The sequence below is a fragment of the Aegilops tauschii genome, chromosome 4, assembly GCF_002575655.3.
Source record: "Aegilops tauschii subsp. strangulata cultivar AL8/78 chromosome 4, Aet v6.0, whole genome shotgun sequence".
Taxonomy (NCBI): domain Eukaryota; kingdom Viridiplantae; phylum Streptophyta; class Magnoliopsida; order Poales; family Poaceae; genus Aegilops; species Aegilops tauschii.
In genome coordinates this window covers 43,497,319-43,641,497 of record NC_053038.3, presented here as the reverse complement: position 1 = coordinate 43,641,497, position 144,179 = coordinate 43,497,319, and the positions used below count along the sequence as shown (strand labels likewise).

At 46.7% G+C, this 144,179-nt stretch overlaps 4 protein-coding genes across 4 annotated transcripts; 2 read left to right on the top strand and 2 right to left on the bottom strand.

Annotated features, from left to right (window-relative positions):
• Positions 1 to 42,094: 42,094 nt before the first annotated feature.
• LOC109776754 (uncharacterized) lies at positions 42,095 to 42,794 on the bottom strand. The gene is made up of 2 exons (XM_020335419.2): positions 42,513 to 42,794; positions 42,095 to 42,418 (listed from the first exon to the last, which is right to left on the bottom strand). Exons 1-2 carry the CDS (start codon positions 42,559 to 42,561, stop codon positions 42,228 to 42,230), a joined length of 240 nt encoding a protein of 79 aa, XP_020191008.1. The 5' UTR covers positions 42,562 to 42,794; the 3' UTR covers positions 42,095 to 42,227.
• Positions 42,795 to 56,752: 13,958 nt separating this feature from the next.
• LOC109776753 (uncharacterized) lies at positions 56,753 to 57,485 on the bottom strand. The gene is made up of 2 exons (XM_020335418.4): positions 57,211 to 57,485; positions 56,753 to 57,118 (listed from the first exon to the last, which is right to left on the bottom strand). Exons 1-2 carry the CDS (start codon positions 57,380 to 57,382, stop codon positions 56,907 to 56,909), a joined length of 384 nt encoding a protein of 127 aa, XP_020191007.1. The 5' UTR covers positions 57,383 to 57,485; the 3' UTR covers positions 56,753 to 56,906.
• Positions 57,486 to 80,591: 23,106 nt separating this feature from the next.
• LOC109776752 (uncharacterized) lies at positions 80,592 to 82,388 on the top strand. Its single transcript, XM_020335417.4, has 2 exons — positions 80,592 to 81,514; positions 81,605 to 82,388. Exons 1-2 carry the CDS (start codon positions 80,672 to 80,674, stop codon positions 82,052 to 82,054), a joined length of 1,293 nt encoding a protein of 430 aa, XP_020191006.1. The 5' UTR covers positions 80,592 to 80,671; the 3' UTR covers positions 82,055 to 82,388.
• Positions 82,389 to 102,668: 20,280 nt separating this feature from the next.
• Positions 102,669 to 106,759, top strand: LOC109765482 (endoplasmic reticulum oxidoreductin-1). The gene is made up of 10 exons (XM_020324263.4): positions 102,669 to 102,976; positions 103,079 to 103,210; positions 103,794 to 104,049; positions 104,149 to 104,259; positions 104,954 to 105,072; positions 105,160 to 105,264; positions 105,376 to 105,578; positions 105,664 to 105,787; positions 106,184 to 106,347; positions 106,440 to 106,759. The coding sequence occupies exons 1-9, from the start codon at positions 102,809 to 102,811 to the stop codon at positions 106,331 to 106,333; spliced, it is 1,368 nt and encodes a 455-aa protein (XP_020179852.1). The 5' UTR covers positions 102,669 to 102,808; the 3' UTR covers positions 106,334 to 106,347; positions 106,440 to 106,759.
• Positions 106,760 to 144,179: the final 37,420 nt, after the last annotated feature.

The following is a 144,179-nucleotide window of genomic DNA, read 5'->3' as shown; positions in this document are numbered from 1 at the left end:
CAGAGAAATAGTGTGCAACCTTCTTCGTGGTCATATAAATCCCATAAACAAGCTTCTGATAATGTGGATATCTTTGCTTTGACGGAGTCAGAACTTCAGAAACATAGTATACTGGGCGCTGAACCTTATAGGCTTTTCCTTCTTCTTCCCGCTCGACCGTAAGTACTATACTGACAACTTGTCTAGTGGCTGCAATGTAAAGCAGTAAAGGCTCTTTGCTGATTGGGGCAGCAAGCATCGGCTGGGTGGAAAGTAGGGCTTTGAGCTCTACAAACGCTGCATCTGCTTCAGGAGTCCACTCGAACTTATTAGACTTTTTCATCAGTCGGTAAAGAGGCAATGCCTTTTCACCGAGGCGAGAAATGAATCGACTTAAGGCGGCCAAACAACTAGTAAACTTCTGGACATCGTGCACACGCACAGGGCGTTTCATCTGGAGTATGGCACCCACTTTCTCTGGGTTAGCGTTGATCCCTCGTTCGGAAATGAGAAAACCGAGTAATTTTCCGCCCGGAACTCCGAATGTGCACTTTGATGGATTAAGCTTGATATCATACCTTCTGAGGTTGGCAAAAGTTTCAGCAAGGTCGGCCAGCAGGTCGGAACCTTTACATGACTTGACCACAATGTCATCCATGTATGCCTCCACATTCCGACTGATTTGAGTTAGTAAACACTTCTGAATCATCCTCATGAATGTGGCTCCCACGTTCTTCAAGCCGAATGGCATGGTGACATAACAGAAGCACCCAAATGGGGTGATGAAAGCTGTTTTTATCTCATCGGGTCCATACAGTCGGATCTGATGATACCCGGAATAAGCGTCCAAAAAGGACAAGCGCTCACACCCCGCAGTCGAGTCGACTATTTGGTCAACGCGGGGGAGAGGAAAGTGATCTTTCGGGCAGGCCCAATTGATATGCTTGAAGTCAATGCACATGCGAAGTGAGTCGTCCTTCTTAGGGACCATGACAACATTGGATAGCCACTCGGAGTGGTAAATCTCTCGGATAAACTCAGCTGCTAGGAGTCGAGCCACTTCTTCACCGATTGCTTTTCTCTTCTGTACGGCGGACCGTCGAAGATGTTCTTTGACTGGTTTCACTTTTGGGTCGACTCGCAAACGGTGCTCAGCCAGCCCCCTGGGAACACCCGACATGTCAGAAGGTTTCCATGCAAAGATGTCCCAGTTCTCACGGAGGAACTGGACGAGCGCTTCTTCCTATTTGGAGTCGAGTGTTGTCGAAATGTGAGTCGGAGCAGCATTGGGATCGGTCGGGTGAATATGAATCGGCTTCGTTTCACCAGACGACTAAAATGCTGCATCCGTGGCAGGCTTCTTAGCTCGCAACAAATCACTCGGATCTGCATTTTTTTGATACTCCTGCAATTCCACTACTGCCATTTGCGCATCGGCGATCTTTGAGCCCTTCTGGAAGCACTCTTCTGCCTTCTTCCGATTGCCAGTGATAGTGATCACTCCTTTAGGACCAGGCATCTTCAATTTGAGGTACACGTAACATGGTCGAGCCATAAAACGTGCATAAGCCGGCCTACCCAGAATAGCATGATAAGCACTCTAGAAATCCACGACTTCAAACGTCAACTTTTCTTTGCGGTAATTCTTGGAATCACCGAAAACCACATCGAGGGTGATCTGGCCGAGTGACTCAGCCTTCTTGCCAGGAATAACTCCATGGAAACTCATATTGCTTTCACTGAGTCTGGACATCGGAATGCCCATTCCTTTCAAGGTCTCCGCATACAGTATATTCAGGCCACTGCCACCATCCATCAGAACCTTAGTCAACCGAGTGCCTTCGACGACTAGGTCAACCACCAACGCTTGCCTCCCAGGGGTGGCTATGTGTGTTGGGTGATCAGACTGGTCGAATGTAATGGCAGTCTGAGACCATTTCAAATAACTGGGCGTCGCCGGAGCGACCATGTTCACTTCTCTGTTGATGACTTTCAGTCGACTTTTGCTCTCAACATCAGCAAAAATCATCAGAGTGGAATTGACGTGGGGGTAACCATCATCATCCTCTTCTTTATCATCAACTTTGTCCAATTCTTTCTCCTTCTCTTTGGGCTTTTCTCTCGGAACTGCTGGATTAGGAGCCGACACTGTCGAGTGGTATGTTTCGGGTAAATGAGATTACCCTCCTCATCTTTTTTGGTGTGAATGTGGCATGGTAAATCCAACACATCATTTCCATCTTGATCTTTTACTTTCTTGGGGTTCCATGGCCCTTTGGGATTCCCCTTGAATTTTCCTTGAGTCACGGCCAAGGCTTCTCCGGGAGCAGCTGGCTCGGCTTTGCGCTTCTGCTTCCGACTGGAGTTCCCTCCCTCGGTTTCGTGGGCGACTGTTTTGTGCTTGCCACTCCGGAGCCGATCCTCCTCTTCACCATTAGCATACTTGGTGGCAATTTCCATCATTCGACTCAGAGACATATCTCCGGTCCGACCGAACTTCAGATTCAATACTCGATACTTGACACCTTCCTTGAAGGCATAAACTGCTTGGTGATCAGACACATTCTCCACCGTGTGGTGCAACATGATCCATCTCTGGATATAATCCCTCAAAGTTTCATTCGGCTTCTGCACACAAGATTGTAGCTCTGTTAGCCCTGCTGGCCGTTTGCATGTACCTTCAAATGTTTTGACAAACACTCGGGCAAGCTCTTCCCAGCTATAAATACTGCCAGGTGCTAAGTGATTCAATCACGCTCTGGCCGAGCCCTCCAACATCAGAGGAAGGTGCTTCATGGCCACTTCATCATTGCCACCACCAATTTGCACAGCTACTCGGTAGTCCTCAAGCCAAGTGTCAGGCTTGGACTCACCAGTGAATTTGCTGACTCCAGTCGCCAACCTGAAGTCGGGAGGAATCACTGCTGCTCTGATGGCTCTGCTGAACACTCGGGACCTGAAACATGCACTCTGTTGCCGGTCGGGTAATCTCTATCGTGGCCATCTCTGTGTGCCCTGTTTCTGTCAACCAGACCTTGAACGAGAATGGATCTCGCGTCAAAGCCCCGCTCCCGGGGGTCGACTAGAATCCTTCGCCCTCCACTGTGAGGGCGTCTGTCATCGTGTTGCCGAGGCGCGTACGACCCACTCCTTGGGGGAGGTGTGGGCGCTCGACGACGATCATACTGCTCACGGTTTCTGTACTGATCCTGTCGATCTCCACGTCCCTCACGTCTTGGAGGCGATCTTGGGCTGTGAGCCGACTGAACTGTGTCTGCCATTACAGATCTACTATGAATCCTATTCCGAGACTGTGACACTGCTATGTTCTGCTCCCCCGCCGCCCGGAGCAAAGCCCGGATCTGCATCAAACCCCTACCAGCTTCCGACTGGGAAGGCTGAATCGACTCTGCTATTCGGGCCGCAGCTCTGAGATTCTGGATCGGAGTTCGATATACCTGGGTGGGAGGCGGAAAAAGTTGTCGTCGACTGGACTCAGGAACCCGCTGCCGAGCACGCTCGCCGAGTGCGTGCTGGAGGTTCTCCAGTCGAGTGCGCTCAGCCAAGTTGGCCAAGCGTGCCTCTTCCAAGGCCCGGGCCTCGGGGGTTTCTCCAACGATAGGAGTGTGAAGTGCATCCATGTTACGGCGGCGAAGCTCTTCCCTCTGCTGCGAAGAGAGGGGCTCGGGGCGGTACTCCTCGTGAACGCGCGACGGATCGCCTCCGCCATCACCACCGTCGTCACGGGGAAAGCCAGGGGGACTGCGCGGTCCGTTGACCATCGGGACTTCTACCGCGGGGTCACTACTGTCGCACTCGGATGTAGTCTCAACGGAGCCAGTCGACAGGTCGAACAGGCCGTAGAGAGTTTTGTCGGGCTCGATTGCCGCGACTTGGGAGGTGGCCGACTGGCGAGCCACCGCGTGCCTCACCCACCGCTGGAGCCTCGACCGACCGGAACGCTTGCGCATGCGGGCAACAGGGAGTGAAGACGCCACAGTAGCCGACCGATACTGGGTCGACGGCTGCCGCAGGAGGACGCCGCGGACGCACGCGCGAAAGTGCGTTGCCCCGCGGACGGGGAGCGCCTCGATGTCGAGTGGAGCCTCTTGGAGCCAAGCGGAGTCGTCGGCGACGAACACGAGCGCGCCGAGACGGATCTCACGACCCTCGACCAATCCTCCGCCTGAAACCATGCTGATGGGGATCGGAAAAATCGCAACTTCTCCAATAAGTCGCTAAGACACCGGCCCCACGGTGGGCGCCAACTGTCGTGGTTCTAAGTCTGACAGTAGAATGGGGGGTAGGTATGTAGAGGCAAGATCTTAGCTATGGAGAAGTTGTACGCACGAGTTTTACGAGTTCAGGCCCTTCTCGGAGGAAGTAACAGCCCTACGTCTCGGTGCTCGGAGGCGGTCGTTTGGATTATATGCGTGTGTGTTACAGGGGGTGCGAACCCTTGTCACTGAGGAGGGGGTGACTTATATAGAGTTCGCCAGACCCCTCGAGCCCTCAATTACACAGGGTTTAAGGTACATTAAGACATGGCGTTACTGGTAACGCTAGTAATAAAGTGACATAATGACCATTAAAGCTATGACGTAATGACCGACCGTTGCAGTATGGGGTGGCTTTAGACCTTCTGGCGGTCGAGTGACAGTCTCCATGGTCGAGTGACTTCAAGTCTTCCGAGTGGAACGCTTCATGGTCGAGTGGATGATGATTCTTCTTCGAATGCTTCTGGTTTTAGGGTGATGGCCTTGGGGAGGGTATCTTGGACAGGCTCATGACCCTACCCTAGGTACATAGCTTCATCATCGTCCACGAGATATGGCGACACGCCCAGGGGGGTAGGGCGCGCCCTCCACCCTCGTGGACGGCTCGGGACTCTTCTGGCCCAACTCTTTTACTCCGGGGGCTTCTTTTTGTCCATAAAAAATCATCAAAAATTGGCACGTCAATTGGACTCCGTTTGGTATTCCTTTTTTGTAAAACTCAAAAACAAGGAAAAAACAGAAACTGGCACTGGGCTCTAGGTTAATAGGTTAGTCCCAAAAATCATATAAAATAGTATATTAAAGCCCATTAGACATCCAAAACAGATAATATAATAGCATGGAACAATCAAAAATTATAGATACGTTGGAGACGTATCAGTGAGTAGTTCTTTGTAGACCTTCGGGTCCGTGGAGGAAGTGTTCTCATCCCATGAGGCAGACACCTCCTGCCCACAGAACTCGAACACCTGCTCGCAATGGTGTTCAAGTGCACCTCCTTGAAGCCCTTGTCAGTCCTAACTCCACTAGAGATGAGCTCACACATCTTGTTCAGCATGGACGTGGACATGAACGGCTGCCACTTCATGTTGTTCGACCTACCATCCTTCTTTGCCTTTGTTGTTGCTACCTTGAGTGCAGCGGCAACAGCAACAGGAGTTGGCTCAACGAGCACTACTGGCAGATAGAGGGAATCAGACACGAACACCTCTGAATCAGGTGCCGTCTCGGACTTAGGCTGCGAGTCCTCAACAAACGATGGAGCAAACTGGCTGTCAGACATGACAATGGCCTGACTAAGATCTTGCGTCTGCGTGGTCATGTCCTACAATCGTAGCACGCATTGACAATAAGCATAGCACACAACATACCGGACAATTCATCAAAGCAGGAGCATACATCTACATGGTTCATCACTATCATAGCAAGCACATGCTTCATCACTATCATACTAAGCACATTGTTCATCGCCCATCTGGACCTAGGGTGGGCCTTAAGGCCCATCTGGACCTAGGGTTTGCCCCCTCCCACTCTCCCATGCGCCTTGGGCCTTGGTGGGGGGCGCACCAGCCCACCTGGGGCTGGTCCCCTCCCACACTTGGCACACGCAGCCTTCTGGGGCTGGTGGCCCCACTTGGTGGACCCCCGGGACCCTCCCGGTGGTCCCGGTACATTACCGATATCACCCGAAACTTTTCCGATGACCAAAACAGGACTTCCCATACATAAATCTTTACCTCCGGACCATTCCGGAACTCCTCGTGACATCCGGGATCTCATCCGGGACTCCGAACAACATTCGGTAACCACGTACATACTTTCCCTATAACCCTAGCGTCATCGAACCTTAAGTGTGTAGACCCTACGGGTTCGGGAACCATGCAGACATGACCGAGACGTTCTCCGGTCAATAACCAACAGCGGGATCTGGATACCCATGTTGGCTCCCACATGTTCCACGATGATCTCATCGGATGAACCATGATGTCGGGGATTCAATCAATCCCGTATACAATTCCCTTTGTCTATCGGTATGTTACTTGCCCGAGATTCGATCGTCGGTATCCCGATACCTTGTTCAATCTCGTTACCGGCAAGTCTCTTTACTCGTTCCGTAACTCACATCATCCCGTGATCAACTCCTTGGTCACACTGTGCACATTATGATGATGTCCTACCGAGTTGGCCCAGAGATACCTCTCCGTTTACACGGAGTGACAAATCCCAGTCTCGATTCGTGCCAACCAAACAGACACTTTCGGAGATACCTGTAGTGCACCTTTATAGCCACCCAGTTACGTTGTGACGTTTGGCACACCCAAAGCATTCCTACGGTATCCGGGAGTTGCACATTCTCATGGTCTAAGGAAATGATACTTGACATTAGAAAAGCTCTGAGCAAACGAACTACACGATCTTGTGCTACGCTTAGGATTGGGTCTTGTCCATCACATCATTCTCCTAATGATGTGATCCCGTTATCAACGACATCCAATGTCCATGGTCAGGAAACCATAACCATCTATTGATCAACGAGCTAGTCAACTAGAGGCTTACTAGGGACATGGTGTTGTCTATGTATCCACACATGTATCTGAGTTTCCTATCAATACAATTCTAGCATGGATAATAAACGATTATCATGAACAAGGAAATATAATAATAACCTATTTATTATTGCCTCTAGGGCATATTTCCAACAGTCTCCCACTTGCACTAGAGTCAATAATCTAGTCCACGTCACCATGTGATTCACACTCATAGGTCACATCACCATGTGACCAACATCCAAAGAGTTTACTAGAGTCAACAATCTAGTTCACATCACTATGTGATTAACACTCAATGAGTTCTGGTTTGATCATGTTATGCTTGTGAGAAACGTTATTAGTCAACGGGTCTGAACCTTTCAGATCTGTGTGTGCTTTACGAATATCTATGTCATCTTGTGGATGCTACCACGCGCTATTTGGAGCCATAAATAATTGCTCTACTATACGAATCCGGTTTACTACTCAGAGTCATCCGGATTAGTGTCAAAGTTCGCATCGACGTAACCCTTTACGACGAACTCCTTTTCACCTCCATAATCGAGAAAATTCCTTAGTCCACTAGATACTAAGGATAAGTTTGACCTCTGTCATGTGATCCATTCCCGGATCACTATTGTACCCCTTGACCAACTCATGGCAAGGCATACTTCATGTGCGGTACACAGCATAGCATACTGTAGAGCCTACGTCTGAAGCATAGGGGACGACCTTCGTCATTTCTCTCTCTTGTGCTGTGGTCAGGTCTTGAGTCTTACTCAATACTCACACCTTGTAACACAGCCAAGAACTCCTTCTTTGCTGATCTATTTTGAACTCTTTCAAAAACATGTCAAGGTGTGCGTTCTTTGAAAGTATCATCGGGCGTCTTGATCTATCTCTATAGTTCTTGATGCCCAATATGTAAGCAGCTTTTATCCAGGTCTTCCTTTGAAAAACTCCTTTCAAACAACCCTTTATGCTTTCCAGAAATTTTACATCATTTCGGATCAACAATATGTCATTCACATATACTTATCAGAAATGTTGCAGCGCTCCCACTCACTTTATTGTAAATACAAGTTTCTAACAAACTTTGTATAAACCCAAAAACTTTGATCACTCCATCAAAGCGTATATTCTGACTCCGAGATGCTTGCTCTAGTCCATGGGATCGCTGGAGCTAGCATACCTTTTAGCATCCTTAGGATCGACAAAACCTTTCTGATTGTATCACATACAACCTTTCCTTACGAAAACTGGTAAGGAAACTTGTTTTGACATCCATCTGCCAGATTTCATAAATGCAGCTAATGCTAACATGATTCCGACGGACTTAAGCATCGCTACGGATGAGAAAATCTCATCATAGTCAACTCCTTGAACTTGTGGAAATACTCTTTGCCACAAGTCGAGCTTCATAGACGGTAACATTACCGTCCACGTCCGTCTTCTTCTCAAAGATCCATTTATCTCGGATTTCATGGCTTCTAACCATTTGTCGGAATATGGGCCCACTATCGCTTCTCCACAGCTCATAGGTTCATCATTGTCCAACAACATGACTTCCAAGACAGGATCACGTACCACTCTGAAGTAGCACGCATCCTCGTCGTCCTACGAGGTTTGGTAGTGACTTGATCCGAAGTTTCATGATCACTATCATAAGCTTCCACTTCAATTGGTGTAGGTGCCACAGGAACAACTTCCTGTGCCCTGCTACACCCTAGTTGAAGTGACGGTTCAATAACCTTATCAAGTCTCCACCATCCTCCCACTCAATTCTTTCGAGAGAAACTTTTCCTCGAGAAAGGACTCGTTTCTAGAGGCAATTACTTTTGCTTCCAGATCTGAAATAGGAGGTATGCCCAACTGTTTTGGGTATTCTATGAAGATGCATTTATCCGCTTTGGGTTCGAGCTTATCAGCCTGAAACTTTTTCACATAAGCATTGCAGCCCCAAACTTTTAAGAAACGACAACTTAGGTTTCTCTAAACGGTGTCGTCTCAACGGAATTGCGTGGTGCCCCTTTTAAAGTGAATGCGGTTGTCTCTAATGCCTAACCCATAAACGATAGTGGTAATTCGATAAGAGACATCATGGTATGCACCATATCCAATAGGGTACAGATATGATGTCCGGACACACCATCACACTATGGTGTTCCAGGCGGTATTAATTGTGAAACACTTTCCACAATGTCTTAATTGTGTGCCAAACTCGTAACTCAGATACTCATCTCTATGCTCATATCACAGACATTTTATCCTCTTGTCACGACGATCTTCAACTTCACTCTGAAATTACTTGAACCTTTCAATAATTCAGACTTGTGTTTCATCAAGTAAATATTCTCAGCATCTACTCAAATCATCTGTGAAGTAAGAACATATCGATATCCACTGCGTGCCTCAGCACTCATTGGACTGCACACATCAAATGTATTACTTCCAATAAGTTGCTCTCTTGTTCCATCTTACTGAAAATGAGGCCTTTCAGTCATCTTGCCCATGTGGTATGATTTGCATGCCTCAAGTGATTCAAAATCAAGTGAGTCCAAACGATCCATCTGCATGGAGTTTCTTCATGCATATATACCAATAGACATGGTTCGCATGTCTCAATCTTTTCAAAAAGACTGAGTCCAAAGATCCATCTACATGGAGCTTCTTCATGCGTTCTATACCAATATGACTCAAATGGCACTGCCACAAGTATGTGGAACTATCATTACTATTTTATATCTTTTGGCACGAACATGTGTATCACTACGATCGAGATTCATTTTAGGCGCAAGACCATTGAAGGTATTATTCAAATAAACAAAGTAACCATTATTCTCATTAAATGAATAACCGTATTGCGATAAACATAATCCAATCATGCTCAACGCAAACACCAAATCTCGATGGTAGAGGGGGCATGCGATGCTTGATCACATCAACCTTGGAACCACTTCCAACACACATCGTCATCTCACCTTTAGCTAGTCTCCGTTTATTCCGCAGCTTTTATTTCGAGTTACTAACACTTAGCAACCGAACCGGTATCTAATACCCTGGTGCTGCTAGGAGTACTAGTAAAGTGCACATTCATATAACGTATATCCAATATACTTCTGTCGACCTTGCCTGCCTTCTCATCTACCAAGTATCTAGGGTAGTACTGCTTCAGTGACCATTCCCCTCATTGCAGAAGCACTTAGTCTCGGGTTTGGGTTCAACCTTGGGATTCTTTACTAGAGCAGCAAACGATTTGTTGTTTCATGAAGTATCCCTTTTGCCCTTGCCCTTCTAGAAACTAGTGGTTTTACTAACCATCAACAATTGATGCTCCTTCTTGATTTCTACTTTCGCGGTGTCAAACATCGCGATAGCTCAAGGATCATCATAACTATCCCTGATATGTTATAGTTCATCACGAAGCTTTACTAGCTTGGTGGCAGTGACTATGGAGAACCATCGCTATCTCATCTGGGAGATTAACTCCCACTCGATTCAAGCGATTGTGGTACTCAGACAATCTGAGCACATGCTCAACGATTGAGCTTTTCTCCCTTAGTTTGCAGGCTTAAGAAATTTGTCAGAGGTCTCATACCTCTTGACGTGGGCACTAGTCTGAAATCCCAATTTCAGTCTTCGGAACATCTCATATGTTCTGCGACGTTTCAAAAACATCTTTGGTGCCACAATTCTAAACCGTTAGCAATAAGCACTGAACTATCACGTAGTCATCAAAACGTGTATGTCAGATGTTTCGTAACATCTACAGACGACGCTGAGGTTCAGCACACCGAGCGGTGCATTAAGGACATAAGCCTTCTGTGCAGCAATGAGGACAATCCTCAGTTTACGGACCTAGTCCGCATAATTGCTACTACCAACTTTCAACTAAATTTTCTCTAGGAACATATCTTAAACAGTAGAACTAAAGCGCAATGACATAATTTGTAAAGACCTTTTGACTATGTTCATGATAATGAAGTTCATCTGATTATTGAACTCCCACTCAGATAGACATCCCTCTAGTCATCTAAGTGATACATGATCCGAGTCAAACTAGGCCGTGTCCGATCATCACGTGAGACGGACTAGTCATCATCGGTGAACATCTCCATGTTGATCGTATCTTCTATACGACTCATGCTCGACCTTTCGGTCTCTTGTGTTCCGAGGCCATGTCTATACATGCTAGGCTCGTCAAGTCAACCTAAGTGTTTCGCATGTGTTCCGAGGCCATGTCTGTACATGCTAGGCTCGTCAACACCCGTTGTATTCGAACGTTAGAATCTATCACACCCGATCATCACGTGGTGCTTCGAAACAACGAACCTTCGCAACGGTGCACAGTTAGGGGGAACACGTCTCTTGAAATTTTTAGTGAGGGATCATCTTATTTATGCTACCGTCGTTCTAAGCAAATAAGATGCATAACATGATAAACATCACATGCAATCAAATAGTGACATGATATCGCCAATATCATTTTGCTCCTTTGATCTCCATCTTCGGGGCACCATGATCATCTTTGTCACCGGCATGACACCATGATCTCCATCATCATGATCTCCATCATTGTGTCTTCATGAAGTTGTCACGCCAACGATTACTTCTACTTCTATGGCTAACGCGCTTAGCAATAAAGTAAAGTAATTTACATGGCGTTATTCAATGACACGCAGGTCATACAAAAATAAAGACAACTCCTATGGCTCCTGCCGGTTGTCATACTCATCGACATGCAAGTCGTGATTCCTATTACAAGAATATGATCAATCTCAAGCATCACATATATCATTCATCACATCTTCTGGCCATATCACATCACATAGCACATGCTGCAAAAACAAGTTAGACGTCCTCTAATTGTTGTTGCAAGTTTTTACGTGGCTTGTATAGGTTTCTAGCAAGAACGTTTCTTACCTACGTAAAACCACAACGTGATATGCCAATTTCTATTTACCCTTCATAAGGACCCTTTTCATCGAATCCGTTCCGACTAAAGTGGGAGAGACAGACACCCGCTAGCCACCTTATGCAACTAGTGCATGTCAGTCGGTGGAACCTGTCTCACGTAAGCGTACGTGTAAGGTCGGTCCGGGCCGCTTCATACCACAATGTCGCCGAAACAAGATAAGACTAGTAGCGGCAAGAAGAATTGGCAACATCGACGCCCACAACTACTTTGTGTTCTACTGTGCATAGAAACTACGCATAAACCTAGCTCATGATGCCACTGTTGGGGAACGTAGCAGAAATTCAAAATTTTCTACGCATCACCAAGATCAACTATGGAGTACTCTAGCAACGAGGGGAAGGGGAGTGGATCTACATACCCTTGTAGATCGCGATGCGGAAGCGTTGCAAGAACGCGGATGAAGGAGTCGTACTCGTAGCGATTCAGATCGCGGTTGATTCCGATCTAAGCACCGAAGAACGGTGCCTCCACGTTCAACACACGTGCAGCCCGGTGACGTCTCCCACGCCTTGATCCAGCAAGGAGAGAGGGAGAGGTTGGGGAAGACTCCATCCAGCAGCAGCACGACGGCGTGGTGGTGATGGAGGAGCGTGGCAATCCCGCAGGGCTTCGCCAAGCACCGCGGGAGAGGAGGAGGAGGGAGAGGGGTAGGGCTGCACCGAAAGAGAGACGTTCTCATGTGTCTTGGGCAGCCCAAACCTCAGATATATATAGGGGGGAGGGGGCTGCGCCCCCCTCTAGGGTTCCCACCCCAAGAGGAGGCGGCCAGCCCTAGATCCCATCCAAGGGGGGCGGCCAAGGGGAGGAGAGGGGGGCGCCACTAGGGTGGGCCTTAAGGCCCATCTGGACCTAGGGTTTGCCCCCTCCCACTCTCCCATGCGCCTTGGGCCTTGGTGGGGGGCGCACCAGCCCACCTGGGGCTGGTCCCCTCCCGCACTTGGCCCACGCAGCCTTCTGGGGCTGGTGGCCCCACTTGGTGGACCCCCAGGACCCTCCCGGTGGTCCCGGTACATTACCGATATCACCCGAAACTTTTCCGGTGACCAAAACAGGACTTCCCATATATAAATGTTTACCTCCGGACCATTCCGGAACTCCTCGTGACGTCCGGGATCTCATCCGGGACTCTAAACAACATTCGGTAACCACGTACATACTTTCCCTATAACCCTAGCGTCATCGAACCTTAAGTGTGTAGACCCTACGGGTTCGGGAACCATGCAGACATGACCGAGACGTTCTCCGGTCAATAACCAACAGCGGGATCTGGATACCCATGTTGGCTCCCACATGTTCCATGATGATCTCATCGGATGAACCACGATGTCGGGGATTCAATCAATCCCGTATACAATTCCCTTTGTCTATCGGTATGTTACTTGCCCGAGATTCGATCATCGGTATCCCGATACCTTGTTCAATCTCGTTACCGGCAAGTCTCTTTACTCGTTCCGTAACTCACATCATCCCGTGATCAACTGCTTGGTCACACTGTGCACATTATGATGATGTCCTACCGAGTGGGCCCAGAGATACCTCTCCGTTTACACGGAGTGACAAATCCCAGTCTCGATTCGTGCCAACCCAACAGACACTTTCGGAGATACCTGTAGTGCACCTTTATAGCCACCCAGTTACGTTGTGACGTTTGGCACACCCAAAGCATTCCTACGGTATCCGGGAGTTGCACAATGTCATGGTCTAAGGAAATGATACTTGACATTAGAAAAGCTCTGAGCAAACGAACTACACGATCTTGTGCTAGGCTTAGGATTGGGTCTTGTCCATCACATCATTCTCCTAATGATGTGATCCCGTTATCAACGACATCCAATGTCCATGGTCAGGAAACCGTAACCATCTATTGATCAACGAGCTAGTCAACTAGAGGCTTACTAGGGACATGGTGTTGTCTATGTATCCACACATGTATCTGAGTTTCCTATCAATACAATTCTAGCATGGATAATAAACGATTATCATGAACAAGGAAATATAATAATAACCTATTTATTATTGCCTCTAGGGCATATTTCCAACAAGCACAAGGTTCAACTTCAAACTCTACTACTAATCTAGCCTACCACATGCTTGAACATCTAGCCCTACCACAAATTGCAACCGCAGCATAGCAATCAACCATATGAGCTCACAGATCAGACCACTAATCAACCATGCATCTAGATCAAATCCTAGCTGCAGCTCAGATCTAGCTAGAAGGAACAGAGAGAAAGGGGGATTGAACTCACAAAGGCCATGGCTGCAGCTCGAAGACGAGGGGGACAGTCGTAGAAGATCAACGCCGGCCGGTGAAGGAGCGCCGACGTCGTGGACTGTCGGCCGATGAAGATGCGCCGCTTACCTGCTCGTCGGTGCCGATGCGCGTCGGCGGGAAAGCTCCAACGGAGGAAGAATGGTGGCAGGAGTTGGGGCGGTGAGGGATGGGGCTAAATAGGGGTGGACTCGGCGGGAGGTGAGCCGAAATCCTCCCGCTGATTTTTCGGCGACGCGGGCGAGCTCGCGCCATCACCCTGTTCGCAGGAGGAGAGAAGCGCGTCGCCCTCCCCTGCCTCACCCGAGCCAGGCTCGCGAGCTACTGCCGATTCGGGCGTTTCCCCTGGGCCTGGCCTGGACGTGCTTTAAGTTCCGTGCCATGCGGGCTGCACAGTAAACGCAGGCAACCAAACGGGCCAAGTTCTTCCCGCGCCGGCCAGGCTGGGCCATATGCAGGCAACCAAACACGCCCTTGGAGTTGAAGTATAAATCATGGAGAAGCAGATTCATTGCTTCCATTTTTATTATTTTGAAAAAGGAATATGTTAATATCGCAAAGATACCAATTACACCCAGTTTTTACACTAACAAGATGTCTTCAAAGACATTCATGATGCACACAGGCCAAAAAGAAAGAAAAAAGTCTCCTCACAGTGATCAACTCCTCTCAGCAGCAGCACACAAACCACCACCAAGGACAACACTCGGAAAATATAAAGGTCTTCAAAAGCGACGCCTTCAAAAAGTAAACGGTGCACAAGCGCCGCCATCGTTTGATTCAAGATCTTAGGTTTTCACTCTGAAGAAAGTCCGAGCTCTCAAAACAATACCTTCAGGAAGGCAATTGCCAGGCAAACCAGTGAAAGCGAGACCTTAGGTTTTCACCCTAAAAGTTATGACTCGGCACCCGAGGAGCATTGCCAAAATGAAATTCTCCATTGTTGCCGCCCACACTTGTCACTGTTGCTTCTGAAAGTTATTGAACACATGGCTGACTCCATCGCCTCCAAGGCCCCCTCCACCTTACCGATCTCCACCGATCTCAGCCATCATAACTTCCTCCACCGCTATCTACGCCATCGAAATCGAGATACCTACATGTCCCATGGTGTCAAAAAACAACAGAGCTTCGCGTCGTGCCCTCATGGAGCCGCATAGGCTTACATGGACGCGCACGACCGGATTCTATCTGATCCATATATCCATGGTCAAGATCTCCGACAACAGTTTTGGAACACGTCAACGGCCAGATCGAGGAGGACTGGTCATGCAGATCATTGTTGTGATGCGAAAAGAGCACCAGGACCGCCACCACACCGTTGCCTCCACCACACCGATGCCATCACCCCCACGGCATAGGACACCGGCTCGCATTGCCCACAGCCCGCGCAGCCGACTGAAGACAGACGCTAGATTAGGGCGGATCTCGATCCGCCGCCACCCCCTCGCCTGCACGATCCGCCACATCGAAGCCCACCATGCGTCGCCACCGTCGGGATCCACCGCAGGTCGCCATCGCTGTGTCCCGGTCCAGCAGCGCCGCCGCGTGGTGGAGGCCCTATGCGAGAAGGCGAAACACCCCGCCGTCGCCGACGTTGGCCATGCTTTGCCCGGTCATGTCCTCTAGGGACATTGAGGGAGGAGGGTGCTGGCGGTGGCAGGAGCGCCCTCCCCGTCGCCTAATGGAGCGACATGGGAGGGTACATGGGATCCATTGCTTCCAGTTAAAGTGAATTGGTTATGTTAAGGTGCTAAGTCTCTCTCTCTCTCTCTCACTCTCACTCTGCCTCTCTCGATATGAGTAGCTAGTAGCAATTACAGGCACGAATTCGGGATACAAGAATGTGGAAGGAGATGAACACGAAGAAGGGAAGCTGCCGGTGCCGTAGCTGTTTCACCTGACCCACTCGAAACCCAGATCCTATTCAGTGCTTAAGGCGTCAGTTACGGGCGTATTCATAACTAGCATGTATGCTCGATCTCTTGCCTAGCGTAATGGGCCAGCCCAAAAGTGTCTCTTCCCGGCACCGGTTTTGGGAACCTTCTCTCCATTTTTATTAGGGCTGGGTTTTTTGTTCTTTGTGTTTCATCGATTTTGTTAGGTTTTTGTGTTTTTCTTTTTCTCATTTCTCCTTTTGTTTCTTTTTTTGTTTTTGATTTCCTTTTCCCTTTTTTCTTTCTTTTTTTATTTTAATTTGTATGGACTTTTTTCAATTTCGTGAGCATTTTTAAAAATCACAAACAATGTCGTTTTTGTGAATATTTTTTATTTCATGAACAATTTTTGAATCCATGAACATTTTTTTCGAATCATGTACTGTTTTTGAAATTCTTGAATGAACCTTTTCAAATCTGTGAACTTTTTTCCAGTTTGTGATATTTTCTGAAAATCGTGAACTTAAAAAAATATTTTTTATAGTTCATGAACAGTTTTTGAATTATACTAACTTTTTCCAAATTTGTAGTTTTTTTCAAGAGTCACAGTCAACCGGTCTGCCATGAGAGCAAGCGAGCAACCTGACGCCCACAAGCGCATTAATGGTTGTTGCTAAAAATCGTGAACTTTAACCTTTTCAAATCTGTGAACTTTTCTCCCGTTTGTGATATTTTCTGAAAATCGTGAACTTTTTTTTAAAAATATTTTTATATAGTTCCTGAACAGTTTTTTAATTATACTAACTTTTTCCAAATTCATAATTTTTTTCAAGAGTCACAGTCAACTGGTCTACCATGAGAGCGAGCGAGCAACCTGACGCCCACAAGCGCATTAATGGTTGGTGCTGGGCCATCCCATGCGGGCTGGCGCATGAGCGCCGCTTCGGTAGTGGGCGCACAAGGCATCGAATAGGAGTTCCCTTGGATACCCCTCTGTCTTGCAGTTGGCGTTTAGTACTGTTGAGGAGTAGACCCAGTGACCATGGTTGGCCTTGCGTAGACGAGCTGGACACGTAGCTCGCAACGAGTTACCTTGGTCACTGCATGGTGGGGTTGCTCTCTCAGGGATGCTGACATCGCCCCCTTCTTGCGATGAAGCTTCCCGCCAAGCCTCAGCAGGTCAGATGTGGAGCTCGAGTTTGTCTTCCCACGATTTCACGGACAAATACATGTCAGTATTGGTGATGCCCTAATGCTACATCAATGGACGTTTCATTTACCGATACACCTAGCTAGTTCTGTTTCTTTTTTTTTCGTTTCTTTTTCTTACTAATGGTGCTTGTTTCTTTCTTTTATGTGCTTTGCCCTGCTACGCAAACTGATCGACATATTGAATTACACTCGTTACCCATTGCAAATTTGCACGACACAAACTAGCATTCCATTCGTCACCTAGGGCCATTGCTCACTTAGGGCTAGTTATTTTGCTGGTTTTTTGGGCTTGCAAAATAAGTTGTCCCCTATTCAATTTATTCTAAAAGGCCAACCAAAATTCCCATTTTAGAAATATATTAGTAAAGTCTTAACTACGGCTTATAAAATAAATAAATTTGACTGGGTTTCTAGAATAAACTGGGCAGAGAGTAGTTTATTCCAGCTTATTCTAAAGGGAAACGTTTCTGTGCCGAACGCTCGGCCGGTCCCTTGGCCACGCACGCGCCACGCGGCCATGAGGGCCCTCATGCACACGTCCCTTTCTTATCCTCTCCTCCACCACACGCATTTTATCCTCTCCTCAACAGCCCGTTTCTAAATTTCTCACACATCTCCATCTTCGCTCGCCCCTCTCTCTCTCTCTCTCTCTATCCAGGCTCCAATGAGCGCCATGGCTTCTACGGCGAGCCCGTCACCGGCGGGCCCCCCATCTGCTCCTCTTTTCATCCCTCTCCGGCGAGATTTTCTCTTTTATGTTGCTTAGCTCGTCGGCCCTTCCATCCCCGCTCCAGCGACGACCCACTATCCCCACAGATACCAGAGATGGACCATAAGGACGGCGGCGGACGGAGGTGAATCATGCCGGGAGAGCTGCAACCGGCCATGTGGGAGCTGCAACTGGAGGACGGGGGAGCTACAATGGGCAGGCAACGGGTGGTGACCACGACCAGCCAAGTGCTACAACAGCGGGGACCAAATGCTGGAACCAGCCTCCAATTTTGCTACTACTGGTGTTTTGGTTTGCCACTACTAGCGTTTTGGTTTGCTACTACGAGCGCCTAATTTTACATTTTTGCTACAATCATTCATTTTCTTGCTGGAACGAGCACCATTTTTTGTTACTATGAGTGTTTTGAGTTTGCTTGAATCAGCGCCCATCTTTTGAAATTTTTGCTACCTCTAGCGTTTTGGTTTGCTGGAACGAGCTTTATTTTTTGCTAACACCGAAGTTTTTGAATTACTGGAACAAAGTTCAATTTTGACAATTTGTTCTTGTTGACACTCAAAAGTGGCACGATTATAAAGAGTGGCTTGAAGCTGTGTCAAGATTAATTCAAACTTACTATTGAAAGTCAACATGAGATGACTCTCTTTGAGAAGATCAAGATGAATATGAAGATGGTCTAAAACGGAGCTCGGATGTAAAATTAATGACAAGTTCACAGATGCTCATGTCGACACCAGATTAAAGAATGGCTAGAAACCCAATTAAGGTGGCTTCAAATGGGGAAAGATTCAACACGAAAGTTGTGCGCCTCGTCGAAACGATCGATTTTGATATAAAGATCATCCCAATCCAAGGTCGTATGCAAAAGTTAGAGCCCGCACAGCGTGACCCTCCAGTGAGCAAAATATGACGCCCGGAACCAGACACATATGTGGGTATGTGTGATGAGCTGCGTGAATAATTAGCTGTTTTGCGCAAGCGATTTAACCCTCGAGATGACCTCTGATGAAAAAATGTTCAACATGAAAGTTGTTCTTCTCGTAGAAACGGTCAAGATTGCTTTTCGGCTCGTTTCCATCCGAGGTCGTTTACCACCTCAAAAAAGACCCACAAGGTGCAGCCAATTTTAAACCGAACAGTTTTGGAAAGTTCGGACAAAACCAATCCGAATTTGACTAGGGTTTTGGACGTGAATCCAAACCTTTTCCTTGCATGGGAAGTCTAGCCGCCTCTTATATACCTAAGTGGTGACGGCCGATTGAACAACACACAATCGAACAAATCTATCTACATCTTTTACCTTTACTTTTCCTTCTCCCTTGTTCTTCTTCTTCCTCGTTCTTCGTTCGTTCTTCTTGTTGGAGGGCGGCAAACCTCGAGGCCCTAGGGGCGGTCAGGCCGACCTAGGGCAGCCCATAGCTGCCGCGCGCCCTGACGGGGTCCCTCCCGGGCGTGTGGGATTTCGGGTCCACAAAAGCGCCCACCGGATTGTCTTGCGTACCGCGCTTCCGGCGGGTCTCCTTCGACGTGTGCTGCGGTGCATCACCCCCGACATCGAGGGTACACGGTGACGTGTTCGTGTGTGAACAGTTCTACCATTGTTTTTTATTTGCTGGAACCAACATCAATTTTTGCTGCCACCGTTGTTTGGATGCGAACCAAGGCGTCATCCCCACTGATTCTGCAGGTGGGCGAGGAGGGAGGGATGGGCAGTAGCGGCGAGGGGCGAGCGTCGGCGACGAGTCGACGGCGATGGGATGTGACGCGCGTGCGTGATTCAGAGGAGGGGGAGTGGGCCACCATGTCTCCCTCTTTTACTTTCTCAGATTCACGTGCGGCGCGAGAAAGATGACGAGGAACGAGCCCCATCTAACAACTATGCAGGAGTCAATCAGACGGCTAGCGCGTGACCGGCCCAAACTTGAGCGGGCGCACCGGCGCCTAGCACTCGCCTATTCTAAAAGCCAGCAAAAGAACTGGCTCTTAGAGCATCTATAGCCGGGCGCTCCAAACCGGCCTCAAACGCTAGGGCGGCCCGCCCGATCACTAACCGGTCACGAAATTTTAACCCAGACGGGCCCCTCAAACGGTCCTCAAACGCCCGGCCTGACTGGCATCCCTCATATCCAGCCCAAATATGGGATGGATATGGGTGAGCCCGCCACGTCGGACCCGACAACCCGACCTCAACGCAAATTGCACCAAATCCACCCCCAGAATTGCCAGATCCATTTGCTCTCTCCTCTCTTCTTCCTCCTTTACGCCGTCCGTCTCACAGCTCCGCCGCCGCGCACACTCCGCAGCCGTTCCTAGCCTCTGCGCCGCCAGCTCCGGTAGAGCAGTCCTCTCTCCCGTCCTCGCCGAGGGGGACGTCGTCGCTGGCCCGGACGCCGCCGCGATACGTCCGGCAACTCTCTGGCTCCGCCTTGCGCTTTATGTGTTCGACACATTATCTGACCGAATTTTTTGTGATTTTATTAGGGAAAACGATGGATTCTGGAGCTTCATCCGACGAGGTGTATGGACCGACGGAGCTTGATCAAATGATTCAAGATGGGTTCTTCGATTCCTCGGATTCAGCCGAAGAAGTGCACATGAATCATGCCCATGAGCATGCAAGAGCAAATGGACCGGCAGGTGAAGAATATTATCAACTTCAAGGGCTCAATCAAAGGGGCTGCAATGATGTGGGAATTAGAAACTTTGTGGCAGCTGATAATCCACAAGTGAAGGGAATCATTGTAGCAATTTCCAAAGGTGGAAGTGATAAGTATGGAGTGTCGAACCCACATGGAGCTAAAGGTAAGATCAATATTCTCTCAAGCCCTACTTGCCACTGATACGACTCTACGTATACCGAACGTTCGCTTCCAACTAGAAACGAGAAATAAAACTACGTTGTGGGTATGAAGAGGATAACTTTGCATGGTATCGGAGAGCTAAAATATAAAACTAGGTGCTGTTATCATAAAGTTAGAATAAATTATAAATAGCGAGTGGGAATAATGGTGGATCGGTGTGCGGAATTGTCCTAGGCAATTGTTAACAAGACCGGTAGTCGTCATTGCAATTTCATATGAGGGAGAGGCATAAGCTAACATACTTTCTCTACTTGGATCATATGCACTTATGATTGGAACTCTAGCAAGCATCCGCAACTACTAAAGATCATTAAGGTAAAACCCAACCATAGCATTAAAGCATCAAGTCCTCTTTATTCCCATACGCAACAACCCCCTTACTCGGGTTTGTGTTTCAGTCACTCACCAACCCACTATAAGTGAATCATGAACGTATTGCAACACCCTACAGCGGGAATCCCTCACGCTTGCGCGACACGAAGGGCACCATAGGACAGCACCAAAATAAAACATACAACTCGTACCAATCTAGATCATCAATCAACCCAAAGACAAAGGATATCTACTCAAAACATCATAGGATGGCAACACATCATTGGATCATAATATGTGGCATAAAGCACCATGTTCAAGTAGGGATTACAACGGGGTGCGGGAGAGTGGACCGCGTAAAAGAGATGAGGATGGTGATGATGGTGGTGATGTTGATGAAGATGATCACCGTGGCGATGATTCCCCTCTCGATGGCACTCCGGTGCCACCAAGAGAGAGGAGGAGAGGTTCTCCCCCTTGTGCTTCCTCCTCCATGGCCTCCCCCCTGGATGGGGAAAGGTTCTCCCTCTGGTCCTTGGCCTTCATGGCGATGATGGCCTCTCCGGGATACTCCTCCATGGCCACCGGTGATGATGGCCCCCTCCGGCAGGGTGCCGGAGAGGGCCTAAATTGATTTCTTGTGGCTACAGAGGCTTGCGGCGGCGGAACTTCGATCTAGGTTTCTTTCTAGAAGTTTGGGTATATATGAGAGGTGTTGGCGTCGAGAACAAGTCAGGGGGGTCTCCGGGCTGTCCACGAGGCAGGGAGGCGCGCCCAGGGGGTGGGCGCACCCCCCACCCTCGTGGGCAGCCCGGGACTCTTCTGGCCCAACTCTTTGACTCCGTGGCCTTCTTCTGGTCCAAAAATAAGCCCCGTCAAGTTTCAGGTCAATTGGACCCCGTTTGGTTTTCCTTTTCTGCGATATTCTAAAACAAGGAAAAAAACAGAAACTGGCACAGGGCTCTAGGTTAATAGGTTAGTCCCCAAAACCATATAAAATAGCATATAAATGCATATAAAACATCCAAAGTTGATAATATAATAGCATGAATACTTCATAAATTATAGATACGTTTGAGACGTATCAGCATCCCCAAGCTTAATTCCTGCTCGTCCTCGAGTAGGTAAATGATAAAAGAAATAATTTATGAAGTGTGAATGCTAGCAAGTGCACAAGTTTGATCGATGATAGTTTCAATCACTTTTTCTAGCGTCATTATATGTCATATCAGTAGCTCATCTTCATAAAACTTTTCATGATCAAGTAACAAGTTATTCACGTGTTAAAGTATAGATCATAAACTTTCTTGAAACTAACAAACTATATTCTTGGTCGTCAAACAATTGCAATTCATCTTATTTTCAGGAAGGGTCTATGTCAGAGCTTTGATTTAGCAAACTCCACATACTCAACTATCATTTAATCTTTCACAATTGCTAACACTCATGTGATATTTATGGGTTCAAGGTTTTAATCGGACACAGAGAAAGACAGGGGCTTATAGTTTCTCCTCCCAACCTTTTACCTCAAGGGTAATGTCAACAATATAACTCATGAAAACCTACATCCAAGTAGATATATATATCCGGATCGCTCCAACACAAAGTTCTTGCCAAAGGAAAAAGTGTAAAAAAAGAAAGGTGATGAACACCATGACTCTTGCATAAGGTAGAAGATAAAAGTAAAAGATAGGCCCTTCGCAGAGGGAAGCAGAGGTTGTCATGCGCTTTTATGGTTGGATGCACAAAATCTTAATGCAAAAGAACGTCACTTTATATTGCCTCTTGTGATAGAGACCTTTATTATGCAGTCCGGCGCTTTTATTACTTCCCTATCACAAGTTTGTATAAAGCTTATTTTCTTCGCACTGATAGATCATACATATTCAGAGAGCAATTTTTATTGCATGCATCGATGACAACTTACTTGAAGGATCTTACTCAACCCATAGGTAGGTATGGTGGACTCATGAAAAAACTAGTTTAAGGGATATTTGGAAGCACAAGTAGTATCTCTACTTGGTGCAAAGAATTTGGCTAGCATAAGGGGAAAGGCAAGCTCAACATGTTGGATGATCCATGACAATATACTTTATTTCGGATATAAGAAAACATAACCCATTACGTTGTCTTCCTTGTCCAACATCAACCTTTTAGCATGTCATATTTTAATGAGTGCTCACAATTACAAAAGATGTCCAAAATAGTATATTTATATGTGAAATCTCTCTTCCTTCAATATTCTTTCATGAATTGTTCAAGTGACCAATTCTACGTTTGCTAACTTTCAATGAGTTTACTACCTATACTTATTATGTGTGAAGTCATTACTCCCCATGTTGTAAGCATATGAAACATATATAAATTCAGATTTATGACATTCAATTCATTCAACCTTTTATTCATAGGATATACGTGAAGCACGTGAGTTATTGACAAACTACTCCAAAAAGATACAAGTGAAGAACATTGAGTAGTCAAATAATTAACTAGCCATGGGAGGATTCTTTTTCATTCAATAATTCAGATCCAATGATTTTATTCAAACACCAAGTAAAAATTAAAATACGCTCCAAGCAAAACACATATCATGTGACGAATAAAAATATAGCTCCGAGTAAGGTATACCAATAGTTTTGAAGACGAAAGAGCGGATGCCTTCCGGGGCATCCCCAAGCTTAAGCGCTTGAGTCTTCCTTGAATATTACCTTGGGGTGCCTTGGGCATCCCCAAGCTTAGGGTTTTTCCTCTCCTTATTCTCCTCATATCGATATCTCACCCAAAGCTTGAAAACTTCAATCACACAAAACTTAACGGAACTTCGTGAGATAGGTTAGTATGATAAAGAGCAAACCATTCACTTTGGTACTGTCAAAGACAAGGTTCATAGTTGTTCTCACACAATGCCTACTGTACCATATCATTTCTACAATTTATATTGAAAAATATATGCCATAGAAACTAGAAAACAAGCAAACTATGCAATGAAAATAGAATCTGTCAGAAACAGAACATTCTGTAATGATCTGAACAGCAACCATACTTCTGCTACTCCAAAAATTATGAAATAAATTGGTGGACGTGAGGAATTTGTCTATTAATCTTCTGCAAAAATAATCAACTCAAAAGCACTCTTCTGTAAAAAAAAGGCAGCTAATCTCGTGAGCGCAAAGTTTCTGTTTTTTACAGCAAGATCACATTAACTTTCACCCAAGTCTTCCCAAAGGTCTTACTTGGCACTTTATTGAAACAAAAGCTATAAAACATAATTAATACTGTAGCTTAATCATGTAAACACACAAAAACAGTAAATATTGGGTTGTCTCCCAACAAGCGCTTTTCTTTAATGCCTTTTAGCTAGGCATGATGATTTCAATGATGCTCACATAAAAGATAAGAATTGAAACATAAAGAGAGCATCATGAAGAATATGACTAGCACATTTGAATCTAACCAACTTCCTATGCCTAGGGATTTTGTGAACACATAATTTATAGGAGCAAGAATCAACTAGCATAGGAAGGCAAAACAAGTATAACTTCAAAACTTTAAGCACATAGAGAGGAAACTTGATATTATTGCAACTCCTACAAGCATATATTCCTCCATCATAATAATTTTCAGTAGCATCATGAATGAATTCAACAATATAACCATCACATAAAGCATTTTTTTCATGATCTACAAGCATAGAAATTTTTCTACTCTCCACATAAGCAAAATTATTCTCATTCAGAATAGCGGGATCACTAGTTACTAAAGTTGACACTCTTCCAAACCCGCTTTAGATGATAGTATTATTCATACTCCAAAAGATATAAGTGAAGTTCATGGAGCATTCTATAATTAATATAGACTAACCAATATCCAAGCTCAATATATATAAGTGAAGCACACGAAGCATTCTATAAAACCATACTCAAAAAGATTTAAGTGAAGCACAAAGAGCAATTCTATAAGATCGTACTTAAATGATATAAGTGAAGCACATTAAAGTATTCTATAAATCAATGAAAGGCTATCTCATACTAGCATGGTTCTTAAAGAAAAATAAAAACACAAAGGACACAAATCATGTGAACAAAACAAAAACCCGAGGTATACCGATAATTGTTGAAGAAGAAAGATGGGATGCCAACCGGGGCATCCCCAAGCTTAGATGCTTGAGCATCCTCTTAAATATTTACTTGGGGTGCCTTGAGCATCCCCAAGATTGAACTCTTGCCTCTCTTTATTCTTCTCATATTGATAGCTCCTCGATCTTCGAACACTTCATCCACACAGAACTTTAACAAAAACTTGTGAGATCCGTTAGTATAACAAAGCAAATCACTACTATAAGTACCGTTGCAAACCAATTCATATTTTGTTTTTGCATTATATCTACCGCAATATAACTTTTCCATGGCTTAATCCACTGATAGAAATCGATAGTTTCATCAAAACAAGCAAGCAATGCATCAAAAACAGAATCTGTCTTAAACAGGACAGTCTGTAGTAATCTGGAAGTTTAGCAAACTTCTGTAACTCCAAAAAATATGAAATAAATTTTAAAATTTGAACAATTTGTACAGAAGTAATGTGAAAAAAGTTTCAGACCCATTTGACCTTCCAGTAAAAAAATTAAAATCACGCGCTACAGCCAAAGTTTCTGTTTTTGTTCTGCACATAGTAAACAAGCAATCTAATCATCCTAAAACCAAAGCTTGGCACATTATTTTTATAATACAATGGATATACACAAGGGGATAATTATTTACAGAGAAACTTCCATGAATAATTCTACATTGTTTCCGTGAGCATGAACACAAGTGCTCAAGGTCGACCCTCACTTCTTCAATGCATAACTTTCCAGTCACTTCTCTTTTTGAAAAACTTTTTAGGCATGAGAGGCAAGTAATATATTTTTTCATTCTTTTTAAAAAAAATTATGTTTCACCCACAACTAAACAGAAACAAGAAGGAAAAACAAAATCTACTTAGTGAAGAAAGCAAACAAGCACACACAAGAATATCAACCCCACGCTATTGCTCCCCGGCAATGGCGCCAGAAAAAGAGCTTGATAATCCCCAAGTGAAGGGAATCATCGTAGCAATTTCCAAAGGTGGAAGTGATAAGTATGGAGTGTCGAACCCACATGGAGCTAAAGGTAAGATCAATATTCTCTCAAGCCCTATCTGCCACTGATACGACTCTACGTATACCGAACGTTTGCTTCCAACTAGAAACGAGAAATAAAACTACGTTGTGGGTATGAAGAGGATAACTTTGCATGGTATCGAAGAGCTAAAATATAAAAGTAGGTGCTTTTATCATAAAGGTAGAATATATTATACATAGCGAGTGTGGAATAATGGTGGATCGGTGTGCGGAATTGTCCTAGGCAATTGTTAACAAGACCGGTAGTCGTCATTGCAATTTCATATGAGGGAGAGGCATAAGCTAACATACTTTCTCTACTTTGATCATATGCACTTATGATTGGAACTCTAGCAAGCATCCGCAACTACTAAAGATCATTAAGGTAAAACCCAACCATAGCATTAAAGCATCAAGTCCTCTTTATTCCCATACGCAACAACCCCCTTACTCGGGTTTGTGTTTCAGTCACTCACCAACCCACTATAAGCGAATCATGAACGTATTGCAACACCCTACAGCGGGAATCCCTCACGCTTGCGCGACACGGAGGGCACCATAGGACAGCACCAAAATAGAACATACAACTCGTACCAATCTAGATCACCAATCAACCCAAAGATAAAGGATATCTACTCAAAACATCATAGGATGGCAACACATCATTGGATCATAATATGTGGCATAAAGCACCATGTTCAAGTAGGGATTACAATGGGGTGCGGGAGAGTGGACCGCGTAAAAAGATGAGGATGGTGATGATGGTGGTGATGTTGATGAAGACGATCACCGCGGCGATGATTCCCCTCTCGATGGCACTCCAGTGCCACCAAGAGAGAGGAGGAGAGGTTCTCCCCCTTGTGCTTCCTCCTCCATGGCCTCCCCCTGGATGGGGAAAGGTTCTCCCTCTGGTCCTTGGCCTTCATGGAGATGATGGCCTCTCCGGGATACTCCTCCATCCACCGGTGATGATGGCCCCCTCCGGCAGGGTGCCGGAGAGGGCCTAGATTGATTTCTCGTGGCTATAGAGGCTTGCGGCGGCGGAACTTCCGATCTAGGTTTCTTTCTGGAAGTTTGGGTATATATGAGAGGTGTTGGCGCCGAGAACAAGTCAGGGGGGTCTCCGGGCTGTCCACGAGGCAGGGAGGCGCGCCCAGGGGGGTGGGCGCGCCCAGGGGGGTGGGCGCGCCCCCACCCTTGTGGGCAGCCCGGGACTCTTCTGGTCCAATTCTTTGACTCTGTGGCCTTCTTCTGGTCCAAAAATAAGCTCTGTCAAGTTTCAGGTCAATTGGACTCCGTTTGGTTTTCCTTTTCTGCGATATTCTAAAACAAGGAAAAAACAGAAACTGGCACTGAGCTCTAGGTTAATAGGTTAGTCCCAAAAACCATATAAAATAGCATATAAATGCATATAAAACATCCAAGGTTGATAATATAATAGCATGAATACTTCATAAATTGTAGATACGTTGGAGACGTATCAGCAGCGCATGACATGTGTGTTATTTTGCACAATATGATTGTCGAGGATGATGGTGATGGTGTATCCCAAACCAATGATTTTGAAGTACCTCGAAAACAAGTTGAAATCCTGGAAGATCAAGATGCAACTCAGCTTATGAACTTTCTGCAGATGCATCAGAATCTTCGATGTCTCAGGTGCATGTGCAACTACTCAATGATCTTGTGGAGCATATGTGGACCCATAATGAAAACCAAAGAGTTGATATTTGAGTTCTGCACTTCAAATAAATTTTATATAAACACTATTTATGTTTGGTACCAACATTTATTATTTACGTGCGACAATGGCTTGTATGATCGACGTTCATGAATTTGCATGTATTTGAGAGTCTGGATTTAAGATATGTGGATGTCGGAAGCGAAATGTGAGGGGCCGTCCGGATATGTCTGCGAGCACGGGACGGATTTGCCAAGTCCAGCTGTAGATGCTCTTATTCCACGAACGCTATTTGCTGGCAGTTTTGCCTCAAATTTTTATTCTTCCCAGAAACTTTCATGTGTCGTGCATCTCTGAAGAATCTGCCAAGAAAAACGTTCGCAAACGTCGCCTGACGATGACATGTACTTAGGGTAGGGTAATAGGCCTGACCTAGACACCCTTCCCAAGGACACTGCCCTAGAGTAAAAGGCATTCAAAATACAGCAGCATCTACCAACTGAAATCACCTCAGAGTGCAAACCACTCAACCAACAATTCCACTCGGATAACCCAATTCCATTCGACCATGATATAATCATTCGACCATACCAGAAACCACTCGACGTACAGAAGATCTAAAGTCACTCAGGATGGCAACGGTCAGGCGTTCACTCCATAGTCTTAATGATCATTTATATGTCTTTATTGTTGGTGTTACCAGGAACGTCTCACCTTAACGTACATTGACCTCCTTGTAAGATGGGCCGGCTGGGGTCCTGGCGTATTCTATATAAGCCACCCCCCTCCATTGGGACAAGGGTTCGCACCCCCTGTAACTTCACGCATAATCCAGTCGACCAAGCCTCCAGGCACCGAGACGTAGGGCTGTTGCTTCCTCCGAGAAGGGCCTGAACTCGTAAATCTTGCGTGCACAATCTCGTTGTAGCTAGGATCTTGCCTCCTCCTACGTACCCCCTATTCTACTGTCAGACTTACTCTCACGACAGTTGGCGCCCACCGTGGGGCAGGTGTCTTAGCGACTTCCGGTGAGGTTGCAATTTTCTCGATCTCCATCATCATGGTTTCCGGCGGCGGTTTGGCTAAGGGCCGCGAGATCCGTCTCGGCGCGCTCGTTTTCATCGCCGACGACTCCGCCTGGCTCCAAGAGGCCCCCCTCGATGTCGAGACGCTCCCCGTTCGCGGGGCGACGCACTTTCGCGCGTGCGTCCGCGACGTTCTTCTGCGGCAGTCGTCGACTCAGTATCGGTCGGCTCCCGCAACGTCTTCTCTCCCCGCTGCTCATCGCCGCAAGCGATCTGGTCGATCGCGGCTTCAGCGGTGGGTAAAGCATGCGGTGGCCCGTCAGTCGGCCACCCTACAAGTCGCGGCAATTGAGCCCGACGAATCTCTCTACGGGCTATTCGACCTATCGACTGGCTCTGTCGAGACCCTGTCCGAGTGTGACAGCAGCGACCCTGCGGCTGAAGTCCTGATGGTCGACACGCCGCGCAGTCCGCCTGGTTGCCGTTGCAACGGCGGTGGCGGTGGTGGCGGTGATCCGTCGCATGTTCACGAGGAATATCGTCCTGAAGCCCTCACTTGGCAGCAGAGGAAGGAGCTGCACCGTCGCAACGTGGAAGCGCTCCACACTCCCATCGTCGGAGAGACCTCCGAGGTTCGGGCCTTGGAGGCTGCGCGCTTGGCCACTTTGGCTGAGCGCACGCGGCTGGAAAACCTTCAACATTCACTCGACGAGCACGCTCGACGACAGATCCTCGAATCCAGTCGATGACCGCGACAATTGTTCCCGCCTGAACCTCAGGTATACCGCACTCCGATTCAGAATCTTACAGCTGCAACCCGTATAGCAGAGTCGATTTAGCCGTCCCAGTCAGAGGCTGGAAGAGGCTTGATGCAGATCCGAGCATTGCTCAGGGCAGCAGGAGAGCAGAACACAACCGTTTCTCAGTCTCGTAACAGGATCCGCAGCAGGTCCGTGGTAGCAGATACGGTCCAGTCGGCCCACATCCCAAGATCACCTCTGCGGCGTGAGGGACGTGGGCACCGCCAAGAGCAGTACCTGGGTCGGAATCATGAGCAGTACGATCATCGACTCGACCGTGATGACCGCCGTCGAGTGCCTACGCCTCCTCCGAGGGGAAGATCATACGTGCCCCGACAGTATGATGACAGGCGCCCATACAGCGATGAGTGGAGGGTCCCAGTCGACCTAAGAGAGCCCGGATTTGACGCGAGGTCAATCCTTGTACAAGGTCTGGTCGACAGAAACCGAGTACACAGAGAAGGGCTAGACAGAGATCGTCCGACTGGCAACAGAGTGCATGTCTCCGGGCCTGAATGCTTCAGCAGAGCAATCAGAGCTGCAGAGATCCCTCCCAACTTCAGGTTGGCTACGGGAGTGAGCAAGTTCACTGGTGAGTCGAAGCCTGACACTTGGCTAGAAGATTACCGAGTGGCTGTGCAAATTGGTGGCGGCAATGACGATGTAGCCATGAAACATCTCCCTCTGGTGTTGGAGGGTTCAGCCAGAGCTTGGTTGAATCAGCTGGCTCCTGGTAGTATATTCACTTGGGAAGAGTTAGCCCGAGTGTTTGTCAGGACATTTGAGGGCACTTGCAAACGACCTGCAGGGCTGACTGAATTGCAGCATTGTATGCAGAAACCGAATGAAACTTTGAGGGATTACATCCAGAGGTGGATCACTTTGCATCACACAGTGGAAAATGTGTCTCAGCACCAAGCTATTTGCGCCTTCAAGGAGGGTGTTCGGTACAGAGAGCTTAACCTGAAATTCGGTCGGACGGGAGATATGACTCTGGCCCGAATGATGGAAATAGCCACTCGGTATGCTAACGGCGAGGAAGAGGACCGAATCCGCAGTGGCAAGAACGAACCAGTCGCCCAGGACACCAGAGGAGGGAATTCCAGTCGGAAGCAGAAGCACAAATCCGAACCCGCAGGTCCTGGCGAGGCCGCGGTTGTGACCCAAGGAAAGTTCAAAGGAAAGCCTAAGGGGCCCTGGATCCCCAAGAAGGTGAAAGATCAAGCAGGAAATGATGTGCTAGATTTGCCGTGTCATATACACACCAAGAAGGATGAAGAGGGGAACCTGATTTATCCCAAGCATACCACTCGACAGTGTCGACTCCTTATCCTACAGTTCCGAGAGGGCCAGCCCAGTGAGAAAGAGAAGGAAACTGATAAGGATGAAGACAAAGAGGAGGATGATGGTTACCCCCAGGTCAATGCCACTTTAGTGATTTTTGCTGATGTTGAGAGCAAAAGTTGATTGAAAGTCATCAATAGAGAAGTGAACATGGTTGCTCCGGCAACGACAACATATTTGAAGTGGTCAAAGACTCCCATCACATTCGACCCGTCCGACCATCCAGTGCACGTTGCTACCCCAGGGCGGCAAGCGTTGGTGGTCGACCCAGTCGTTAGGGGTGCTCGGCTCACCAAGGTTTTGATGGATGGTGGAAGTGGTCTGAATATTTTGTAAGCTGAGACTCTCCGAGAGATGGGCATTCCGATGTCCAAGCTTAGCGAAAGCAATATGCGATTCCACGGGGTCATCCCTGGGAAGAAAGCCGATTCACTCGGCTAGATTACTCTTGATGTGGTTTTCGGTGATTCGACGAATTACCGCAAAGAAAAGTTGACATTTGAAGTTGTGGATTTTCACAGTGCCTATCATGCTATTCTGGGTAGACCCGCATATGCCCATTTCCTGGCTCGACCATGTTACGTGTACCTCAAGCTGAAGATGCCTGGTCCCAAGGGCATGATCATAATCACTGGTAATCGGCAGAGAGCAGAAGAGTGCCTCCAGAAGGGCTCAAAGATTGCCGATGAACAGATGGCAGCAGTAGAAATGCAAGAATATCAGAAAAATGCAGATCCGAGTGATTTGTTGCATTCTAAGAAGCCTGCTTCAGAGTCTACATTTCAGTCGTCCGGTGAAACAAAGCCAGTTCACATTCACCCGACCGACCCCAATGCTGCTCTGACTCATATTTCAACAACACTCGACAGCAAATAGGAAGAAGCGCTCACCTAATTCCTCCGTGAGAACTGGGACATCTTTGCATGGAAGCCTTCTGATATGCCAGGTGTACCCAGGGGACTGGCTGAGCACCGTTTGCAAGTCGACCCGAAAGCAAAACCTGTCAAAGAGCATCTCCGACGGTCCGCCGTGGAGAAAAGGAAGGCAATTGGCGAAGAAGTGGCTCGACTTCTGGCAGCTGAGTTCATCCGAGAGATATACCACTCCGAGTGGCTCGCCAATGTTGTCATGGTCCCCAAGAAAGATGATTCACTTCGTATGTGCATCAACTTCAAGCATATCAATCGGGCCTGCCCGAAAGATCATTTCCCTCTGCCCCCATCAATCAAATCGTCGACTCGACTACGGGATGCGAGCGTTTGTCCTTTTTGGACGCTTATTCCGGGTACCATCAGATCCAACTGTATGGACCCAAAGAAATAAGAACATCTTTTATCACCCCATTCGGGTGCTTTTGCTATGTTACCATGCCCTTTGGTCTCAAGAATGCTGGTGCAACATTCATGCGCATGATTCAGAAGTGCCTGCTCACTCAAATCAGTCGGAATGTGGAAGCATACATGGATGACATCGTGGTCAAGTCACGTAAAGGTTCCGACCTACTGACTAACCTTGCTGAAACCTTTGCCAATTTGAGAAGATATGATATCAAGCTTAATCCGTCGAAGTGCACATTCGGAGTCCCAGGTGGAAAGTTACTCGGTTTCCTCGTTTCCGAACGAGGGATCGATGCAAACCTAGAGAAAGTTGGTGCAATCCTCCGAATGAAACGCCCTGTGCGTGTGCATGATGTTCAGAAGCTTACTAGTTGTTTGGCTGCATTGAGCCGATTCATTTCTCGTCTCAGTGAAAAGGCATTGCCTCTTTACCGACTGATGAAGAAATCTGACAAGTTCGAGTGGACTCCTGAAGCTGACGCAGTGTTTGTAGAGCTCAAAGCCCTGCTTTCCACCCAGCCAGTGCTTGCTGCCCCAATCAGCAAAGAGCCTTTACTGCTTTATATTGCAGCCACTGGACAAGTTGTTAGTACAGTGCTCACGGTCGAGCGGGAAGAAGAAGGCAAAGCCTATAAAGTTCAGCGCCCAGTGTACTATATTTCTGAAGTCTTGACTCCGTCCAAGCAGAGATATCCGCATTATCAGAAGCTTGTTTATGGAATTTATTTGACTACAAAGAAAGTTGCACACTACTTCTCAGATCACTTGGTTTCAGTCGTCAGTGACGCTCCATTGTCAGAAATTCTGAACAACAGAGATGCAACTGGTCGAGTGGCAAAGTGGGCGATTGAACTCCTTCCGTTGGATATCAAGTTTGAGGCAAAGAAAGCAATCAAGTCCCAAGCAATAGCAGATTTCCTCGCCGAGTGGAGTGAGCAGCAACAACCGACTCAGATTCACTCGGAACATTGGATTATGTTCTTTGATGGGTCCAAGATACTGAATGGTTCTGGTGCTGGGGTAGTCCTGGTATCCCTGCGAGGCGACAAACTCAGTTATGTTCTCCAGATTCACTTTGATTCCTCCAACAATGAAGCTGAATATGAGGCACTTTTGTACGGGTTGCGTATGGCCATTTCACTCGGCGTCCGTCGCCTAATGGTTTACGGCGACTCAGATTTAGTGGTTAATCAAGTGATGAAGGAGTGGGACATCAGGAGCCTAACTATGACTGGCTATTGCAATGCAGTGAGAAAGTTGGAAAAAAGGTTCGAAGGGTTAGAGCTCCACCACATACCCCGACTCAAGAATCAAGTAGCTGATGACTTGGCGAAGATAGGTTCCAAGCGGGAGCCCATTCCCAGCAATGTGTTCTTGGAGCATCTTCACACCCCGTCAGTTCAAGAGGATCCTTTCATAGAAGAGCCCCCGCAACCGAAAAGTTCTACTGATCCGACTGAGGTCGAAATCCCAGCCGTGGTCGACCTGATCATGGAGGTTTTGGTCATCACCCCCGATTGGACGGTGCCATATATTGCATACCTGCTCAGGAAAGAGCTTTCGGAAGATGAAGATGAGGCCCGTCAGATTGTCTGTCGATCCAAAGCCTTCACTATGATAGGTGGACAACTTTACAGAGAGAGTGTTACTGGAGTTGCTCAGCGATGCATCACACCAGAAGAAGGTCGAATGATTCTCAATGATATCCACTCGGGGACCTGTGGTCACCATGCGTCCTCTCGGACCATCGTGGCCAAAGCATACCGAGCGGGATTCTATTGGCCACGAGCAAATGAGATGGCAAAAGATATAGTCGACAAGTGCGAAGGCTGTCAGTTCTACTCCAACATGACCCACAAGCCTGCATCAGCCTTGAAGACTATTCCACTCGTCTGGCCATTTGCTGTTTGGGGATTGGATATGGTTGGACCTCTGAGGACCGGCTTCACCCATCTGCTTGTAGCAGTCGACAAGTTCACTAAATGGATTGAAGCCAAACCCATCAAAAACCTTGACTCAAGTACCACCGTCAGCTTCATCAGAGAATTAACATTAAGATATGGGGTTCCGCACAGCATCATCACGGACAATGGTTCAAACTTTGATTCAGATGAGTTCAAGGCTTTCTGTGCTTCCCAAGGCACTCGGGTCGACTACGCTTCAGTCGCCCACCCACAGTCAAATGGACAAGCCGAAAGAGCAAATGGTTTGATCCTCCAAGGGCTGAAACCCCGGTTGATGCGTGACCTCAAGCATGCGGCAGGCGATTGGGTAGACAAGTTACCATCAGTCCTTTGGGGATTGTGAACAACACCAAATCGGCCGGCTGGTCGGACTCCCTTCTTCATGGTCTATGGGGCTGAAGCCGTGCTGCCGAGTGATTTGCTTCACAACGCGCCCCGAGTAGAACTTTTCTCAGAAGCTGAAGCTGAACAAGCTCGGCAAGATGCTGTTGACCTTCTGGAAGAAGAAAGAGAGATGGTCTTGATCCGGTCGACCATTTATTAGCAAGACCTCCGTCGATTCCATGCCAGAAACGTGAGAGGTCGAGCATTTCAGGAAGGAAACCTTGTGCTCCGAGTGGATCAGCAACGGCCTCACAAGCTTGCTCCTGCTTGGGAAGGTCCCTTCATCATCACCAAGGTGCTCCACAATGGAGCGTATCACATCTACAATGTGGAACAGAAGAAAGATGAGCCACGCGCTTGGAATGCATAGCTGCTCCACCATTTTTATACTTAAACATTCGGACTAATGAGATGTAATAAGAAGTACCTTTCAGTTTGTTTATCAAAGACGCAGTTTTATAGTCTCTTAAATGATTGTTATTACATATGCATGTGTTCAAAAACCCCTAGTGGGTGGCTTAGCTGCGAACCTGATTCGCCTAAGTTTCAAAAACTACTCCGAGTGGAGAGCAATCCTCCCACTCAGGGGCTTAGCCGCGAACCTGATTCACCTAAGTTTCAAAAACTACTCCGAGTGGAGAGCAATCCTCCCACTCGGAATCTTAGCTGCAGTTCCGTACTCGCCTAAGTTTTGAAAATCCTACCGAGTAAAGAGAAATCCTCTCACTCGGGGGCTTAGCTGTAGTCCTGTACTCGCCTAAGTTTTAAAAATCCTACCGAGTGAAGAGCAATCCTCTCACTCGGGGGCTTAGCTGCAGTTCCGTACTCGCCTAAGTTTTGAAAATCCTACCGAGTGGAGAGCAATCCTCTCACTCGGGGGCTTAGCTGCAGTCCTGTACTCGCCTAAGTTTTAAAAATCCTACCGAGTGAAGAGCAATCCTCTCACTCAGGGGCTTAGCTGCAGTTTCGTACTCGCCTAAGTTTTGAAAATCCTACCGAGTGAAGAGCAACCCTATCACTGAGGTTTAGCTGCAGTCCTGTACTCGCCTAAGTTTTAAAAATCCTACCAAGTGAAGAGCAACCCTCTCACTCGGAGGCTTAGTTGTAGTCCTGTACTCGCCTAAGTTTTAAAAATCCTACCGATGAAGAGAAACCCTCTCACTCGGAGGCTTAGTTGCAGTCCTGTACTCGCCTAAGTTTTAAAAAATCCTACCGAGTGAAGAGCAACCCTCTCACTCGGAGGCTTAGTTGTAGTTCCGTACTCGCCTAAGTTTTAAAAATCCTACCGAGTGAAGAGCAACCCTCTCACTCGGGGGCTTAGTTGTAGTCCCGTACTCACCTAAGTTAAAAACCACTCCAAGTGGCCGAGTCACAAATACAATGAACGCTCCATCTCGATCCGCAAGGACGACGGGGTGCAGGTCGTGTGCAGCACCTAGTGCTCTTGCCCATGACCCTCTCGATGGAGCTGCGTCACAAGTACAACGTGCGCTCCATCCTGATCCGCAAGGACGATGAGGTGCAGGTCGAGTACAACACCTAGTGCTCTTGTCCATGACCCCCTCGACGGAGCTGCGTCACAAGTACAATGTACGCTCCATCCCGATCCGCAAGGACGACGAGGTACAGGTCATGTGTAGCACCTAATGCTCATGCCCACAACCCTCTCGTCAGAGCTGCGTCACAAATACAATGTCAGTTCCGAGTGAAGAGTCAAGTTTCACTCGGAGTCCGGAGATTCAAAAGCAGCAAAGACAAAGACAAGCATATTCAAGAAAAAAAAACAAGTTCAGATAAATCTCACAAGGTTCCGAACCACAGATAAAAGTTCTCGGGCATCAGGCCCGAAGGAGTTTAACAGTTACAAAATCACTCGGCATTCCGAGGCAAATTTAATCAGGGCATAAAGTTTGTTCACTCTGCAGGAGGAGGGTTAGCAGGCTCAACGAACTCGTCCGGGTCGATTCCGTCTGCAATGCGAGTGGCTGCTTCGATGAAGGTCTCCATGAAGGACTGGAAGTGAAGCTTCTTAGTGTTGGCAACCTTGAGCGTTGCTAGCTTCTCTTCCTTGGCCTCTTTGCAATGGACGTGAACCAGAGACAGAGCTACATCAGCACCGCATCGGGCGGATGACTTCTTCCATTCCTGCACTCGACCGGGAATCTCATTGAGTCGAGTCATCAGGGACTCGAGGTCATTTTGGAATGTCTCCCTTGGCCAGAGCGCCGTGTCAATCTGCGACACCGCCACCTTCAGTCGTACGAGGTAGTCCATGGCACTGGCAAGGCGAGATTCCAGTCGGAGCACGTTCATAGCAGCTTCATCCTTAACAGGGGAGTTGATGGGGTCCAAGCTCATTTTGATTCTCCCAGTCTCTTCTTCGAAGTTTTGACAGAATTCTGCACATACAGAGAAATGATGAGTCGGCAGCTATATGACGAGTCGACTAAAGGAAATCAGTCGGACAAGGAAAAGTACTTTCAAGCATCAGGAACAGCTTTCGGGCGAGTCCTCCCAGATAAACCTCCAGCTCGTCCCTCTTTCGAGTAAGATCTTCAACTTTGTCAGTCAGAGCCCCCTTGTCCTTCTTTAGTCGCGTCACTTCCTTTTTGGCTTCGTCAAGAGCAGTCTTTAGCTTGGCGTTATCTTCTTCTAACTTACCGACTGAAGCCAGCTTCTTGTCGGCGAGTGCTGATTTCTCTTACGCCATTTTCTGTGCGGCCGCAAGGTCAAGGTCCTTCTTCTCCAGAGCCTGCCTCATTTTTTCTAAAGGAAATAACACTCGGGTCAGAAGGAGGAAAGAAAAAGATGTCAAGAGAGACAGTCGGCAAGTTTTTTACCTCCCATACCAGCAGTTTCATCCTTAGCCTTCTGCAAGTTCTCCTTGGCCAACTCCAGATCAAGATTGAGCTGGATCTGCTTCTGCTCCAAGTTAGCAAACCGGTCCCCAAGCTCACAAGATCTCTGCAGTCAGTGAACAGTCAGTCGGCAGAAACAAAGATTGGTTGCTTCCGAGCAATAAAATACAAGTTCAACTTGCTACGACAAAAAGAGTTCTAAGACTACTGCCGAATCAAACATTCAACAGTAGTCTCGGGGACTACACCCAGTGAGTGCACTTAGCGTGCCCCCACTGGTTCGACTTTTCAATCAACTTGGTCCGTCCAGCCAAAACAAAAAAATAAGAAGAAGACAACAATTATTCTCAGACCATAGCCGACTGCTCGCAGTCGATTACGGTCTTGGGGACTATACCCAGTGGGTGCACTCACCGTGCCCCCACTGGTCCAGATTCCACTCGACATGGTCCGCCCAGGCTAAGTGGAAGAACTGTCAAGAAATTTTTTGTTCAAAGACCCCCGCCGAATCAAATATTCGACGGTGGCCTCGGGGACTACACCCAGTGGGTGCACTCTGCGTGCCCCCACTAGTTCAAAGACACACTCGACGCAACCTAGTCGACTCAAGTGGAAAAACTACTCAGCAAAAGTCAAAACACCCAGTGGGTGGACAGATGCAAGGTGCAGACTGACAATAGATGCACATTAAAGGTTTTTTGGGTAGCATATCCTAATAGAACAAGCGTCAAGCTAGAAGATCAGTCGTAAATGAGCTAACCTGGACGTTGGTCTGGAGTGCTGAGCTGGCGTCATAAGCACCCTGACTGGCCTCGCGCACCACCTTCATCTGCTCCATCATAAGGCCCGCCTGGCGTATAGCTTCCTTGGCAGCGCTAACTTTGTCCTCCGGGACATGATGGGTGACGAAAAGTGGAGTTGGTGGAACAGTCGCAACAATCTGGGGATCTGAGGCATGGAGTTGCATGGACGAGGCAGGGACTTGGACAGTCGACGCCGAAGGACGTTCAGTCGACACGGGATCGGCAAAAGTAACAGAAGCTCGATTGAGGTCTCTGGACTGCTGGGTCACTGGTTCTAGCACTGACGTCGTCTGGGGTGCCTTGCTGGCTGGCACCCTCCTGCCTGAGGTCCTGCCCCTCCTTCACGTAGGCTTCTGGGGCATATCTTCATCGTCGTCTGGAAGTTCAATAACATTCTGCGAAGCTGCAAAAGACTCGACCGCAAGAGTTCAGTCGACCGTTAAATCAATTGACAAAGTGAAGGCAAGATGGCAGGAGTCATACCTGCTTTGGAAGTGGTCGCGTCTTCAATCTCCTCATCATCGTCATCCTTGTAAATGGAAGTCCCAGAAGTAGCAGCACTGCAAGTTTCAGAATTCACTCGGCCAAGCAGGAGAATGAGTCGACTGAACTATAGAAGTTTTCAAACGACGCAAAAGCAAAGAGATAAAGCAAAATACTTACCCAGAGGCAATGGGGACATCCACTTTGATCTTTGGCAGGGCCTTCCGAGTCTTGGTAGGCGCAACCTTGAACTGCTTCGAGGCCTTTTCAGTCGGCTCAGGGGAAGATGTCCGAGTGCGCTTCGATGCATGCGTGCTCGATGCGACCGCTTTGCCTCGAACGCTCGCCGGATCATGCGTCTGCTTGAAACGTCTTTCAAAATGAGGTGGGGAGTCGACCTTTTCGCTGCTGCTTGAGTCCTCACTTTCTTCCTCGTCTTCGTCATCAGATTTCCCGTCGGCGCTCTCGCCTCCGCTTGCCTCTCCCTCCTGGACTTGCTCTCCATTCGGCATGGAGTACATCTCAGTATAGATCTGCAAGGAAAAGGAGTGCACAAGCATCAGTCGGGTTCAAGGACACTTACAAATCAGAGCAAAAAAGACACTCGGCAGTAAAGGTCAGACCTTGTCTGGTTCATTGGCGGCGTCGAGTGGTGGAACCCTCCTGGACCCCCTGGGGTTGTCTTTGTTTCCAGTGATTCCCTGCAACCACTGCGCCACTGTCTCCTCGATGACTTCCTCCGGGTGGATCTGAGTGGTGTCATCAATACCCGAGCACATCCACATAGGATGATCGCGGGCCTGGAGTGGCTGGATACGTCGACTGAGAAACACCTCAAGCAAATCCATGTCAGTCACGCCATCACGGACTAGTTGGACTACCCGTTCGACTAACATGTTCACCTCTGCTTTCTCTGCTGGAGTCACTTTCAAGGAAGAAGGCTGCTGGACTCGCTCCATGGAGAAGGGAGGAAGGCCAGTCGACTGACCAGGGGTCGGTTGGTCCTTACAATAAAACCAGGTCGACTGCCACCCTCTAACTGAATCGGGAAGAATCATAGCTGGAAAAGTACTCCTACCCCTCATCTAAATCCCTAGACCTCCACACGTCTGGATCACGTGCGTCCTCTCATCACAAGGATTAGCCTTTTTCACAGATTGGGAGCGGCAAGTAAAGATGTGTTTGAAGAGACCCCAATGCGGTCGACAACCTAGGAAATTCTCACACATGGAAACAAATGTAGCGAGATATGTGATGGTGTTGGGGGAAAAGTGATGAAGTTGGGCTCCAAAAAAGTTCAAGAAACCCCGGAAAAAAGGATGAGGGGGCAGAGAGAAGCCACGGTCTAACATGAGTCGCGAGGAGGACGCGCTCACCCTCCTGCGGCCGCGGCTCGGTGTCGTTTCCCGGCAGCCTCCAAGATCCGTAGGCAATCAAGCCCCCTTCGACCAGATCCTCCAGGTCTTCTTTCTGGATCGTGGACCAAATCCTGTCGCCCTGGATCCAGCCAGGCGGCAGGCCGGACCTCGACGAAGACCCCCCGACTCGTCTTCTTGCCCTTCGTCGTCGCCTTCTTCGCGCACTCCAGGGCCGCCGTCTTGTCCTTTCCCATCGCAGCAGACTGCGCACGGACGGGGTGGCGGCGTCGAGGGTGGAGGCGAACGCGGTGGAGAAGCAGAGGAGGAAGAAGGGGAATGAGGCACACTGTGCAGAATACATCGACCCCGACGCCTTATATAGGCCCGCTTCCGAGTGGCTGACTTGTGGACCCAAGCGATCCTGTCAAATCCCGCAACAGTCGCGCGCTTGGTACGTGGCGAAAAAGGTGGCGCAAGAATCGAGGCGTCCCTGCCTAATCCGTACCGTTTACTGCGGTGCTCTCCGTCCCGCGCTTCTCCAAATTTTGAATCCCCTGAGATCCGGGAACGGCAGTGCAACCAATCGCGCCAAAGATTTCATACCATTTCAACACTCGAAGCATATCAGTATAAGTTCACTCGATAAACTCTGAATGGATCAAGGCGACTGAAAATGAAGTTGAAGTTTCAGCGTGGTTCACCGACCCAGGTAAAATGCCTCCGAAGCATAAAAATCGGGTCGGAACCATCTTCAACCTCTTCTCCACTCAGACCTCGATCCATTCGGGGGCTAATGACGATGACATGTACCTAGGGTGGGTAATAGGCTGACCTAGACACCCTTCCCAAGGACACTGCCCTAGAGTCAAAGGCATTCAAAATACAGCAGCATCTACCGACTGAAATCACCTCAGAGTGCAACCCACTCGACCAACAATTCCACTCAGATAACCCAATTCCATTCGACCAGGATATAATCATTCGACCATACCAGAAACCACTCGGAGTACAGAAGATCTAAAGTCACTCGGGATGGCAAGGGTCGGGCGTTCACTCCGTAGTCTTAATGATCATTTATATGTCTTTATTGTTGGCGTTACCAGTAACGTCTCACCTTAACGTACATTGAACTCCTTGTAACGTGGGCTGGCTGGGGTCCTGGCGCACTCTATATAAGCCACCTCCCTCCACTGGGACAAGGGTTCGCACCCCCTGTAACTTCACGCATAATCCAGTCGACCAAGCCTCCGGGCACCGAGACGTAGGGCTGTTGCTTCCTCCGAGAAAGGCCTGAACTCGTAAATCTTGCGTGCACAATCTCGCCGTATCTAGGATCTTGCCTCCTCCTACGTACCCCCTATTCTACTGTCAGACTTACTCCCACGACATCGCCCTCTCACAGCAAATGTTCGCCACCTACTGGGGTCCACAAACTGAGCTAGTTCTGTGTTTTTTCAGTTCTTTCTTTCCTTCTAATGCATTTTTTCCCGGCTGGTGCTTAGCCGGGAAGTGTATGGATGAACCCAGGTACATATGAACCTACTTCGAAAAACATATTTCTAAATGCTTAAAAAAAATCTGAAAATGGTTGTACGGATTTTCACGGAAAAATAGCTTTTTTTTTGTGGCGTGTGCAAAAAAGACAAAAAATTATGTCGTGAAACGCTATTTAGAAGCACTGAAATTTGTCTTTTTTACAGAGACAAAACAAAAAGATACTTTTTCACAAAACTTTGTGCCTCGCACACACATTTGCGAACATGTATGCGTGAAATTTTCTTTTGAATTTTTTGACTTTTTAAAATGTGCTTGAAGTGCATTTTTTGGTAAGTGGGTGCATATGCCCATGGGTGCAGGAGGTGCCCTCTCGTGCTTAGCCCTGCTACAAAACTTGATCAACGGATTGCATTCCATTCATTCCACGACACAAGCTTACATTTCTTTCGTTACACACATACAGCTTTATTTAGCTCGAACTCAAACACGAGAGCAGAGACGAAAATGACGAACGCGTGTAATCCGGTTCAGTACTTGGTGCATTTGTTGGTGGAGCCGTCGTCGAGGTGGAGCACGCAGCCCTTGCCGTCGTCGGGCGCGCACACGCAGGCGCACCCGTCGAGCTTCTGGCCGGGGTAGTTCTTGCAGGTGATGTACCCTCCCTGTTTGCACCGGATGATGTCGCAGGTCGCCTGCGCGTCCCCGAACACCACCAGCGCTGCTCGATCCACAACAAACACAAGCCAGGATAAAGCGTCAGAGACTGTGCGCCGTTGAAGCGTAAGGATACGGGAGTAAGGATGGAGGCGTACCGGAGAGGAGGAGGACGAAGGTGAGCGACAGCTTCATGGTGGCGGCCATGCTTGCGCTTCCGTGCCTGCGCGTCGTGCGGTCTGTGGTTGCAGCGCGGTGCCGGTGCGTTTATATAGGGAGGCTTCAGTTCAGCTCAGCCAAACTGCATGCTGGATCCGCGGCCCTCTCTGACTTTGTGCCGTGTAGTGTAGGTTCACTGGGGATTTGAAGCAAGATCACATGGGAGGCAGGCGATAGTATGTGGCTATGTGCTCCAATACGTACGTGCTTGCGTCGACGGCGGCTTCGTAGATTTCAGAACTATGGCCACGTTTCCCGTCGATCTCAGGCAGCATGCTTTGTCCGGCCGATCGAGGGCAAAAAGTCAGAGGAGGTTGCCGACTTGGTCGCCCGCCTCTTGGTTTGTGCGGTGTTGCGGTGCTGGATGGATCAGCCGCCAACCCGTACCACTGTTTGTTCGATGCGGATCGGGTTGACGTGCCGCTCAAAGTCTCAATCTCACACACAGTGGGACGTGACCTGCAAGCATTCGGCCTACTTCTTTCAGCTTGAAAAAAGTTATCTTGCATTCAACATTGTGATCTGGATCCAAAATGGTCCAGTCAAACAATCATCATTGTTTCCTTTCTTTATTTCTAGAGCTGCTTATCGAGGTCCATCGACCATCACGCATGGCAGATTCACTTCGAGTTGAAGTATGGAGGCTCAGTTTGGACCTTTACACAACAGTTGCCTAGCCTCTTTCCTCCTCTACAAGAAAAGAAGTCTTTCCTCCTCCTCCCATCCGTGCTGCCGCCAGTTCGCCCCGTCTCCTATGGCCTTTGGGCCAAATAGTAGTGTTGTAGTGAGGACCTCGGCCCCCGCCCGCAGGAGGGACTCTGCTCCCGCTTTTGTTAGGTTTAGTGTCTTCATTAGGGTTGTGTGGCGGTAGTGATGTCCCTCGGTAGGAATAATGTCTCCCACATTCGATCCCCATCTCGATAGTGTGTCTAGCTTCATCGGAGGACGTGTGGACGTGTGTCTTCGTCAGATCTCGTGGACCTAGCCGGTGCTGGTATTCGGTGGATCTTTCTGGACCCTGTGTCCGTTCATCTTTGTTCGGGTGTTTACAGGTTTGACCCCTCCGGTCTACGACTTTCTTCAGCAGTGATGATTGCTGCTCCGGTGCATTGGTCCTATGGGGGCTTGGCATAACAACAAGATTTGCCTGGCTCCAGTGAGGAAGGGGCGATGACAATGGCGCGTCTTCAGCTTGTTCCAGTGCTTATAGTCCTTGCTAGGTCTATAGACTTGATCGTAATGTTTATTACCTCTGGTGTTATTTGTATTGTCATGGTTAATAATGAATAGATCAGAAGTTTAAAAGAGAAAAAAGAGTTGAAGTACGGACAATTGACAGCAAGATGACCATATGAAACCCCTTCAGCCCAACTGGGTACTTCACATCAATCGTGTGGATCTTTTTTCTTATGATATCCGAAAATATGATCCCAATTTCAAGAAATACGATTGTATCATCTTGTTGTAGTTGCTGCCACCGAAGAGCCGCTTTTCATATCCGACTAGGACGAAGAGATAGTTTTTGTGGCCACCTCGGATGAAGATGGAGTTTCCGAGGCCCAGACGGAGAGAGACTTTTCGTTGCTGACCGCAACGAAGCGTGCTCGACAACCACCCCTCTCCCCCCGCGCTCGTTCCACCTACCCACAGTTATCGTCTTCGTGGTCTACTGCAGCAAGAACTTCCTTTTCATTGTCATGGCCAACGAAAAGTCCTGGCATATTGCGCGATGTCTTTCTTATTCCTTTGTCATTTGCTCCCCCTCTCTCTCCCTCTCCCCCCCTCTCTCTCCCCCTCTCCCTCTCTCTCTCTCTCTCTCTTTCTCTTGTCTCTACATCATTCCTAGGGCTCGCCGGTATGCGAGCACCAAAGATCGGAACAAGGATGAAAGATCGTGGATGTCGCCTAGAAGGGGGAGGGTGAATAGGTGCTTTAAAATAATTACGGTTTAGACTTGAACAAATGCGGAATAAAACTAGAGTTTAATTTGTCAAGCACAAAACCTAAATCAACTAGGCTTATCTATGTGCATCAACAACTTATGCTAAGCAAGATAAACAACTAAGTGATAGCAAGATATATATAACATGAAACGCTATAGCTATCACAAAGTAAAGTGCATAAATAAAGGGCTCGGGTAAGAGATAATCGAGGCACGCGGAGATGACGATGTATCCCGAAGTTCACACCCTTGCGGATGCTGATCTCCGTTTGAAGTTGTGTGGAGGCATAATGTTCCCAAAATGCCACTAGGGTCACCGTAATCTCCTCAGGCCCTCGCACAATGCAATATGCCATGATTCCACTAAGGGACCCTTGAGGGCGGTCACCGAACCCGTATAAATGGCGACCCTTGGGGGCAGTCACCGAACCCGTACAAATGGAACCTTGGGGGCAGTCACCGAACCTGTACAAATTGCTCGGGAGAATCTCCACAACTTAATTAGAGAGATCGAAGCTTGCCCAGAGTTCTACACCATAATTATTGAGCTCCGCGACACCACCAACCATCTAGGACGCCCAAACACCCAAGAGTATTAAGCTTCTCAACTTTCACTTCCACATACCATCGTGGAGAACTTAAACCGATGCAACTAATGAAATGACAAGAACACACGAAGTGCTCAAGTCCCTCACTCTCAAATCTCACCAAAGCAACAAAACCTATGGAGGAATATGAGAGGAAGATCAAGGAGAACGCAAAAAGAACTTCAAGATCTAGATCCACAAGGTTCCCTCACTAAGAGGAGACATGGATTGGTGGAGAATGTGGATCTAGATATCTCTCTCTTTTCCCTAAAAAAGATTCAAGATCCATGGGAGGAATGGAGAGAAGGCAAAGCTTTTGGAGGTCAACAATGGAGGAGAAATCTTGGCCAAAGTCGTTGGGGGCAATGGGGAAGAAGACCCCTTTTTTATAGTGGGAGGACAAATCCAATCGTTATATGCACTAGTCGTGCTCAAGCGGTACTACCGCTCGGGGGAGCAGTACTACCGCTTAGCCCAGTCAACGCAACCCAACGAGTACAAAAGTACTAGAACGGCAATTCCGCCGGAGCGATACTACCGCCTCCGACAAGCGGTGCTACCACAAATTGTCGAAGGGTTACAGAGGAACCAACAGTAGCCAGCGCAGCACTAGAGCAGAAGTACCGCACAAGCGATACTACCGTGCTACTACCGTGTCACTACCGCTTATAATCCAGATAGCAACAAAAGGCATTTCCCAAGCAAAAGTAGGAGCGACACCATCCTGCGGAAATAACGCCTAAGCGGTACTACCATGGACCTGAGCGGTACTACCGCCTGGGTACTGCAAACTTGCCCAAGCACAACAGTTGAATGCGAAAAGACCAAAATTATCACTGCAAATGAACTCTAATTTTGATGAACTCCATCGGCGAGGAACCGACATAAACTCCAACATCGAAAACGCAATACATGATGCATACGAAATATGTTTACGATGAACTAGAGCTTGTCATGAAGAAGACCCAAAGCTCCAAAACTCACAAAGAGAAAAGCCAAACAAGAGCCAAGAAAGATGATGCCAAGGATGCAAAGGTTTGAGATCTATACGAACAATACAATCAAGCTACTCACTCGAGAGCCCCCATGATAGTACGGCTATCAATCCTATAACCCGGTCTCCCAACTAACATCATGAGACCAATAAAATAGAAAACCTATCAAGGACAAACCTTTACCTTGCGCATAGTTCACTTGAGCTAAATGATGATGATCTTCTCCTCCTCAAGTTGGACCACCTTTCTTGATTGCGCTGGCTCGATTAAGACTAGTAGATTGATCCCCCATACTCCACTATGGGTGAGCCACTCTTAGGCATGTCTTCACAAGTCCATTGTCACAACAATGGACGACAAGCTTCAAGCATGCGATCTCTTCGTGATGCTCCACTTGAAATTTCACAACACAACCTTGATGACGATCGCCCCTTGATGTCACCCTCCACTCCATGGGTGATATGAGATCTTCCTTTTGATGTAAGCACATGGACGATACGTAACCCCAAATAGAAACCTCACATAGATCATGGATTAGTACACAAGGCTCACTTGATCCCACTCGGTATTGAAGGAAATATGCCCTAGAAGCAATAATAAAGTTGTTATTTTATATTTCCTTATTCATGATAAAGATTTATTATTCATGCTAGAATTGTATTGATCGGAAACCTTGATACATGTGTGAATACATAAACAAACACTGTGTCCCTAGTGAGCCTCTTTGGCTCCCTTTGTGTCGAATCAATAATTTGGGTTGAATACTCTACCCTCAAAAAGTATTGCGATCCTCTATACTTGTGGTTTATCAACCCCCCCCCCCCAGCGCACCGGGTTCGGCCTGAGTCCACAGGCGCCAATTTCGGCCCTAACCGGCGAAATTTGGGCTCTTGGGGGAGCGACTGGGCCGATTTTTTGAGCCAGCGATAAAAAAGGGGTCTGAGGGGGCCTGTTGAGGGGCCGAGTGGAGATGCTCTAAGGCATCGAATAGGAATTGCGGCGGCGAAATGTCTCGCTTCTTGAGACAAGGGGTGTCCTCCTTGTTGTTACTATTTGGCCGGCCCAAGTAGCTTCCTGGAGGTTAGTTTTTTCCTTCTTTGTTGCTTCATTAGTTTGTTTTTTTGTCTTTCTTTTCATTGTTTCAAAAATATTCTAAATACATATATTCCATTAAAACATTAATTGAAAAATCATGAACTTGAAAAATGTTAACACAACGTAAAAGGTTGTTAGAGTAGTTTTAAGAATATGTTGATAGCATTCAAAATAAATGCTAGCTACATCACAACGTTACATCCTCTAGGTGGTTGGGGGGGTCTACTGATTGAAAGAGTATCAGTGCTCCTCCCGCGAGCCATTACTATGATGGTTGTGCTCTTGGGGTTCTGGATGAACTGCGTATGCCTGAAGTTGTGGCCCACAAAATTATCACGGATGTACTTTTGTGGCGGTTCCGACGCTCCCGCTTGGGTCTAAAACTTCACAACCCTAGACTATTTTTTGTTTTGCTTCACATTTTAGCAGGTGTTTTCTACCGATTCTTTGTTGTTTTTCTTTTGCGCCATGCAAAACTTATGTCTTTTTTTAGATCATGCAAAACTTATCTTTTTTATATCATGCAAACTTCTCTTCTCTTTTGAGATCACGCAAAACTTATCTAATTAAGTACTCTCAGTTTAAGGACACCGTCGTAACCCGCTCCCAAACACAGCCGCCTCCTCCCCAAACAAAACTAAGGTTCCTCTGCTTCCCGCTGACGCTGCCGTCGGTCCACCTCGTTTCTAGTGGCCTTAGGGTCATGGCGGTGCAATGGATCCCGACCCTTGAGGGCTTCACTTTTTTAGACGTTTCTTCGAATTTTGTTAGTGTTTGTGTCCTGCTCAAGAAGACGAGACGGTGGTGGATCCTTGAAGATGGAATAAAGTTCCTTTCATCAAGCCCCCATCCCTGTGGTGTGTCTAGCATCATCGGTGGGTGTGTGGAGGTGTGACTCCGGCAGATCTGTCTTTGGAGAATTTGCTCGGATCTTATCGTAGTTCGTCTATGTTAGTGTGTCTTCAGGTAGGATCCTTTCGATCTACGCTACGCTTCAATGGTGACGATTGCTGTTCTGGTGCGCTGGTCTTATGGGGCCTTAGCACAACAACCTCCCGACTGACTACAACAAGTTTTGCCTGGCTCCGGCAAAAGAGTGGCGAAGACGGCGGCGTGCCTTTGGCTCGCTTCAGTGCTTGTAGTCATCATTAGGTGGTATACGGATCTGAATGTAATTTTTATTATTTCAGGTGTTCACTGTATTGCCATGATTGAAAATGAATAGATTGGTAGTTCTCCCAAAAAATAAAAATAAAAATGGATTAATCAAAAGTTTAGTTGGACTGTTCCTGCCTTCTAAAGAGAAAGTAACCCGTGTCTTGCAATTAGGTTCAGTGCAACAACAAAGTTCAGTTGGACTGTTCCTGCCTTCTAAAGAGAAAGTAACCCGTGTCTTGCAATTAGGTTCAGTGCAACAACCACATAAAAAAGATAGCAGCCTTGAGCCTTGGATCTGGTCTAGAGTTAGTGGACCCCACATACCCATTGCATTCTTATCTAGACGTGCCAATTACCCAAACTGGCCATAAGTTGCTAAAAAAATTTAAATAATACATTTTTTTTATTAATTTGCACAAATATTACGCCCAAAAAATGATTTTCAAAAATAATACACCGTCGGCCCACAGCAGGCCGACTGGTCCTAGTCGGCCCACAGCAGGCCGACTAGGGGCCTATCTGCTTGCTGCTGGCCGATTGGGCTGTCGGCCACCAGGTCAAGTCCAGTCGGCCAACTGGCGGCCGACAAGGTCCAGTCGGCCTGCTGTGGGCCGACATGAACTAATTGGCCTGCTGTGGGCCGACATGAACTAATTGGCCTGCTGCCATATTACAGATTTTGTTTGCCCCGTATGATATTACAGTTTTTTTTCAAAACTATGACGTATTTTCCCGCCAACTCTTTCTCGCCACCCGTTTCTCATCCACCCGTTTCCCGCCAACTCTTTCCCGCCACCCGTTTCCCGCCATATGTTCCCGCCAACTCTTTCCCGCCACCCGTTTCCCGCCATATGTTCCCGCCACCCGTTTCCCGCCATATGTTCCCGCCACCCGTTTCCCGTCATATGTTCCCGCCAACTCTTTCCTGCCACCCGTTTCCCGCCATATGTTCCCGCCAACTCTTTCCCGCCACCCGTTTCCCGCCATATGTTCCCGCCAACTCTTTCCCGCCATACTGCAGTCGTTCTTTCCCGCCATTTTCTCCTCTCTACCTATAAAACCCCCTTCAGACGGAGGTGGATAAGCATTCCAGTGTAGTGTAGTTGAGATGTCCCATTATCCTTTCGATCGTAGTTTTCACCCTGGGATGAGCAGGGCTCTTCTGAGCCTAGCTACCGATTTCAGGATGGACAGTAGAATAGTTTCATGGGACGAACTCACCGGTAGTGACACCATAATGAATGAGTTGGCTCACCAATTACGTAGGTCTGGGTGGCCTGAAAGGACCTATGAGGAGGTACGTAAAGAACTTCTTAGTCATGAAAGGTGGAAGAAGGTAGTGGTGCCGAAGAGTGAAACTTTCAGAAGGATTGCAGCAAATAATCCATGTTTATGGACTGAGGAGAGCGAGGACGAAGATGATATCTTCATGCCGCCGCTTCCGGGTTCTGCATCGTCGAAGGGCAAGAGTTCTTCATCGTCGAAGGGCAAGGTTTCTGCATCGTCGAAGGGCAAGAGTTCTTCATCGTTGAAGGGCAAGAGTTCTTCATCGTCGAAGGGCAAGAGTTCTGCATCGATCGAGGATGACGATGATGACTTGATGTAGTTTTTATGTTGTATGTTGTGAGTTCAGTCGTACGTACCGTTTAATTTAGATGTAGTTCTATCTAGTTGTTTGTAATGTCTTGTTGTATGAGCATTATGTTCTATCTAAATATGATCTTGTAGTTCGGATAACAGAGTACTAAAATAGAGTAGGCATATGTCTCATACATAAGTACATAGTCATTTGTCTCTTACATAGAATAGACATAAGTCTCACACAAAAATAGATGGTAATGTCTCTACTGATAGATAGAAGCGTCAGTGACGACGTCTGGCCTGGCGGGGAGGCGGATCTGGAAGCGGCGACCATCCCCACCTGTCGGGTGCCCTAATGGGACGAGGAGGAATCTCAGACTCTTCCTGGTCATGCTGTGTATCCTGTGTGGGGCCAGGTGGAGGAGTCGAAAATATGTTCATCCACTGGGTGTGCTGTGACATCTGAGCCTGTATGTTCTCCTCGGGATGTTGATCACTCCCCCACGTATCATGTGATGCCGACATAGACGCCTGATATCCGTAGGCTCCTGCGTGATGGAACGTTTCATCATGAAGAATGAGGTCGCGTCAATTAATATTGAAAACAATAAATATGAAGACACATACCTGCTGGCTGTGACGGCTGCTCTGGCTCAAACACGAAGCTGCACGAGGGACCGTGCTGCTGTGGCTGTGGAGAAAAAAGGAAGCTCGACGAGGGACCGTGCTGCTGTGGCTGTGGAGAAAACACGAAGCTCGACGTGGGACCATAGTGATGTGGTTGCTGCCACGTTGAACTGCCAGGTTGGTCAGGACGGGGTGGCCTGGTTGTCGGCTGATGTGCTAGACGTGGACGTGGTTGATGTCGGTGCGTGGAGTAACGCGGCTGCTGCTGCTGGTGATGAACAACGTCGGTTCTCCGGGTGCACGTGATAGTCTCGTACACAGTTCGTATCTTGTTCCACACTTAATACAAATTCAGAACATAGTGCCACACTTAATACAAATTCAGAACATAGTGCCACACTTAATACAAATTCAGAACATACTACTGCTAGCTTAGCTTCTTCCTCTCGCCCTTACTCCTCTACTGCCTCTACCTCCTCTTCTTCCCCGGTTGCCTCGTCCACGCCCAGTGACGAGAGTGGGACAATTAGTGTCCCTATGGCCAAATTCATTGCATAGAATGCATTGCCTAGTCGGACCTCCTGCTTCAGATTCATCCATATCATTCCGGATGCGCTGACACTGCCGTCTGCCTCTACTTGTACGCATATGCTCTGGGTTTGGAATGTAACGCCTTTCAGCGGGGTTGACGGTGTTGAAATTACCCATTGATCGAAAACCCATCAGCTCACCGGTCCAGGTATTGAGGATAGACTCTTTCAGAAAAAAATGGAGACACAAACGATATTGCATCCATTCCAAGCTGCCCGCAAGTAGCAAGTACATGTGAGCAAGGTAGGTGAAGCAATTTCGGTTTGTTGCATGTGCACTCACACGTTGGCCAGGCTTCATTACCAATTTTTACCTCATGCGTCCTCAACTCATTTGCACATCCAAATTTGTTGTTGGCTAAGCGGACCTCAAACCTTCTTTCTTGGTTACCGATGGCGACTACAGTGTGTACCTAGCTTTTTGCATCTTGTTGTCCATGTACTTCGTGACTCTTTCACAATACCGTGTATTCGGGTTGTTGAAGATATGATGCTCTGCTTTTTGACGTCTATCTCTGAAATACTTGACGGTGCCATAGAAAATACCCTCAACGATGGCTGTAAGTGGCAATGCCCGGTTTCCTCTGAGGACAAAGTTGTATGTTTCCGCGAGGTTCGTTGTCATGACACCGTACCTTGCTCCATGTGTGTCATGTAGCAAAGACCACCTCTCCAGAGGCTCATGCTCTATCCACTGCTCGAAGGTTTTAATCGACCTCCCAAGCCTTCTCCTAGTACCAGGTGGGTCAAAGCCTGGCAGGTCACATAGCCCAACAGACTCCTCCTCCACGGCCACTGTTCCTGTTGCCAACTGTGCAGCTACTGCTTCAACATGTGCCCTCACCGCTGCATCTCTTGCAGCTTTCCTGTCCCTCACGTGTCTCTGCGTGCACACATTAAGTCTGTCGCGTATCAAATTGTACTTCCATAACTGGTTCTACTTGCAGAGTTTTTTGAACAGATTCATCAAGTTCTTATTTCTAAACTGCGAGAAGAAATTAGCCCCTAGATGGTGCATGCACCAACGGCTCTGCAAGTCCTGCCATGGAACTTGTTCCTCAGGGCCTGGGTTTGTCAGTGTCCTTATCGCACTGAGTGTACCTGCATGCGTGTCATGAAGGATGCACACATTGGGCTTCTCCTTCACAACTGATATTTTCAACTGCCTGAAGAACCATGTCCAACTTTCAATGTTCTCACTCTCCACAAAAGCAAATGCGAGTGGGACGACTTGATTTTGGCCGTCTTGACCTATGGCTGTCAGGATCTAACCCTTGTACTTGCCTGTGAGAAAAGTACCGTCAACACATATCACCGTTCGGCAATGCCTGAAAGCTTCGATGCATACACCGAAAGAGAAGAAGAGACAATGCAGCACCCTCACAGTTGGGAACTCTGGCATGAACACGTCTTGGATATCGATATAGGTGCCTGGATTCCGCTGCTGCAGGGTGTGGAGGAGCTGGACAACAGAGTCATATGCATCAAAATAAGAACCAAATCTCCTCTCAAGCGTCGCATGCTTAGCCCTCCAAGCCTTTTCATAAGAAATTTTGTACTTGAACCTGGCGAAGATTTTTGTCTGGACTGCCTTCACTTCCATAGCTTTGCCCTGCACTATCTCATCGTAAAACAACCGAGCAATAAGCGTGGATGAAAGGTTGGCATGATCTTGAGGGATGCAGGGAATAAGACAAGTGTGATTAACTAAGTCACTTACCACCCAACTTGTGCCATACTTAGGGAGAAAGCCGTGCACCCTGGCGGGACAATCTGCGTTCTTGCATACCATTGTCAGGAATTTCTGACTGGACACCTGAGCTGTGAAACCCTTTGCGTGGACATTGCCCAATTAATTATTGCATCCTTCAGGGCTTGCTTGTTCGGATACATAGCACCCGTTGCAATATTGTTCTGGTGATATTGCCAAGCTGAATCATGTCCATCATTCATGGTCATTGCAGATGAGAAGTCATGATTCCACGATGCAGGATTCGGGACCTCCTCTGCATTTTCTTCTTCATCTGACTCGTCAGAATCATCGGCATGACCCCTTTCAACATCGGTGTCTTCTTCTTCCATCTGGTCCTGCATGTGCCCATCTACCTCATCGGCGTCCACCTCGCCATTGTAATCACCATCGGCATTTCCTCCTTCTACCTAACTACTCTGCCCTGGTTCATAACCATAAGCATTTCCTCCTTCTACCTGACTGCTCTGTCCTTGTTCGTAACCATCATCTCCAGCATTTGACATAGATAACCGCCTCCCTACACTGCTATGACCAGGATCGTAGCCACCCTCGCCTTCATGTGCAGTGACCGCCTTCACGACGGGAAGCACTAAAGCAATAGGATTGCATCCCCTTCGTTCACAACCTTGTAACCACCGCACCCAATCGGAGTCTTGCTCTATCGGCCTCAAATAAAAGTAAATTATTGTACTTGACCGTGTCCATAATGCATGAACACCGACGGTGTGTGTTCCAGTATCAAGACCTAAATTTGCCGCAATCCATTCTTTCAACTGACAGACAGACCATGTTTGAGGTGCGCTCATTGGCACCTCTATGTGAGTAAATTCACTCAGATCTGCTCCCATCTCAGTTGTTTGGACAGTACGAGGACCGTAGTAAAATCTGAACTTCACTACATCAGACATCTCGGCTCACCTATTTTTTTAACAACGAAATACAATTCACTAACAAATATTAGACATGTCTATATATATATATTACAGAATATTAACGGGGCAACTAATACAATTCACACACCTACAAGTATATTACAAATATTTGCCGGAGCAACTACAAATATTTACAGATTTTAATATTTGACTACCTATATTACGGATTTTACCGGAGCTACTCCAAATACTGACACTTCTAAATACTTCACATCTACATATAGTACGGAATATCACCGGAGCAACTACACATTTTTACACAAATAATTAGTTGACATCTAAATATATTTACGTATACTACCGGGGCAAATAACAATAATCGCACACCTAATTTATTTCACATCGAAACATATTAACAAATACTACCGGAGCACCTACGAAAAATAAAATGTTTGCTGAAACATACCCTTGAAGCGTGCGTGCGAACGAAGAACGACGAACGGCGGCCACCAAACTGCCGGTGCTCCGCCTCCAACGAAGAACGACGAACGACGAGTTTCACCTCCACCACCTCCACCACACTGCCCCAACTTCACCACCACCACCTCCACCAAAATGCTCACCACGACCACCACGAGCTACCCCATCAGTAGATCGAGACCTCTTTTGGCTGCCCTAACTAAGTTGAATCCATTCACGGTGCCAAAACCGCAAAAAACTGGCTCATTTAGGTGTAGAAATTGGTGGCATTTTTGTATAGAGAGAGGAGAAAGCAAGAACAGAAGAAGAACAGAAGTTTGGGCGTGGAGCGTGGAGGAAAGGGAGGATAAGGCCGCAGGGAGCCGCGCCAGCCGCGCGTGAGGTGGGGCCGCACCCTGTCGGCCATCAGCAGGCCGATCGGCCCGCGGTAGGCTGACAGGGGCGCGCCCGCGCCGACAGCTCCCTCCCTCCCCCTCGCGACGTGGCCAGCCCAATCCGAGGCCGACACGTGCCAGGCGGGCCAGCTGTCGGCCGACTACTGGCCGACTGCGCCCACTCGGCTCGTTGCGGGCTGACTAGGCCCAGTCAGCCCGCTGCGGGCCGACGGTGTATTATTTTTGATAAATAATTTTTCAGCGTAATATTTGTGCAAATTAATAAAAAATGTATTATTTAAAAAAATTAGCCCATAAGTTACCATGAAGAGTGCGCTTGTAGCGAACTTACTATACTGTACTGTACTCGTGGAAAGCAGCGCTTAGCCGCTTACTGCTTTTCGTCAAAGTTAATTAAGGAAGAGTGGGACGTGTGTAGGCCAACGCAATCTGGTCAATTCTCTGCTTACGCTGGTTAAACTTCACCAGATTGGACTTTTTAGGCCATGACGCCGACCATTAAACCTCCCGCAACCGTTTGGACTGCATTGTTCGGACCATAAAAACCATCCAACGCGGTCCTGTATCGATCCGCAGCGTGAACGTGTTTTTTTCCGCAAACCGGAGACAAACGAAGGGAAGGGGTTTACGGGAGTCTGAACCGATCCCAAGCCTGCTTCTGACCGGACCGGCCCACCAAAAATCCCTCCCCCTCCCATGCGCTTCCCGCTGGCGTTAGCTGCCTGCATTCATGCCACTGTAGAGCACGTCGCTCCACATTGAAAGCGGCTCAGGACGGACGCTACCTCTCACTGCCTCCGCCATTGAAGCGGCGCGCTGGCTGTGGGCGTCGCTCGCTGCACGCCCGACTGAACAGGCCTCCTCGCCGCATTCAAACGGCTCCATTAAATCCGCGTGGCCGAGAAACCTACTCCGATCACACGTCCATTCAGGAGCAGGTCAGCATTAAACCTAGCGCCAATCTAGCTCCCCCCGTCCTCCATTCATTTAAACGAGGCCAAATGCCTGGCAAGAATCGCACCACTCCGCCGCTCCCCATCTCCTTCTTCATCATTTTCTTCACTCTTCCGATGGCATCCGATGAGCCAGAAGAGCAGTTCTGTGGCATAAAAGTCGGCTGGGTTGCCCGTCGAGCCCGCCGGATACAAGCAGGGCAGCTCGCTGCCCACCTCCCTTGCTAGCCCGACGGAGCAAGTTGCCGCCCCAAGCCGGCGCGTGGTTCATCAACGCGCCGCTCGAAGCCAGCTCGCGGAGGAGTGGCGAGTTGCTCCATCCCGGCACGGCGGGGAGCACGGCGGCGCGGGCATCGCCGCATCCAGTGCCTGCGACCGCGCCATCCGCCTTCGATGCGCACGTAGCCGCGCCATGCATGCAAAGAAAGAAGTCAGCTGTGCGGATGTCGACGAGGTGATGGCCCGCATATCCACGCCCGCCGCCATCATCAAGGAGAAGTAGAACACGGGAGCCCGCCACCGCTTGTATCCAATGGAGGCCACCGCCGGCGCGTCGCCAGCTTGTACAGTTGGTGACATGTCCGGTCTTTATCTCAGACCATCGTTGGCACACCCATCTGGACTCCACGGAAGCACCTTCCCTTCAACTGAAGCCTCCTCTTTGCCACTCTGATGAGCGGCGTGGCCGGACATAGGGAAGATACGGTGAAAGAATATGCTTACAAGACTCCCCGTAGTCCGGTTAGTGGGCAGCCGGACATGGGAAAGACGAAGGGATCCGCCAGGGCCGGCCGTAGACTAGTCTAGTGTAGTCCGTGTCATAGGAGTGAAGCTCCGCGCGACTGCACGTGCACATAGTTTTACCTTTTTTGTTAAAATATGTTCAAAATGTAACATTATTCGTCCGGTTTGTATGAAATCCATCATGTTTATGTGAAATCCGGCCGAGTTTGCATGAATTTCATCCAGTTTGTTGAAAAACAATTTGAAATGTATGCGGCTAGCGTTGGATGGTGTCCTCCCGCGTCCTGTGCCCGTGGACCGGTCCCCTTATCCATGGATAGATGCGGTAAGAAATTTGCGGGTTGCCGTTGAAGATGCGCTTATAGAGTATCAGGGTACTGTAAAATCTCTAATATTATTGTGCGTACTTTTATGAGCCTCAACACATTATGGTCGGAAATTTTATTCGAAGCGTGTAAAGTTAAATTACACTGCCAAACCAGAGACACGCGAACATTTTCGTTACAGTCGACAACAAACTTGCAGAGCCTTATTGAACTCAAACTCAAACCAACAATTCAGCTACATATTGGGCGTGCGGCAGTTGGTGTGGGTCACGCCGTCGTCGAGGTGTAGCACGCAGCCCTTGCCGTCTGCCGGCGCGCACTCGCAGTCGCACCCGTCGAGCTCCTGGCCGGGGTAGTTGTCGCAGGTGATGTGGCCTCCCTGGAAGCACACCACGGCGCACGGCGCCTTGGCCTTGGCGTCCGCGATCTCCCCGAACACCACGAGCCCTGCAGGTTCATCCGGCCAGCAGACGCATACAAAATTTGTCAAAAAGAATCCATCTCTCACCGGACCGGATGCGAATTTACGATGGACGTACCTGAGAGGAGGAGGACGAGGGTGACGGACAGCTTCATGGCGGAAACCATAATGCCCTCGTGTAGCGTTGTCTTGTCTTTGTGTGTGCTTTCAGTTGGCCGAGCCATGGATGCATAGAGTTTATATAGGGAAATATAGGCCCTGTTCGGAGGTACTTCGCTCCACAGCTTCATTCCAGGAGCTGGTGGAGTTATAGTTGAAATTTGCGGAGCGCCAGTTTACTGGCTCCGCAGCTCTCCGGAGCTGGTGGAATTTCGAACGGCCTCGAAATCTCTGGCGTGGCGATTTCATTGACTTAGAGCATGGAGATGCAGGGATCGAGTTTGCTATCGCTTTTGTCAGTCAGCGTACGTCTTAGACTAAACTGATACGGATCCGCCGCGCTCTCTGACCCGAACAGTGCGCGCTCTGCACTTTCCCCCCTTTCGGATAAGAAGCGGCTAACAGTTTCACTGCTAGATTTGATGAAGAGATCGCCGCGTCTTCTTGCGTGTGCTGCCGCGATTTCATCTCAGTTGAAAGGTAGCAGCAAAACGCTAGGGATTGGCTCAAGCGGGAGACTGTCTTAGTTACTCGCAATTAACCAGCACCACTGATCACTTTCCCAAGTGCCATGCAGACACTAGTTTGAGCAGCCAGGGAAGCATCCTCGCAAGTGCTTTTTCTATCTGATTCAAATAGAAATACAAATGGAAAAGGTTCGGGTTCAGCACCTCTCAGTCGAGCCGTCAGCGAGGTGGACGACGCACAAAGGCTCCTTTCCGCGCGCACATGCAGTGCGCTGGAAAGTCACCAATCGCACTGGGCTGGAACCTAAAATGGGTCAGCACACTGCGGTATTGTGCGCACTAGTAATTTTTGTCTCATCGAGTTTTCGGCCAGGCTTTTTTACTCCGACCTGCTTCTTATGTTAAAATACTGCCACCAAATTTAAATATGTTCACACGTTTAGAAAATGTTCGCAATTTAGAAAAATGTTCATGCATTTAAGAAAAATGTACACGAATACAGAAAAGGTCTGTGGTTTGAAAAAAATGTTCGTCCATTCAAAAAAAATTCATGAATTCATCATGATTATTAATTTTCTGTTTTATTTAAAAAATTAAGAACTTCACAAGTTCATGAATTCAAAAAACAGTTGTGATCTACAAAAATGTTCGCGACATAAAAAATGTCCCAGATTTTGAAAAATGTTTTTGAAACTGGAAAATGTTCACAATTCGAAATATGTTCATGAATTCAATAAAAATTCTTGAATTTAAAAATGCAAATTCAAAAATGGAAAGAGAGCTGCCGTTTATGAGCAATATGGATAAAAGAAAGTAAGTATTCATCTGGGAAGCCTCTACTAAGATTCGGTTGGTTTAAACACGCTATAATTCTACCATATGAATGAACCATGTTTGAAAAAGATGACTAAATAAGTTTTTTTAAACCATATTTATTATTAAATTTTCATCCTCAATGGATGGCTTGAGATGATCAATCTCGAAGTGAGAAAGAAGGGCCGACTCGTCCTCAATTAATAAACTATCAACCTCCGAAAAAAATAATTACTTTTATTATTTATGACACTGGCTAGCGAGCTGGTGCTCTATGGCCTCCATCGTGTGGGCAGGCTCACCAAAACGCGAGCTACTATCTCTTTCGGCTTTTCCCCCCTCGCTCGTTCGTTTGACCGATCACGGTTGATCATTGATGGTTTGTCAGTTGACTCTAGAATCATGTTCATAAATTCGAAAAAGTTCACACATAATTCATAGATTTGAAAAGAAGTCATAAATTTGAGAAAATGTTTAAGAATAGGAAAACCCAAATTTCAAATTCAGAATTTAATAAAATACACTAAATTGAAAATAATTCACAAATTTGAGAAAAGGTCACAAATTTTACATTGTTTCATTCAGGTTACTATTTGGCCGGCCCAAGTAGCTTCCTGCAGGTTAGTTCTTTTTTCTTTGTTGCTTCATTCGTTTGTGGTTATGTCTTTCTTTTCATTGTTTCAAAAATATTCTAAATACATATATTCCATTTTTTCGCAAAATCATGAACTTGAAAAATGTTAACACAACATAAAAGGTTGTTAGAGTAGTTTCAGAATATGTTGATAGCATTCAAAATAAATGTTTCAGACATTAAAAAATGATCAAGCCTTTCGACAAAAGCACATGATATTTAAAAAATGTTTATAAAATGCAATTAAGAAAAGGTTTCCACACTATTCATAAAATGTATGAGACTTTAAAAAATATTCACGCATTTCGAAAATAGTTTCCTGATATTTATAAAAAAAAGTAAAAATACTAAAAAATGATCAAGTAGTTCACAAAAATGTTTCGTATCTTTCAAAAAATTGTATCAATGTGTAGTTGCAGAATATTTAAGACTTATTAGAATAAATGTTAAAAAAATTTAAAATATGTTAATCATGTATTTGCAAATATTTAATGTGTATAAAAAAATCTTCCAAATGTACACGAAAAATGTACAACATCTGTTGGAAAAACTAGGAACGTATTAAAAAAAGAAAAAAATAAATGAAAATCCGTTAAAAACACATAAAATGAAAGTAAAAAACACACACAAGGTTCTAAAACTAGTCGAACTGTCCACAGAACCTTCGTAAAACTGCTACAAGATCTACATTGTTGGGCCGGTCTGTTTAGTGGAAGCCAGAGACGAATTTCGTGGGGTGGGGCCCGGGCCATTTTTTTCTTCCAATCATAACATGAAAGACAGCTTTCACGTAACATTACATTAGACTATTACGTACATGTAGCAAAGCCTCTCTTGTAATAGTCGAGAAATAACTCTCGTGCAGCTTACTTCGAGATGTAAGGCATGTCTTCCTATTGAGTATTTTCTTTTTGGTGCAAGATTATCATTTTTGAAAAAAAAAAAGATTTATCATTTCTGCTTTTTGTCTTCTTTTTTCTTAGCTCTAAACACACACGCGCGCACACACACGTACACATGCACGCGCACACACGGGAAATTTACTTTTAGTTTTCAAAAATGTTCATTGTGTATTATGAAAATGGTTGAGGAGTGCTAATATTTTTGTTCTCACTGTTACATAAAAATATTTGAACATTTAAAAAAATTTATGATATTTTTTTAAAATGATCCTTTTTAATAAAAAAATATGGTATTTAAAAAATGCAATGTTTTTCATTTTTTCAAAAAATATGTTTGTGATGGTTAAAAAATATGTATATCAATATTAAAAAAAATTGCATACTTTAGAAAAAAGTTCATGACATTTAATGTTCTAACACTTACAGAAGTTAGCACATTTCAAACAAATGGTCATGACATTTATGAATAATGTTCAATGTGTGTCAAAAAAAGTTCACCGGCTCGGCATCCTTTGTGCTCTAGAGCCATACCGAGAAAGGTGTGGAGCTGGGAGTGAGCTTGTGGGGCATGGTGACGTATGTTGTGAAACATAGTACTCCCTCCGTCCCAAAATAAAGTCATTTATTTTGGGACGGAGGGAGTACAAAAAAAAATCATCCTATGATCAATATTCGGGATTAGTATGAAGATGCATTAAGAAGTTATGATCGGATCGTTACCAAAAACGATTTGCAGCGGAAGAAGAGTTGGTGTAGATTGCTGGTGAAGTCCCTCGAACTGTCCACGAACGATCCCTCGAATCGAAGACCGAAAACACGATCTCTCTACGGATTGCAAGCATATGGGCTTCACGATCCGGCAGCGCTTCACTGTCAAAAGCTAGACGTCGGTGGAGAACTAGAGTGAAGAGAAGAGAACCTCATGGGGCTTCTCTATGAAAACTAGAATTATATCAAGTCTAGAACAAGAACTAGAACTAGAAGAGAGAACTAGAGAGGCTCCAAAACTTGTGTATTCAAAAGGGCCAAAACCTCTAGTATATATACGTGGAGGGAGAGTGGCCGACTTGGGGAAGGGGCTTCCCTCCCCTTGTGTTGGCCAAGGAGGAGGTGGAGTCGTTCCACCTCCAATTTGCCCCCTAGGGGGCACCATCCACTAGGGCCCATTATTTTTTTCGCTTATAGGTCTTTTCTTATTTTCTTTAGCCCAATGAATTTAAAGAAATTTCCAGGACCTCCCAATAATATTGGAGCCCTTTATAACTTATATTGAAGTCTTCGGAAACAATTTCCATGCATATATTATTTCTCGGTATTACCCGGCACTCAGCAAAACACTTCCGGTAACCCCGAAACACTTCTGGTTTCTCTCGAAACAATTTCTTTCTTCCCAAAAAATTTTGGGTAATATTTTCTCATATTCCTAACTCCTATAGAACTCAAGAGATCCTAATTTCTTGAGTGTGTGCCCTACAGGTTCGGTAATGTAGACATGAACGAAAACACCTTTCGTTCAATGATCAGTAGCGGAACTATATATATCCATATTGATCCGTATACTTACATCAATGATATTTGAGTGAATTGTTGGTTATCATATGTTGTTCCTTTTGCTTCATGATGTTTGGGAACGTAGCATGCAATTTCAAAAAATTTCCTACGATCACGCAAGATCTATCTAGGAGATGCATAGTAACGAGACAGTGAGAGTGTGTCCACGTACCCTCGTAGACCGAAAGCGGAAGCGTTAGGTTAACGCGGTTGATGTAGTCGAACGTCTTCATGATCCAACCGATCCTAGTACCGAACGTACCGCACCTCCGTGTTCAGCACACGTTCAGCTCGATGACGTCCCTCAAACTTTTGATCCAGCAGAGGGTCGAGGGAGAGTTCCGTCAGCACGACGGCGTGGAGATGGTGATGTGATCCGCGCAGGGCTTCGCCTAAGCACTACGACGCTATGACCGGAGGAGTAAACTGTGGAGGGCACCGCACACGGCTAAGAGAACAATTGATGTGCCTTTGGGGTGCCCCCCCCCCCCGCCCCCGTATATAACGGAGAGGAGGAGGAGGAGGCCGGCCAGGGGGCACGCGCCATGGGGGTGTTGGGGATCGTTGCAGAAATTAAAAAAATTCTACGCATCACCAAGATCAATCTATGGAGAGACTAGCAACGAGAGAGAGGGAGTGCATCTTCATACCCTTGAAGATCGCGATGCGGAAGCGTTACAAGAACGCGGATGAAGGAGTCGTACTCGCAGCGATTCAGATCGCGGTTGATTCCGATCTAAGCGCCGAACAACGGCGCCTCCGCGTTCAACACACGTACAGCCCGGGGACGTCTCCTCCTTCTTGATCCAGCAAGGGGAGAGGAGAAGTTCAGGGAGAGCTCCGGCAGCACGACGGCGTGGTGGTGGAGCTTGCAGTTCTCCGGCAAGGCTTCGCCAAGCACTACGGAGGAGGAGGAGGTGTTGGGGAGGGAGAGGGCTGCGTCAGGGGAAGGGGTGCGGCTCCCATGCGCCTCCCCAATATATATAGGGGTGGAGGGGCTGGTTTCTTGCCCTCCAAGTCCATTGGGGCGTTGGCAAAGGTGGGGGAAAGAAATCCCATCATTTCCCTTCCCCACCGATTGTTATCCCCTTTTTAGGGATCTTGATCTTATCCCTTCGGGATATGATCTTATTCCTTCTAAGGGGGGGTCTTGGTGCGCCTTGACCAGGGGTGTGGGGCCTTGCCCCCACTACCCACGTTCATGTGGGTCCCCCAATGCAGGTGGGCCCCACTCTGGAACCTTCTAGAACCTTCCCGGTACAATACCGAAAATCCCGAACATTTTTCGGTGGCAAAAATAGGACTTCCCATATATAAATCTTTACCCCTGGACCATTCCGGAACTCCTCGTGACGTCCGGGATCTCATCCGGGACTCCGAACAACATTTGGTAACTGCACACTAATTCCCATAACAACTCTAGCGTCACTGAACCTTAAGTGTGTAGACCCTACGGGTTCGGGAATCATGCAGACATGACCGAGACAGCTCTCTGCCCAATAACCAACAGCGGGATCTGGATACCCATGGTTGCTCCCACATGTTCCACGATGATCTCATCGGATGAACCACGACGTCGGGGATTCAATCAATCCTGTATACAATTCCCTTTGTCAATCGGTACGTTACTTTGCCCGAGATTCGATCGTCGGTATCCCAATACCTCGTTCAATCTCGTTACCGGCAAGTCACTTTTACTCGTTCTGTAACACATCATCCCGTGATCAACTCTTTGGTCACATTGAGCTCATTATGATGATGTCCTACCGAGTGGGCCCAGAGATACCTCTCCGTCACACGGAGTGACAAATCCCAGTCTCGATTCGTGCCAACCCAACAGGCACTTTCGGAGATACCCGTAGTGTGCCTTTATAGCCACCCAGTTACGTTGTGACGTTTGGCACACCCAAAGCATTCCTACGGTATCCGGGAGTTGCACAATCTCATGGTCTAAGAAATGATACTTGACATCAGAAAAGCTTTAGCAGACGAACTACACGATCCTGTGCTATGCTTAGGATTGGGTCTTGTCCATCACATCATTCTCCTAATGATGTGATCCCGTTATCAACGAGATCCAATGTCCATGGTCAGGAAACCGTAACCATCTATTGATCAACGAGCTAGTCAACTAGAGGCTTACTAGGGACATATTATGGTCTACGTATTCACACATGTATTACGGTCTCCGGTTAATACAATTATAGCATGACCAATAGACAATTATCATTAACAAGGAAATATAATAATAACCATTTTATTATTGCCTCTAGGGCATATTTCCAACAGGGGGAGTCCTACTAGGAGTAGGATTCGCCCCCCCCCCTTCCTTTCTTTTACCAGAGGGAAAAGGAAGGACAGGGGGAGGGAGAGGAAAGGGGGGGCGCCCCTCCTCCTTGTCCTATTCGGACTCCCTAGGAGGGGGGCACGCGCCACCACCCCCACCCCCCGCGGGCTTCCCTCTCTCTCCCTTAGGCCCATGTAGGCCCAACACTTCCCCGGGGGGTTCCGGTAAAATACCCGAATCACTCGAAACCATTCCGATGTCCGAATACTACCTTCCAATATATGAATCTTTACCTCTCGACCATTTCCAGACTCCTCGTCATGTCCGTGATCTCATCTAGGACTTCGAACAAACATCGGTCACCAAAACACATGACTCATAATACAAATCGTCATCGAACGTTAAGCGTGCGGACCCTACGGGTTCGAGAACTATGTAGACATGACCGAGACACATCTCCGGTCAATAACCAATAGCGGAACCTGGATGCTCATATTGGTTCCTACATATTCTACGAAGTTCCTTATCGGTCAAACCGCATGACAACATACGTCATTCCCTTTGTCATCGGTATGTTACTTGCCCGAGATTCGATCGTCTGGATCCTCATACCTAGTTCAATCTCGTTACCGGCAAGTCTCTTTACTCGTTTCATAATGCATCATCCCACAACTAACTCATTAGTCACATTGCTTGCTAGGCTCATAGTGATGTGCATTATCGAGAGGGCCCAGAGATACCTCTCCGATACTCGGAGTGACAAATCGTAATCTTTCTTCTATGCCAACCCAACAAACACCTTCGGAGACATCTGTAGAGCATCTTTATAATCACCCAGTTATGTTGTGACGTTTGATAGCACACAAGGTGTTCCTCCGGTATTTGGGAGTTGCATAATCTCATAGTCAGAGGAATATGTATAAGTCATGAAGAAAGCAAATAGCAATAAAACTTAACGATCATTATGCTAAACTAGTGGATGGGTCTTGTCCATCACATTTCTCTAATAATGTGATCCCGTTCATCAAATGACAACACATGTCTATGGTTAGGGAAACTTAACCATCTTTGATTAACGAGCTAGTCAAGTAGAGGCATACTAGGGACACTCTGTTTTGTCTATGTATCCACACATGTACTAAGTTTCCGGTTAATACAATTCTAGCATGAATAATAAATATTTATCATGATATAAGGAAATATAAATAACAACTTTATTATTGCCTCTAGGGCATATTTCCTTCTATCTCCCACTTGCACTAGAGTCAATAATCTAGATTACATAGTAATGATTCTAACACCCATGGAGTCTTGGTGTTGATCATGGTTTGCTCGTGGAAGAGGCTTAGTCAACGGGTGTGCAACATTCAGATCCGTATGTATTTTGCAAATCTCTATGTCTCCCTCCTTGACTTGATCGCAGATGGAATTGAAGCGTTTCTTGATGTGTTTGGTTCTCTTGTGAAATCTGGATTCCTTCGCCAAGGCTATGAAGGAAATATGCCCTAGAGGCAATAATAAAGTTATTATTTATTTCCTTATTTCATGATAAATGTTTATTATTTCATGCTAGAATTGTATTAACCGAAAACTTAGTACATGTGTGAATACATAGACAAACAGAGTGTCCCTAGTATGCCTCTACTTGACTAGCTCGTTAATCAAAGATGGTTAAGTTTCCTAGCCATAGACATGTGTTGTCATTTGATAAACGGGATCACATCATTAGAGAATGATGTGATGGACAAGACCCATCCGTTAGCTTAGCACTATGATCGTTTAGTTTATTGCTATTGCTTTCTTCATGACTTATACATGTTCCTATGACTATGAGATTATGCAACTCCCGAATACCGGAGGAACACTTAGTGTGCTATCAAACATCACAAAATAACTGGGTGAATATAAAGATGCTCTACAGGTGTCTCCGATGGTGTTTGTTGAGTTGGCATAGATCAAGATTAGGATTTGTCACTCCGATTGTCGGAGAGGTATCTCTGGGCCCTCTCGGTAATGCACATCACCATAAGCCTTGCAAGCAATGTGACTAATGAGTTAGTTGCGGGATGATGCATTACAGAACAAGTAAAGAGACTTGCCGGTAACGAGATTGAACCAGGTATTGAGATACCGACGATCGAATCTCGGGCAAGTAACATACCGATGACAAAGGGAACAAAGTATGTTGTCATGTGGTTTGACCGATAAAGAACTCCGTAGAATATGTAGGAACCAATATGAGCATCCAGTTTCCGCTATTGGTTATTGATTGGAGATGAGTCTCGGTCATGTCTACATAGTTCTCGAACCCGTAGGGTCGGCACGCTTAACGTTTGGTGACGATCGGTATTATGAGTTTATGTGATTTGATGTACCGAAGGTTGTTCGTAGACCCGGATGAGATCACGGACATGACGAGGAGTCTCGAAATGGTCGAGACGTAAAGATCGATATATTGGAAGGCTATATTCGGACATCGAAAAGGTTTTGAGTGATTCGGGTATTTCTCAGAGTACCGGAGAGTTACGGGAATTCGCCGGGGGGGGGGGGGGGTCAATGGGCCTTAGTGGAAATAGAGGGCAGCAAGGAAGTGTGGAGTGCGCTCCCCCCTAGGCCCAAACCGAATTAGTTTAGGGCTTTGGGGGCCGGCCCCCTCTTTCCTTCTCCCCTCCCCTCCTCTTTCCTTCCCCTCCTAGTTGGACTAGGAAAGGGGGAACCTACTCCTAGTAGGAGTAGGATTCCCCCCTTGGGGCGCACCCTATGAGGCCGCCAGCCCCCTCCCCTTGCTCCTTTATATACGGGGGCAGGGGGCACCCTAGAACACACAAGTTGATCATTGATCTCTTAGCCGTGTGCAGTGCCCCCCTCCACCATAATCCACCTCGGTCATATCGTTGCAGTGCTTAGGCGAAGCCCTGCGCCGGTAGCTTCATCATCACCGTCATCACGCCGTCGTGCTGACGAAGCTCTCCCTCGACACTCTGCTGGATCATGAGTTCGTGGGACGTCACCGAGCCGAACATGTGCAGATCGAGGAGGTGTCGTACTTTCGGTACTAGGATCGGTCGATCGTGAAGACGTACGACTACATCAACCGCGTTGTCATAACGCTTCCGCTTACGGTCTACGAGGGTACGTGGACTACACTCTCCCCTCTCGTTGCTATGCATCACCATGATCTTGCGTGTGCGTAGGATTTTTTTTGAAATTACTATGTTCCCCAACAGGCTATTGCTCTAGTATTATCACAAAAGATTTTCATTGGACCCGATGCACTAGGTATTACACCTAGATCGGATATGAACTTCTTCATCCAGACTCCTTCATTTGTTGCTTCCGAAGCAGCTATGTACTCCAATTCGCACGTAGATCCTGCCACGACGCTCTGCTTGGAACTGCACCAACTGACAGCTCCACCATTCAATATAAATACATATCCGGTTTGTGACTTAGAGTCATCCGGATCAGTGTCAAAGCTTGCATCGACGTAACCATTTACGACAAGCTCTTTGTCACCTCCATAAACGAGAAACATATCCTTAGTCCTTTTCAGGTATTTTAGGATGTTCTTGACCGCTGTCCAGTGATCCACTCCTGGATTACTTTGGTACCTCCCTGCAAAACTTATAGCAAGGCACACATCAGGTCCGGTACACAACATTGCATACACGATAGAACCTATGGCTGAGGCATAGGGAATGGCTTTCATTTTCTCTCTATCTTCTGCAGTGGTTGGGCATTGAGTTTGACTCAAATTCACACCTTGTAACACAGGCAAGAACCCTTTCTTTGACTGATCCATTTTGAACTTCTTCAAAACTTTATCAAGGTATGTGCTTTGTGAAAATCCAATTAAGCGTCTTGATCTATCTCTATAGATCTTGATGCCTAATATATAAGCAGCTTCACCGAGGTCTTTCATTGAAAAATCCTTATTCAAGTATCCTTTTATGCTATCTAGAAATTATGTATTATTTCCAATCAATAATATGTCATCCACATATAATATTAGAAATGCTACAGAGCTCCAACTCACTTTCTTGTAAATACAGGCTTCTCCAAAAGTCTGTATAAAACCATACGCTTTGATCACACTATCAAAGTGTATATTCCAACTCCGAGATGCTTGCACCAGTCCATAAATGGATCGCTGGAGCTTGCACACTTTGTTAGCACCTTTTGGATCGACAAAACCTTCTGGTTGCATCATATACAACTCTTCTTTAAAAAACCCATTAAGGAATGCAGTTTTGACATCCATTTGCCAAATTTTATAATCATAAAATGTGGCAATTGCTAACATGATTCAGACAGACTTAAGCATCGCTACAGGTGAGAAGGTCTCATCGTAGTCAACCCCTTGAACTTGTCGAAAACCTTTCGCAACAAGTCGAGCTTTGTAGATAGTAACGTTACCGTCAGCGTTAGTCTTCTTCTTGAAGATCCATTTATTCTCTATGGCTTGCCGATCATCGGGCTAGTCAACCAAAGTCCACACTTTGTTCTCATACATGGATCCCATCTCAGATTTCATGGCCTCAAGCCATTTCGCGGAATCTGGGCTCATCATTGCTTCCTCATAGTTCGTAGGTTCGTCATGGTCTAGTAACATGACTTCCAGAAGAGGATTACCGTACCATTCGGGTGTGGACCGTACTCCGGTTGACCTACGAGGTTTGGTAGTAACTTGATCTGAAGCTTCATGATCATCATCATTAGCTTCCTCACTAATTGGTGTAGGAATCACTGGAACTGATTTCTGTGATGAACTACTTTCCAATTCGTGAGAAGGTACAATTACCTCATCAAGTTCTACTTTCCTCCCACTCACTTCTTTCGAGAGAAACTCCTTCTCTAGAAAGGATCCATTCTTAGCAACGAATATCTTGCCTTCGGATCTGTGATAGAAGCTGTACCCAACAGTTTTCTTTGGGTATCTTATGAAGGCACATTTCTCCGATTTGGGTTCAAGCTTATCAGGTTGAAGCTTTTTCACATAAGCATCGCAGCCCCAAATTTTAAGAAACGATAGCTTAGGTTTCTTGCCAAACCACAGTTCATATGGTGTCGTCTCAATGGATTTAGATGGTGCCCTATTTAATGTGAATGCAGCCATCTCTAAAGCATAGCCCCAAAACGATAGCGGTAAATCGGTAAGAGACATCATAGATCGCACCATATCTAATAAAGTACAATTATGACGTTCGGACACACCATTACGCTGTGGTGTTCCGGGTGGCGTGAGTTGCGAAACTATTCCACATTGTTTCAAGTGAAGACCAAACTCATAACTCAAATATTCTCCTCCATGATCAGATCGTAGAAACTTTATTTTCTTGTTACGATGATTTTCCACTTCACTCTGAAATTCTTTGAACTTTTCAAATGTTTTAGACTTATGTTTCATTAAGTAGATATACCCATATCTGCTCAAATCATCTATGACTGACAGAAAATAACGATACCCGCCGCGAGCCTCAACACTCATCGGACCGCATACATCAGCATGTATTATTTCCAATAAGTCAGTGGCTCGCTCCATTGTTCCGGAGAATGGAGTCTTAGTCATATTCCCCATGAGGCATGGTTTGCAAGCATCATGTGATTCATAATCAAGTGATTCCAAAAGCCCATCAGCATGGAGTTTCTTCATGCGCTTTACACCAATATGACCTAATCGGCAGTGCCACAAATAAGTTGCACTATCATTTTTAACTTTGCATCTTTTGGCTTCAATATTATAAATATGTGTATCGCTACAATTGAGATTCAACAAAAATAGACCACTCATCAAGGGTGCATGACCATAAAAGATATTACTCATATAAATAGAACAACCATTATTCTCTGATTTAAATGTATAACCGTCTCGCGTCAAAAAAGATCCAGATATAATGTTCATGCTCATCGCTGGCACCAAATAACAATTATTCAGGTCTAAAACTAATCCCAAAGGTAGATGTAGAGGTAGCGTGCCAACGGCGATCACATCGACCTTGGAACCATTTCCGACGTGCATCGTCACCTCGTCCTTAGCCAATCTTCGTTTAATCCGTAGCCCATGTTTCGAGTTGCAAATATGAGCAACAGAACCAGTATCAAATACCCAGGCGCTACTACGAGCATTAGTAAGGTACACATCAATAACATGTATATCAAATATACCTTTCACTTTGCCATCCTTCTTATCCGCCAAATACTTGGGGCAGTTCCGCTTCCAGTGACCAGTCCCTTTGCAGTAGAAGCACTCAGTTTCAGGCTTAGGTCCAGACTTGGGCTTCTTCCCGGGAGTAGCAACTTTCTTGCTATTCTTATTGAAGTTCCCCTTCTTCCCTTTGCCCTTTTTCTTGAACTAGTGGTCTTGTTAACCATCAACACTTAATGCTCCTTCTTGATTTGTACCTTCACAGCCTTTAGCATCGCGAAGAGCTTGGGAATTGTTTTTTTCCATCCCTTGCATATTATAGTTCATCACGAAGCCTTTATAGCTTGGTGGCAGTGATTGAATAACTCTGTCAATGACACTATCAACAGGAAGATTAACTCCCAACTGAGTCAAGTGGTTATGGTACCCAGACATTCTGAGTATGTGTTCACTGACAGAACTATTTTTCTCCATCTTACAGCTATAGAACTTGTTGGAGACTTCATATCTCTCAACTCGGGCATTTGCTTAAAATGTTAACTTCAACTCTTGGAACATCTCATATGCTCCATGACGTTCAAAACGTCTTTGAAGTCCCGATTCTAAGTCGTAAAGCATGGCACACTGAACTATCGAGTAGTCATCAGCTTTAGTCTGTCAGACGTTCATAACGTCCGGAGTTGCTCCTGCTGCGGGCCTTGCACCTAACAGTGCTTCCAGGACGTAATTCTTCTGCGCAGCAATGAGGATAATCCTCAAGTTATGGACCCAGTCCTTGTAGTTGCTACCATCATCTTTCAACTTAGCTTTCTCTAGGAACGCATTAAAATTCAAGGGAACGATAGCATGGGCCATTGATCTACAACAACATAGATATGCAAAAACTATCAGGACTAAGTTCATGATAAATTAAAGTTCAATTAATCATATTACTTAAGAACTCCCACTTAGATAAACATCCCTCTAGTCATCTAAATGATCACTTGATCCATATCAACTAAACCATGTCCGATCATCACATGAGATGGAGTAGTTTTCAATGGTGAACATATGTATGTTGATCATATCTACTTTATGATTCACGTTCGATCTTTCGATCTCAGTGTTCCGAGGCCATATCTGCATATGCTAGGCCCGTCAAGTTTAACCCGAGTATTCTACACGTGCAAAACTGGCTTGCACCCGTTGTATGTGAACGTAGAGCTTATCACACCCGATCATCACGTGGTGTCTCGGCACGACGAACTGTAGCAACGGTGCATACTCAGGTAGAACACTTATACCTTGAAATTTAGTGAGGGGTCATCTTATAATGCTACCGCCGTACTAAGCAAAATAAGATGCATAAAAGATAAACATAACATGAAATCAAAATATGTGACATGATATGGCCATCATCATCTTGTGCCTTTGATCTCCATCTCCAAAGCACCGTCATGATCTCCATCGTCACCGGCTTGACACCTTGATCTCCATTGTAGCGTCGTTGTCGTCTCGCCAAGTATTGCTTCCACGACTATCGCTACCGCTTAGTGATAAAGTAAAGCAATTACATGGCGATTGCATTTCATACAATAAAGTGACAACCATAAGGCTCCTGCCAGTTGCCGATAACTTTTACAAAACATGATCATCTCATATAATAACTTATATCACATCAAAACATGCCCTGCAAAAACAAGTTAGACATCCTCTACTTTGTTGTTGCAATTTTTACGTGGCTGCTACAGGCTTCAAGCAAGAACCATTCTTAGCTACGCATCAAAACCATAACGATTTTTCGTCAAGTGTATTGTTTTAACCTTCAACAAGGACCGGCCATAGTCAAACTTGATTCAACTAAAGTTGGAGAAACAGACACCCGCCAGCCACCTGTGTGCAAAGCACGTCGGTAGAACCGGTCTCATGAACGTGGTCATGTAATGTTGGTCTGGGCCACTTCATCCAACAATACCGCCGAATCAAAGTAAGACGTTGGTGGTAAGCAGTATGACTATTATCGCCCACAACGTTTTGTGTTCTACTCGTGCATAGCATCTACACATAGACCTGGCTCGGATGCCACTGTTGGGGAACGTAGCATGCAATTTCAAAAAAATTCCTACAATCACGCAAGATTTATCTAGGAGATGCATAGCAACGAGACGGGGAGAGTGTGTCCACATACCCTCGTAGACCGAAAGCGGAAGCGTTAGGTTAACGCGGTTGATGCAGTCGAATGTCTTCATGATCCAACCGATCCTAGTACCGAACGTACGACACCTCCGTGTTCAGCACACGTTCAGCTCAATGACGTCCCTCGAAATCTTGATCCAGCAGAGGATCGAGGGAGAGTTCCGTTAGCACGACGGCGTGGTGACGATGATGGTGATGTGATCCGCGTAGGGCTTCACCTAAGCACTACAACGCTATGACCGGAGGAGTAAACTGTGGAGGGGGGCACCATACACGGCTAAGAGAACAATTGATGTGCCTTTGGGGTGCCCCCCGCTCCCGTATATAAAGGAGAGGAGGAGGAGGAGGCTGGCCAGGGGCGCGCGCCATGGGAAGGGGGAGTCCTACTAGGAGTAGGATTCGCCCCCCCCCTTTTTCCTTTCTTTTACCGGAGGGAAAAGGAAGGAGAGGGAGAGGGAGAGGAAAGGGGGGCCGCGCCCCCTCCTCCTTGTCCTATTCGGACTCCCTAGAAGGGAGGCACGCGCCACCCCCCCCCCCCCCGCGGGCTTCCCTCTCTCTCCCTTAGGCCCATGTAGGCCCAACACTTCCCCAGGGGGTTCCGGTAACCCCTCGGTACTCCGGTAAAATACCCGAATCACTCGGAACCATTCCGATGTCCGAATACTACCTTCCAATATATGAGTCTTTACCTCTCAACCATTTCGAGACTCCTCGTCATGTCTATGATCTCTTTCGGGACTCCGAACAAACTTCGGTCACCAAAACACATAACTCATAATACAAATCGTCATCGAACGTTAAGCGTGCGGACCCTACGGGTTCGAGAACTATGTAGACATGACCGAGACACATCTCCGGTCAATAACCAATAGCGGAACCTGGATGCTCATATTGGTTCCTACATATTCTACGGAGTTCTTTATCGGTCAAACCACATGACAACATACGTCATTCCCTTTGTCATCGGTATGTTACTTGCCCGAGATTCGATCGTCGGTATCCTCATACCTAGTTCAATCTCGTTACCGGCAAGTCTCTTTACTCGTTCCGTAATGCATCATCCCACAACTAACTCATTAGTCACATTGCTTGCAAGGCTCATAGTGAGTGCATTACCGAGAGGGCCCAGAGATACCTCTCCGATACTCGGAATGACAACTCCTAATCTTGATCTATGCCAACCCAATAAACACCTTCGGAGACATCTGTAGAGCATCTTTATAATCACCCAGTTACGTTGTGACGTTTGATAGCACACAAGGTGTTCCTCCGGTATTCGGGAGTTGCATAATCTCATTGTCAGAGGAATATGTATATGTCGTGAAGAAAGCAAATAGCAATAAAACTTAACAATCATTATGCTAAGCTAATGGATGGGTCTTGTCCATCACATCATTATCTAATGATGTGATCCCGTTCATCAAATGACAACACATGTCTATGGTTAGGAAACTTAACCATCTTTGATTAACGAGCTAGTCAAGTAGAGGCATACTAGGCACACTCTGTTTTGTCTATGTATCCACACATGTACAAAGTTTCCGGTTAATACAATTCTAGCATGAATAATAAACATTTATCATGATATAAGGAAATGTAAATAACAACTTTATTATTGCCTCTAGGGCATATTTCCTTCACATGATTCGTTACAAAACCAAAGGTGAGATATATCGGTATCCCTGTGATATCAACACATGCTCACTATACCTGTCTTTCTCGTTATCGATTTTGTTCTCTTTTCTCGTTCTCGTGTTCTAGCATCCCCGTGATCAATTCACACTTTGTCTGGCCAGAGGATGATGGAGGCCATCATACCGAGAGGGTCCTAAGAATATCTCTCCATTATCGGAGGAGCAAATCCCAGTCTCGGGCTATCTAGTCCCTCGTCATACGTTTCTGATGAACACATAAGTTGCCAGTATGATTACCCTATTACGGATGATGTTGGAACAACCCCAAAGTGCAACGTCCGGTATGGTGTAACGCCATACTCTATGGTCCGAGGAATCATACATATGTTACCTCCTGTGTTATGAACTAAAGACTTACAGACGATATAATCTCTTAAGTATAACAAACATCTTTGGCCAATTCAATACGAGTGTTCTACCAACATCGTGCTCTCAAATGTTACTAGCATATGCCCGTGACTATACCTGGCCATCCCTCGGGCCGGGCCGGGCTTCGGGCCGGGCCAACCAAAGCCCGACGCAAAAAACCCAGGCCCGAGCCCGGCCCGGCCCGGCTGTCGGGCCTAAAAATTGGGCCCGAGCCTGGCCCATCATGCTAAAAGCCCGCCGGGCCTTAGGCCATGGACCGGGCCTCTTCCTTAAACGACAAAATTGACAGGCCCGGGCCTGGCCTGGCCGGGCTTCGGGCTCAAAACCTAGGCCCGAGCCCGGCCTGTGGACAAGGTCGGGCCGGGCCGGCTCGGGCTTTTTCGGGCCGGGTCGGGTCGGGTCGACCGGGCCGGGCTGCCCATGGCCAGGACTACCCGTGACTAGGTGAACGGAATCATCAAATTAACAATTGAGCTAGTCCTAAAGGCAAGACTAGGAATCTGGTTTTACCATTTATGCTTCTACACGTGCTAATGAGTTTTCCTCTGAATCACATATTCAAGAACCATAGCAGTTATAACATAGAATATATATATATATATATATATATATATATATATATATATATATATATATATATATATATATATATATATATATATATATATATATATATATGTGTGTTAACTATAAACTTGAAAATAAATAATACAAATACTAGTGCCTTTAGGGCATATTTCCAACAACATAAAGGTTAGGACAATAGAACCAACCAAAGGTTCGGATGGAAGCGTAGTTGGGGTGGTAGCCATATAACATGTAGCGGGGGAGGAGGATATTATAATCGATGGCACGGGAAGGTCATATATTGAGGATGAATGTGGACGTATGGAGTGCTTCAACGAGAATAGAGGTGGATGGTGGCTTGGAGAAGAAGCATGCGTAAAATTTCATTTGTGGATTGAATGGCACATTCCGCCTTGTTGTGTTTGCGGCAAACTGTGAGAGCAGGAGAGACGCAACGAGATGTCGTGATCAACGAAGAAAGTGTGTAAACGAACTTCAGTAATTCACCACCATATCGCATTGCATACACTACAACAGTGGGATAGGTGGTGGTGGGCAGAACGATCACGAGGCCGTCGTTTGAGGCGGGTAGCATGATGGAATCGGGTGGGGCAGAGGAGGAGACGTCGGTTATGTCATGGAGCGGCATGAAGGAGTGGCTCTAATTACCAAGAAGAATGGGACATCAAAAGTGGGAAGTTATTTGTAGGATTTCTATTCCTCACAGTAATGCCCTGTAAGTATATTCATGTGCCATACAACAACCTATGCAACAGTGTAGCCTGCATGGGTGTGGGCGAGAGCGAACCAACTTTTGGTTGGATGGTTAGAGGGACTGTGGTATCTCCAGTTCATCAGGGTTCAAATCCTGATGTTTGCATTTATTTTTGAATTTATTTTAGGATTTCTGGCGATGCGCATTCAGTGGAAGGAGACGTTTCCGTTGACGACGAGGTTGGACCGAGTCGTAAATTTCATGCAACGGGGCCACATTAATTTTAAGAGTTTAATATCAATTATATTAATATTACATTTAATATTCTCATACATATTAAGTGACATTGACGACCTTTTTACCATCAAATTCTCTCACACACACCCTCTCCCTCCCTCTTCCTCACTCTCTCTCCCCCTCTCCCTCTCTCTCTCCCTCTCTCTCTCTCTAACACACACACACATATCCATCTTATTGGGTACGGAACCATAATCCATCTATTTCACACGCACACGCGCTAGTGCATAACAATATGGATTATGTGTATTATATTTGCCACCACAACTGAGAGAATTAATTTCATGTAATCGGCCAGCCACAGCTCCATGACAAACAATACATCTAAATTCTCAGCGTTATTTTTATGTAACATTGGCGAGAGGTAAACGACGGTGATTGTTTTCTTTGTTTGAAGATTGATTACCATCCGTGAGTTAAGCTGGGTACTAAAGAAGAATCTGATTGTGATACGTGAATTGATTGTTGCCTTGTATGTTTGGTTTTGGTATTTAAAGATTGATTACCATCCGTTAGTTGGGTTACCAAAGAAGAAATCAATCACCATATGTAGAAAAAGGAACTACATTGCACATGCTTACACCTCATCTACTCGTGAGAATATATAGAATTGGAGCAAACAAAATAAGTGCAGACGAGAGATAAAACATCAATGAGGATCCCTAATGTCTTGACTAATATGTTGTCCTCCAGCTTGAGAAGCATGCACCTACAAGAAATTGGGAGGTGGGAGGGAGGACGAAAAAAAACCAGGGGAGGTGGGACGAAAATAAACCCGGAACGGAGACTACCAACTGAGACATTAGGAGTAGAGATCATTTAGTTGATAAGAATAAATAGGAAACGGTGTTAAAAAGGAGAAACAGATTAGAATACATTGAAAAACCAAAAGGACGATGTAAAAGGGGATTCGCCCTGCCCCCCGGGCCTTGCCACCGAACCGGCTCAGCGGTCCAGTCCCCGCGCGGTCGTCTTCTCCTGTTCCCCAAGCCGCGTCGCTACAGAGCCGGGCTCCCGCCCGACCACCTCGCTGGCATCGAAGGGGAATGGATAAGGGTGACGCCCTGCCTTCCCTGCCCCCATGGCCTCACTCCTCCTCGACGCCCCTCCCAAATCCATTTCTCCTCCTCGCTCGCTCGATCCTGTCGATCTGGACGAAGTCAGACGCCACGGCCACCATGACCGACCCCGTCCACACGGCCACTGCCCTCCCTGCGGGCTAGGAGCTTGTCGAGGAGCTCCGAACGCCTTCGCTACTTCGTCTGCGCCAACGAGAACAAGTCTAGCACCCCCGCATCGACGTCGCTGCCGTCTTCCTCAACCTTGGGCCACCGCGACATTGCCGTTCGATCCATGCCGCCCCGAGCTCCCATGTCTTCCCCTAAGGCGCCATTGACACCCTCCTCTTGCCTTTCCCCTGTTTCCCCTCTCGTTTGCTCTCGTTAGGTATTTCGCCGTGGCCGAGAACCGCTGTCCGCCATGGCCATTGCAGGGGTAGCCACCGAGCTCCTCGGATTGACCCCGTGGCACATGCCCGCTCCTATGCACGCCCATGCACGAGCCTGCCGCTCTTCTTTCGCGCCCGCGGGGCCACTCCCTCTCCATGCCACGCCCGTGCTACACCGCGACGGTCGCGCCCACCGCTGCCGTCGCGCTTGCCGCAGCCACCGCACCATTGTGCCCCGCGCGACAGACACCCTGGCCGCGCGCCACACTCTCGCTGGCTGCGCTCGCCCCGTCTGCCGCCGCCTATCCCTTCGCTCGCCCCGCTGTCGCGCCCCTGCCTCGCGCCGCCTCCAGTCGTGGCCATCTTCTGTCGGCCGCCCCCTCAGCCATGGCGGCCGCATCTCTGCCCTCCACCGTCGGCCGCTCGCCTCGCCTGCTGCGTGCTGCTTCCTGCTGCTATGCGCTGCTCTACCGCTGGTACACTGCTGCGCCATGCCCTCGACACCGCCGTGGACAAATGTGGCGGAGGGATCGTTAATGGAGTACGAGAAGGAGGTGGCAGAGAAGGTGTGGAGAGGCAGGAGGTCTGGGGTGGAGGTATTTATGCGAGAAGGAGCCGGAGTGGAAGAAGAGGTCACAATTGGAAAGAATCGCAAAAAAAATCATAACCCGGAGATCTCATTCAAAAAAATGCTAATATCGATGGAGGGGTGATTTCCTTCAATAGGTGGAAAACATAGGAAATATTGGTTGTTATCAAGGAAAGGTAAAAATTTAGGAAAGTTAGGATTTTTGAACTGCAAATGGGGTTTTATTGTTTGGTAACGTGATATCAGTATCTGCCCGTTTGTGACGTGTCTGATTAGGAAAGTTTGCAAATGTTAAGAAACTATTTATTGGGAGGAAAGTTGTGACGTGTCTGTTATTTGTTTCCTAAAACAAATTTCACTAATAAGAGAAATCGATTGATTTAGATAAGTTAGGAAAGTTAGATTAAAATGTATTATTTGTTTCCTGAAAATCTGTTATTTGTTTTCTAAGACAAATTGAACCAATAAAAGGAATCGATTGATTTGCATAATTTAAGGAAGTTAGATACGTGATTTGTTATATGTTAGGAAAGTTCTGGTTGTAATAAAGAGTGGAGAGAAAAATAAACTGATGAACCAGGGTGGGAGGGGGTGGTGGGAGGAGAGACGAAAAAACCAGCGAAAATAAACCGCGGAGACTATTCACCAGGGTGGGAGGGGGTGGTGGGAGGAGAGACGAAAAAAATCAGCGAAAATAAACCGTGGAGACTATTCACCAACTCGTCCATTAGGAATAGAGATATGCTGGCTCAGTCTTTCGAGATGTTCATAAAGGTAAGTATGCATGTGTGCGTTCATACGGTGAGTATATGCGCGTGTATATAAGCGTTTGCGTCTGTACTGTATTAAAAAAAAGTGCGGGCGAAGAGAGCGCATACCTTTCGAGCCATGCCTACTGCTCCGTCCAACCGTTGTACTGGAAGACGTTATCCAACACTCGCTGGCTACTGAGCTCAAGATGGAGAATTAAAGAAATAAATATGAGTTCTTTTAACCATCATACTTGAGGAAGATGGTGCGACTCCGGTGGGATGGAATCTCGCTGATAAGCCCGAGGTGACAAAGCTTGAGGCCCAATATATTTGTGTTTTTCTAACATAGTACAACAAATGAATACGCTTATAAGTACATACAATCACCTCTGAAACACCTTAACTCTATCAGTGCCTTCGAGAAACTTAGTCTATATATTATCTTGAGATTGATAAAGTCGCTCAGATGTCTTTGTAGTTGATAGGAACATCTCCTCCCACTGAACGCACATCGCCGGAAGGCCTGTAATAAATCAAGAAAAATACGACCGCCAATGCCTAGTCTATGTGTTGAACCCTGATGGGTTAGTTCCATCACAAGAAATCTAGCCATACATAGCTCAGTTCACATATATTTGTGTTGAAAGGTCAGTGATTTGAGAATTTTGAGATGTTGTACATGCTGGTTCGACATGTTACAACCTTGTTCTTGTTTTTCTGCAAACACATGGACTGTATGATTTAACTATTGGGTGCTCGTTGAAAAAATTGCGTTCATGTTTTTTTCCATTGATATAAGTGTCCATTTCATATGTGAGATGGTATTTTTTTTCAACTATTTGCGACAACCAACAAGGCTTACAAAAAGAAAGAAAGGCTCCCACGTGTTTAGGGATTTTCTGCTTCTCGCCGGAACCGCCGCTAATCTGCCTTGTCTTCTGTAGTCTTAGGGTCATGAAGACGTAGTGAATGCCGGCTCTTGCCGACGGGACGGCTCATTCTTTATTTTCGGCTGTTTTTACGAGTCTGTTTAGGGTTTGTGTCCTCCTCAAGAAAGCGAGATGACGACAACTCCCTGAAAATGGAATAAGATTCTCACCGCCTAGCCTTCGTTTGGGTGATGCATCTCGCATCATCGAATGTAGTGTGGAGGTGTGTCTCCGGTGGATCTCATGGATCTGGTCGTTGTTTGTCTTTGGTGGGTCCACATAGATTTGGTCTTCATTCGTCTGCGTTCGTGTGTTTATAGGTTGGATCTCTGATATACGCTTCTCTTCGTCGACGAAGGTTAATGTTCTAGTGCGCTGATTCTTTGGGGCCTTAGCACGACGATTTCCTGACTGTCTACTACAAAAAGGTTTTCCCAGCTCCGCTGAGCGAGGGGTGATGACGGCGGCGCGCCTTTGACTTGATCTAGTGCTTGTAGTAGTCACTAGGTGGTCTATAACCATGAATCAAAAAAAATTCTCGTATTCTTTGTACTTTCATGATGTTTGATGATAGACTGATTTTTAAAAAAAAAACAAGAGGGATTAGACGCACACAAGTATGTGTTTGAGATACTACATACTAGGATGTTTGCTGCACGTTATTAAAACACCACGTCATCAAATGTTACCATGATATCAAACGTATGTAAAAATTATTGCACGGAAGCGTTTCGCTATATCACATAGATTTGGTCAGACGACTCTGAAGGGGGCAGATTCGTCACCCACGCCGCCCACCGACGGCTAGCACGAGCGTCATACAGATCACAAGCCTCCCATTACACGCGTCGCCCAGGCATGCCACCAGCCCAACACCCGACGCCCGCCCCTCACGTTGCGCTGCATGCTGGTACACGTACCACGCGACGTGGCAACCCGTTGGACAGCACGACCCTGCTCAAACGGTCTATAAAAACAGCACCACCGCCATCGCTTCAATCCATCGGCATCCAGTTGACAACTCAATTTAATCCACAGTGAACAACACCCAAGAACACACTCACCGGAGCAAGCAGTCCGTGAAGCGATGGCGCATTTCCAGGGCCAGCAGCACGGCCACCCGGCCACCCGCGTCGACGAGTACGGCAACCCTGTGCCGGCCGGCCACGGCGTCACCGGGACCGAAGGCTTGGGGCACTTCCCGGGCCAGGCCCAGCAGCACGGCCACAACACCACCCGCCTCGACGAGTACGGCAACCCGGTGACGGCCGGCCACGGCGTTGGGCTGGGATCCACCGGCACTGGAGTGCACGGCGGGTACGGGTCTGCCGGCACCGGCACCCACGACACTGGCGGCCACGGCCGCCAGGTGGGATACGGTGCCACTGGCACGGGCACCCACGACGCTGGGGGGTTTGGAGGCTCTGGAATTGCCCCTCGGCACGACACCACCGGCACTGGGCTTCACGACGCCGGTGGGTTGGGCACGCGGCATGCCGCCACCGGTACCCACGGCACAGGCCAGACCGCCGGGCTCGGCGGCACAGGCACAGGGATGACCGGGACCCATGGCGCAGGCCACACCGCCGGGCTCGGCGGCACCGGCACAGGGATGACCGGGACCCATGGCACAGGCCACACCGCCGGGCTCGGCGGCACCGGCACAGGGATCACCGGTACCCATGGCACGGGCCACACCGCCGGGATCGGCGGCACCGGCACAGGGATCACCGGGACCCATGGCACAGGCCACACCGCCGGGTATGACGCCACCGGTACTCATGGCACAGGGCACACGGCCGGGTACGGGGCGACCGGCACTGGGATCACTGGAACCCACGGCGCCGCTGGCACACACCCTCATGGCGGGGTAGCCGAGCAAAAGACTCGTGGCATCCTCCACCGCTCTGGCAGCTCCAGCTCCAGCTCGGTACATAAGCAGATTCCTTGCTTACTTACATGTACTATGATCTTACCAATCTTTTGTGTGCTCACTTGTTTTCTCTCGTCGATTGTGCAGTCATCCTCCGAGGACGACGGGATGGGCGGTAGGAGGAAGAAAGGCATGAAGCAGAAGATCAAAGAGAAGCTCCCCGGCGGTAACAAGGAGCAGACCACGGCCGCCGGCGGCTACGGGCCAGGGTACACGGGGACGACTGGCACTGGTGGGCCAGGGTACACGGGGACCACCGGCACTGGCGGGGCCTACGGAGCCACTGAGGGGACGCATGAGAAGAAGGGCGTCATGGAGAAGATCAAGCAGAAGCTCCCTGGCGGGCACAAGGACACCCAGCCGCACACCACGGCTACCGGCGGCTACGGACCTGGCACCACTGGTACCACTGGCACCGGCGGCTATGGTACTGGCACCACCGGCACCGCGGGGACGCACGGCGCCACTGAGGGCACCCACGAGAAGAAAGGCATGATGGAGAAGATCAAGGAGAAGCTCCCCGGCGGCCACCACTGAGCTGAGCCTAGCTTGCCTCGGCCTCGGGTACAGAGTAGTGAAGAATAAAGACTCGAGGAATCGCCGTGTGCACAATCAAGGGATAGTATTTAAGTTTTTTTTATGTTATCCTTTTTATCTTTTTTTTTTTTACAAAATGTTATCCTTTTTATCCGTGTGATAGATGTTGCAGTACTGTGAAATGGCCTAGTTTGTAAGTACGTTTGTCTGGTTGGTTCGCACTCTTTCATCGGTGTGATAGATGTCGCAAATACTGTGACATGACCTGTAAGCTACAACTACTTCTCTGATGCGAATCGGGAGATCTGGCTTGGAATCAATGGTGAATTTGAAATATCTAGGATTTGGTGCTGTTCGATTCATCCACCCTTGCAGCTTACAGAACCAATACCGTTTCCTTCCCGTCCAAGATTTTCTTTTTCAGTTTGTCTAATTCACATCTAGCTTTTTAAGAATGTCACCTCTAAACTCCCTATATAATGCAGCAATAAAAAAAAGAAAAAAATAGACCACAAACAGAGTGGACATGAGCTTAAATGTAACATAACTATCTCTCACATCTAGACGTGTTCTAGACAGATTTTTTCTTTTTGAGCAGTTGCGATATGTGTTGTGCAAGTATATCTATCTCACATCTAGATGTGTCCTAAACAAACTTTTTCTTTTTTAAGCAGTTGCAATATGTGTTGTGCAAGCACAGTGTCTCACAGCACATGATTCATTATGGAAAACATACCGCAACGCATCATCCTTCTACAAAATAAATATTAAAATCTACAAAATGAATATTAAAAAATACGATACAATTTAGCCATGTTATATTTTCTTTGCCGGTCATAATCTTTTATTGATTTTATTTAAGTATAATCCTTTTTTAGTTACCATGACATCCTTATCTGTTTTAGTTGGGAATCAAATCCTTCCTTTTCAAATTTAGTAGCCACAACACATTAAAACTTCCAAATTATTATTTTTAATTATCCTACCATTTTATCTCAAGTCTTTTCTTTAATTAGCCATATATATTTTAATATTTTATTTATTAAGACCTACCTTTCTTTTAATTATTACACCGGTTTATCCATAATCTTTTCTTTGATTAGCCACATCTGTTTAAATATTTTATTTAAGCCTATAATCCTTTTTTTAATTAGTTCATTTGCTTAATTAGCTCGTCCTAAATATAAGGATTGCCATTCGTATATTTAGAGCGAGTTGGGATTAGTAAATGTGAATGACGCATAGGTCGTTGGTTGTTACATCAACAAGAGGTCCTGTTATAAATTCCCACAATATTGAGTTATTTTCATCCAAATATTTTTTTGCGGTCTCTATGAAAGCCCATAAAAGACTTATCAACCCATAGGTATTTGGCCCAGATCGCTTAGCATGTGTATGAGCCAACATTAAACCAAACACCAAACACGAGCGAACATTAAATCAAACGAAAAAGACTAAACAAACCAAGAATACATATTCCCTTTAATAGTAGGTAAGATATAAGGCGAGTTACAGTAATAGGAATAGGGCATAGCTTCAAGGAGGCCTTAATTTTAAGAAAGTATAAAATTCAAACTATTATGTTTTAAAAAATCTGAAAAAATACACATATATACAAGGGATAAAATACTTCAATCTTGGGCTGCACAAAAGAAAAAAAATCGAGTTTGAGGATGAACAATCCATTTTTTGAGCTAATAAAATCACCCTTTATCAAAGAAATAATGAAAGTACAGACATGAAGTATTTGTCCCGAGCTTATATGCTCTTGCATAAACATAAAATTTAAAAAATAGTAAAAAAAAAACAGTAATTGATTTTTTTTCATGATGAACATTGATGAATTTTCTAACAGCGGGCAAAATTTCAGGTTAAAATGACATTCGTGAAGTCTGGGCAAAAAAAAGTTAATGATCCAACAAGACTATTATAGGAAGTATTTTGGAACATCGATTTTGTTATTTTGCGCAGATCTCCACAAATGTCATTCGATCTGAAATTTTTGCATGCAGTTGGGACAATCAAAGTTCCTTACAAAACTTTTTAACTATTTTTTCATTTTTTTACGTTTTAACTATTTATTTTATTTTATTGTTCATGCAGGAAAATATGAGCTCAAGATTAAAAGAGCAGTTTCGATGAAAGTACATGTGCTAAAAGGCCTCATACTTACGCATTTGACCTAAAGATTTACCCACATCCATATTATGTCTCTAGGTATATGTCTAATTTTTTTTAAAATAAAACTGAAAAGTTTGATTTTGGTAGTTTTCAAATGAAGACCTCCATGGAGCTAGGTCTCACATTCTCCCATTTGACATTTTCGAAGTTACAAGGCCTAATGGAGCCTAAACCTAGCTTGCAAGTATTTAAGGATGAGTCACAAGGCCTAAGAGCAACTCTAGCAGACCCTGCAAAATGCCGGCCCGTAAAACGCGTATGCAGTTCGCGCAAAACAGCTTTTGCGGGCCGGCGCGGGCTGGCACAGATGCAGACCCCCCATACGGATCCGTCAAAAAGTATATTCGCAGAATATGCTTTTTTACGGGTCGGCTATGCGGGTTCTGCTCTTTGCACCGCTGCATCCCCGCAAATCATCAGCCTGCAAATCTCAAATCCAACATAATTCAACAATCGAAAACAAACTGAATTATTCAAATCAAACATAAAACAATAATCATCCGCATTACAAATAATTATTCAAATCATCGTAGCAAACTTAAAATAATGCAATACAAAACTTGTCATGAATACAAATACAAATGAATACAAAAATTAGTCACTGTCCAGCCCTTTGCCAATGGTGCTCAATGAGATCTTCCTGAAGTAGAAAGTGTGTGTCTGCATTTTCAATCTCCTTGTATGTCTGAAGAAAAGCTCTAATGCGGTTTGGGTCTCTAGCTGGTTTGACAGGGCTACCCACATTATCGTAAAAGAATTCTAAATTCATTCCTCTCTCATCTTCAAGAATCATATTGTGCAGGATAACACAGCAAGTCATGATGTTCTTCAGGGTTTTCTTATCCCAAAAACGAGCAAGACCTCGGACAATGGCAAACCTAAATTGCAAAACACCGAATGCTCTTTCAATGTCTTTTCGGGCTGCCTCTTGCACCCTTGCAAATTCACATTGTTTTTTTGTTTTGGGTTCTTTGATGCTCTTGACAAATGTGCACCAAGGAGGATATATACCATCTGCAAGATAGTACCCCTTTGTGTATTCATGCCCATTGATAGTGTAGTTGCAAACATGAGCATCACCACTAATAAGCCTAGCAAACAAATGAGAGCGTTGCAACACATTGATATCATTGAGTGTGCCGGGCATACCAAAAAAGCAATGCCAAATCCATAAATCCTCGGATGCTACGGCCTCTAGCACAATTGTTGCATCACGAGACTTGCCACAATACATTCCTTGCCAAGCCTTGGGGCAATTTTTCCAATTCCAATGCATACAATCAATGCTACCTAGCATCCCAGGCCAACCTCTCCTCTCATTAGCTGCCATCAATTTCTTTGTGTCATCTTCATTTGGTACCCGAAGATACTCGGGACCAAAGACACGGACGATCACTTTCGCAAATCTACGCACAGACTCAATTGTGCTATCTTCACCAACGCATAGTCAGCCGGAACGCCATATGCAATCACCCGCATAGCTGCGGAGATTTTTTGATATGCACTAAATCCCTTTAAGCCCGCGGCATTCCTTCTCTGAGTGAAATACCGGCAATTTGCCTCGCAAGCTTCAACAATTTTCACAAAAAGGGATCGGCGCATTCGGTACCTTCTGCCGAAGAGGTGTGCAAGATATGTAGGATTCTCCGAAAAATAATCTTGCATCAACATCTCATTTCCAAGATGGCGATTCCGCGGCATGCACAGACGCCCGACAGTAGATCCTCGCCTCCTCTTTCGGTACTCGTCTTCATGCTCCTTCACGGCAAGCGCCATGACCAATGTTTGCTGCCGAAAGGTCGCAAGCATGGTCTCCACATCCGAGTCGTCCGAATCGGACGAATCGGATAGCAAAAACTTCTCGCACGGGGTCAACTCCATCTACACGCACGCCGGCGCGTTAATCTACTACACAGCTCACGAAAATCACAAAAAAGGGACTAACCGGTGGCGAGTGTTCCCGGGCGGCGACGAGGGTGGTGCGCTCGGCGGTGGTCGATCCCAGCGGCAGCGGCGACTGGGGGGCGGCTCTTCTCGCCGGATCCAGAGGGGCGGTGCAGCGGCTCGGCGTGGGAAGTGTTAGGGAACGTAGTAATTTCAAAAAAAATCCTACACACACGCAAGATCATGGTGATGCATAGCAACGAGAGGGGAGAGTGTTGTCCACGTACCCTCGTAGACCGAAAGCGGAAGCGTTAACACAACGCGGTTGATGTAGTCGTACGTCTTCACGATCCGACCGATCAAGTACCGAACGCACGGCACCTCCGAGTTCAGGACACGTTCAGCTCGATGACGTCCCTCGAACTCCGATCCAGCCGAGTGTTGAGGGAGAGTTTCGTCAGCACGACGGCGTGGTGACGATGATGATGTTCTACCGACGCAGGGCTTCGCCTAAGCACCGCTACGATATTATCGAGGTGTAATATGATGGAGGGGGGCACCGCACACGGCTAAGAGATCAATGATCAATTGTTGTGTCTATGGGGTGCCCCCCTGCCCCCGTATATAAAGGAGCAAAGGGGGAGAGGTGCGGCCAGCCTTGGGGCGCGCCAGGAGGAGTCCTACTCCCACCGGGAGTAGGACTCCCCCCTTTTCCTAGTTGGATTAGGACTTGGGAGGGGGAAAGAGGAGAGGGAGAAGAAGGAAGGGGGGCGCCGCCCCCTTCTCCTTGTCCTATTCAGACTAGGGGGAGGGGCACGCGGCCCAGCCCTAGCCGCCTCTCCTTTCTTCCACCTAGGCCCACTAAGGCCCATTATGTTGCCGGGGGGTTCCGGTAACCTCCCGGTACTCCGGTAAAATCCCAATTTCACCCGGAACACTTCCGATATCCAAACATAGGCTTCCAATATATCAATCTTTATGTCTCGACCATTTCGAGACTCCTCGTCATGTTCGTGATCACATCCGGGACTCCGAACAACCTTCGGTACATCAAAACATATAAACTCATAATATAACTGTCATCGAAACATTAAGCGTGCGAACCCTACGGGTTCGAGAACTATGTAGACATGACCGAGACACGTCTCCGGTCAATAACCAATAGCGGAACCTGGATGCTCATATTAGCTCCCACATATTCTACGAAGATCTTTATCGGTCAGACCGCATAACAACATACGTTGTTCCCTTTGTCATCGGTATGTTACTTGCCCGAGATTCGATCGTCGGTATCTTAATACCTAGTTCAATCTCGTTACCGGCAAGTCTCTTTACTCGTTCCGTAATACATCATCTCGCAACAAACTCATTAGTTGCAATGCTTGCAAGGCTTAAGTGATGTGCATTACCGAGAGGGCCCAGAGATACCTCTCCGACAATCGGAGTGACAAATCCTAATCTCGAAATACGCCAACCCAACAAGTACCTTCGGAGACACCTGTAGAGCACCTTTATAATCACCCAGTTACGTTGTGATGTTTGGTAGCACACAAAGTGTTCCTCCGGTAAACGGGAGTTGCATAATCTCATAGTCATAGGAACATGTATAAGTCATGACGAAAGCAATAGCAACATACTAAACGATCGAGTGCTAAGCTAACGGAATGGGTCAAGTCAATCACATCATTCTCCTAATGATGTGATCCCGTTAATCAAATGACAACTCATGTCTATGGATAGGAAACATAACCATCTTTGATCAACGAGCTAGTCAAGTAGAGGCATACTAGTGACACTCTGTTTGTCTATGTATTCACACATGTATCAAGTTTCCGGTTAATACAATTCTAGCATGAATAAAAAACATTTATCATGATATAAGGAAATAAATAATAACTTTATTATTGCCTCAAGGGCATATTTCCTTCAGTCTCCCACTTGCACTAGAGTCAATAATCTAGTTCACATCGCCATGTGATTTAACATCAATAGTTCACATCACCATGCGATTAACACCCATAGTTCACATCGTCATGTGACCAACACCCAAAAGGTTTACTAGAGTCAGTAATCTAGTTCACATCGCTATGTGATTAACACCCAAAGAGTACTAAGGTGTGATCATGTTTTGCTTGTGAGATAATTTTAGTCAACGGGTCTGTCACATTCAGATCCGTAAGTTTTTTGCAAATTTCTATGTCTACAATGCTCTGGACGGAGCTACTCTAGCTAATTGCTCCCACTTTCAATATGTATCTAGACCGAGACTTAGAGTCATCTAGATTAGTGTCAAAAACTTGCATCGATGTAACCCTTTACGACGAAACTTTTGTCACTTCCATAATCGAGAAACATATCCTTATTCCACTAAGGATAATTTTGACCGCTGTCCAGTGATCTACTCCTAGATCACTATTGTACTCCCTTGACAAAATCAGTGTAGGGTATACAATAGATCTGGTACACAGCATGGCATACTTTATAGAACCTATGGCCGAGGCATAGGGAATGACTTTCATTCTTTTTCTATCTTCTGCCGTGGTCGGGCTTTGAGTCTTACTCAATTTCACACCTTGTAACACAGGCAAGAAACTCTTTCTTTGACTGTTCCATTTTGAACGACTTCAAAATCTTGTTAAGGTATGTACTCATTGAAAAAACTTATCAAGCGTCTTGATCTATCTCTATAGATCTTGATGCTCAATATGTAAGCAGCTTCACCGAGGTCTTTCTTTAAAAAACTCCTTTCAAACACTCCTTTATGCTTTGCAGAATAATTCTACATTATTTCCGATCAACAATATGTCATTCACATATACTTATCGGAAATGCTGTAGTGCTCCCACTCACTTTCTTGTAAATACAGGCTTCACCGCAAGTCTGTATAAAACTATATCCTTTGATCAACTTATCAAAGCGTATATTCCAACTCCGAGATGCTTGCACCAGTTCATAGATGGATCGCTGGAGCATGCATATTTTGTTAGCACCTTTAGGATTGACAAAACCTTCTGGTTGCATCATATACAACTCTTCTTTAATAAATCCATTAAGGAATGCAGTTTTGTTTATCCATTTGCCAGATTTCATAAAATGTGGCAATTGCTAACATGATTTGGACAGACTTAAGCATAGATACGAGTGAGGAACTCTCATCGTAGTCAACACCTTAAACTTGTCGAAAACCTTTTGCGACAATTCTAGCTTTGTAGATAGTAACACTACTATCAGCGTCCGTCTTCCTCTTGAAGATCCATTTAATCTCAATGGCTCTCCAATCATTGGGCAAGTCAATCAAAGTCCATACTTTATTCTCGTACATGGATCTCATCTCAGATTTCATGGCCTCAAGCCATTTTGCGGATTCTGGGCTCATCATCGCTTCCTCATAGTTCGTAGGTTCGTCATGGTCTAGTAACATAACCTCCAGAACAGGATTACCGTACCACTCTGGTGCGGATCTTACTCTGGTTGACCTACGAGGTTCAGTAATAACTTGATCTGAAGTTCCATGATCATCATCATTAACTTCCTCACTAATTGGTATAGGCGTCACAGAAACTGGTTTCTGCGATGATCTACTTTCCAATAAGGGAGAAGGTACAATTACGTCATCAAGTTCTACTTTCCTCCCACTCACTTCTTTCGAGAGAAACTCCTTCTCTAGAAAGGATCCATTCTTAGCAACGAATGTCTTGCCTTCGGATTTGTGATAGAAGGTGTACCCAACTGTCTCCTTTGGGTATCCTATGAAGACACATTTCTCCGTTTTGGGTTTGAGCTTATCAGGATGAAACTTTTTCACATAAGCATCGCAACCCTAAACTTTAAGAAACGACAACTTTGGTTTCTTTCCAAACCACAGTTCATAAGATGTCGTCTCAACGGATTTAGATGGTACCCTATTTAACGTGAATGCAGCTATCTCTAATGCATAACCCCAAAACGATAGTGGTAAATCAGTAAGAGACATCATAGATCGCACCATATCTAGTAAAGTACGATTACGACGTTCGGACACACCATTACGCTGTGGTGTTCCGGGTGGCGTGAGTTGCGAAACTATTCCGCATTGTTTCAAATGAAGACCAAACTCATAACTCAAATATTCTCCTCCACGATCAGATCGTAGAAATTTTATTTTCTTGTTACGATGATTTTCAACTTCACTCTGAAATTCTTTGAAATTTTCAAATGTTTCAGACTTATGTTTCATTAAGTAGATATACCCATATCTGCTCAAATCATCTGTGAAGGTGAGAAAATAACGATATCCGCCACGAGCCTCAATATTCATCGGACCACATACATCTGTATGTATGATTTCCAACAAATCTGTTGCTCTCTCCATAGTTCCGGAGAACGGTGTTTTATTCATCTTTCCCATGAGGCACGGTTCGCAAGTACCAAGTGATTCATAATCAAGTGGTTCCAAAAGTCCATCAGTATGGAGTTTCTTCATGCGCTTTACACCGATATGACCTAAACGGCAGTGCCACAAATGAGTTGCACTATCATTATTAACTTTGCATCTTTTGGCTTCATTATTATGAATATGTGTATCACTACGATCGAGATCCAACAAACCATTTTATTGGGTGTATGACCATAGAAGGTTTTATTCATGTAAACAGAACAACAATTATTCTCTAATTTAAATGAATAAACGTATTGCAACAAACATGATCAAATCATATTCATGCTCAACGCAAACACCAAATAACACTTATTTAGTTTCAACACTAATCCCGAAAGTATAGGGAGTGTGCGATGATGATCATATCAATCTTGGAACTACTTCCAACACACATCGTCACCTCGCCTTTTACTAGTCTCTGTTTATTCTGCAACTCCCGTTTCGAGTTACTACTCTTAGCAACTGAACCAGTATCAAATGCCGAGGGGTTGCTATAAACACTAGTAAAGTACACATCAATAACATGTATATCCAGTATACCTTTGTTCACTTTGCCATCCTTCTTATCCCCCAAATACTTGAGGTAGTTCCGCTTCCAGTGACCAGTCCCTTTGCAGTAGAAGCACTTAGTCTCAGGCTTAGGACCAGACTTATGCTTCTTCACTTGAGCAGCAACTTGCTTGCCGTTCTTCTTGAAGTTCCCCTTCTTCCCTTTGCCCTTTTCTTGAAACTAGTGGTCTCGTCAACCATCAACACTTGATGTTTTTCTTGATTTCTACCTTCGTCGATTTCAGCATCACGAAGAGCTCGGGAATTACTTTCGTCATCCCTTGCATACTATAGTTCATCACGAAGTTCTACTAACTTGGTGATGGTGACTAGATAATTCTGTCAATCACTATTTTATCTGGAAGATTAACTCCCACTTGATTCAAGCGATTGTAGTACCCAGACAATCTGAGCACATGCTCATTGCTTGAGCTATTCTCCTCCATCTTTTAGCTATAGAACTTGTTGGAGACTTCATATCTCTCAACTCGGGTATTTGCTTGAAATATTATCTTCAACTCCTGGAACATCTCATATGGTCCATGACGTTCAAAACGTCTTTGAAGTCCCGATTTTAAGCCGTTAAGCATGGTGCACTAAACTATCAAGTAGTCATCATATTGAGCTAGCCAAACGTTCATAACGTCTGCATCTGCTCCTGCAATAGGTCTGTCACCTAGCGGTGCATCAAGGACATAATTCTTCTGTGCAGCAATGAGGATAATCCTCAGATCACGGATCCAATCCGCATTTTTTTACTAACATCTTTCAACATAATTTTTCTCTAGGAACATATCAAAAATAAACACAGGGAAGCAACAACGCGAGCTATTGATCTACAACATAATTTGCAAAATACTATCAGGACTAAGTTCATGATAAATTTAAGTTTAATTAATCATATTACTTAAGAACTCCCACTTAGATAGACATCCCTCTAATCCTTAAGTGATCACGTGATCCATATCAACTAAACCATGTCCGATCATCACGTGAGATGGAGTAGTTTCAATGGTGAACATCACTATGTTGATCATATCTACTATATGATTCACGCTCGACCTTTCGGTCTCCGTGCTCCGAGGCCATATCTGTTATATGCTAGGCTCGTCAAGCTTAACCTGAGTATTCCGCGTGTGCAACTGTTTTGCACCCGTTGTATTTGAACGTAGAGCCTATCACACCCGATCATCACGTGGTGTCTCAGCACGAAGAACTTTTGCAACGGTGCATACTCAGGGAGAACACTTATACTTTGATAATTTAGTGAGGGATCATCTTATAATGCTACCGTCAATCAAAGCAAGATAAGATGCATAAAAAGATAAACATCACATGCAATCAATATAAGTGATATGATATGGCCATCATCATCTTGTGCTTGTGATCTCCATCTCCGAAGCACCGTCATGATCCCCATCGTCACCGGCGCGACACCTTAACCTCCATCATAGCATCGTTGTCGTCTCGCCAACTATTGCTTCTACGACTATCGCTACCGCTTAGTGATAAAGTAAAACAATTACATGGCGATTGCATTGCATGCAATAAAGCGACAACCATATGGCTCCTGCCAGTTGCCGATAACTCGGTTACAAAACATGATCATCTCATACAATAAAATTTAGCATCATGTCTTGACCATATCACATCACAACATGCCCTGCAAAAACAAGTTAGACGTCCTCTACTTTGTTGTTGCAAGTTTTATGTGGCTGCTACGGGCTTAGCAAGAACCGTTCTTACCTACGCATCAAAACCACAACGATAGTTTGTCAAGTTGGTGCTGTTTTAACCTTCGCAAAGACCGGGCATAGCCACACTCGGTTCAACTAAAGTTGGAGAAACTGACACCCGCCAGCCACCTCTGTGCAAAGCACGTCGGAAGAACAGTCTCGCGTAAGCGTACGCGTAATGTCGGTCCGGGCCGCTTCATCCAACAATACCGCCGAACCAAAGTATGACATGCTGGTAAGCTGTATGACTTATATCGCCCACAACTCACTTGTGTTCTACTCGTGTATATGACATCTACGCATAAAACCAGGCTCGGATGCCACTGTTAGGGAACGTAGTAATTTCAAAAAAATTCCTACGCACACGCAAGATCATGGTGATGCATAGCAACGAGAGGGGAGAGTGTTGTCCACGTACCCTCGTATACCGAAAGCGGAAGCGTTAACACAACGCGGTTGATGTAGTCATACGTCTTCACGATCCGACCGATCAAGTACCGAACGCACGGCACCTCCGAGTTCAGCACACGTTCAGCTCGATGACGTCCCTCGAACTCCGATCCAGCCGAGTGTTGAGGGAGAGTTTCGTCAGCACGACGGCATGGTGACGATGATGATGTTCTACCGACGCAGGGCTTCGCCTAAGCACCGCTACGATATTATCGAGGTGTAATATGGTGGAGGGGGGCACCGCACACGGCTAAGAGATCAATGATCAATTGTTGTGTCTATGGGGTGCCCCCTGCCCCCGTATATAAAGGAGCAAAGGGGGAGAGGTGCAGCCAGCCTTGGGGCGCGCCAGGAGGAGTCCTACTCCCACCGGGAGTAGGACTCCCTCCCTTTTCCTAGTTGGATTAGGACTTGGGAGGGGGGAAAGAGGAGAGGGAGAAGAAGGAAGGGGGGCGCCGCCCCCTTCTCCTTGTCCTATTCGGACTAGGGGGGAGGGGCGCGCGGCCCAGCCCTAGCCGCCTCTCCTCTCTTCCACCTAGGCCCACTAAGGACCATTATGTTGCCGGGGGGTTCCGGTAACCTCCCGGTACTCCGGTAAAATTCCGATTTTACCCGGAACACTTCTGATATCCAAACATAGGCTTCCAATATATCAATCTTTATGTCTCAACCATTTCGAGACTCCTCGTCATGTCCGTGATCACATCCGGGACTCTGAACAACCTTCGGTACATCAAAACATATAAACTCATAATATAACTGTCATCGAAACGTTAAGCGTGCGGACCCTACGGGTTCGAGAACTATGTAGACATGACCGAGACACGTCTCCGGTCAATAACCAATAGCGGAACCTGGATGCTCATATTGGCTCCCACATATTCTACGAAGATCTTTATCGGTCAGACCGCATAACAACATACGTTGTTCCCTTTGTCATCGGTATGTTACTTGCCCGAGATTCGATCGTCGGTATCTTAATACCTAGTTCAATCTCGTTACTGGCAAGTCTCTTTACTCGTTCCGTAATACATCATCTCGCAACAAACTCATTAGTTGCAATGCTTGCAAGGCTTAAGTGATGTGCATTACCGAGAGGGCCCAGAGATACCTCTCCGACAATCGAAGTGACAAATCCTAATCTCGAAATACGCCAACCCAACAAGTACCTTCGGAGACACCTGTAGAGCACCTTTATAATCACCCAGTTACGTTGTGACGTTTGGTAGCACACAAAGTGTTCCTCCGGTAAACGGGAGTTGCATAATCTCATAGTCATAGGAACATGTATAAGTCATGACGAAAGCAATAGCAACATACTAAACGATCGAGTGCTAAGCTAACGGAATGGGTCAAGTCAATCACATCATTCTCCTAATGATGTGATCCCGTTAATCAAATGACAACTCATGTCTATGGCTAGGAAACATAACCATCTTTGATCAACGAGCTAGTCAAGTAGAGGCATACTAGTGACACTCTGTTTGTCTATGTATTCACATATGTATCAAGTTTCCGGTTAATACTCCCTCCGTAAACTAATATAAGAGCGTTTAGGTTACTAAAGTAGTGATCTAAACGCTCTTATATTAGTTTACAGAGGGAGTACAATTCTAGCATGAATAATAAACATTTATCATGATATAAGGAAATAAATAATAACTTTATTATTGCCTCTAGGGCATATTTCCTTCAGGAAGGTGTGGGGCGGCTCCGCGGAGCGATTTCGCCCGCAGATATGGCCGGAATCGCCGGCGGCGGGCGGGCGGAAGCAAGGGCGGGCGGCGGCGGAAGGAAGGGGGAAAAGAGCGCGGGCTGAAATGTCCCTTCCGCCAACTGCCTCTCTGTGATGCAGGGCACCGCAGTCGCGGGGGGGAAACCCGCGTTTTCCCGGGTTGGGGCCGGAAATTTGCCGCGCCCCCTAAAAATTTTTGCGGGCCGGGGCGGGATGCTGGGTCTGGTCGGGCAGGCTTTCCGGCCCGTACCCGCATTTTGGCGGTTATTTTGCGGGTCGGGGGCGGATGCGGGGTCTGCTAGAGTTGCTCTAACAAGGGCCCAAACATAACGAGTCACAATGCCTAACAAGGACCCAAACGTAGACATATCTCCGAGAACAACTAGTTAACGATCACACTTCGGAAGCCTCGCAACGATCACTTTGGGTGGGCTGAGAGTGCGTCACTCTCGATGTTTTCTTCGAATTTTTTTTCGCATGTGTTTTTGGCTTTTTAGACTATTTTTTTGTTTTTTTGGCCTTTTGTTTTTAAACGGTATTTCTTAGCTGCTCAAAGAAAAAAAATCAGAAAACAAATTGCGAGAAAAAATGCGTTTCTTTTTTGCTTCTGCGGGAGGCATGATTTTATTTTCGCGAGAGGCACGGTCGTGCCTCTCGGAAACAGAAAAACGCGTGTTCTTTTTTTCCTTTCCGTGGGAGTCACGTTTTGCTTCCATGACTCAGAAACCGGAAAAAAACGTGTTTTCTCTTTTTTTCCTTTCATGAGAGACACAATTTTGCTTCCGTGAGACCCACGACTGTGCCTCTTGGGAACGACAAAAAAAACAAGTTTTCTATTATTTTTTATTGAGAGGCACGGATTTTTCGTGAAAAAAGTTCGTCAAAACCTATCTACATGGTGTCTAATTTTGAAAATCTCGACGCGGGGAATCCAACGATGAAAACGGTTTGAGATTTGGACGCACGGTTTAAGAGATAAAACATTTTGAATAAATAGATCTACGGAAAAAGGGAAAAGTCCTAGGTTACGACAAGTGGCACCCATGCAGCGCGCCAGTTATTGCAACCTGGGGACGAGGAAGTGATATTTGAAAGGAGTACTCCTCAACTAGTGATTTCGGAGACATCCTCTTCGACGCCTTAGGCGCCGATTCGCTCGGCAGGCGTTCGTAGTAGCCCCGCGTGGGCCGGCCCAGCTACGTGCTCAGCTCTTTCCCTTTCGTTCAACGCAAGTGTTCGTCCGTTCATCTTGTTTGTCTCATTGTGTTGTTTTTTGATGTTCGTCCCTTCGTTCATAAATCTAAAAAAACATGATTCAAAATTTACTTTACGAATTTTAAAAAGTTCATCAATTCAAAAAAACTTTCATCAATTTTTAAACACATTTCGCAAAAAAATGGAAAAAATCAAAGATTTTGTAAAAAGTTCATCAAATTTGGGAAAAATATACAATTCGAAAAAAATTCATCAAAATTTGAAAAAAAGTTCATCAAATTTGAAAAAAGTTCATTAAATTCTAAAAAAATTCATCAAAATTTGAATAAAAATCATTAAAAATTGAAATTTTTACATCAATTTTTTAGAAAAAATCATGAAGAAAGAAAGTTTCTAAAATTAGAAAAAAGGAAAAGAAGAAATGAGAAAGAAGAAAAGAAAACAAAACATGTAGGTAATCATAACAAGTGAAGTGGTCGGGGTGGTTATCGCGTCTTACACTAACCCCGCCCCTCGCGGGATCAAATTCCAGCTCTCGCGCAGTTTTTTGCAATTTACAAATAGAAAATATATTCAAAATGGATTGGCCCAGCGCGACGAAGGGGGTGTGCGCCCATTTGCGAGAATGGAACAAAGGGACACGTAAGGTGCCGAATAGCATTTGGTGTTCATTTCTTGTTACGAACCGGTCGAGAAGACCGGTCCAATGAGTTGTCGTAGGTGTTGTCCACCAGCGAATTGGCACCCTCCCTTCCAGCGATTCTGGTTTTTCCATCAGCGGATTGATACCCTCCTTCCAATGATCCCTATTTATCGCATAGGTCGGCGGATAGACAGGTACAACCTCATGCTTGGTGTGACATCTAGTTGGGCCAGCTCAACTAGCTCCCACGTTTAGGGCTTTTCCATTTTTGGAAAGGATCGAGAACCTTCCTGGACCGCCTTTTCGTATTATTTCAGTTTTTCTGCATTTTTATTTTTATTTTCATTTTCATTTTTTATTTCTTTTATTTAGTTTTTTCTGTTCTTTTATTATTTACATTTTTGTTTTTTCTTTCCTCTTTATTTTTTCTTTATTTTTAGTTTTTACTATTTTCCTTTATATTTTTCATGAATAATTGTTTAAAATCATGAACATATTTTGAAACCACGAATATTTTTGTTTTCCTGGACATTTGTTTAAAATCATGAACATGTTTAGAAACCATGAATATATTTTGTTTTATCAGAAATTTTTGAAATCATGAACATTTTTTGAAATCCCATTTTTCTGAAAAATCACAACCATTTTCTGAATGCACGAACATTTTTCAAACTCATATTTGATTGAATCCGCCAATATTTTATGATTTTCCAAACTTTTTCTAAATCATGAACATTTTTTGAATAGGTGAATCCTTTTTCAAAACCACGAAAAGAATTATGATCTCCCAGACATACTAAAGTGTGAAAAATAAATAAATTCATGACCAGATTTGGAATTCACAAACATTTTTTTAAATCATGAGCATTTTTTTGAATTCGTGGGCAGATTCATATTTGCAAATACAAAATGTTCACAATTAAAAAACAGGAAATTGAACTTTTTCAAAATCGTGAACATAAGAGTAAAATGCATCATTAGTCTGAAATTATTGGAGGTGTGTGAGCTTAGTCATATAACTTCGAAACACAATTTTAGGTCCTAGAACTATTGGAGGTGTGTCGGATTGTTTCTATAACTATAAAACTGCAGTTTTACATCCTAAAACTATTGAAGGTGCGTATGTTTAGTCCTATAACTTTGAAACTGCATGTCATCAGTGGCATGATTGATTGAGCTCCAGCGAGGAGAGTAGACCGATCATCTCTACCTCAACCCATAACAGCAGAATGACACGTCACATAACGCCCAATTGCTACCCACCTGTGGATGTTGCTTGGGTTGTGTCACTCTCGCTAAACTTTGCGTCAGCTTCACGGTTTCCGCGCACTCCCCCGCGTTGTCCGGCAACAACAACAATTCACCACTCGTGGGCATGCTCGTGCGCAAACAACAACCTACACAACAACTCTACAACAAGGGTGTCACGGCAACGACAATCTCATGAGAGAGAGGTGTGATGGCCCGGTGGCCGCGCCGGGGGAGAAGGATGTCGTCCTACACACTACAACGTGGAAGCATATGAACCACTTTTGGGGAAGTAAACACATATAAAGGGCTAATTTTTAAAAATGCACCCTAGATGCTGGTCATGCAAGCTTAGGAGATGAGATGAACAAACTTACATAGTTTTTGGACCCAAACTGCAGTTTTGAAGTTATAGGACTAAACTGATAAATCCACAATAATTTTAGGACCAAAAACTGCACTTTCGAAGTTATAGGACTAAACTAACACATCTCCAATAGTTTAAGGACTTATGATGCATTTTACTCTTTTTCAAACTCACATTTATGAATGCATGAAAAAAATCTCAAACACACATTTTTTGAATCCGCCAACATTTTATGATTTTCCACACATTTTTCCCAAAGTCATGAACATTTTTTTAATATGTGAACCTTTTTTCAAAACCACGGAAAAAATTGAACCCACAAAAAATTTATGATCTCACAGACATTTTTTTAAAATTGTGAATACATTTCAATATTCATGAACATTTTTTTGAATACGTGATTATAATTTTTGAAAATCAGGACCACCTTTTGAATTCACGATCTTTTTTTGAAATCATAAGCATTAGTTCAAATTTGCAAATTACAGAATTTTCACAAATTTTTAGAAAGTATCTAGGAAATAAAAATATTCGCAAATACCTTTTCAAAATCGTGACATATTTTTTTGAATACGCAAACCCTTTTTCAAAATCACACAAAAAAAATTGAATCCGTGAATATTTTAGGACTTGCCAGACTTTTTTCTCAAAATCATGAACATTTTACAAATTAGCGAATATTTTCCTAATCATGAACATTTTTTTTAGATTTGTGAAATGAAAGAATAAACTAGAAAAGACCAAAAGCAAAAAAGTATTCAAAATAGAAAAAGGAAAGGAAAAGCTCAAGAAGGCCCAAAGTAAAAAATAGAAAAGAAAGGGGAAAATGGTCATGTAATTCAACGTATGTTAAAGATTTTTTTTGTCTTTTTAGACAAACGTACGTGAAAGAACGTAGGCGCGAGCCATCGAACATTCAAAAAAATGCGAGCAAGCGGAAGTTGGCCCAGCATATTAACGACGCTAAACTTGCTCATCCTACACGATTACTCGTTTTTTATCATGCAAGTCGCGGAATAGGAACTCCCCTCCTTTCCATCCTCCGTTTTCGGCTTGTAGCCGAAGCATGTGGGAACTTTTGACATAGGGACTCAAAATCTTCCTGAGTTTTTTTTCTCCAAGTAGCATTCTCTAGGTCAGCATCACTCCATTCCATAAGCACTTGTGTTGCTTTGCGATGATCTTGACGACGAATGTGTCAATGGAGAACCTTGATGTAGGGACCCAAAATCTTCCCAAGTAGCATCATGTGGCCATCATTGACCCGTTTCACGAGCACTTGCGCCACATTGTGATTTTTTGAGCAAACGTGGCGGGGAAACCCCCACGGTTACTCTTTTTCATTAATATTTGTGGAACATATACAGGTGTCTGTACACAGAAATGAACAGAAGCAACAAATTTACAAGTAATCTAGCCAAGATTGCATTCCCTCTTTCAGACTTGGTTTTGCCTTCTTGATGATGGTGTCAAAGTGCTCTTTGAAGCAGGCAATGCAGTAGGCTAAGCTTTTAGTTTTATTGTCAAAGATGAAACTGATTATATGCTTCCATGGGCTCCAACATCCAGCAATTAAGCATTCCTTGTAGAATCCTATGCTGCTTCTTTTCTTTCCATCCATCAGCATCTCTGTCAGAGCATAATATATGTTCAATTGAAACCTTAGTGCAAGCCAAAAGTTTTGGCTCAAATCACAACTAAAAAATAGATGCATCAAATGTTCATTAGGCTCATTATTACATAACTCACATATGTTGTTTTCAATGTAAAAGTTCTTCCTGAGTAGTAGATCTCTGGTGTTTAGCCTGTCTTGTATGAGTAACCAGAAGAAGAATTTTTGTTTTGGCAAGTTGCAAGACTTTCGTATCCATTGATAGGGCTTTGGCGCATCAGGTGGGTTTCCAATATATTCCAAATAGATTATATTGTTGGAGTATTTGCTAGAACTCCAGTAGAACTGCCATGAGTCTTTGTCATTGATGTTGCTTCTGCCATTCATTATGTCTAATAAGTCATGGCTTTGTTGAACAGCAGTAGAGGAAATAGGGGTATGCAACTTCTCATAAAAACTGTCCTCTTCAATGTTGCTCATCATGGCAGTAGTGATGTCTTTATCTTTTGCATATGAGAAGAGGTGGGGCATTTGGTCCTTCATGGGATGATCTTGCTGACCCATCACCACTCCATCCCACGAGCACTTGTGCCAGCTTGCAATGATCTTGCCGATGAATGCATCGACGGAGAACCTTGAGTGAAATCTACAAAGAAGCATGCACATAAGGCATAGTAGGCACCACCTGATGCGTCGGGGTACAAATTTCTTTAATTGGGAGACATGAAAGACCGGGGGGATTCTACTATTTTTTGCATCCGAGGGGGGATTCTACTCGATGCAAGGGGGAACAAATTTCTTCAATTGTCAGATAGGCGGGTGAATTCTACCTCTACTCGATGGAAAGGGGAGGGAAATAAATTTCTCCAATTGAGATACATGAAAGACCGGGTGAATTTTACTGGATGGTGTGGCTGGAGCTTGTAGGCCATTGTCCCAATCTTTTGCAATATCTTGTATGGTGCGCACAATGAATAACCATTGACCTCACGTATGGTTGAAGCTTTAATAATACCATATCACCTTTCTGGAAAAATCTTCTCACTGTTTTTCTTACCTGTCCGAGACTTCAACTTGTGTTGTGCTCGAAGTAAATATTGACTCGATCATCCATCCATTGATGAATATCCACCGGATCAACCGAATCGGAAGCCTAAATGCCAAAGTACTACCTCGGAACATGACCATACCGAATTTCAAGAGGGGACTTTCCTAATGCAGATTGCCAAATTTGTGTTATACCATAACTCACATAGGGCAAGCCATTTGGAGCACTTTTTGGTATGAGCACTAAGACTACCCACAATGGGAGTAACATAGATAGTAACATCACACATATCTAGATAAAATAGATGATGTGGCAAGCAATAAATGAAGAAAGAGAGCAAAGTGGTAACATAGCGGGATATTAGCTAGTTACTAATAGTATGAGTAACATCACACATATCAAGGCAAGATGAGTCTATAGCCTAATAAATAGAGTGTTGTATGTTACTCCCTTCGTTCCTAAATATAGGTCTTTCTAGAGATTTCAACAAGTGACTACATAGCAAAATGAATGAATCTAGACTCTAAAATGTGTCTATATACATCCGTATGTGGTAGTCCATTTGAAATCTCTAAAAAGACTTATATTTAGGAACGGAGGGAGTACTACACATATGTTACTCCCCACTATAGAGGTAGTAATATAGACTAGTAACATATGCATGTTACTAGTCTATGTTACTGTGGCTAGTCTTTCTCAAGTAACATTCTACGTTGGTTGACTCTTTCAATGTGGCCATCAGTAGTTGGTGGTAAGCAAAGCCCATGAGCAATTCACACCTGTCTTCTTCAGAAATGTTTGTCAGAATGTGCTAGTGAAAATGGAATCCCTGCACGACACAACATATTTAGGCATGCTATGCAGCTTGTGGATATTCTCAACTTGCATGGCGACTCCGCCTCTCTCCCCCATGCTCGGTGCTGTGACTTCGAGGCATAAGTTAAACGATGCCGGGATGGGAGTTTAGGGACAAAGAGGAAGACATATCTGATGGCTTGAAAGACACGTCTTGTGCTGTTGTTGTTGCCTACGTGTGGGGTTTCTGAGGGGGAGAATACCGGGGCAGCCTCATAGAGAGAGGTGGGATTGGGGCAGGCGGCTGGTGCATGGAGATTTTTTTTCAAAACCAAGGCAAAAGTTTTACCTCGCCGATTAATTAAGAAGAGAATTGAGATTTGAGAGCGATTGAAACAGGGATATTTGGGGCCGGTGGAGAAAGTGGTGTACAGGTAGAGGAACGAAGGAGAGATTTCCTCTAGACGCCAACCCCGCGAAGGCACCGTGCGAAGTTTTTTTTTCTTTTGACGTCGGCACCGTGCGAAGCTTAGTTAACGTGTCGTGCGAGCTGGTCAATGAGCTGTTGGTCAAGCGCAGCCCACAGGTGCACAACCACGTCATCCGGCCATATCCCAGCCGTCCAGACGCGCCCAGGCCTACATACGCCGTCCGATCCATCATTCCGTGCACAGCATCGCCAGTTCCGACAAGCAGAGGGTAAACCGAGGCACGCACGCGGATTCTTCCACCGCAGCCTCTGTATTAGTAGCAGCAAGCCGCCTACGCGATTTTCCCAACCGCCAACGCCCCGACTGCGAACACGGCGAGAAAATTCCTCCGCCGCCGCCGTTCGGTCAGATCTCGCTTCTAGAAGCTTCCACCCCGGTGCGGGATGTCAGAGGGGCCCCCTCCCGAGGCGGACGGGGCCGTGCGCCGGAGGCGGAGGCGATGGGCGGCGGCCGCGGGGGCCCTCCTCGTGGCGCTCCTCGCCGTGGCCCTGAGCTCCCGGGGCTTCCCCTCCATTTCGTCCCTCTCGCGCGGCGGAGGCTGCGGCTGCCCCGTAAGGCTCCCCCCGCCCTTGGTCTCGTGATTGGCTTTCTGCTCTCGGGTTTTGGTCTGACGATGCGGTTTTGGGGGCGGTGCTGCGTGTTTGATTCATCAGGGCGCGAGGAAGTACACGGGGATGGTGGAGGACTGCTGCTGCGACTACGAGACGGTGGACGCCATCAACGAGGAGGTGCTCAACCCGATCCTGCAGGACCTCGTCGCTCTGCCCTTCTTCAGGTACTTCAAGGTAAGCAAATTCTGCTCTTCTGTTTTAACGGTTTTGTTATGTGTGAACTAGCTTATGGGAAGTGCATATTGTGATGTTTCCATGTTAAGAACTGTGATAGCCAGCTCGACATGCTAGAGTTATGTAGTGGTGTATGTTTGATCGGATCATTTACTCCATAAGTATAGAGCCAATTTTTTTGCTCTGCTGTTTGTGTAACGGAATTGGATATGTGGGAGACCGGTGGCAACTGTATAATTCTCCACTAGATTACCGCACTTCATTGATAGCTGTTGGGTCTCCTAGGGCGATTCTTGGTTCCTATCCCTTCCTTTCGTACATCATTCTTAGCTCAGATAAGGTTGATGGCCTTTTAGCCAAGTGATAGAGCACCAAATCTGTTTTTATTTAGGATAAGCCACTGATATATGTTTGTTATTTGATGTTGCTGCTGCTAAGGGTAACATAGCCAATGTTACATGTTTTGTGGTTACTATAATTGTTAGCTACTGTATGATTGTACAGAAATGCTATCCCTGAAAATCAACATTACAACCATTCATTTATTTGTTCTAAGTCTTGGGTTATTTATTTCCTTGTTTAGGTTAAGTTGTGGTGTGACTGCCCTTTTTGGCCTGATGATGGCATGTGTCGGCTCAGGGACTGTAGTGTATGCGAGTGCCCAGATAATGAATTTCCCGAACCATTCAAGAAGCCTTACAGTGGCCTTTCTCCTGAAAACATGATCTGTCAAGAAGGAAAACCAGAAGCCACGGTTGATAGAACCCTTGACACCAAGGTTTTCAAAGGGTGGGTTGAAACCGACAATCCATGGACATCAGATGATGAGACGGATAATGGTACATTGTTTCCTCATTTTTGTACATCGTTCGTGCTTTAATTCTTCTTTATGCATCCCTGAAAATCTGATGATTAACAAAAATGTATCCCTGTTCCAGCTGAGATGACTTATGTGAATCTTCAACTTAATCCTGAACGTTATACTGGTTATACTGGTGATTCAGCTAGAAGGATATGGGACGCTATCTACAAAGAAAATTGCCCAAAATGTAAGCATATGTTCTCCGTTTTTTCTCACATGTCCATTCTGACTGCAGTTGACCTATAGAATCCTTTTGTTTGTAAGTACATTATGGCTGAATCCACAACATATTAAATGAATCATTGATGTGCCTGTAAGTTGCATGATACTACCTCTGTTTATTTTTATAAGACGTTTTAGACTTTCAGACACTGTTCAAAACAGCACAAAGCTAGTTGTCTGAACGTCTTATAAAAACAAACGGAGGGAGTACTTCCCTTAGAGAATGCACAACAATTCAAACTAAGTTCACTTGTGTGGTTGTACTCTAAGATTAAGATTGGATGGTTCCTTCTGTGGGATACTTATATGTAACAAAAGGAAGTACCTTCAAGTTTTAGTCTGCTGGCAGTGCTCTAAACAACCACTTATGAGCAGTGTGTGTTGCTTATTTATTCCTCTTCTATGGTATGGTACGTAGGGATGCAAAGCGGGCGGGTTTGCGCGCTACATGATAGCACAAATTCGTTTCTAGTTTAGTGTTAATTATCCGGCCAGAAGTGAACTGATTTGCTGGTTTTGTGGGATATGCGAGACGCCCGCGCATCCCTAATGGTACAGTTGCCTGTTGTAGCCAAGTTGAATGGTGTAGTGTCTAGCGTTGCTTATACCGCTACAATTGTCTGGACAAGCCTTATTCAAACTTCATTTTATTTTCGCAGATCCTTCAGAAGATATGTGCCAGGAGAAGAAGGCACTTTACAAGCTAATTTCAGGATTGCACTCCTCAATATCTGTACATATTGCTTATGATTATCTTCTTGATGAATCTGCTAACTTGGTATCTATCTACTACTCTACACTTAGTTTGGTGCTTATTAGACGATTTTTGTACTTGATTTGACAAGTTTGGTGTATATGATTACAGTGGGGACATAATCTTTCGTTGTTGCATGACCGTGTTCTGAAGTACCCAGAGCGTGTCGAAAATCTGTACTTCACATACCTATTTGTTCTTCGGGCAGTGACTAAGGTTCCTATTTCTTCCTTGATTAAAACTTAATCTTTGATTTTAAAGATTAATCTGTTGAGTTGCTTTGGCCTAAAGCTTGTCGTGAGTGACAATTTGTTTGCTATCTTTTAGGCGGCAGATTACCTTGAGCAGGCAGAGTACAACACTGGCAATCCTGAAGAGGACTTGAAAACACAATCTTTAGTGAGGCAATTGCTTTACAACCACAAGTTAAGATCTGCATGTCCATTACCTTTTGATGAAGCAAAACTGTGGCAAGGTGAAAATGGCCCTGAGTTAAAGCAGGAGATCCAGAAGCAGTTTAGAAATATCAGGTATGTGCCTTAATCTCTCTGCTTCAATTTATATTATGCGTTTCACTAACTTGAAACCGCACCCACTGCAACATTCTGTTTATAGTGCAATTATGGACTGTGTTGGTTGTGAGAAGTGTCGATTATGGGGAAAGCTTCAAGTTCTTGGGCTTGGAACAGCGCTGAAGATTCTATTTTCTGTTGATGGAGAGAACAATTTGAATCAACAGGTATGCTGTTCATTTGCATTTTAACCGCGACCGCTTTGCAATATATTCCCTCTGTCCCATAATATAAGAGCGTTTTTGACACTAGTGTAATGTCAAAAACGCTCTTATATTATGGACGGAGGGAGTATAACTTAATATATGGTATATGATGTATGATTGGTGAGAGTAGTCTTCGACATACCGTCTTTATACGACACTAGCTCACAGTTCATGATGCTTTGCTGTATTGTTTTTTTTTAAACGGGCAAAAGATTTGCCGCGTATATTAATTAAGAGAGAATAGACTTTGCAGTATTGTTTTCTACATTCCCTATGGAATAACAGGTTTACCTTTTGAGTTCATTTGGATGTTCACCATATCAATTTGTCTAATAATGTTTCATGGTAATCATTCAGTTCCAGCTGCAGCGAAATGAGGTCATTGCACTGGTAAATCTTCTGAATAGGCTGTCAGAATCTGTCAAGTTTGTACATGAAACAGGATCGTCCAGCCAGGAAATCATTAAACAACAGAGCTTTTCAACTTTGCAAAAGGGGGCTTCCTGACCAAATGTGAAACCGTAAGTGTTCCCTCCTGCTCTTGAGTGGTATAGATTTGTTGTCTGACTTTGATTCCTCACACCCTTGTTTTTCTATCTATTTATTTCTACAGGTATTCTGCAAAGATGCAAGAGGGCAAGTTGTTTCTATAACTCCTCTTCTCCATACTGGGAGAGTGATGTACATGCAGGGAGCAGCTTCCTAGGGTTCTACAGATCGTAGACAAAAGATATGTAGAAAACTTTGGAAGCCAAACAAAGACAAGTTTACCCCTTTTTTTCTTTCAGTTTTAGTGGGACATATCCCTTTCAAATTTTGTATGTAGTGTAGACTTCACCTCTTTTCTGTCGAACTTCCAGTTAGTGACATTTTATCTTTCCTCCGTTGACTGATAATACATATGACTGCTAACGAAGTAAGGCCGTTTGTCAATCCAAACTGTTTGCATGTTTCATCAACTTGATTATATGTTCACCATTGTTCTTGGAAACGACGGAAAGATAGCGTGTGTTGTGATCGCCAGTTTGTAACAACTAAAATCGACACTTCTTGAAATAATATAGCATGTGTCGTGAGCTACAGAAGATGGTCACTACGATATCGGAAGATTTTGTCTTCTTGAAAAAATATCGGAAGGTTTTATAAACTACTCCCTCCGTTCCAAAATATAAGTCTTTTTAGACATTTCAAATGGACTATAACATACGGATGTATGTAGACATATTTTAAAGTGTAAATTCATTCATTTTGCTTCGTATGTAGTCATCTATTGGAATCTCTAGAAAGACTTATATTTTGGAACGGAGGAAGTAGATGCCACTAGGTGAAAATCTTGTTGTCAGGAAGGAGCCGAGCCGAGGTGAGAGGTCCTACCACCAGCAAAACAGTGATAGATGATGCCTTCTAACTCCAAACTTTGTTGTACATTGTGACTATTATATGCTCAACCTGTTATGAGGATGGCGCTGGAGTTTAGCACATGTTGGCTGCGTCGCAGAGAGCAGGAGCTAGTGGGATACACAGTGATCGGTTATGGAGCTTCCTTGTATCAGACTACTTTGGCACATACATATGTCAAGCCTGCTGCAGGCAGGTCAGTGATGTTGCGAGGAAAAGAGAGGCCGTCGCTGTAGCCAACAATGTCCGTAAAGAAGAGCTTGGTCACATCCACGCTCGCTCCCATGGTGTGGCAGAACTGAACACAGTTACAGTAACAGAAGCAGCAGATACCAGCCGGCAAATATGAAATGGCCGAGGTACAGGCAGGTTCTTGACGCTCTTGTGGCAGAGGGCAGGGCCTCGCCGGCGATCAGCCGGAGACTGGAGGCCGCCGCCGGGTCGGAACCCCCTTCTCCCACCCAACAGTCGGTCAAAGGGACGGCCCTCCGGAGGCGGCCCGAAAGCCAGTGATAGCTGTCAGGCACACCCGTGATCGAGCACTGAGGTCTGAGCAGCCTGATCATGCCCAGCGACTTCCACGGCGCCGGGACAAGGCCGGCCGGCCGGCAGCTCCCATCGGCCTGCCTGCTGCCTGCAGGTTGTCACACAGCCTTACAGAGCATCAAGCGGCGCCACGCTGCGTTTTGTTGAGGAAAAGTGGTGCAGTTTCGGCAGCATCATAATCATTTGCTTACAGGGAAAAATGGCGCATGCGTTTCCATCTGCAGGTTTCAAGTCTGGGGTTGGCTTTCATTTTGTCCTATGGTCACCGTTTCAACCTCCCTTATTGATGGCATATATGTTAGGGTCTACTATTTGCTACTATTTTCGTTGAGATAATGCACGAGAAGCATCATTGTTTGTTTTTTCAGAGGAAAAAACTCTCGCATCAAGTAATACACACAACTATATACCCCCTCTGCCAGAAATACTAGTTGAAAAAAATGGATTTATCTAGCTACATCTATTTTTATTCATTTATCCGACAAGTATTTCCGAACGGAGAGAGTATTATTTATTGTTGATAACACCAAACAAATCGGCATACAAGAAGAAAGAAAATAATCTCAAAGCCATCCTCATAGGAAAGTCTAACGATTCGGTGGTTGACTTCAGTCGATGGGATGCAAACTATGAATGACGACTTGAGCAGATGGATGGTTGTGCAGTTGTGACGGTCACATCACATGTAGCCGCTGGGATTGCGGAAAACGGTGGCGACAGCATCGCAACACCAGCCGTTCTTTTTTGCGGATTGCTGCATGCAAGAAAAGAAAAGTGGGTACACACTTGGATTTTTCTCCCGGAACTAAACTAGTCCAAGTGGAACCCACCCACCCAGCCGGGTGGTACAGTATCATGGCAATGGCATGGTGATCTGACCGACGGGCTAGTCACTGGCCGCTGGCCGGGCTAGGGTTGGCTGACATGGACAAGCCGCGAAAGCGATGGTTCATGCGCCAAAGACACATCGTTCCGAATAACGAAGCGGCTCAGCTTAGACACATGCGGCAAGCAGGGGAACAGGAACAACGCAGCGCCAGCTTGTTTGGTTGCTTCTTTCGGAGAGATATCGTTTATTAGCAATATGCATCCGGGTAGGCCAATGCGGTCCGTGTCCTCACGCTCTTGGGGCCGGAGTTCAAAGCAGCATATGCCGGGCCCGCCCACCGGCCCGTCGGTTTAGCCAGCCGAGTACCATTCGTTTTCTCCATGAGGCATGATGATGCGAGTTTTGAATCCCCAAGCAGCCATGACAGTAATCTGACGTGTGTGATGGATGACGGTAATCCTTTTGAGAACATCAACGGATTGGGTTTTATTTTTTGGAGCATTTTGTCTTGAGCTCGTAGATGTGACGGAGCTCCAGTGAACTCTGGGAGGAATTTCTTGGAAGTAATGTATGTGTGAGCTAGCGCACGTGAACAGTGTGTGGTTTGATGCTCCGGCGTGGACACTGGCCACGTGGTCGCACTACTCGGTACACGCGGATGCGGTGCTACTGCTCATCAACATTCCACCTGGACTTGTGCAGAGATCGAGAAGTAGTACAGCATATGTGGCACGTGAACGGCTAGTGTTCCCGAGAGAATAAGGCCAGCTTGGCCGCTTGGGGTCCGGTGCAGTTTCAGAACATAATTTTTTTTTGGCGATAAACATTATAATTTCCAGTTCTTAATGTTTCCTAATTTCCGCAGGAACGAACTAATGTGTGCAGTATGCTCTCGGCTGCAATCCCTGTTCTCCAAATATTGGCATAGTTATCAGTCTACCTCGCACAAGTTTGTGTCAGGATCGTCGTACCTGGGTGCCACCCAGAATAGCCCGGCCCGCGCCCGCAGACACGAGACACCCTGCACACGCTGCACTCCTCGTGACCGAAACCAGGAGGAGGAGGGTGTTGCACTGCAGCTTTACTTCCCCGGTCCCTTCGATACATGGTCGATCGCCTCTCCTTTCGGAAGCCTCGACGCATTCCAGCCGTCCGATGTTGCTCGGACTTGAGAGCGCCAGCCATTCTTGCATGCCGCGTCTGACCTTCTCGCAGAATGCAGCGCGGCGGAGTTGCAGGTTTACTATAGCTTTCATCTGCGGCGCAAGTGAAACGAAGAAGCTCTACGGGCGTGTTTGGTTACTTTGCATCTATTTTGTCTGCACTGTATTTGTGCCTCGGTTGGGACTGGTTAAGAAAAAACTACCGAAAAATCAACATATGCATGTTTTTTGGTTGCGCGCATTGCATTGGTGGCCATTTTAAAGCCTGCTGTTTGGTTCTTCACATGTGTGCTTCAGACTTGCGCAGAAGCAAACCACTATTTTTTGGCTGCGTGCATGTATCTGTTCTGCATGCATGACTCTGGATTCAGATGTGTTCGAGGGGTCAGTTATGGCTCCATCATTTGTGCTGGCTGTGCCTAACGCAGCATCTGCTGCACAAAAGGTAGTCGACAAGGCAGCGAAGGCAAAGAAGGATGGTAGAGAAATGACAGCCATTTATGTAACAAGATGTGTGATATCATAGCTAGTCATAAACGGGGAAGCAAGAATAGTTTTAATGAAAAGTTTTGTACATGAAACTAAAAAACGTCCTATAATTTCTCTGTGGGAGTGGAACTTTGATGTAAGTGATGTCAGGTTTTCGTCCAATAATATATGTACCAACTGCGGGAATATGTAGTGGGTTGCCACAATGCTCAAACTCCCTGCTTCTCGTCCCCCCGCCCCTACCTTCCGTAAGATTTTTGTAACTTTATTAAGAACTTAATGGAAAGGGGATTAGCTGCTTCATAGAAAATTATTTATCGGCCACATGTCAATCTCGTAAAACCACACAAACTTTCAACTCCTGGTATTTCCTTACAATCATGCATACAATCAGAACACACACTTCACACTGCAAGCAAAAACAATCAAAACAGGTATACAAAGTTAGATACGATAGCGTCTATGCCCCCACCCTTAAAGAAAGCGAACATCAATCCAACAGAGCATAAGTCGACCTTCCATGCTATGTAGAACCTCCCTAACCACTTGTTGCAATTGCCCACAGAACATCTGTGTCGGAATACAAATTTTTGTTTTGTCAAAGACCATATAATCTTAGCATTACCCATAACAAAGAACGGAACACCGTCGTTCCAATCAAGATTTGATCCATTAATTTTGCATCATGCATATCATATACTCCTATGAAACATTGCTAGAAGGATATAATGTTGTCTATTCATGATTGGACAATTGGTATGCACAAGAGCCATGTGTAAAGTGAACTGAGAACAACCTCGTTCTGGTGCAAGGTTCAACAGAGTAATAGACCGATAAAGTTTTTTTCTCGAAAAACCTCCGATATATTCATTTTCAATCATAGCAGTACAATGAACACCAAAAATAATATAAAGTTACATCCAGATCCGTATACCACCTAGCAACGACTACAAGCCCTGAAACGACCCGAAGGCCCGCCGCCATCAACGCCCCTCCTTCACTTGAGCTAGGCAAAACTTACTGTAGTAGATAGTTGTAAAGTCGCCGTGTTAAGACCCCATAGGACCAGTGCACCAAAACAGCAACCGCCGACAACGAAGAGAAGTGTAGATCAGAAGGATCCAACCCGAAGACCACGAACATCGATGAATGAAGACCAGATCCCAGGAGATCCACCAAAAACAACCACCGACTGAATCCCATGAGATCCACTGAAGACACACCTCCACACGCCCTCCGACGATACTAGACGCATCACCGAGACGGGGACTAGACGGGGAGAACTTTATTCCATCTTAAAGGAGCCGCCGCCGTCTCGCCTTCCAGAGCAGAACACAAACCCTAACAAAACTCAAAGAAACACTTAAGAACAAGGCCCTCACGCTGCAAGGGCCGGGGTGCGCCGCGCCTCATGGCCCTAAGGCCGCAGGAAACGCGATAGATCGTCGGCATCCCTACGGAAGGCACGAACCCTAGTCACCTTTTCCCTTGGGAGAAGAGACGAAGGGGAGTTGACAATGATTTTTCTCTAAAGCAATACCTAATATTAAAGGAAGGATTGTTTTCTACTTTTTTTTGTCAGCCTTGGTACGCCGTCTCGAGCTTTGACTCATCCCGTCCGAGCTTGGCCACTTTGGGCTCTGGTACGTCGCGTCTGAACCCCCACTTTGGGCCTCTGCCCAAGCTTGCACAGAAACTACGATTGCCTTTTACAAATAAAGTTTGGTGCCGACTGTAGGGATCGAACAAAGGATGCAGCCTCCGATGTTTTGGCGACCAACCATCTGGCCTCACAAGAGTTTGTGTGTGAGAACACTTTCTTTACTTGTAATTTCCTTCCGTTGCGACCACACATGACTTATCGTGTGAGACACGATCACAGGCACAACCATGTCTCACTCCTAGTTCTCTCATGCACAATAATTCATACTTCCTCGTTGATTGTCCTATTGTTATCGTTGACCGCATGCATTATGATATGTGCCACCAGCAAATGTGAATTGGATGTTTCCAACTCCCGCATCACCTCGTCGTGGGAATGACGCCTAAACTTTCCATGGCACTATGTTAGCCCCTATGAGATTGTTTTGAACTAGTTATCGTGTTAAGTTCTCCAATATAGTCAGATTTTTTTGATATATTTACCAAAATTACAGGAGCAATTAGTTGAACATAAACTAATAATTTAAAGATAAAGTAGATAAAGTAGTTCACCTGATCACTTGACTAAAATCATGTCCCATGTTTTGAATTAGCCCCCAAAGAACTCTACTGTCAATTGGTCCATTATCTTTGTCTTCATCGAGCTTAGCTCCTACTCAGCCAACCTGATTCGTGACAACTGACATTTGCTTCGTAGCGAAACATGCCAATTTCCGTTGCAACGCACGGACATATATGCTACGTCTTGAACCGGTGCAATGCAAGTAAATTGAGTGAAGGTACATTAAGCCAAAACCATATGAGTTCACAAGTGGAGTGTAGAAAAATGTGGCGCGTCTTGGACCGGTGCAATGCAAGTAAATTGAGCGAAGGTACATTAAGCCAAAACCATATGAGTTCACAAGTGGAGTGTAGAAAAATGTGGCGCGTCTTGAACCGTGCAATGCAAGTAAATTGAGCGAAGGTACATTAAGCCAAAACCATATGAGTTCACAAGTGGAGTGTAGAAAAATGTGGCGCGTCTTGAACCGGTGCAATGCAAGTAAATTGAGCGAAGGTACATTAAGCCAAAACCATATGAGTTCACAAGTGGAGTGTAGAAAAATGTGGCCCGTCTTGAACCGGTGCAATGCAAGTGGTCACGACGGTCTATGCCAGTTGTACGACGCACTGGCACCCGTCTCAGTCACGACAAGTAGAAAAATACCGCTACGGCGCAAGAAAATAAAACCCAGGACATTAAACCCCTACTGACAATCATTCAAATGCGAGTAGAGAGAAGTGGGTAGTGCATGTCAGGTGGTACGTACGTGGCCGCCCCCGTCCAAATCCCATCTCCACCATCGCCGTACTTGCACTCGCCCTAGCCCCTAGCCTCACCACCCTAGGCCGGCCCCCTAGCCCTGCGCGTCCGTCTCTGGGTTTCGATTTGACACATGACGGGCTCCCGGACAGGGACAGCCGTTGCGCAGCTGCCCATTTCCGTTATGCCTGCAGCCCTACCTACATGACCCGGCCCGGCACATCCATGCCGCTACTCTACGAGCTGCTCGGCGAGTGGAGTAGCAGCATGGCGCGCGCGCGGTCAAAGATTCGGTCTCGTTTTTTCGGGGGCCGGGTTCGCTGAGCGCGCGTACGTGCTGTGTGTGGGGCGGGGGCGGGTCCGTCCCCACAGGGCGTCCCCTCGCACCTGCGCCCCCCTTGCCGCGCCTGCCCCTGCATGCCCCCATCAGCTCGTGCCCGTCGTCCTCTCCTCCCTCCCTCCTCTGCCTGTCTGTGTCTGATCAGCAGCGATCATCAGGCGCTCTCTCTCTCTATCCATCTATCTCTGCCTCTTGGCGCCATCCGGGGCTGCTTCATTCATGCCGGCCGCTTTAAACGCCCCGGTGTTTGACTCCATTATGTGTGACATGCACACTGTGCCTCCAGGCAGGACCAGTAGCAGTTCTTCCCTTGTTCTCATAGATGGCGAGTTTTGAACCTCGGAGCCGAGCGAGTTCCGATACTTGTCGATCTTGCAATGCATGCCAGCCTTGCTCTCGTAGAAGTGTCTTGCCAACGGAGCTCCATTAGAAGCAAGCAGCATTTTGTTATCGCATGTGCAGTGCCGCCTCTGATCGACCACGGCTGAGTTTGAAAGCTCGGCGATCAATTACCGGCCTGTTGTGTGTTTGTGCATGTGATTGAACTCGCTAACCACCTTCATGTCTGTCGCCCCATCAATTGATTGGGCGATTGGCCCGTGTTGTCCATCCTCGGTTCGGCAGGATCATGTGTTTCGGTTCAAATATGGGGCCCTAAATTTAGGACTGAACTCGTTGGCGATCCCACCTTGGTGGAGCACAAGCAGTGGAGGGAACTGTGGCCGCTCGGCTCGGTCCACCATATATGCATATGTATCTAATCGTGGGACTGACCTTTTCTGCACTCTTGTGAGGATCATTTTAGCGTGCATATGTTTGGTGATTGTACATTTGAAAATGAAGAAAGCGGTCTGACTGTGTTGCCGGAAATGCCCAACCTGTGAAGCTCATGCAATCTGTTGCCCCTGCTGCTGCGACTGCTGCTGCTACTGATGGAGACATGGAGTGGGTTTCCTTTTGGACTTGTCAGCCCCAACTAATCATTGTCTCTAGTTGAGTGCTACTTCTCCAGTAAACAAGAGAGAGTGATGCTAGTCTTTTTTTTTTCTTTAAGAATCATGCGTTTTCTCCATGACGTAACAAAAACACCCAGAATCTTATAGTGTATGCTATGTCTGTCTGTATAAATACCACGATTCGAGAATACATATTATTTCCTCGTCTTTAGAATCTTACTACTTCCTCTAATCTGAATTAATTGACGCACCTCTAGTACTATAACTTTGTACTAGTATAAATCAAATGGCCCAATCGATGCTCGTTCTGCACTCGTGGAACCCATGGATATTCGCTATTTGGAAGTTTTTACTGTACCAACAAGCTAGACAAGTGTCTTGGAGCAAGTCCAACGTCCTTCTCACCCGGCATGCCATTAACACGCGTTTAAGGAGTCAAAAATGATAAATAATATGTGATTCTAGTGATTATGTTGCAAGAGCTTAATCAACGAGTAGATAAGAAACTTGATGATTATGATAGCAAGACTGTATACAATGTGAGAAGAATTATCACTACAGAAAAAACAACCATGAGTTAAGCCAACTTCACCGCACGACCCCATCCCGTCCGGCCCCGTCCGTTCGGGGTAAAAGGGACAAACCAGACGGCCCAGCGCGCGACGGCCTGAACCCATCTGGTCCGTTTTGTGTCCGGGCCGACCCATTTCGAACGCAAACATGCGCCGGGTTTGGGTCGCGGCGGACAGCAAACGGACGCGATGCTCGTCCGCGTCGGGGCCGCGTGGCAGGCGGCCACCTACCTCCCACCCGCCAACATCAATGCGCACGCGCGGCCGGCCCCACCTGTCATCCGCCCAGGCGAACGGTCGCCGTCCTTCTTAAATGGGGAGGCCGTGGACCAGTCGTCGTCCACACTCCCATTCCAGCCCGCTGCCTCCTCGACACCCGACAACCCCAAACCCTAGCTATCCTCTCCCCGTCCTCGAACTCGCCGGCCGGCCGCCCTGCAGCCATGGGGCTATGGAACCACGGTCGCAAGGGGAAGCACGACCGCGAGGCCGGCTCCTCCTCGGGACGCCGCCGCGGCTCCGTGAAAGCGGAGGCCTCATCGCCACCGCGTCGGGCCCCAGCGCCTGCCCCATTCACCATCGGCCCTAGGGCCGCCGGCGAGCGCGATCGGCAGTACATCAATGCGGATGTATGCCGGCGTTATTGGGAGACGCGTACGCCGGTCCCGTGGAGCGACGTCCACCTCCCCAACAACTGGCACCTCCCCGCCGACCGGGTCCCGATCCCGCCGGTCTCGATGAGCGGCCGTGCGCGCCGCGAGGAGATCGAGCGCTGCCGCCGGCTCCTCCCCGACGACCTCTACTACAACGATAGGTACGCCCCCGAGTCCGCGCTATGGGACACGTGGCTCAGGGATGAGCATGACGTGCGGCCTGCCTCTTACTTCGCCGGCATGTCGTTGGGGCCGCGGCGCCACGTCGGGAGGTGCGCGGGCGTACGCGGGTGCGCGGCCTCACGCCCACGCCGTCACCTTCCCGATCTCTGTCGCCACCTCCACCTCCTTGCATGACAGCGGAGGAGGAGGCCCGGCTCATGCAACGTCTCATGGAGGACTCCATGAACATGCACGATGAGCGCCAATGGCCAGGCCTCGAGGAGACGATGGCCCTCTTTGCGGCCGGCGACGTCGCCATCCCCGAGCTGGAGATGGAGAGGGCGGAGGAGGTGATGGAGGAGGAGCCAGTGGCCGCGTTCCACCCAGCCCTGGTGGGCCAGCACTGGAGCTGGTCGTGCACGGCTCCGGAGATGGCCGACGCCGTGGGGGGCGTGAACTGGTGCCCCACGCCACCGCGGTCACCGGAGCGGGACGCGTCGCCACGGGAGGAGGTGGTGCAGGCACCTCCCGCCTTCCAGCCCGCCCCCATCTACCACGGACCGCCGGCCCACCTCTGGACGCCGCCGGACTACGTCGACCTTGTGAGCGACGACGACGACACCGGCGGCCAGTGAAGACGGCGACAACGACGGCATCGACGGGCACGACAGGAGCGCGTGGGCGGCGTTTTTTAATGTTAATTATGGCAATGTGAAACGTGGAACTGGGCCGTTTTGTGGCCGTGATGGTTAATTTATATTTTATGTTTTTATATTTGCTTTTATTTACTTTTTTGGCATTTTATTTTAATTTTTATGTATTTTTAATCACGTCCACCCCGGACATGATTTGGAGTGCGGCCGCGCGTTGGACGCATCCACGACCTAACGGATAGAAGCGGACATGGACGAACCCATTGCCGCCCCAAACAGACGAAATCCGGCCAAATCAGACGTCCATTTGGGGTCGTGCGGTAGAGTTGGCCTTACGGCCCCAAAAGGCTCATCAGTGGCGAGCAGGGCATGCCATCAGTGGTAACTTGCCACTGGTCATAGGCTTCCAGTGACGGACATTGTGTACCACTGGTATTTTACATACGAGTGATGGGTTGACCAGTTTTGCCCATCACTGGTATTTATGTACCAGTGACGAGTTCCATCGCTAAGCTCATCAGTAGGATGGGACTGGCTATATATAAATCGTCTGGAAATTTATTTTGGATAAGTCAATTTTTTGGGCCGATAGATTAAGATCTAACCATTGTCCTTCTTCTTTTTTTCATTTAGCTTTCTGCTTCCCCAACCATTCCTTCTCTCACAAAATTGATTTACCCAAGTGACAAATCCAGTCAACTAACATATACCTATGACTAACTCCTTTGTTCAGCCCATAACTGTTTCCGGCCTTACAAAATAGATTCTATTTCCTTACATACATCCATCAAATATACATACATACACATCATATACACAAATCTGCAACAACTACATATCCAAAAATATTTATCTAAAAGGGTTCAAACTTTTTCTGTATGGAACATATTACATTTTATTGTTCTTCTCAAAGTTAGGCATTTTCCAAAATTCATTTGTTGTTATTTTGGCATTAAATAAATTTCTAGCATCAATCCATGTTGGTTAAAGGTTTGTTGAGCACTTATTCGTCTTCAACGTGGCAACTCATTAACCCTCAAAGTGTTCCATTCATTTTCCTGACAATTGTCCGGATGCGGTGGTGGAGGAAATGAAAGGGATGAAAGAAATATGCCCTAGAGGCAATAATAAAGTTGTTATTTTATATTTCCTTATATCATGATAAATGTTTATTATTCATGCTAGAATTATATTAACCGGAAACTGGATACATGTGTGGATACATAGACAAAACACCGTGTCCCTAGTAAGCCTCTACTAGACTAGCTCGTTAATCAAAGATGGTTCAGTTTCCTCACCATAGACATGTGTTGTCATTTGATGAACGGGATCACATCATTAGGAGAATGATGTGATGGACAAAACCCATCCGTTAGCTTAGCATATTGATCGTTCAGTTTTATTGCTATAGCTTTCTTCATGTCATATACATATTCCTTTGACTATGAGATTATGCAACTCCCGGATACCGGAGGAATACCTTCTGTGCTATCAAACGTCACAACGTAACTGGGCGATTATAAAGATGCTCTACAGGTATCTCCAAGGTGGCATGATGCAGGCTGGGGCCCCGAGGGCGGCTCAATCAAGTACGGGTACCGGGTCCCCTTTGGTGGCATACACGTTTTCATTGGAAAGATCGATGAACCGGGCCCTGAGCCGGACATCTGCGTCGACCTCGTCGAAACGGCTCAGCGTGCGAGATCTGCCCGGGTCAAGCCTGTCATGAAGCGTGCCTTCGTGAGAGTTATCCATGGAGGTGAATCTGAGGATAGATCGAAATCTGGTGGTGAGACCGTTGTTTATTCCGGCGACGAGTCATCGACTGGAGAGACCGAGTCGTTATATCAGTTACAAGATGGCCGGATTGGGGGCTGTTCCGATGGCGACAGTATTCCGGACCCCTTTGATCTGCCAAACCGTGTGGCGATCTTCATGGCCGGCACGCAACCAGCGCTCCACTCTTCAACCGCAGCGGCGATGATTTCCGGATCAGCAGCGGCGGCAGCGGCTAGGGCAGGAGGCCCTGTGCGACTGCCGACTCAGGTTCTATCTGATTTGTTTGATATGTTGGCAACGCTGATGGCAGAGGTTAACCCGGTGGATCAGGATGCACACAATGCGGAAGTCGCGAAAGTGAAAGATCAGATCACCCAGGCAAAAGCCGACTTAGCAGCTGAGGATACCAGGATAGCCGCGGAGCGGGCCGCTTTGGATGCACAAGCTTACCGGATTATGCTGGATCAGAGTGCATCGAACGAAGTCCTGAAGAGGAGGCACCGATCTCGCCTGCCGCCGGTTTATGAAGCTAGAAATCTCTTTAACACCCCAGGAGCAGGAACCAGCAATCCGCCGGTGGTAAACCGGGCAGAGGCACCCGGAGCAGGGGCGCCGGTTCAGCCACGTTTGGGGGATCCGCCTCGTCAGAACAACGTTGTGGTACCTCATGTCCCCACACCACCGGGTCATTACTCTAACCCAATGGACAACATTGTCGCTGCCGCTTCACGGCTGGCGGCCATCCCGATCGAAGGCGATTCTCCAGCAGCGGTCGAGACGCGTCGGGTTAAGGAGCTTCTTCAGACAGCCTTGATTCAGCAGGAGGCTTATTCATATAGTCGCGATCGGGTTCATTCCACTCCCCGTCCAAGCCGGAGTTACATCAGGCGTATGGATGAACCGGCAGTACAAGCAATGCGCGGAACCGTGATCCGCCCCGTGGCCATAACCCGACGGGTGGTGCCGGTGAGGCCCAGGATGTGGTGGACCGGGCTCGGGCACGCAGAGAGGCCGAGTTAGCGGCGCGGCATGAGGCCTGGCAGCTTACTCCGGTTCGTCCAACCACATCGGTGGAACCAGGAGTTACCTCTAGTTCCTTGGGAGTGCAATGTTTTGTCCCAATGTTGCGTAATGTGCGCCTGCCCAAGGATTTCAAGGGCCCACGCAAGGTGCCGAATTACACTGCTGATTTGTCCCCTGAAACATGGGTTGAAAGCTACGAGATGGCCATGGAGATGCTGGACGTGGATGATGCGGCATGTGCGAAGTACTTCACCATGATGCTAGAAGGAACGGCCCGCACTTGGCTAAAGAGTTTACCGGCTAATTCTATCAGGTCATGGGCTGAGTTGAGAGCCCGGTTTGTTCAGGATTTCAAGGATACATGCAAGCAGCCCATGTCAATTGTGGACTTAGCTGCCTGTGTCCAGGAGGAAGGAGAGTCAACAACCCATTGGGTGCGCCGGGTTTCGGAGATTTTGCATTCATCAGACCGCATCAACGCTGACACCGCAGTTTTAACATTGGAAGGCAATTGCCGGTTTCAACCTTTGAAGTTGAAGTTGGGACGGCTCAAACGTCATTGTAATGACATGGGAACCCTCATGGCTGCACTGGTGAAGTATGCCGACTCTGATAGTACCAAGGATCCCGAGTCTGTCGATGATAAGACAAGGAAGGGAAAGAAGAGCGGCAACGCCAAGGGGCAGCACCACAACCCGCCGGGTCATGGAAACGGTGACAAGCGTAAAGCGGACCATGGTTTAGATTTTGTGGCTAACACTAATACGCACGACAAGGGCCAGCGACGTAAGGGTAAACCGCCCCAACGAAATGGAATGCCGAATCCTAATCCGGACCGTTTGTCGTATCTATTGAACCAGCCCTGTCCAAAGCATGGGACGAAGGAGGAACCATCTACACACCTCTGGAAAGATTGTTATATCATGCAAGAGTTCAAAAATTCTGATTCTTTCCGGTATGATCATGGATCAGGAGGCGGTTCGGGCTCTGGCTCTCATGGGCCGGGTTATGGCGGAGGAAATTTCGAGTCGGGATTCCATGGCAATCAGGGTGGACATAACAATCAAAGTAATCAAGGTAACCAAGGTGGTTATAATCATCAGGGCAATCAGCAGCAGTAGCAACAGTCGGGTTACCAGAGCAACCCGAAGCAGTTGAATAGCGGACAATATCATGTCTTCACCACTAGCTTGGACAAGCGCGATCAGAAGCTTCATAAAAGGATGGTGAATGCCGTTGAACCGGCGGTGCCCCGTTATTTGCGCTGGTCCGAGCAGCCCATTGTGTGGAGTAGAGACGATCATCCACCCCGGGTTGACAACCCGGGTCATCTGGCTCTGGTGGTGGCACCTCAGGTGGGAGGTTATAAGTTCACTAAGGTACTCATGGATGGAGGGAGTAGTATCAATATCCTTTATTATGAAACTTTCCGTCACATGGGGTTAACAGATAAAAATCTTAAACCGTCTAATACGGTGTTCCATGGTGTGGTGCCTGGTAAGTCGACATATCCTGTTGGTAAGATAGCTCTGGAGGTGGCTTTTGGAGATGAGCATGACTCGAGATCAGAAACCTTGACCTTTGAAGTGGTGAAAATCAGAAGCCCGTATCATGCCCTATTTGGACGGCCAACTTATGCTAAGTTTATGGCACGACCTTGTTATGTCTATCTACAGCTCAAGATGCCGGGTCACAAGGGAACTATAACCGTGCATGGAAGCCGCAAGATTGCTCTGGAGTGTGAGGAAGGTGATGCGGCTTATGCTGAGTCGGTTTGTGCAAAAGAGGAGTTGAAGTTTTACAAAGACAATGTTGATCCGGCAGATATGACTTCGTTGAAGAAACCAACTACGGAGCATGATCCGGCCCTGAAGTTTAAATCGGCTGATGAGACTAAACTTGTTGACTTCGTGCCTGGCGATTCATCCAAGCAGTTTAGCATCAACGCTAACTTGGATCCGAAATAGGAAAGCGCGCTCATCGAGTTCATCCGTGAGAATCGGGACATCTTTGCATGGAAGCCTTCTGACATGCCTGGTGTACCGAGAGAATTCGCTGAGCACACCCTCAATGTTGATCCTAAGTATAAACCGGTCAAGCAGTTTCTCGCCGGTTCAATGAAGAAAGACACAAAGCTATTGGAGAAGAAGTAGCTAGGCTCTTGGCGGCTGGATTTATCATTGAAGTATTCCATCCTGAGTGGTTGGCTAATCTGGTGCTGGTCCTCAAGAAGAATGGCACTTGGCGTATGTGTGTGGACTACACAGATCTCAACAAAGCTTGTCCAGCAGATCCTTTTGCCCTCCCCCATATTGATCAGATTATTGATGCTACAGCGGGTTGTGAGCGGTTAAGTTTTTTGGATGCATATTCTGGTTATCATCAGATCAAAATGGCAGTTAAGGACCAGGAGAAGACGGCCTTCATAACTCCCTTTGGAGCCTTCTGCTATGTGTCCATGCCCTTTGGGCTCAAGAGTGCACAGGCGACTTATCAACGGTGTGTGCAGAATTGTCTTCATAAACAGATCGGCCGCAATGTTCACGCCTATGTGGATGATATTGTGGTGAAATCAAGGAAAAAGGAGACATTGATTGATGACTTGAAGGAAACCTTTGATAACCTGCGGGTTTATAAAATGATGCTTAATCCGGCCAAGTGCGTCTTTGGTGTACCTGCAGGCAAGCTCTTGGGTTTTTTGGTGTCTAACAGGGGCATTGAAGCTAATCCTGAAAAGATCAAGGCCATCACCTCCTTGGCTAAACCAAAGTGTATCAATGATGTTCAACGCCTGGCAGGCCGGATTGCCGCGTTGAGCTGGTTTGTCAGTCGTCTTGGTGAGAAGGCCATTCCTTTGTATCAGATGCTGAAGAAAACGGATAACTTCGTTTGGAGTGACGCTGCTAATGAAGCATTTGAGGACTTAAAGCGGCAGCTAGCTATATGTGGCAGCTAACGCTCGGGCTGTTAGTGTGGCTATTGTGGTGGAGCGCAAGGAGGCAGGAAAGGAATATCCGGTTCAGCGGCCGGTTTACTATATTAGTGAGGTACTCATTGAATCCAAGCAGAGGTACCCGCATTGGCAAAAATTGGTGTATGGGGTTTTCATGGCAAGCCGGAAGCTTAAGCAGTATTTCCAAGGTCATCCCATCACGGTGGTCAGCTATGCTCCTTTGGGGGATATAATCCAGAATAGGGAGGCAACTGGTCGAATTGCTAAGTGGGCTATCGAGCTCGGGCCTCACGGGTTGAAATACATACCCCGAACGGCGATCAAATCTCAGGCACTTGTGGATTTCATCAATGATTGGACAGAATTACAAGCACCAAAAGAGAAGCCGGATCACACTTGTTGGACTATTCATTTTGATGGGTCCAGGCAATTGGAGGGCTCGGGGGCTGGAGTCGTGTTAACTTCCCCACGAGGTGATAAGTTTTGTTATGTTCTCCGTTTAATGTTCCCTTGCACTAATAATGCAGCTGAATATGAGGCCTTACTCCATGGTCTACGAATGGCTAAGGAGATGAATCTCAGCCGAGTTAAATGCTTCGGTGACTCGGATCTGGTGGCTCAACAAGTGTCTGGCACTTGGGATTCCAAGGACCCACTAATGGCAGCATATCATCGTGAGGTGGATATTGTTGCAGGTCACTTCAAAGGTTATCAGGTGGATCATGTGGACCGGCGGAAGAATGAAGCGGCAGACGCTTTAAGCCGCCTGGGTTCCCAACGTAAACCGGTTCCACCTAATGTTTTCCTGGACGTTTTGCATAATCCGTCCGTCAAGCTCCCTGGTGAATAGGATTTGGCTGTTCCTGATCCGGAGGCTGAGTTGGTGGCAACTCTACATGTTCTCCCGGATTGGACGGTTCCATATCTGGCGTATATAAACCGGGGCGAGTTACCAGAGGATGAAACTTTGGCCAGACAGATAACCCGGCGGTCCAAGTCCATGACTATTATCAATGGAGAGTTACATCATTGCAGTGTGACAGGGGCATTTCAACGCTGTGTATCTCCTGAGGAAGGCCGTGAAATTTTGCGTGAGATCCACGAAGGAGATTGTGGGCACCACGCCGGTTCAAAATCTTTGGTGGCCAAGGCGTTTCGTCACAGTTTTTATTGGTTGACAACTCATGCTGATGCCGAGGACTTGGTTAAAATATGTGATGGCTGTCTGAAATTCTCACGGCGTGCTCATGTACCATCTCAAGAATTGAGGATGATTCCAATCACCTGGCCGTTTGCAACTTGGGGACTGGATATGGTTGGGCCTTTCAAGAGGTCCAAGGACGAGAAGACCCACCTTTTGGTGGCGGTTGATAAGTTCACAAAATGGGTGGAGGCAGAGCCAGTTAGTAAGTGTGATGCAGCCACGACAGTTCAATTCATCAAAAAGGTGATCTTCCGGTTTGGCTTTCCACACAGCATTATAACAGACAATGGTACCAATTTGTCAAAGGGTGCGATGAAGGAGTTCTGTCAACGGGCTTGACGTGTCATCAGTGGCTCACCCCCAGTCCAATGGTCAAGCGGAGAGGGCCAATCAAGAGATCTTGAGAGGCATCAAACCTCGGCTTATAGTTCCTTTGCAACGGACGCCGGGTTGTTGGGTTGAAGAGTTACCTTCAGTGTTATGGAGCATCAATACCACACCCAACAGATCGACAGGCTACACGCCGTTCTTCATGGTTTATGGAGCGGAAGCGGTTCTTCCTAGTGACATCCATCATGACTCGCCTCGTGTAGTGGCATATGTTGAAGCGGATAATGAGAAGGCACGGCAGGAAGCTCTTGACCTGTTAGATGAGGAGCGTGACATGGCGGCAGCCCGTTCGGCGATTTATCAGCAAGATCTGCGTTGTTATCATAGCCGCCGGGTTAGAACCAGAACCTTTCAAGAAGGAGATTTGGTGCTTCGACTCATCCAGGATCAGACAGATATGCACAAGCTATCCCCCCATTGGGAAGGGCCTTTTGTGGTCAGCAAGGATTTGCACAATGGGCCGTACTACCTAATCGATGTTCGAGAGTGCAAAGACTCACGTAAATCGGAGGAGCAGACCAACCGGCCATGGAATATTGCTCATCTTCGGCCCTACTATACTTGAGCTACAGGCTCTGCTTATGTACATATTATGACATTGTATATATTATGATCAATATAATAAACCGGAACCTCAGCTAAAGCGGGGTATCTGTTGTTTTCTTACATCACGTGTGGTTACATGGAGCTTACAAACCGGCGTCCGGTTTACCCCTTGATTTAGCTTCTTAAAGCTTAATATCAGATCACTTGGGGGCTTGGTCGTATCCGAACCATAGCTACACCTCTTGATCGGCGCAATGCCACAGCATCACTTGGGAGCATGGTCGAACCCGAACCATGGCTACGCCTCTTGATCGGCGTAAAGCCACATAATCACTTGGGGGCTTGGTCGTATCCGAACCATAGCCACGCCTCTTGATCGGCGTAATGCCACATCATTACTTGGGAGCATGGTCGAACCCGAACCATGGATACGCCTCTTGATCGGCGTAAAGCCACAGAATCACTTGGGGGCTTGGTCGAACCCGAACCATAGCAATGCCTTTTGATTGGCGTAATGCCACAACATCACTTGGGGGCTTGGTCGAACCCGAACCATAGCAACACCTCTTGATCAAATTTGGGGCCTGGCAGCCCGTGGAAAGCCTCGACTACAACGGTTTTATTTGCCTTTTGCTAAGTTTCTTTTTCTTTGCTAAGATTTGTGATGTTTTCAAACCAGTGTTTATCAACCCGGTTGGGCTGTCAACTACAAGTTGTCAGTACATGACCAAGTTATAATCCGGAGACTATCAACACGGTCTGGTTTTGACTCATAGTCACCAGTATGGAATAAGCCGGTGTTTATCACAACCCGGAACGGTTTTGTTGTAAACTGGCATTATATAACAGGAGATACTTTTACTCCGGATTAAGGTTCTTACCTTCATTACAAGGTTGGTCAGCCAACACTATGCCTAAAGGTCGCAGGTATCATATATTTTGATACTTGGTTATCTTTTACAACCTTGGTTATAAAACTTGGTCATATGTATAGTTGGGTATCATGACCCGCCCGGTGGTAAACCGCCAGGGCGCTTTAAGCTTTTTATCTGCAGGAACAATTGGAATAAATAGCTATGGATTATGAACATCATATCTCAAAGCATGGCGGATTAACACGCATCAGTTGCAGATAAATATGCATGAAGGCATAACAGACCAAGTGTTTTAACTAGCCTATTACAAGGCGTTTCAGTACCCAAAGGAATAATTGTTTCTCAAAAAAACATTGCAGTATGGAAGGTTAAACCGGCCCCCGGGTTAAGATCACTGAGCAGCTTGACCTGACGGTTGCGGGTCATCTTGCACCGGTTCTTTTTCTTCGTCCCTACCTAGCGGTTGGAAGTCAACAGTTGTCCAGTCGATCCCGGTAAAGCTTGGAATACAGCTTCGTCGCTTATAAGGGTGGACGGTTCAATATCAGGGGCATAAGTGTGCTTACGGATTGGAGGGATCAAGCTTTGAGTTTCAAGAGCTGGTGCAGCAACCCGCTTGTTATTAATATCATAACTCGCCTGATAATGTGAAAGATCAGCTTCTTCAGCAAGTTGACAAGCCAGTGGACGTACTTCCCGGTTTATGGCGCGGAGATCTTCAGTGCAAAATTCTGATCCGTCCTCTTTCAAGCTTGGGTAGCCTTTAGCCACGTCCGTCGGATCAAGATCAGGCACCCATGCTTTTGCCCGGGTTAGCGCGGTCAGAGCGCCAGCCCTTGCAGTAGACCTCTTCAGCTCTTCTATCCGGGCAGGCAGCATAGATAGCCTGTCTAAGGTATCCTTGATCAACGTCGGGGGTGGCTTATTGTGCGAAGCGGTGCAGATAATCCGTTGTGCGCCGGTATAAAGTTGCTATATCAGCGTGTAGGCAGCTTTCAACTTCTTCTACACATCTGAGCCCAGATGGCTAATGCGGGTTCCTGTATTATTACAAACATCAGTAAACCGGCAACGCATGAGAGGATATGTTGAAAGCATAAAGGAAGGATGCTTACAAAACACAGCAGAGGTCATAGCATGCACTTGCCGCTTTACACCAGTCAGCTCGTCAACCACCAGTTTAAGAGCGGCTTCTGCGTTGTCAGCCCTTTTTATCAAAGCGGCTTTTTCAGTCTCCTAATCCGCCCGCTCTTTGTTGAAGCCCTCTTTCAGTTTCTCCATAGCGCCTAGAGCGCTGGTCAACTCTTCCTTCGCTTTGGAGGCTTCAGCTTGCTGGGTTTTGATGTTCTCCTGCAGATCAGCGGTTTGGCGTTCCTTCTTGCTCAGCTCTGCCTGTAAAGAGACAGATACATAATGAGTTGACAATACATATTTGAAGTACCAAGCACATAACAAGTTATGCCCTTAGTACTTGGGGGCTAATGCATATTTGCGTTTACTCAGAAATTTTTACAAGTCCCAAACACAATACAAGTATTAAGCTTGGCACTTGGGGGCTAATGTGTGTTTGCTCAAAAAGCTGTTGATATGGGAATTCTTCTACAGTCCTGGTTCATCTTTATAAAGTTAAACCGGCCCTTGGGGACTATACCGGCGAAAGAGCAGTATGGCAAATTATATAGAACCGGTTCATCTTAACAAGGTAATCCGGTCCCTGGAGGCTAAATAGGCAAGGTTAAGTTATGACAAAAGTCCCAGTTTAGATTGGTATCATAAACCGTCACTTGGGAGCTACTACGAGTCGATGAACTACAATTGGACAAAGGAGAAAAACAGTAGTTACCTCATATCGCTCCTTCATCAAGTTTACCAAACTAGCTTCATAGTCACGGCTGGTATCCAGACGGTTCAAGAAGCCAGAGTGAATATCTTGAACATTGAGGTTGGCGAAGCTTGATAAATCGGCATTCCATTTGCCTTTGCCGATAGCAGAGAGATCATCCTTGGCAGTATGCTTTGACAAAGCTACAGGGTTGCCTGGAGTGGAGTGGCCAGTGCCAGTAATCATAACATCATCATCTTGTTCATCCACAGCTCTTGCCGGAGTTGGCGGTTTATCAGTGTCCTTCGTTGGACTGACCGGTTTGTCACCAGTTCGGACAGGGCTGGTTGGCCGGTCTGCATGACTTGTAGTATCAACTTGCACTTGTTCAGCAAGGAAATCATGGTCTTAAAGCGGCAGATCGTGAAGCATGGCGTCAACATCGGTTTCTTCCAGATCTGGAGTTGTTTCCGGTTCAGCAGCTACATTATCGTCAACCAGTTTGTTCAACCGAGCTTTCTTGCTGGGTCTTGGCTTGGCGCTGCGAAAAGATAAGACATAAGGATCAGTACAGTATGAAAAGATAACATATCAAGAATAAAGACATGTGCATAACTCACCCAGGAACTGTTTTGAGAGGTGGAAGCTGTGTGGCCGAAGACTCGCCAGAGGATGAGTGAGAAGTACCCTGATAATTTGAATCAGACGGGTTAAGAGGCTGGCGAAAACAACCTGTTTTTGGGCATGAAGTATCAATGGGATAAGAGACCTCTGATCGGCGTTTCCGAACCGGACTGTTCGGTAAACCGGCGGAGGTAACTACCTGGCCGCTGTGCCGGGTTGTACGGCGAGCTTCGTGCTGCTGCGTCTTCAAAAGAAAGTTTGGATTCAAATAAGCAAGAGGGTGAGAAATTTTTTACTTTCCGGTTTGCTTGACGGATTTTTGATGTTGGTAGAGGATCTGAATCGGAGGAAAGAATAGTTACCTCTACGTCCTCAGCGTGACTGCCTTCAGCGTCGTCCTGATAATAATCATTGTCTATGAGATGTAAAAATGAACCAAGAGAGTCAAGTTCTACCTCTGATTCCGGATTACGCACATTTTCATCAACTGGTAGATCGGAGGATGCAGTGGTCCTTCTTTTGGCAGGTTTTTTAACAACCTTGGTCTTTGGATGAACTAGCTTGACCGGTTTGTCTTGTGATGGTTTCTTGTTCCAGAACGGATCATCACCCTGTCAGAAAAATAATCACACTTTCAGAGAGTATTTGGACAGAAGCAAATTCAGATACAAAGGATTATATGATTCTTACAGCTGGTGGTTTATTGAAGGTGCAGAAAGGGAGTAGCCCGGTTTGGGCACAGACGGCCTCCGGTTCGTTCAGTATTTTCTTTACAGCCTCAGTGACTTCATCATCTGTAAGCTAAATGTCAATGTGCCGCTGAGCATCCTTCAAACTCCCAGTGTACCCACACATCAAACCGGGGCGCCGGCTTAAGGGCAGAATGCTCCAGCTTATCCAGCAACGAGCAAGACCAACTCCTGTCAAACCGTTCGCCATGAAGGCTCTAAGCTTTGATAGTTGGGGAGCCTAGTTGGCCCGTTCTCTTGCTGTCAGCCTCTGAGGAAATGGGTGTGTGTTGCTCAGGCGTTCAGGGCGGTAACCCGGCAGGGTTTTTTCGTCAGATGGAGAGGTATCCATGCAGTAAAACCAACTTTGGTTCCACTCTTTGGTGTGACTATGGAGTTTGGGATGGGGGAAGGTGACTTCTTTCCTCTTCTGAACCGCCATTCCGCCCAATTCCGTATTGGGTCCATCTGAGAACTCGGTGTGACGGTTTAAATGAAAGAAATCCCTAAACAGTTCGAATGTAGGTTCCTCTTGCAGATAAGCTTCACAGAATACTTGGAAGTGGCAGATATTGGTAACAGAGTTGGGACCGATGTCTTGAGGGCGCAGCTAAAAATTGGCTAGCACATCTCGGAATTTTTTTAAACCAGGAGGGCTAAAACCTCGTCCGAGATGATCAGCAAACACGACTACTTCTCCATCCTTGGGTGTAGGAGGATTCTCCGGGCCAGGGACCCTCCAGTGGATGACATCTTTCTTGGCTAAAGCGCCCGTTTTAACAAGGTTGTTTAATTGCTCCTCAGTTACTCGAGAGGGAGCCCAATTGCACTCATAGACTTGTTTAGCCATGACAAGGAAAATCTGAAATATGAGTATTACCGGTTTAAGATTTACAGTGGACAACTATACAACGGTATGAGGATACTAGCATATTGGTAAACCGGAGTCTGGCAATGGAACAGTGTAATGCATTGGCGGTTCAATAGGGGACTAATGGTATCTATCGGGTCATCATTTTTTCTGTGAGGTTAAACCGGCCAAATCTGGTATTCAAAGGGTGTAAGAGAAGGAAGAAACAAGTTTCACATCTTTCTATGGTAATTTCAGATCTACCGCGCGTAGGAAAAACAAACTATATTCTGACCTAAAGTCCAGTGTACTGAAGGTTCACCAAGATGAGATGAGTTGGATGTCAAACAGGTGCTGAAACTGCTAAAGCACGAGATCTATGTGGTTTAAACTACTACCGCACGAGACGTATGTGGTTTTTGGATCTAACCCACGGATATAAATAAGGGAAAAGAAGGGCGGCGACGAACACCGATGAACGACAGAAACCCTAAGCGCAGATCTGTGGTAAGAGAAAGGGGAGACTTACGGATGCTGTTGAGCAGCGGCGGCGCGCGGAGGAGCTCTGGAACGTTCAGGTCGATGCAGCGGCCAAGGTTGGTGCAGCAGTCGAAGGTTGACGGCGGCGGCCGAGGTCGAAGGTTCGGGCGTCGCGAGGATGAAGATGAAGCGAAGAGGCATGAGGGGGAAGCTGGAAAGACCCCCTGGCCCTATTTATAAGGAGATAAACGATAGATGCGAAAATCGAGGAGCCGGATTTTTGGATATAAGGTAATGCTGTCGCCTCGATTGTCGGAGGCTCGTTAATGACAGGTGACGTCACGGCAGTTTACCAAGATCCTAGAACATGATGTCATGGCGGTTTACAAGATTGTGTGAAGATGTTGAAGAAGAAAATTTCTCAAGTATTGAGGATTGACATGAACCAGTTCAAATCAATCTGGGGCCTAATGTTGGGGATATTACCACTGGGCATAAACCGGCCAGGAGAGGCCGGGTTAACTTCATAAGTAGTTCATCTGTATCTGAAGCCCATGAAGACAGACGGTGACGCTTCATGAAGGCCCAGGGCCCAAAGCCGGTTTAAGGCATGTAGACACAAACCGGCATTGAGATATAAACTTGTGTTGTAAGATATGCGTAGCAGAAACCGAGCCGGACACGATTATGAGCCGGCCTCGGAGTCTGTAAACCGACGGGCGTCAACCCATGTATATAAGGGGACGACTCGGCGGCAGTTGAGGGACAACAGACAACAACTCGAGACTCAGGCAAAGCGTATTCGCTCCCTGGTCATCGAAACCCCATCAATTCCATCACAACTAGACGTAGGCTTTTACCATCATCGAAGGGACCGAACTAGTATAAAACTCTCTTGCGTCCCTTGTCCGCTTTAACCCCTTCGAGCTAACCCGTAGCGATGGCTCCACGACTAAGTCCTTTCTCTAGGACATCTGCCGTGACAAAACCACGACAGGTTGGCATAGATCGAGATTAGGATTTGTCACTTCGAGTATCGGAGAGGTATCTCTAGGCCCTCTCGGTAATACACATCATAAGAAGCCTTGCAAGCAATGCGACTAATGAGTTAGTTGCGGGATGATGTATTACGGAACGAGTAAAGAGACTTCCCGGTAACGAGATTGAACTAGGTATGAAGATACGGACGATCGAATCTCGGGCAAATAACATACCGATGACAAAGGGAATAACGTATGTTGTCATTACGGTACGACCGATAAAGATCTTCGTAGAATATGTAGGAACCAATATGAGCATCCAGGTTCCGTTATTAGTTATTGACCGGAGAGGTGTCTCGGTTATGTCTACATAGTTCTCGAACCCGTAGGGTCCGCATGCTTAACGTTCGATGACAATTTTATATTATATGAGTTAACTAATTTGGTGACCGAATGTTGTTCGGCGTCCCGGATGAGATCACGGACATGACGAGGAGTCTCGAAATGGTCGAGAGGTAAAGATTCATATATAGGACGATGATATTCGGACACCGGAAGTGTTTCGGGGGTACCGGGTTCATATCGGGTCACCGGAAGGGGTTCCGGGCATCCCCCGGCAAACTATATGGGCCTAATGGGCCAAGAGGGGAAACGCAGTAGCCAGCAGGGGTTGCTGCGCCTTCATATGGGCTGCACCTGAGGGAATGGGAAAGAGGGCAAGAGAGAAGGAAGGGGAGGGATTCGGCCTCCCCCTTCCTTCCCTCCTCCCTCCTCTTTCCTTCCCCCTCCGGTGGATATGGTAGGGGGGGGGGGCGAATTGGACAAGGCCCCAACTAGGATTCCACCTACTTGGGGTGCCCCTTGGCTATCCCCCTCACCCTGCCACCTATATATATGTGGGGAGGGGGCACCTAGAACACACACCAACAATTGTTAGCCGTGTGCGGTGTCCCCCTCCACAGTTTACGCCTCCGGTCATATTCTCGTACTGCTTAGGTGAAGCCCTACGCGGATCACTTCACCATCACTGTTACTACGCCGTCATGCTAACGGAACTCATCTACTCCCTCGAGACTTTGCTGGATCAAGAGTTTGAGGGACGTCATCGAGCTGAACGTGTGCAGAACTCGGAGGTGCCGTACGTTCGGTGCTTGATCGGTCAGAACGAGAAGAAGTTTGACTACATCAACTGCGTTGTCAAACGCTTCCGCTTTCGGTCTACGAGGGTACGTAGACACACTCTCGCCTTATCGTTGCTATGCATCTCCTAGATAGATCTTGCGTGAGCGTAGGATTTTTTTGAAATTGCATGCTACGTTTCCCAGCAGTGGTGTCCCAGCCAGGTCTATGCGTAGATGATATGCATGAGTAGAACACAAAGAGTTGTGGGCGGTGATCGTCATACTGCTTACCACCAATGTCTTATTTTGATTCGGCGGTATTGTTGGATGAAGCGGCCCGGACCAACCTTACATGAACACGTTCATGAGACCGATTCCACCGACAGACATCAACTAGTTTTGTATAAAGGTGGCTGGCGGGTGTCTGTTTCTCCAACTTTAGTTGAATCGAATTTGACTACGGCCGGTCCTCGTTGAAGGTTAAAATAGCAAACTTGATAAATCACCATTGTGGTTTTGATGCGTAGGTAAGAACGATTCTTACTAGAAGCCCGTAGCAGCGACGTAAAACTTGCAACAACAAAGTAGAGGACGTCTAACTTGTTTTTGCAAGCATGTTGTGATGTGATATGGTCAAGACATGATGTGATATACGTTGATGTATGAGATGATCATGTTTTGTAAAAGTTATCGGCAACTGGCAGGAGCCTTATGGTTGTCGCTTTATTGTAAGAAATGCAAACGCCATGTAATTGCTTTACTTTATTACTATGCGTTATCGATAGTTGTAGAAGTAATAGTTGGTGAGACGACCATGCCGCTACGATGGAGATCAAGGTGTCCAGCCGGTGACGATGGAGATCATGACGGTGCTTTGGAGATGGAGATCAAAGGCACAAGATGATGATGGCCATATCATGTCACATATTTTTTGATAGCATGTGATGTTTATCTTTTATGCATCTTATTTTTCTTAGTACGACGGTAGCATTATAAGATGACCCCTTACTAAAATTTCAAGGTATAAGTGTTCTCCCTGAGTATGCACCATTGCGACAGTTCATCGTGCTGAGACACCACGTGATGACCGGGTGTGATAGGCTCTACGTTCATATACAACGGGTGCAAGACAGTTTTGCACATGCGGAATACTCGAGTTATACTTGATGAGCCTAGCATGTACAGACATGGCCTCAAAACACTTTGACCGAAAGGTCGAACGTGAATCATATAGTAGATATGATCAACATAGAGATGTTCACATTGATGACTACTCCATCTCACGTGATGATCGGACATGGTTTAGTTGATTTGGATCACGTATCATTTAGGTGACTTGAGGGATGTCTATCTAAGTGGGATTTCTTAAGTAATATGATTAATTGAACTTAATTTATCATGAACTTAGTCCTGATAGTTTTTGCATATCTATGTGGTAGATCAATGGCCCGTGCTACCGTTCCCTTGAATTTCAATGCGTTCCTAGAGAAAGCTAAGTTGAAATATGATGGTAGCTAACTTGAGGATTATCCTCATTGTTGCACAGAAGAATTATGTCCTTGATGCACCGCTAGGTGAAAGGCATGCTGCAGGAGCAGATGCTGATGTTATGAGCATCTGGCAAGCTCAATCTGATGACTACTCAATAGTTCATTGTGCCATGCTTTACGGCTTAGAATCGGGACTTCAAAGATGTTTTGAACGTCATGGACCATATGAGATGTTCCAAGAGTTGAAGTTAATATTTCAAGCAAATGTCTGAGTTGAGAGATATGAAGTCTCCAACAAGTTCTATAGCTGCAAGATGGAGGAGAATAGCTCTGTCAGTGAACACATACTTAAAATGTCTAGGTATCATAATCACTTGACTCAGCTGGGAGTTAATCTTCCAGATGATAGTGTTATTTACAAAGTTCTCCAATCACTGCCACCAAGCTACAAAGGCTTCGTGATGAACTATAATATGCAAGGGATGGAAAGGACAATTCCCGAGCTCTTCGCAATGCTCAAAGCTGCGGAGGTAGAAATCAAGAAGGAGCATCAAGTGTCGATGGTTAACAAGACCACTAGTTTCAAGAAAAAGGGCAAAGGAAAGAACAGGAACTTCAAGAAGAATGGCAAGCAAGTTGCCACTCCAGGGAAGAAGCCCAGATCTGGACCTAAGCCTGAAACTGAGTGCTTCTACTACAAAGGGAATGGTCACTGGAAGCAGAACTACCCCAAATACTTGGCGGATAAGAAGGATGGCAAAGTGAACAAAGGTATATTTGATATACATGTTATTGATGTGTACTTTACTAGTGTTCATAGTAACCCCAGGGTATTTGATACCGGTTCAGTTGCTAAGATTAGTAACTCAAAACAGGAGTTGCAAAATGAACAGAGATTGGTTAAGGACGAGGTGACGATGTGCGTTGGAAGTGATTCCAAGGTTGATAAGATCACCATCGCACACTCCCTCCACCTTCAGGATTAGTGTTGGACCTAAATAAATGTTATTTGGTGTTTGTGTGTAGCATGAATATGATTGGATCATGTTTATTGCAATACGGTTATTCATTTAAGACAGAGAATAATTGTTGGTCTGTTTACATGAATAAAACCTTCTATGGTCGTACACCCAATGTAAATGGTTTATTGAATCTTGATCATAGTGATATACATATTCATAATATTGATGCCAAAAGATGCAAAGTTGATAATGATAGTGCAACATATTTGTGGCACTGCCATTTAGGTCATATTGGTGTAAAGCGCATGAAGAAACTCCATATGGATGGATTTTTGGAATCACTTGATTATGAATCATACTTGTGAACCATGCCTCATGGGCAAGATGACTAAAACTCCGTTCTCTAGAACAATGGAGCGAGCCAATGACTTATTGGAAATAATACATACCGATGTATGCGGTCCGATGAGTGTTGAGGCTCGCGGCGGGTATCGTTATTTTTTGACATTCACAGATGATTTGAGCAGATATGGGTATATCTACTTAATGAAATACAAGTCCGAAACATTTGAAAAGTTCAAAGAATTTCAGAGTGAAGTGGAGAATCATCGTAATAAGAAAATAAAGTTTCTACGGTCTGATCATGGAGGCAAATATTTGAGTTACGAGTTTGGCCTTCATTTAAAACAATGTGGAATAGTTTCACAACTCACGCCACCAGGAACACCACATCATAATGGTGTGTCCGAATGTCGTAACCGTACTTTATTAGATATGGTGCGATCTATGATGTCTCTTACCGATTTACCACTATCATTTTGGGGTTATGCATTAGAGACAACTGCATTCACGTTAAATAGGGCACCGTCTAAATCCGTTGAGATGACACCGTATGAACTGTGGTTTGGCAAGAAACCTAAGCTGTCGTTTCTTAAAGTTTGGGGTTGCGACACTTATGTGAAAAGGCTTCAGCCTGATAAGCTCGAACCCAAATCGGAGAAGTGCGTCTTCATAGGACACCCTAAGGAAACAATTGGGCACACCTTCTACCATAGATCCGAAGGCAAGATCTTTGTTGCCAAGAATGGAAACTTTCTAGAGAAGGAGTTTCTCTCGAAAGAAGTGAGTTGGAGGAAAGTAGAACTTGATGAGGTAATTGTACCTTCTCTTGAATTCGAAAGTAGCTCATCACAAAAAATCGTTCCCGTGATGCCTGCACCAACTAGAGAGGAAGCTAATGATGACGATCATGATACTTGAGATCAAGTTACTACCAAACCTCGTAGGTCAACAAGAGCACGTTCCGCACCAGAGTGGTACAATAATCCTGTTCTGGAAGTCATGTTACTAGACCATGACGAACGTACGAACTATGAAGAAGCTATGATGAGCCCAGATTCCGATAAATGGCTTGTGGCCATGAAATCTGAGATAGGATCCATATATAAGAACAAAGTGTGGACTTTGGTGGACTTGCCCAATGATCGGCAAGCCATTGAGAATAAATGGATCTTCAAGAGGAAGACAAACGCTGATGGTAGTGTTACTATCTACAAAGCTCAAATTGTCGCAAAAAGGTTTTACGACAAGTTCAAAGTGTTGACTACGATGAGATTTTCTCACTCGTATTGATGCTTAAAAGCATCTCCAGCCGTTCGCCCCCAGGGCGCCTAAAAAGAGCGGCCTGGGGGCGAACCGGCGCGAGATTGGCCCCTGGGGGTGACCTAGCTCCCAGTCACGCCACCCAGGCGCCGCCCTAGGACGCGGCAAATTCAAACTTGGTCGTTCCCGCTCACAAAAGACGCCACAAGTCCGGCGATCATAGGCCATTGTTCGGCGATCGGATAAATTGTTCAGCATACAAAAAAAAGAACGCCACAAGTCTGGACGCAACGCATCACTCGGCGGGGTCGGTGATACGTCTCCAACGTATCTATAATTTTTGATTGTTCCATGCTATTATATTATCCATATTGGATGTTTAATGGGCTTTACTATGCACTTTTATATTATTTTTGGGACTAACTTATTAACCCAGAGCCCAGTGCCAGTTTCTGTTTTTCTCCTTGTTTCAGTGTTTCGCAGAAAAGGAATACCAAACGGAGTCCAAACAGAATGAAACCTTCGGGAGAGTTATTTTTGGAACGGAAGCAATCCAGGAGTCTTGGAGTACACGTCAGGGAATCAACGAGGAGAGCACGAGGCAGGGGGCGCGCCTGCCCCCCTGGGCGCGCCCTCCACCCTCGTGGGCCCCTAGTGGCTTCCCTGACCGACTTCTTTCGCTTATATATATCCATATACCCTAAAACCATCAGGGAGCAGAATAGATCGGGAGTTCCGCCGCCGTAAGCCTCTGTAGCCACCAAAAACCAATCGGGACCCTGTTCCGGCACCCTGCCGGAGGGGGTATCCCTCACCGGTGGCCATCTTCATCATCCCGGCGCTCTCCATGACGAGGAGGGAGTAGTTCACCCTCGGGCCTGAGGGTATGTACCAGTAGCTATGTGCTTGATCTCTCTCTCTCTCTCGTGTTCTTGATATGGTATGATCTTGATGTACCGCGAGCTTTGCTATTATAGTTGGATCTTATGATGTTTCTCCCCCTCTACTCTCTTGTAATGGATTGAGTTTTCCCTTTGAAGTTATCTTATCGGATTGGGTCTTTAAGGATTTGAGAACACTTGATGTATGTCTTGCCATGCTTATCTGTGGTGACAACGGGATATTCACGTGATCCACTTGATGTATGTTTTGGTGATCAACTTGCGGGTTCCGCCCATGAACCTATGCATAGGGGTTGGCACACGTTTTCGGCTTGACTCTCCGGTAGAAACTTTGGGGCACTCTTTGAAGTACTTTGTGTTGGTTTGAATAGATGAATCTGAGATTGTGTGATGCATATCATATAATCATACCCACGGATACTTGAGGTGACATTGGAGTATCTAGGTGACATTAGGGTTTTGGTTGATTTGTGTCTTAAGGTGTTATTCTAGTACAAACTCTATCATAGGTCGAACGGAAAGAATAGCTTCGTGTTATTTTACTACGGACTCTTGAATAGATCGATCCGAAAGAGTAACTTTGAGGTGGTTTCGTACCCTACAATAATCTCTTCGTTTGTTCTCTGCTATTAGTGACTTTGGAGTGACTCTTTGTTGCATGTTGAGGGATATTTATGTGATCCAATTATGTTATTATTGTTGAGAGAACTTGCACTAGTGAAAGTATGAACCCTAGGTCTTGTTTCCTAGCATTGCAATACCGTCTACGCTCACTTTTACCACTTGTTACCTTGCTGTTTTTATATTTTCAGATTACAAAAACCTATATCTACCATCCATATTGCACTTGTATCACCATCTCTTCGCCGAACCAATGCACCTATACAATTTACCATTGTATTGGGTGTGTTGGGGACACAAGCGACTCTTTGTTATTTGGTTGCAGGGTTGCTTGAGAGAGACCATCTTCATCCTACACCTCCCACAGATTGATAAACGTTAGGTCATCCACTTGAGGGAAATTTGCTACTGTCCTACAAACCTCTGCACTTGGAGGCCCAACAATGTCTACAAGAAGAAGGTTGTGTAGTAGACATCAGTCGGCCTCCGGCGTCGGCAGAGTCGGCATGCGCGGGCTTGGCGGTGTCGGAGCTGCTTCTGTGCTAGGCGGCGTCAGTGCGGCTTCGGTGCTGCTGGGCGTCGTGGAGGCATCATTGCTCGGGCTTGGCGGCGACATCGACGTGGGTGCGGGAGTTGGCGGCAGCTGGTTCAGGATGAGGCCGCGCTCCGCCATGTACCACGCCTTGAGCTTGTCGTCGTTGCTCTGGAGCATGTCCGCCTCGCCCATCAGAAAAGCCAGGTCGGTGTTCCTCTTCTTCGCAGCGACGTTGGTCCGGAGCAGGTCAAGCTTAACGGCGCTGTTCATCATCAACGCCGACCACCGCGCCTCGGTCTTCTCTTCACGCAGGGCGGCCCGGGCCTGTGCGTCTGCGAGGCAATCCTCGATGGACTCCTGCACTCGCGCGGTAGCCGCGTCAGCGTGTTTCCCCTTCTTGGCCCCTTTGTTGCCGTCTGGCCGCCCTTCTGACGCGCCCGGCGTCGGCCTGTCCAGCTTGTAGGTCTCCTTGGCCTTGGCGAGGGTGCACCGGACTTCCGCCCACTTCTCGCACTTGTCGATCCGATTGAAGACGTCGAGGTACTGGAATTCTTGGTCACTGTTGTCCTGGCGATACATGGCGAACATGCGCAGCAGCTACGCCGAGGAACAAACAGTTGGTGGGCGCACACGGCGAAGAGAAGCGGGAGACCGGTGTGCCATACCTGATCCTCAATGTTGGCGCTGCTCTCCGGGCGAGTCGCGATCTCCTCGATGATCCCATGCCATTTGTTGCATGCCGCCTGGATGAGCCCCCAATGGTTCGCCATTCCCTTTGACTCGCGCTGCATGTAGACGCCTTTGAAGTAGGGGTCGATGAGCTTGCGCTCGTCGAACTCGGCCTTGATGCGCTCCCAGTACGTGTCGATGCTCTGGTTCGTGCCGGTGGTCGGGTCGAGGCAGACGACTTTCCATGCTTCGGCGAGACATTCCTGCTCCTTGGACGCCCACTTGATGCGCGGCCCGCCGGTCCTGGCCGCCCGCTTCTTCTGCTTGCGCCTCCTCGCCGGAACAGTCGCCGGTTCATCATCCTGCTCCTCCTACTCGTCCGGCTCCTCCTCGCAGTACTCGAGCTCGCCGTCCATGCCTCCGCTGAGGTCCACCGTGTCATCCTGGGTAGCGAACCCGGGGATGCGGCGGCTGTCGTGGTTCTAAGTCTGACAGTAGAATGGGGGGCGGGGGTAGGTATGTAGAGGCAAGATCCTAGCTATGGAGAAGTTGTACGCACGAGTTTTACGAGTTCAGGCCCTTCTCGGAGGAAGTAACAACCCTACGTCTCGGTGCCCAGAGGCGGTCGACTGGATTATATGCGTGTGTGTTACAAGGGGTGCGAACCCTTGTGCATGTGGAGGGGGTGGCTTATATAGAGTGTGCCAGGACCCCAGCCAGCCCACGTTACAAGGGATTTAAGGTACATCAAGACGGGGGCGTTACTGGTAACGCTAGTAATAAAGAGACATACTGACCATTAAAGCTATGACGTAATGACCGACCGTTGCAGTACGGAGTGGCTTTAGATCTTCTGGCGGTCGAGTGACAGTCTCCATGGTCGAGTGACTTCAAGTCTTCCGAGTGGAACGCTTCATGGTCAAGTGGATGATGATTCTTCTTCGAATGCTTCTGGTTTTAGGGTGATGTCCTTTGGGAGGGCACTCTTAGGCTGTGGGGGCTCTTTAGTGAAAGGATCTTCTTCAAATGAAGGTGTATGAATGTGTTCCAGAAACACATTGCCGAGGAGACAAGCTCAGATATGTTCTCCAGATTCACTTTGATTCCTCTAATAACGAAGCAGAATATGAAGCACTCTTATATGGGTTACGTATGGCCATCTCACTCGGCGTCCGTCGCCTCATGGTCTACGGCGACTCAGATTTGGTAGTCAATCAAGTGATGAAGGAGTGGGACGTCAGAAGCCCAGCTATGACTGGTTGTTGCAATGCGGCGAGCAAATGAAATGGCGAAAGATATAGTCGACAAATGTGAAGGCTGCCAGTTTTACTCCAATATGTCCAATAAGCCCGCGTCAGCCCTGAAGACCATTCCACTCGTCTGGCCCTTTGCTGTTTGGGGATTGGATATGGTTGGACCCTTGAGGACTGGTAGGAGCGGCTTCACTCATGTGCTTGTAGCAGTCGACAAGTTTACCAAATGGATTGAAGCCAAGCCTATCAAGAATCTTGAAGCCAGTACTGCCGTCAGCTTCATCAGAGAATTGACATTAAGATATGGAGTTCCACTCAACATCATCACTGACAACGGGTCGAACTTCGATTCTGATGAGTTCAGAGCCTTCTGTGCTTCCCAAGGCACACGAGTCGACTATGCTTCAGTCGCCCACCCCCAGTCGAATGGACAAGCGGAAAGAGCAAATGATTTGATTCTCAAAGGACTGAAACCCCGATTGATGCGTGATCTCAAGCACGCAGCAGGCGCCTTGGTCGACGAACTTCCATCAGTGCTTTGGGGATCCTTCAGTTAAAAGTTGAACTACTCGTTATTGGAGGAATCAAAGTGAATCTGGAGAACATATCTGAGCTTGTATCCTCGGCAATGTGTTTTTGGAACACATTCATACGCCTTCAGTTCAAGAAGATCCTTTCACTGAAGAGCCCCCGCAGCCTAAGAGTGCCCTCCCCAAGGATATCACCCTAAAACTAGAAGCATTTAAAGAAGAATCATCATCCACTCGAGTATGAAGCGTTCCACTCGGAAGACTTGAAGTCACTCGACCATGGAGACTGTCACTCGACCACCAGAAGATCTAAAGCCACTCTGTACTACAACGGTCGGTCATTACGTCGTAGGTTTAATGGTCATTATGTCTCTTTATTACTAGCGTTACCAGTAATGCCCCCCTCTTGATGTACCTTAAATCCCTTGTAACGTGGGCTGGCTGGGGTCCTGGCGCACTCTATATAAGCCACCCCCTCCACATGCAGAAGGGTTCGCACCCCCTGTAACACACACACATATAATCCAGTCGACCGCCTCCGGGCACCGAGACGTAAGGCTGTTACTTCCTACGAGAAGGGCCTGAACTCGTAAAACTCGTGCGTACAACTTCTCCATAGCTAGGATCTTGCCTCTACATACCTACCCCCATTCTACTGTCAGACTTAGAACCACGACAGTTGGCGCCCACCGTGGGGCCGGTGTCTTAGCGACTTGTTGGAGAAGTTGCAATTTTTCAGATCCCCATCACTATGGTTTCAGGCGGAGGATTGGCCGAAGGCCGCGAGATCCGTCTCGGCGCGCTCGTGTTCATCGCCGACGACTCCGCTTGGCTTCAGGACGCTCCACTCGACGTCGAGGCGCTCCCCGTCCGTGGGGTGACGCACTATCGCGTGTGCGTCCGCGGCGTCCTTCTGCGGCAGCCGTCGACCCAGTATCGGTCGGCTTTCATGGCGTCTTCATCCCCTGCAGCTTGCCGGCGTAAGCGTTCTGGTGGGTCGCGGCTCCAGCGGTGGGTGAGGCACGCGGTGGCTCGCCTGTCGGCCACACCACAAGTCGCGGCAATCGAGCCCGACGAAACTCTCTACGGCCTGTTCGACTGGCTCCGTCAAGACTGCGTCCGAGTGCGACAGCAGTGACCCTGCAGCGGAAGTCTTGATGGTCAACGGACCACGCAGTCCACCTGGCTTCCCCCGCGACGACGGTGGTGATGGCGGAGGCGACCCGTCGTGTGTCCACGAGGAGTACCGCCCCGAGCCCCTCTCTTCGCAGCAGAGGGAAGAGCTTCGCCGCCGTAACATGGATGCACTTCACACTCCTATCGTTGGAGAAACCCCCGAGGCCCGAGCCTTGGAGGAGGTGCGCCTGGCCAACTTGGCCGAGCGCACTCGACTGGAGAACCTCCAGCACGCACTCGACGAGCGTGCTCGACAGCGGGTTCCAGAGTCCAGTCGACGACAACTTTTTCCACCTCCAACCCAGGTATATCGAACTCCGATCCAAAATCTCAGAGCTGCGGCCCGAATAGCAGAGTCGATCCAGCCTTCCCAGTCGGAAGCTGGTAGAGGTTTGATGGAGATCCGGGCTTTGCTTCGGGCGGCGGGGGAGCAGAACATAGCAGTGCCACAGTCTCGGAATATGATTCATAGTAGATCTGTAAGGGCAGACACAGTTCAGTCGGCTCACAGCCCAAGATCGCCTCCAAGGCGTGAGGGACGTGGAGATCGACAGGATCAGTACAGAAACTGTGAGCAGTATGATCACCGACTCGACTGCGATGATCGTCGTCGAGTGCCCACGCCTCCCCCAAGGAGTGGGTCATACGCGCCTCGGCAATATGATGACAGACGCCCTCACAGTGGTGGGCGAAGGATTCCAGTCGACCCCCGGGAGCCGGGCTTTGACGCGAGATCTATTCTTGTTCAAGGTCTGGTTGACAGGAACAGGGCACACAGATATGGCCACGATAGAGATCATCCGACCAGCAACAGAGTGCATGTTTCAGGTCCCGAGTGTTTCAGCAGAGCCATCAGAGCAGCAGTGATTCCTCCCAACTTCAGGTTGGCAACTGGAGTCAGCAAATTCACTGGTGAGTCCAAGCCTGACACTTGGCTTGAGGACTACCGAGTGGCTGTGCAGATTGGTGGTGGCAATGATGAAGTGGCCATGAAGCACCTTCCTCTGATTTTGGAGGGCTCGGCCAGAGCGTGGTTGAATCAGTTAGCACCTGGCAGTATTTATAGTTGGGAAGAGCTTGCCCGAGTGTTTGTTAGAACATTTGAAGGTACATGCAAACGGCCAGCAGGGCTAACAGAGCTACAATCTTGTGTGCAGAAGCCGAATGAAACTTTGAGGGATTATATCCAGAGATGGATCACGTTGCACCACACGGTGGAGAATGTGTCTGATCACCAAGCAGTTTGTGGCTTCAAGGAAGGTGTCAAGTATCGAGAATTGAATCTGAAGTTCGGTCGGACCGGAGATATGTCTCTGAGTCGAATGATGGAAATTGCCACCAAGTATGCTAATGGTGAAGAGGAGGATCGGCTCCGGAGTGGCAAGCACAAAACAGTCGCCCACGAAACCGGGGGAGGGAACTCCAGTCGGAAGCAGAAGCGCAAAGCCGAGCCAGCTGCTCCCGGAGAAGCCTTAGCCGTGACTCAAGGAAAGTTCAAGGGGAAGCCCAAAGGGCCATGGAACCCCAAGAAAGTAAAAGATCAAGATGGAAATGATGTGTTGGATTTACCATGACACATTCACACCAAAAAAGATGAGGAGGGTAATCTCATTTACCCGGAACATACCACTCGACAGTGTCGGCTCCTAATCCAGCAGTTCCGAGAGAAACAACCCAAAGAGAAGGAGAAAGAATGGGACAAAGTTGAGGATAAAGAAGAGGACGATGATGGTTACCCCCACGTCAATTCCACTCTGATGATTTTTGCTGATGTTGAGAGCAAAAGTCGACTGAAAGTCATCAACAGAGAAGTGAACATGGTCGCTCCGGCGACGCCCAGTTATTTGAAATGGTCTTAGACGGCCATTACATTCGACCAGTCTGATCACCCAGCGCACATAGCCACCCCTGGGAGGCAAGCGTTGGTGGTCGACCCGGTTGTCGAAGGCACTCGGTTGACTAAGGTTCTGATGGATGGTGGCAGTGGCTTGAATATACTGTATGCGGAGACCTTGAAGGGAATGGGCATTCCGATGTCCAGACTTAGTGAAAGCAATATGAGTTTCCATGGGGTTATTCCTGGCAAGAAGGCTGGGTCACTCGGCCAGATCGCCCTCGATGTGGTTTTCGGTGATTCCAAGAATTACCGCAAAGAAAAGTTGATGTTTGAAGTCGTGGATTTCTAGAGTGCTTATCACGCTATTCTGGGCAGGCCGTCTTATGGACGTTTTATGGCTTGACCATGTTACGTGTACCTCAAATTGAAGATGCCTGGTCCTAAATGTTATTTTATTATGTTCCGAATCCCATACAAGTGTTGTACTACAGATGGAGTCCTACCGGACTACGGCATGCCAACCGTGCTAGACGTAGCATGACTACAACTCTGTTTCGTGTCCACCAAGAAAGAGAGTTGTTTGCCCCTTTATATAGTACCAGCTAGTCATAGAATAGATGAGAGAGATCCACCAGATTAGCATGTAGAGGGTTTGTCTTCTCGTGTAATGTAATA

Coding starts and splice junctions, on each gene's coding strand:
- LOC109776753 (XM_020335418.4), bottom strand. CDS start 57,382: ATGAAGCTGTGGAGCGAAGTACCTCCGAACAGGGCCTATATTTCCCTA. Junction 57,119..57,210: donor CCTCGTCCTCCTCCTCTCAG/GTACGTCCATCG, acceptor ATGAACCTGCAG/GGCTCGTGGTGTTCGGGGAG.
- LOC109776754 (XM_020335419.2), bottom strand. CDS start 42,561: ATGGCCGCCACCATGAAGCTGTCGCTCACCTTCGTCCTCCTCCTCTCC. Junction 42,419..42,512: donor CTTCGTCCTCCTCCTCTCCG/GTACGCCTCCAT, acceptor TGGATCGAGCAG/CGCTGGTGGTGTTCGGGGAC.
- LOC109776752 (XM_020335417.4), top strand. CDS start 80,672: ATGGCGCATTTCCAGGGCCAGCAGCACGGCCACCCGGCCACCCGCGTC. Junction 81,515..81,604: donor GCAGCTCCAGCTCCAGCTCG/GTACATAAGCAG, acceptor TCGATTGTGCAG/TCATCCTCCGAGGACGACGG.
- LOC109765482 (XM_020324263.4), top strand. CDS start 102,809: ATGTCAGAGGGGCCCCCTCCCGAGGCGGACGGGGCCGTGCGCCGGAGG. Junction 104,260..104,953: donor CAAAGAAAATTGCCCAAAAT/GTAAGCATATGT, acceptor TTATTTTCGCAG/ATCCTTCAGAAGATATGTGC. Junction 105,073..105,159: donor TTGATGAATCTGCTAACTTG/GTATCTATCTAC, acceptor ATATGATTACAG/TGGGGACATAATCTTTCGTT.